Raw genomic sequence first — 141,451 nt, 5'->3', positions numbered from 1 at the left:
GCTATCGGGAGGGAGGGCTATCGGGAGGGAGGGCTATCGGGAGGGAGGGCTATCGGGAGGGAGGGCTATCGGGAGGGAGGGCTATCGGGCGGGAAGGAGGGAGGGGTATCGGGAGGGAAGGAGGGAGGGGTATCGGGAAGGAGGGAGGAAGGAAAGGAGGGAGGAAGGGAAGGAGGGAGAGGTATCGGGAGGGAGGGGTATCGGGAGGGAGGGGTATTGGGAGGGAGGGAGGGGTATCGGGAGGGAGGGAAGGAGGGAGGGGTATCGGGAGGGGTATCGGGAGGGAGGGAAGGAGGGAGGGGTATCGGGAGGGAGGGAAGGAGGGAGGGGTATCGGGAGGGAGGGAAGGAGGGAGGGGTATCGGGAGGGAGGGAAGGAGGGAGGGGTATCGGGAGGGAGGGGAGGAGGGAGGGGTATCGGGAGGGAGGGGAGGAGGGAGGGGTATCGGGAGGGAGGGGTATCGGGAGGGAGGGGTATCGGGAGGGAAGGAGGGAGGGGTATCGGGAGGGAAGGAGGGGTATCGGGAGGGAGGGAGGAGTATCGGGAGGGAGGGAGGGGTATCGGGAGGGAGGGGTATCGGGAGGGAGGGGTATCGGGAGGGAGGGAGGGAGAGGTATCGGGAGGGAGGGAGGGAGAGGTATCGGGAGGGAGGGAGGGAGAGGTATCGGGAGGGAGAGGTATCGGGAGGGAGGGAGGGAGAGGTATCGGGAGGGAGGGAGAGGTATCGGGAGGGAGGGAGGGAGAGGTATCGGGAGGGAGGGAGGGAGAGGTATCGGGAGGGAGGGAGGGAGGGAGAGGTATCGGGAGGGAGGGAGGAGTATCGGGAGGGAGGGTATCGGGGGGGGAGGGTATCGGGGGGGGAGGGGGTATCGGGAGGGAAGGAGGGAGGGGTATCGGGAGGGAGGGAGGGGTATCGGGAGGGAGGGAGGGGTATCGGGAGGGAGGGAGGAGTATCGGGAGGGAGGGAGGGGTATCGGGAGGGAGGGAGGGGTATCGGGAGGGAGGGAGGGGTATCGGGAGGGGTATCGGGAGGGAGGGAGGGGTATCGGGAGGGAGGGAGGGAGAGGTATCGGGAGGGAGGGAGAGGTATCGGGAGGGAGGGAGAGGTATCGGGAGGGAGGGAGGGAGAGGTATCGGGAGGGAGGGAGGGAGAGGTATCGGGAGGGAGGGAGGGAGAGGTATCGGGAGGGAGGGAGAGGTATCGGGAGGGAGGGAGGAGTATCGGGAGGGAGGGTATCGGGGGGAGGGGGTATCGGGAGGGAAGGAGGGAGGGGTATCGGGCGGGAAGGAGGGAGGGGTATCGGGAGGGAGGGGTATCGGGAGGGAGGGGTATCGGGAGGGAAGGAGGGAGGGGTATCGGGCGGGAGGGAAGGAGGGAGGGAAGGAGGGAGGGAAGGAGGGAGGGAGGGGTATCGGGAAGGAGGGAGGGGTATCGGGCGGGAGGGGTATCGGGAGGGAGGGAAGGATATCGGGAGGGAGGGAGGGGTATCGGGAATGAGGGAGGGGTATCGGGAAGGAGGGAGGGGTATCGGGAGGGAGGGGTGGAGGGAAGGAGGGAGGGGTATCGGGAGGGAAGGAGGGAGGGGTATCGGGAGGGAGAGGTATCGGGAGGGAGGGAGGGAGGGGTATCGGGAGGGAAGGAGGGAGGAAGGGAAGGAGGGAGAGGTATCGGGAAGGAGGGAGAGGTATCGGGAGGGAGGGAGAGGTATCGGGAGGGAGGGGTATCGGGAGGGAGGGAGAGGTATCGGGAGGGAGGGGTGGAAGGAGGGAGGGGTATCGGGCGGGAGGGAAGGAGGGAGGGGTATCGGGAGGGAGGGAGATCGGGAGGGAAAGGTATCAGGAGGGAAAGAGAGGTAGCGGGAGGGAGGGGGTGGGTATCGGGAGGGAGGGGGTGGGTATCGGGAGGGAGATGTAGTGTACGAGGTGACGAGGGGTAGATGTCGTGCACGCGGTGACGAGCGGTAGATGTAGTGCACACGGTGACGAGGGGTAGATGTAGTGCACACGGTGACGAGGGGTAGATGTAGTGCACACGGTGACGAGGGGTAGATGTAGTGCACACGGTGACGAGGGGTAGATGTAGTGCACACGGTGACGAGGGGTAGATATAATGTATAGACAATAGTGGTACATAGATCATTAATGGATGCCGTTTGTCGCAATGTTTTTGGCTGGGAGGTGCTCGCAGAGCTGGTGTAGCGTGACTGTTTGTAACGATTACTTTCTCTGGTTCCTTTATGCTGGCGCTAGTCACATGGCAAAATGGTAAGACAACTCCTCCTGGCTGCTGTAGAACGATCACATTATCAAATATTGGTGGGAAATCTCTAGTTCCTCTCGGCTCACGCCGGTGGTTCCCCTTTACATTATTCCCCATTGTGGTACAAAGACAGAAGACAGGGGGGCAGCGCTGCCAAATGTGTGACAAACATGTCCCTTTTATTCCGTGTGTGCGACGTGGTTTCCGCTCAGTGTGAGGTTCTGAAGCTTCGCTGGATCGTCGCACACACGGAATAAAAGGGACATGTTTGTCACACATTTGGCAGCGCTGCCCCCGTCTTCGGTCTATATTGAGGGGTCATTGGACTGTGGTGGACGCGTCTTGCACCAAACTCCATGTTTTGTCCGGTGCTGCTGATCTAGACCGGTTTACACTGGGGAATAACACGGGCTGGTTTGTGTCTGCGGAGCAGCGGCCGTCGCTCACATTCTGCTCTCTCTGCGCAGTGGTCCTACGGATTCTACTTAATTCACCTCCAGGGGAAACAGGGATTCCAGTTCTTCTGCAAGACGGAGGAAATGAAGAGGAAGTGGACGGAGCAGTTTGAGATGGCGATGTACGTAGCATCAACGAGGGAAACCTAATATGTGAGAGCGTTACCTACAGCCCCAGGCACCGCTTATCTCCAGGTCACATATACAATTAACCTACACTATCAGGGGCGTTACTGAGCACATACACTGAGGAGGACGGGGGGCCAGCGCTATTTTAACATTTCAAATTGTATTAATTGACAAAACATGGGGGGAATACATAGAGGATCCCACCCTGATAATCTATATACGTGGGGGCTACACCGAAGAAAATTGTCCATACAACACAACTGTGCGCTCATTAACCCCATAGTGACCACCAATACACCTTTTCACAGCAGGCTGGAGTGTGTGCTCGGCTGTCTAGGGACAGCGGGGCTCCGGCTCCAACAGTAGATATGGACGTTTTCATCAATCACGGCCGTTTAACCCTTTAAGAGGCTGTCACCAGATTATAAGTGTCCTGTCTCCTACATAATGTAATCAGCGCGGTAATGTAGAGAACAGTGGTCCTAGTAATTGGTCAGCATCATACACTCCTCTGTACAACGCCCAGTTGGTCATTAAGAAACTAATTTGCATAAATCGAAAAATTGCTCGAAAAAGTTACAAAAAAAACAAAACACTTGTCTACATTACAGCGTCGACCAAATTATGTAGGAGACAGGACACTTATAATCTGATGACAGCTGCATTAAAAGTCGTTTACAGAGGAAGGAAGCTCCACCCATGGGAAGCCCACAAATTCTGCCATACACCGTGACTCCAGAGCTGCACTCACTATTCTGCTGGTGGAGTCACTGTGTACATACATTACTTATCCTGTACTGATCCTGAGTTATATCCTGTATTATACTCCAGAGCTGCACTCACTATTCTGCTGGTGGAGTCACTGTGTACATACATTACATTACTTATCCTGTACTGATCCTGAGTTATATCCTGTATTATACTCCAGAGCTGCACTCACTATTCTGCTGGTGGAGTCACTGTGTACATACATTACATTACTTATCCTGTACTGATCCTGAGTTACATCCTGTATTATACTCCAGAGCTGTACTCACTATTCTGCTGGTGTAGTCACTGTGTACATACATTACATTACTTATCCTGTACTGATCCTGAGTTACATCCTGTATTATACTCCAGAGCTGCACTCACTATTCTGCTGGTGGAGTCACTGTGTACATACATTACATTACTTATCCTGTACTGATCCTGAGTTATATCCTGTATTATACTCCAGAGCTGCACTCACTATTCTGCTGGTGGAGTCACTGTGTACATACATTACTTATCCTGTACTGATCCTGAGTCATATCCTGTATTATACTCCAGAGCTGCACTCACTATGCTGCTGGTGGAGTCACTGTGTACATACATTACTTATCCTGTACTGATCCTGAGTTACATCCTGTATTATACTCCAGAGCTGCACTCACTATTCTGCTGGTGGAGTCACTGTACATACATTACTTATCCTGTACTGATCCTGACTTATATCCTGTATTATACTCCAGAGCTGCACTCACTATTCTGCTGGTGTAGTCACCGTGTACATACTTTACTTATTCTGTACTGATCCGGAGTTATATCCTGTATTAATGTAATGTTTGTACACAGTGACTCCACCAGCAGAATAGTGAGTGCAGCTCTGGAGTATAATACAGGATGTAACTCAGGATCAGTACAGGATAAGTAATGTATGTACACAGTGACTCCACCAGCAGAATAGTGAGTGCAGCTCTGGAGTATAATACAGGATGTAACTCAGGATCAGTACAGGTTAAGTAATGTAATGTATGTACACAGTGACTCCACCAGCAGAATAGTGAGTGCAGCTCTGCGGTATAATACAGGATGTAACTCAGGATCAGTACAGGATAAGTAATGTAATGTATGTACACAGATACTCCAGAGCTGCACTCACTATTCTGCTGGTGGAGTCACTGTGTACATACATTACTTATCCTGTACTGATCCTGACTTATATCCTGTATTATACTCCAGAGCTGCACTCACTATTCTGCTGGTGGAGTCAGTGTGTACATACATTACATTACTTATCCTGTACTGATCCTGACTTACATCCTGTATTATACTCCAGAGCTGCACTCACTATTCTGCTGGTGGAGTCAGTGTGTACATACATTACATTACTTATCCTGTACTGGTCCTGACTTACATCCTGTATTATACTCCAGAGCTGCACTCACTATTCTGCTGGTGGAGTCACTGTGTACATACATTACATTACTTAACCTGTACTGATCCTGAGTTACATCCTGTATTATACTCCAGAGCTGCACTCACTATTCTGCTGGTGGAGACAGGATCAGTAATGTATGTACACAATGAGTTATATCCTGTATCGTACTCCAGAGCTGCACTCATTGCTCTGCTGGTGGAGTCACTCTACAGGATAAATAATGTGTATATACAAATGTCGTTCTATAAATCGACCATCATTCTACTTCTAGGGTCGATATCCGTGTTGTCATAGTTACATTCGGCGGCTGCTCTCGCTTATTGGCGATCATTGGTCCTCCTCTCTTTGGGTTTTCCAGTTCATGGCGTTCTTCTTGCTGCCGTTCTCAGCCTGTCACTTCCGTCATGTGGCGGGCGGCTGCGTGGTTGACTAACAATCTTCTGGATTTTCTCCTTTCTCAGATCCAACATCAAACCTGAAAAAGCCTCCGCCAATCACCACAATTTCCAGATGTTCACATTTGATAGAACCACCAGCTGTAAAGCCTGCAAGATGTTTCTACGGTGAGCGGTGCGGGTGGCGCTCGTGTCACATGCGGCGGTTGCGCTGACCGTCGCTGACGCTTCTTTTTCTCCTCCAGGGGAACCTTTTATCAGGGATATTACTGCACCAAGTGCGGCGTCGGGGTCCATAAGGAGTGCCTTGAGAAAATCCACGCGTGCAGAATCGGTGAGTCCTCGTATCGGGCGATGTGTGAGGGGCAGCGCCGCGCTGGAACATACAATTACGGAACATTACCGCGGGTTTTTCTGCAGCGCAACGTTCCTGGAGTCCCAATAGCCTGAACGCTCTAAAACCAGTTACACATAGAGCAGCGCCCGAGAACCGCGCAACGTCATCTACACCAAATTCACGCGGTGCAGAAGACATTACAGCGTCACATCCGAGCGCTGCGTCCAAAACCTGTGCATGTGAACACGGCCAAAGAAATCATCACCCATTATATAAACAGCAAAAAACGAATACAATTATAATAAAGCCTGCGAAGGCGGAGTCACCACCAGACGTGGGCGGAGCGGTCAGGCTGCCTCGTGTAGCGCACGCGATGGGGGGGAGGGGAGGATCAGGTTAAGGATTATTCATATTTATCTTTTTTTTCTTCTTTCGTTCTAGGCCCGGTTGATGAAACGGTAAGAGATCCCACCTGCGCCCCGATAACGCCCTAATGTCCGAATACGCATCACCCCAATCTGTAGTGTAATTAATAGTAATCCAAAAGAGACGGCTGGGATGTCGTAGTGGGCGGGATTTAGTTTATTATAGCCGCACCCTCCGAGCTGTGAAGGGACATGTGACCGGAGTGGACGATGGTAACCCCCCTCCCCCGACACACACAATAAACATCAGAACAGGGCGGATCGGGCGCTGTATAGTCGGGACGCCGGTCCCTACAGGAAGGTTACCCCAGGCACGTCCGGGCACCGCTTGCTCGGGGGTGGTCCTGATAGCGCAGATTACCTCCTGTGGGGGGCGACATTACACAGTCTCATTATTACCGGCACAGATTTTATACCAGAAGATTCTATAGCAGAAATACAACTCCCAGCATCCGCGTCTAGTCAAGGGGCTAATAGTATAATGGACTACACTTCCCATGATGCTCTGCTCATCCTGAGGCTCCTGCGGCTCATAATAAGGACTCGGTCACTTCTTTTTCTCTTGCAGAATCTGCTGATCACCGTCTCAGGTGAGAAATCTCCCGACTTGTGACAATCCTCATCTAAGGTCTCTACATCCAGCTCCGTCACTGCTGAACTTCTGTCACATTGTAATAATTCTTCACCCACAAGATGAAAAGCCGTACCCCTACTCATAGCTGAGGGGTTGTTACAATAGATCAGTGTAGGTAAAACCTAACAAACCCTCAGCTGTGTGAACGAGGCTCAGACAGGTATTTAGCATCTGGACGTAAACAAGAGGTTGACATTTTTCACCATTTTCAAGATCTTTACTTGCTGGCAGTGAATGGGGAGTCTATTAGAAAGTTGCAGCTTCTCCTAGAACGCTAAGCACTTTCACTTCGATCTAAGGGCTTGTTCACACGTCGCGGACGGGAAAAACGCAGCAGAATACAGCAGCGGCAAAGTGGATGAGAGCGAGCAAATGTCCTCCACGCTGCGGAGGCGTGTGCGGAAATACTGTCAGAAACCGATCTGTGCTGCGGAAACTTATCCCACGTGTTAATTGGATTTGCGTAAACGCTGCTTATTTGTTGCGGCTTTTCCCCATTGATTTCGATAGGGAGCCAAATCCCGCAACAATTAGCAGTGATCGCGGTGGGTTCTCAGTGATCCCACCGCAAAAAACGCAACTCAAAAAAAGAAAAAAACGGATACTTACCCAGAAGTCTGTGTACCGTCCTCCAGTGCGGCCTCCTGGGACGACGATTCATCCCATGTGACCGCTGCAGCCAATCACAGGCTGCAGCGGTCTCCTGGGACGACACGTCAGCGTGCTAGCAGGCCGGCTGGTGCTGCAGTTTTCCGCATCGGTCATTTCGGCCAAAAAACTGCACCACAGTTTGGTGCAGTTTTTCACCTGTAATTCGTGCGGCGCACAGGGCGGATACATCGCATGCTTGTAAACCGCGTATCCGCCCCGTGTGAACTCAGCCTTATACTGTAGGTGCGTGTCAGGCTGCAGGATCGCACGGTTACTCTCTGCTGTGCCGCATTTTGTGAGATGCAGTTTTTACACGAGGAATCCTAATGCAATACAGCAGAGAGAGGTGCATTATGGGATCTCAGCTCACTCATTTGAAGAATCAGGACTGCAGCTTTGGATGTGTTTGGAGTATTAGACAATATAGCTCCAGATCAGTATAAGACGTGCCGGGTTTATAGAGGGCCTCAATGTCGTATGAAGATGTAACTGATGAGGCCACAACCCCCTCCCTGCGGACCCCGGTCAGGGAGCGGAGCTGCTCCTTGCTCCCCGCGGCGGCGGTCATGCTGTGAACAGTCTATAATCCTTGTGGTAATCACTTATTTCATGCCAGGGCCCAAGATGTTGGCCGTACAGAACTACCACGGGAACCCCGCGCCCCCCGGGAAGCCGGTGCTGACCTTCCAGACGGGAGAAGTGATTGAACTGCTGAGAGGAGACCCCGATTCCCAGTGGTGGGAGGTGAGTGGAATTTACCACCATATCAGCGGCCGGTAATCGTGTGCTGTGTGACTGACCGCGCGCTTCACGTATCTCCGCAGGGACGACTGCAACTCACCAGGAAATCCGGTTATTTCCCCTGCTCCTCTGTGAAGCCCTGTCCTGTGGTGAGTAACACGAAGACGCCCTGAACCCCCAAACTGTAAGACATGGGACAGCGCGGACATTGCAAGTCTGGAGGTTTAGATCACAAGCATCTGTGACCAGTCATGTAGCACCCAGAATCTTTAAGGGCATGTAGGGGTTAATAAAGGGGAGAGGACCCTCAGCGGGGGTGCTGAAGCTATCAGAGGGGGGGGGGGGCGACACATTATATGGACGGCCCAGTGCTTCTAATGCTGCAGGGAACACCCGGTGATTACAGTGGATTGAGGGGGGACCCAGCAGCCGGGATCTCACCCCTCGTGGTGGGTGACAAGTGTTGGGTGAAGTTACCAGCAATCAACTAACGCGTGCGTGCGGAGGACCTATAGAAATGAATGGAGCGGCAACTCAAACGGTGGGACCCCCATCAATCTAACACTTCACAGGATGGGGGACATTGGTGGGGGCCACATCTACTAGAAAGGGTCTGACATCCAGAAGTGGCAGTGCATGGTTGTCTGTATCTTACATTGGTGGATGTTGGTGGTTTGACTCCTAACGTTTGTCTGTTTTCCCGCAGCCTGTGAATCGCACAGATTACGGCAGATACCCCTGGTAGGTACTGACCTCGGTCCGGGTCCTTGTCCCTCAATGACTGCCCCTTGTCCCTCACCCGCAGTCATGTCTTCCAGGTTTGCAGGAAGCGTTGAGCGTCCACAAGCCGATAACCTCTTAAAGTCCCATCTCAGCGGAACGTACCTCATCCGGGAGAGACCAGCCGAGGCCGAGAGATTCGCTATCAGTATCAAGTAAGGGACCAATCCAGATCTGAGGGGGAATATAAATGTAGAACGTCATTGTAAGGTTCAACATGGAACCCATTGCTGTATGATACAGAGTAACAAATCCCCTGCATAGACAGGGAAAATGTGATCATGTAACTGCCTGCAGTCACCACTAGAGGGCGCTCACTACATACAGATATATACAGTCACCACTAGAGGGAGCTCACTACATACAGATATATGCAGCCACCACTAGAGAGAGCTCACTACATACAGATATATACAGTCACCACTAGAGAGAGCTCTCTACATACAGATATATACAGTCACCACTAGAGGGAGCTCACTACATACAGATATATACAGTCACCACTAGAGGGAGCTCACTACATACAGATATATACAGCCACCACTAGAGGGAGCTCACTACATACAGATATATACAGCCACCACTAGAGGGAGCTCACTACATACAGATATATACAGTCACCACTAGAGAGAGCTCTCTACATACAGATACATACAGCTTTCCGACCTCTAGAATAAATCTGCAGTGTTTTCTTATGGACATCTGGGGTTACAGGTTTTCGTGTGGCGGTTTTGCGTTCGGGAGTGCGGCAGCAGGGCGGGTTTTTTTACCGGATGATTGTGACCCGCAGGATTGATTCCATTTTTTTCTGCAGTTTCAGTGATGAAGTGAAACACATTAAAGTGTTGGAGAAGGACAGCTGGATCTATATCACAGAAGCCAAGAAGTTTGAGAATTTACTGGTACGTGCCAATCAGGAGACTGTCAGCAGCAGGAGACTGTCAGCAGCAGGAGACTGTCAGCAGCAGGAGACTGTCAGCAGCAGGAGACTGTCAGCAGCAGGAGACTGTCAGCAGCAGGAGACTGTCAGCAGCAGGAGACTGTCAGCAGCAGGAGACTGTCAGCAGCAGGAGACTGTCAGCAGCAGGAGACTGTCAGCAGCAGGAGACTGTCAGCAGCAGGGCTTGATTGTGGGGGATGATGATGGGATTGTGCGCTGACATTTTGCAGGAGCTCGTGGAGTATTACCAGACGCATTCACTGAAGGACAATTTCAAGCAACTGGATACGACCTTAAAATATCCCTACAAACTGCAGAAGAGCCGGAGCAGCCCCCGATCCCCAGGTAAGAGCCGCCCCCCGACTGCGGCTTCCTTACAGGTTATGGGGACCCCCAGCAGCCGTGCCATTATTCTAGGTTTGCTGTGATTATTTTGATGTGCCGCTTCCTTTCCCGTTATTCTTCCCTCCCCCGCTGATGACGCTGCTTTGTATTGGTTCTTTTTTTCGGTCCTTCTCTTTGCAGCCTCCTGTGCTTCCTACAACTTTTCTTTTCTCAGTCCTCAGGGTCTCAACTTTCCCTGTCAGAACCCGTCCACACCCTTCTGGTCAGGTACTGCCGCTTATACTGCATGGAGACAGCGCCACCCGGTGGTTGCCTGTGAATTACATTGTGCGTGACGCTGAATTCCGCTTAAAGGGCCGGTGCAGCCTTTTGTAAATGAACCTTTATCATTGTGTAATGAAAAGTTCTGCAGCTTTCTCCGACATTGGGTTTTTATTCCTTACCATTTTCAAGATCTCGGCTTGCGGTTAGTGAATGGAAACTTTCCAGTTTATCATCAGAGGTTACAAACCTGTCCTGTCCTCTAGCTACGCCTCTCCCAGCTGTGTGAGCAGGCAAAGGCTCATGGGATAATACAGGGACTGCAGATCTGTAAGAGTAAAGCCCCTATTACTCCACCACTGGACAGCAGGCAGTACCCGTATCCTCCCCCTCCTCACTCCTGAGCGGGTCCGGACGCCATTCAGAGTCACAAGGTTGTGAGCGGCGCACATAACACGACGACGCTGAACGGTGGGAAGACCCAGCGCTGCGTCCAGACCGGACTCGAGTGAGGAGCGGGAGTATACGGTTATTGTAGCAGCGAGGAGCCGCGTACGTTACTATATAGGCCCCCGTTACTACGGAAAGACGTGGTGCGGGTGACCACGGCCCCCCGGGCCTGCCCGCAGTTGCCACCATTGTGACCCTTGTAGCGATGCCATTGGCTGAGGGTTTGTTACAATTGATTCTACTCTAAGCAATGCTGTGTGTTCCAGAACCTTCTATTATACAATGATAATTATTGCATGAGCCCTTTACAGCGCAGCCCCACATACAATGAAAAACGACTACAGAGCAGGATTATGCGTTACGGAGCAGGATTGCGCGTTACAATGGTTTTTCGGGGCTTCTGGCAGTGGCAGTGACTGTGTAAAGTCTGCGCTGCCGGCGGTCTACGGCTCTGTGTTAGGAGAGCGCGTCGTCCTCGTCGTCATGGCTCCAGTATATGGAACGGCCGGCAGCGCTATAGGTTCCTATATAACGATAACGCGCGCTCCTGCTCTGTAGTCGTTCTTCATTGTAGGTGGAGTTCCGCTTTACACCCAGTGGGAGCCGCCATTCTGCGGTCTGAACAGATATCATGGCGGCCTCCACCGGTCTCGTGGTTAAAGTTGCCTCCGCCCGGTTTCGCCATTTTGCTTTGGTCACTTCCTTCCTTCCTATATATAAACCCATTCCTCATCCCGTCGCGCTCCAGCGTAATAAGAGGCTGCTGCCGCCGTCGCTGCGTCTCCTCTACACCACTCCTGTTCTCCGGGGTAATTTGTATTCTTGGGGTGGGGGACCACCAGAAAAAGCTCATCCGTCTCGCGCTCCGCGTATACCGTCATTTCAGCCGAAACTCCAAGTAAAATTCCTGAAAATCAGACATGAGGGGACAGCGCGATAATCCTGGGCCGCGGCCGCCGCATGTTATATCTGATCCATCCGCTTAAGAACTAAATCTGATAAACGTATCGCCGGAAGCCGCTATTTTCCCAGCAGAGTTTTTGTCATTTCATGGTTTGTCATTATATAAGATGGCGGCCTGCGCAGTTTACAATCATCTGCGGTGTGTATTCCTTGTAGCGACTAAACCCCGTTTTTCTTGATTTGCAGTTTTCACGCCGCGTCCTGTAGGAACGGCGGTCGCCAGGTACAACTTTGCAGCCAGAGACATGAGGGAGCTGTCGCTGCGGGAGGGAGACGTGGTGAAGATCTACAGCCGGATAGGAGGGGACCAGGGGTGGTGGAAAGGAGAGACCAACGGGAAGGTGCGTCCATGGTTACCGGCTCGGCGCACCCCTGTAGTTAAGTTATTTTCCGCGGGGCCTCGGACCGGCCGCTCCACTTCTCTTTTTTTAACTCCTTTTTCAAGATCTCTTCATGCTGTCAATGAAGAGAAACATTGTTGTTTCCATCAAGAAGCTGAAAACCTGTCCCACCCACACAGCTGAGGTTTTGTTACAATGTCTCCCTCTCAGGATGGAGTACACAGATATGAAACCTCAGCTGTGTGAGCAGGACTAGGTTAGGCCATGTTTTCCGCACTCTGACACTGACCTGTATCTCTCCACAGATTGGCTGGTTCCCCTCCACCTACGTTGAAGAAGAAGGGGTTCAGTGACCCCGGCGGCCGCTCCGTGAAATCTTTGCTTCCTTCCAGAGGGATTTGTTTGCACAGTAGGGACGTTCTTCCTGCCGGCGTCTCCGCAGCGCCGGGGGCTCCTCCTCGCGGGTGTTACTTGTATATAAGATTTATAATTCTGATGAGCAGCAATGGAGAGTAAAAGGGACTGTACGAGGAGGGGGAGGGGCTGCGGCTTTTAAAGGGAATTAAAGTCATTCCATTTCTGACCAGCGTCTCATTATTCAGAATTGCCGCTGCTCGCGGGTCTCGTGTGATGGATAAAGCAGCCGCTGCCCCCCTCATACCCACTGTTACCGGTCACGATGCTGCCGTCTCAGCGCTCACATCACTGCGGTGCATTGTGGGAGATGTAGTGTTTTATACGACTCTGTACAGCAGCCTACTACAGAATAAGAGACTACTACTCCCACAATCCAGTGCGCTGGTTCACAGTCGGTTCTGGGGTGTAGTGATGGCACTTCAGCATGAACACGCAGCCGCTCTACTATATACACGCACCATAGTCCACATAACGGGGGGCGGGGGGGGGGGGGCTAATCTATATACAGAGGGCAGAAGATTCCCACTACATCATCAGATCGTCCAGGATAAAGATCGTGGGAATTACCTCTCAAATGTGAGAATCAGACCCCGACGTCACATGATCACCTCTGGACGCTACCAGTGAGACCCCCTGCAGCAGGTACCGGGGTGTATTCTATAACAATGGCGGCATTACAGGGCACACATAGCCGTGCAGCTTACCAGGCGGCTGATTCCTCCACCCCCGATACGAGGACAACCGTCATAAGGAGGCGTCTCGTGACCCCACAGACCCAACGTCTCCGAACACCTACAATGAGAAGAACGAGACTTTATAATATCAGTGGTTTTTCTCTGCAATGCGGAGGAGAATCTTGTGCTCGCTCTGGGGTCGCCATGGCAACCTGAACAGACTGCATGGACTATCAGTCATGTGACGCCCTACATGTTTATGAATAGAGGTCACATGACAGGAAGTCCATGCAATGAGTGTTCAAATTACCACGGCAACTCCAGAGCAAGCACAAAGCTCCCATGTCCGCGGCAACGAGATCAGAAAAACCATGGAAACAACGTCACCGAATATAAAAGTGAAATCTATAGCGCGACGTCGCACAGGACAAAGACCCCCATCATCTGAACGCCGGGGGCCGCACTGCATGGGATCAATAATCGGGAGCCAAGTCTCCCCTTCTCAAAATAAGACATTAAAGTCCCCGTCCCGTCCCCCCTACTCAAATATGTGGCATTTCTGTCCCCTGGAGGGGAGGACACCCTGTGTGGTATAGAGGCAGCGCGGGTGGAGAACAAGCCTCATACATGGCTGATAATGACAGACAGCGCCCCCCGCAGGGGAGCACAGATCCAGCGCCTGCCCCCAGCCCTCGTATTCAGTGTCCACACCTGTAGGGCAGCGGGTTTTGCATCCATCTGATCCCGGCCTGGTGTCCAGTTACTGGTGCGCGGCCGTACGGATCAGGTTCCCCAGGAAGTAACGTTACCCTCCGAGCGGCAGCAAAACAGAGGACGCTGCAGCTGAAAGACCCCGACTCATCCCCGGAAAATTCTATAGAACGAACCAGCAACACGAGGACCGGCCGTGGCAACACTGGCACCATGCAGGTGAGCGCCCAGCTTATCCCAGGTGTGTGCGGGAGGTTCAGCGATTCACCCCAATAACAGAAACTGCGCAGTTAACCCTTCATCTCATGACCAGCTGAGCGTTATAGTCAGAATGTAGAACCCGAAGAATATCAGCAACATACCAAAGCCTCATTCACACAGCAGTATTTGGGAGCCAAAACCTGGAGTCTATTCTACACAAAGAAAATGTATCCTGTACTTATCCTGAGTTATATCCTGTATTATACTCCAGAGCTGCACTCACTATTCTGCTGGTAGAGTCACTGTGTACATACATTACTTATCCTGTACTGATCCTGAGTTATATCCTGTATTATACTCCAGAGCTGCACTCACTATTCTGCTGGTGGAGTCACTGTGTACATACATTACTTCTCCTGTACTGATCCTGAGTTATATCCTGTATTATACTCCAGAGCTGCACTCACTATTCTGCTGGTGGAGTCACTGTGTACATACATTACTTCTCCTGTACTGATCCTGAGTTATATCCTGTATTATACTCCAGAGCTGCACTCACTATTCTGCTGGTGGAGTCACTGTGTACATACATTACTTATCCTATACTGATCCTGAGTTACATCCTGTATTATACTCCAGAGCTGTACTCACTATTCTGCTGGTGGAGTCACTGTGTACATACATTACATTACTTATCCTGTACTGATCCTGAGTTATATCCTGTATTATACTCCAGAGCTGCACTCACTATTCTGCTGGTGGAGTCACTGTGTACATACATTACATTACTTATCCTGTACTGATCCTGAGTTACATCCTGCATTATACTCCAGAGCTGCACTCACTATTCTGCTGGTGGAGTCACTGTGTACATACATTACATTACTTATCCTGTTCTGATCCTGAGTTACATCCTGTATTATACTCCAGAGCTGCACTCACTATTCTGCTGGTGGAGTCACTGTGTACATACATTACATTACTTATCCTGTACTGATCCTGAGTTACATCCTGTATTATACTCCAGAGCTGCACTCACTATTCTGCTGGTAGAGTCACTGTGTACATACATTACATTACTTATCCTGTACTGATCCTGAGTTACATCCTGTATTATACTCCAGAGCTGCACTCACTATTCTGCTGGGGGAGTCACTGTACATACATTACATTACTTATCCTGTACTGATCCTGAGTTATATCCTGTATTATACTCCAGAGCTGCACTCACTATTCTGCTGGTGGAGTCACTGTGTACATACATTACATTACTTATCCTGTACTGATCCGGAGTTACATCCTGTATTATACTCCAGAGCTGCACTCACTATTCTGCTGGTGGAATACAATATAGACTGTAACTCAGGATCAGTACAGGATAAGTAATGTAATGTATGTACACAGTGACTCCACCAGCAGAATAGTGAGTGCAGCTCTGGAGTATAATACAGTATGTAACTCAGGATCAGTACAGGATATGTAATGTATGTACACAGTGACTCCACCTGCAGAATAGTGAGTGCAGCTCTGGAGTATAATACAGGATGTAACTCAGGATCAATACAGGATATATAATGTAATGTATGTACACAGTGACTCCACCAGCAGAATAGTGAGTGCAGCTCTGGAGTCACTGTGTAAATACATGACATTACTTATCCTGTACTGCTCCTCGGTTACATCCTGTATTATACTCCAGAGCTGCACTCACTATTCTGCAGGAGAAGTCACTGTGTACATACATTACTTATCCTGTACTGAACCCCGAGTTATATCCTGTATTATACTCCAGAGCTGCACTCCCTATTCTGCTGGTGGAACATAATATAGACTGTGTACATACATTACTTATCCTGTACTGATACGGAGTTACATTCTGTATTATACTCCACCAGCAGAATAGTGAGTGCAGCTCTGGAGTAACTGTAACTTAGGATCAGTACAGGATAAGTAATGTATGTACACAGTGACTCCAGAGCTGCACTCACTATTCTGCTGGTGGAGTATAATACAGAATGTAACTCAGGATCAGTACAGGATAAGTGATGTAATGTATGTACAGTAATGTATGTACACGGTGACTCCACCAGCAGAATAATGAGTGCAGCTCTGGAGTCACTGTGTACATACATTACATATCCTGAGTTACATCCTGTATTGTACTCCAGAGCTGCACTCACTATTCTGCTGGTGGAGTCACTGTGTACATACATTACATTACTTATCCTGTACTGATCCTGAGTTATATCCTGTATTATACTCCAGAGCTGCGCTCACTATTCTGCTGGTGGAGTCACTGTGTACATACATTACATTACTTATCCTGTACTGATCCTGAGTTACATCCTGTATTATACTCCAGAGCGGCACTCACTATTCTGCTGGTGGAGTCACTGTGTACATACATTACATTACTTATCCTGTACTGATCCTGAGTTATATCCTGTATTATACTCCAGAGCTGCACTCCCTATTCTGCTGGTGGAGTCACTGTGTACATACATTACATTACTTATCCTGTACTGATCCTGAGTTACATCCTGTATTATACTCCAGAGCTGCACTCCCTATTCTGCTGGTGGAACATAATATAGACTGTGTACATACATTACTTATCCTGTACTGATACGGAGTTACATTCTGTATTATACTCCACCAGCAGAATAGTGAGTGCAGCTCTGGAGTAACTGTAACTTAGGATCAGTACAGGATAAGTAATGTATGTACACAGTGACTCCAGAGCTGCACTCACTATTCTGCTGGTGGAGTATAATACAGAATGTAACTCAGGATCAGTACAGGATAAGTGATGTAATGTATGTACAGTAATGTATGTACACGGTGACTCCACCAGCAGAATAATGAGTGCAGCTCTGGAGTCACTGTGTACATACATTACATATCCTGAGTTACATCCTGTATTGTACTCCAGAGCTGCACTCACTATTCTGCTGGTGGAGTCACTGTGTACATACATTACATTACTTATCCTGTACTGATCCTGAGTTATATCCTGTATTATACTCCAGAGCTGCGCTCACTATTCTGCTGGTGGAGTCACTGTGTACATACATTACATTACTTATCCTGTACTGATCCTGAGTTACATCCTGTATTATACTCCAGAGCGGCACTCACTATTCTGCTGGTGGAGTCACTGTGTACATACATTACATTACTTATCCTGTACTGATCCTGAGTTATATCCTGTATTATACTCCAGAGCTGCACTCCCTATTCTGCTGGTGGAGTCACTGTGTACATACATTACATTACTTATCCTGTACTGATCCTGAATTACATCCTGTATTATACTCCAGAGCTGCACTCACTATTCTGCTGGTGGAGTCACTGTGTACATACATTACATTACTTATCCTGTACTGATCCTGAGTTACATCCTGTATTATAATCCAGAGCTGCACTCACTATTCTGCAGGTGAAGTTACTGTGAATATATATATATGACATTATACAAGAAAATACATATAGGGACAAGTATATAATCACATACCCTTCATTTATTTGCTTCTCCCTGGGCCCCTCCAAATAAGACTCAGACTAAAAATCATCGGCATGTGTGGTCGTGGGGATATTCAGCCATAGCTTGTCAAACTTCTGTAGGCATTTTCGATTTGCATATAGAATATTGTAAAAAGGGGAAAGTATTAACGAGATGAAACGTACTCCAGGGCAGGAGCGTCCAGAGACTTCCAGGACATGATGATGATTTTACAAACACAATACAAGAGGAAGCCAAGGAAAATATGGACCAATTAGAGACGAAACCCTAGGGAAGTCACGTGTCCACCAACGGGTTCACACAGGAGGTTTTTTTATGTGTCTTATGACGCGGAAACCGCGTCAGAAAATGCACCAAAAAACGTCTCCTATTGATTTCAATGGGCGGCGGAGGCGGTTTTTCCCGCGAGCGGAAAAAACAGCTCACGGCAAAAAGAAAGGTCCGCCCGAAGATGGGGCATGTCATCAATGGGAGGCAGAGAAAGAGGATTTCGCGGTGTTTGGGTTCACACAGAGTTTTTTTAGGAGGAAAATCGGTCTCAAAATTCCGTTTGGAATTTTGAGGCAGATTTTCCGCTGCCTGCACGTCGATATTCGCCCGAGGCCATTGAGCGCCGTGAGGATAAGACGCCGCAAAATCCGCTCTCTCTGCCTCCCATTGATGTCCGCCTGAGGATCGGGCATGTCCCTTTTTCCCGTGAGCTGGTTTTTCAGCTTGCGGGAAAAAACGCCTCAGCCTCCCATTGAAATCAATGGGAGGCATTTTCGGACATTTTGCGGCGCGGTTTCACCGTCCAAAAACTCAGTGTGAACTTATGCCCGCGGCGCTCAATGGCAGCTGGCAAAAAACGGCATGAAAATCGGAGTGCAGGCAGAGGAAAAATCTAACAAAATTCCAAACGCAATTTTGAGACACATTTTCCTCCTGCAAAAAACTCTGTGAACGGAGCCTAAGAATAGAGGACCAAAAGTCGCCACTGTCACCGGACCACGCAGAACGCAACACATGACAAACGATCAGCAATAGCAGGCGCTTTTTACCTAACTGGAGTAGAATAAACTCTGGAGGGATTTGTACTGAATGAGGGCGACTCCAGCAATCACTGCAGAGGGTAGAACGTGGTGGATCACAGGATCACATCCTGCGCCGGGAGTTCAGGAGGATCTAGTGAGTGGGTGATTATCTAGATCACATGTGGAGTAAATCCCTCAGACGAGCGCAGGGCTGGAGCTGGGTACGAGATGATCGATATCACGAGGCGCCCAGTATTACATGCCAGTGGCTAGAGACGGGTTAAGCCGTGCAGGACTTCTAGGCAAAAACACCTCAGCCCGTCTGTCCGTCCTTCAGCCGTTTTCCAGGTCGACGTCACCGTTCTAAGAGGTAAAATAAGGGGATCCCGGGGGATTATAGCGGGAGAATAGATTAGCGAGGCCTTCATAGGATCCACATGAAGCAGTCGCCGCAATACTTAAATCATTGACCAATTACCAAAGGGCTTAGATTTACCACAGGTCAGGTGTAAGTTATGCTGTAAAGCTGCACGTGCTCAGCAGGAGTAGATTTGCATTTCTATTGCACAGACAAAGATGCAGCAAATCTTTTAAGAAATTTGGTGCATCTTCCACCGACAATAATTTTAAGCCTGGGGGTTAAAGGTCAGGTGTGTATTCTGTGGGTGACCTCCTGCCCCGTCACCATGGCCCCCTTCTCACCCGGTCTCGCTCTCTTGCAGGTCTCCCTCGGCCGGCTTCGCACCCATCAGTGCTGCTTCATCCTTTTTAACGTCGTGCTCTTCCACGCTCTGCTGTTTGGCGCAGATTTCATGGAGGAATATTTCCTGCAATCCGCGGCTTCCACTTACAGCGATGGAAAGTTTGCAGACATCAGAGAACGAGCACAGACACTGAACCTGAGTCTCCAGAGGGAGAACATCTCCAAGTCGTACGTGATCAGCGGCGCCGAGCGCTGCGCCGGTCGGGATCTCTTTCTGCTCCTGGTAATTTTCAGTTTTCCTGAACACCGGATCAGACGGGAGAAAATCCGACAGACCTGGGCGAACACGACGACGCTGCGAGGCCTGGAGGTGACCCGCGTCTTCATGCTGGGGAGGCCGCAGGTGGAGTCTGCTCAGTACCACCTTATCAATGAATCTCTGCTCCACCAGGACTTAGTACAAGGACATTTCCCAGATCCCTCTCCTAATGAAACGGAGAAAGCCGTGATGATGATGGAGTGGATCGCGACCTTCTGTCCCAGCGCCAGATTCATCCTGAAAGCCGACGAGCAGGTGTTTGTCAATGTGGAGAGTCTGAGCCAGTATCTGTTGAGCCTGGACACCCGCGCTGATGTATATACTGGGAGAGTCCTGCATGGAACCAGGCCCGACCGAGACCCCCAAAGCCTAAGCTTCGTCCCCGTGACGTCCTATCCCGACACTTACTATCCCGACTACTGCAGCGGCTCCGCCATGGTCATCTCCCAGGAGGTGGCTAGGAAGATGTACCTGGTGTCTGGCCGGGTGACTGTGGCGGTGCCGTCGGAGGTGTTTATCGGCCTCAGCGCTGCGCAGGCCGGAGTCCTCCCCGTCCACAGCGCTCGGTTTTCTGGAACCAAACACATCCGATACAACCGCTGCTGTTACCGGGTCATCTTCTCATCATCGGGGGTAGGAGACGACGAGATGTCCAGAGTGTGGACGGACATGACTGAAGGACACGGGTGTACCAAGCTGGAGACCTACTATGGCCTGGTGTCCTGCAAGGTCTGGACTTACCTCGACAGGATCAGGTACTATTACTCGGGGGGTGATGGCGTGTGGTCCATCTGAAGATTCCGCTCCATTCTGCACAAGATGTGATGACAAGTACGGATCAGTCTTCTGGACGCGGCTGAAGTCTATGAAGGAAGACGAAAAAGACGACAATTGTAAAGCTAAAACTTCTACTGATTGTAATGAACGTCACGCACCGAGCGCTTATAATCCCGTTACATTCAGAGCTGCACTCACTATTCTGTTCAATCAGGATTTATACTCCAATCGCAACCAGAGCTGCAGTCACAAATCATTCTCTAGTTAGATCCAGACTTTGCCACAATTCTGCTGCTTGGAGTCGTTTAGTATCGCGCGGTCAGATACATTCCCTGACAACATAGCGGAGACCAATGAAGCACAACGCGCTGGTGTTTCTACCATGTTCAATAGTCTATAAAAAAAAAAAAAGCATTTCCCACAATGCAACGCAGCAATGAATGATATTCACAAACACAAGGCCTTACATTCTGCGCTAGTGGTAAGATTGTGAACAAAAAAAACGACATAACTACACGTCTGCACCCTGCTATACAAATGTACAGTAGGGGGCAGCGTAAACACGTCAAGTCCTGCACTGTGAGCACTAACTGGACAATACAAGGATGGTGACTGCAGATCTGGATGTGATTGGAGCATAAGGCCTGCTAGAACTCAGCGTGATCTGTAGATTTCTTGTTATTGGATCTGTGTGAATCGAATGATCTTACTGTAATATTCTGATGTTTACTGTTCACCTCACATTGTAAAGCTCAGCTCTGAATAAACGTTTAACTGATGAAGAAAGCACAGGTTATATCACTAATAAAAGATAAGCAGCTACAGAGGACCCCAGCACCGCTTATCACCTGGGGACTAATAGGACTGGACAAAAATCCCAGGTCAGACCGAGATTTATCCCCAGACAAGTGCCAGGGACATAATATTATCAAAGTATAATGATATGAAGACATTGACCGGCACCTGCACCCGGGTGCAGCAAAAATCAGCGTTATCCACACCGGAGTGAAAAAATATAGATTTGGAAGACCCGCGGTGCACACAGTGTCAAACCAACACGTAGAGTAACGTAATCCTCAGAAGCAAGAAGAAAAAAGAAGACGCGGCACTCACCAAATCCAGATGTTCTTCACTTTATTCTTAAAGTCTTAATACTGCCCCTATATAAAAGAATATAACTACTATATACTGCCCCTATATACAAGAATATAAGTACTATAATACTGCCCCTATATACAAGAATATAACTCCTATAATACTGCTCCTATATACAAGAATATAACTACTATAATACTGCCCCTTTATACAAGAATATATCTACTATAATACTGCCCCTATATACAAGAGTATAACTACTATAATACTGCCCCCTATATACAAGAATATAACTACTATAATAATGCCCCCTATATACAAGAATATAACTACTATAATAGTGCTCCTATATACAAGAATATAACTACTATAATAATGCCCCCTATATACAAGAATATAACTACTATAATACTGCTCCTATATACAAGAATATAACTACTATAATACTGCTCCTATATACAAGAGTATAACTACTATAATACTGCCCCCTATATACAAGAATATAACTACTATAATAATGCCCCCTATATACAAGAATATAACTACTATAATAGTGCTCCTATATACAAGAATATAACTACTATAATAATGCCCCCTATATACAAGAATATAACTACTATAATACTGCTCCTATATACAAGAATATAACTACTATAATACTGCTCCTATATACAAGAATATAACTACTATAATAATGCCCCCTATATACAAGAATATAACTACTATAATAGTGCTCCTATATACAAGAATATAACTACTATAATAATGCCCCCTATATACAAGAATATAACTACTATAATACTGCCTCTATATACAAGAATATAACTACTATAATACTGCTCCTATATACAAGAATATAACTACTATAATACTGCCCCCTATATACAAGAATATAACTACTATAATACTGCCCCCTATATACAAGAATATAACTACTATAATACTGCCCCCTATATACAAGAATATAACTACTATATTACTGCTCCTATATACAAGAATATAACTACTATATTACTGCCCCTATATACAAGAATATAACTACTATAATACTGCCCCCTATATACAAGAATATAACTACTATATTACTGCTCCTATATACAAGAATATAACTACTATATTACTGCCCCTATATACAAGAATATAACTACTATAATACTGCCTCTATATACAAGAATATAACTACTATAATACTGCCCCCTATATACAAGAATATAACTACTATAATACTGCCCCTATATACAAGAATATAACTACTATAATACTGCCTCTATATACAAGAATATAACTACTATAATACTGCCTCTATATACAAGAATATAACTATTATATTACTGCCCCTATATACAAGAATATAACTACTATAATACTGCCCCCTATATACAAGAATATAACTACTATATTACTGCTCCTATATACAAGAATATAACTACTATATTACTGCCCCTATATACAAGAATATAACTACTATAATACTGCCTCTATATACAAGAATATAACTACTATAATACTGCCCCCTATATACAAGAATATAACTACTATAATACTGCCCCTATATACAAGAATATAACTACTATAATACTGCCTCTATATACAAGAATATAACTACTATAATATTGCCCCTATATAAGAATATAACTATTATAATACTGCCCCTATATACAAGAATATAACTACTATAATACTGCCCCTATATACAAGAATATAACTACTATAATACTGTCCCTATATACAAGAATATAACTACTATAATACTGCTCCTATATACAAGAATATAACTAATATAATACTACCCCCTATATACAAGAATATAACTACTATAATACTGCCTCCTATATACAAGAATAAAACTAGTATAATACTGCCTCTATATACAAGAATATAACTACTATAATACTGCTCCTATATACAAGAATATAACTACTATAATACTGCCTCTATATACAAGAATATAACTACTATAATACTGCTCCCTATATACAAGAATATAACTACTATAATACTGCCCCCTATATACAAGAATATAACTACTATATTACTGCCCCTATATACAAGAATATAACTACTATAATACTGCCCCCTATATACAAGAATATAACTACTATAATACTGCTCCTATATACAAGAATATAACTACTATAATACTGCCTCTATATACAAGAATATAACTACTATATTACTGCCCCTATATACAAGAATATAACTACTATAATACTGCCTCCTATATACAAGAACATATCTACTATAATACTGCTCCTATATACAAGAATATAACTACTATAATACTGCCCCTATATACAAGAATATAACTACTATAATACTGCCCCCTATATACAAGAATATAACAACTATAATACTGCCCCCTATATACAAGAATATAACTACTATAATACTGCCCCCTATATACAAGAATATAACCACTATAATACTGCCTCCTATATACAAGAATATAACTACTATATTACTGCTCCTATATACAAGACTATAACTACTATAATACTGCCCCTATATACAAGAATATAACTACTATAATACTGCTCCTATATACAAGACTATAACTACTATAATACTGCCCCTATATACAAGAATATAACTACTATAATACTGCCCCTATATACAAGAATATAACTACTATAATACTGCCTCCTATATACAAGAATATAACTACTATAATACTGCTCCTATATACAAGAATATAACTACTATAATACTGCCCCTATATACAAGAATATAACTACTATAATACTGCCCCTATATACAGGAATATAACTACTATAATACTGCTCCTATATACAAGAATATAACTACTATAATACTACTCCTATATACAAGAATATAACTACTATAATACTGCTCCTATATACAAGAATATAACTACTATAATACTGCCCCTATATACAGGAATATAACTACTATAATACTGCCCCTATATACAAGAATATAACTACTATAATACTACTCCTATATACAAGAATATAACTACTATAATACTGCTCCTATATACAAGAATATAACTACTATAATACTGCCCCTATATACAGGAATATAACTACTATAATACTGCCCCTATATACAAGAATATAACTACTATAATACTACTCCTATATACAAGAATATAACTACTATAATACTGCTCCTATATACAAGAATATAACTACTATAATACTACTCCTATATACAAGAATATAACTACTATAATACTGCTCCTATATACAAGAATATAACTACTATAATACTACTCCTATATACAAGAATATAACTACTATATACTGCCCCTATATACAAGAATATAACTACTATAATACTGTCCCCTATATACAAGAATATAACTACTATAATACTGCCCCCTATATATACAAGAATATAACTACTATAATACTACTCCTATATACAAGAATATAACTACTATAATACTGCTCCTATATACAAGAATATAACTACTATAATACTGCCCCTATATACAGGAATATAACTACTATAATACTGCCCCTATATACAAGAATATAACTACTATAATACTACTCCTATATACAAGAATATAACTACTATAATACTGCTCCTATATACAAGAATATAACTACTATAATACTACTCCTATATACAAGAATATAACTACTATAATACTGCCCCTATATACAAGAATATAACTACTATAATACTGCCCCCTATATACAAGTCTATAACTACTATAATACTGCCCCTATATACAAGAATATAACTACTATAATACTGCTCCTATATACAAGAATATAACTACTATAATACTGCCCCTGTATACAAGAATATAACTACTATAATACTGCCCCTATATACAAGAATATAACTACTATAATACTGCTCCTATATACAAGAATATAACTACTATAATACTGCCCCTGTATACAAGAATATAACTACTATAATACTGCCCCTATATACAAGAATATAACTACTATAATACTGCCCCTATATACAAGAATATAACTACTATAATACTGTCCCCTATATACAAGAATATAACTACTATAATACTGCCCCCTATATATACAAGAATATAACTACTATAATACTACTCCTATATACAAGAATATAACTACTATAATACTGCTCCTATATACAAGAATATAACTACTATAATACTGCCCCTATATACAGGAATATAACTACTATAATACTGCCCCTATATACAAGAATATAACTACTATAATACTACTCCTATATACAAGAATATAACTACTATAATACTGCTCCTATATACAAGAATATAACTACTATAATACTACTCCTATATACAAGAATATAACTACTATAATACTGCCCCTATATACAAGAATATAACTACTATAATACTGCCCCCTATATACAAGTCTATAACTACTATAATACTGCCCCTATATACAAGAATATAACTACTATAATACTGCTCCTATATACAAGAATATAACTACTATAATACTGCCCCTGTATACAAGAATATAACTACTATAATACTGCCCCTATATACAAGAATATAACTACTATAATACTGCCCCTGTATACAAGAATATAACTACTATAATACTGCCCCTATATACAAGAATATAACTACTATAATACTCCCTCCTATATACAGGAATATAACTACTATAATACTGCCCCCTATATACAAGAATATAACTACTATAATACTGCCCCTATATACAAGAATATAACTACTATAATACTGCCCCCTATATACAAGAATATAACTACTATAATACTGCCCCCTATATACAAGAATATAACTACTATAATACTGCTCCTATATACAAGAATATAACTACTATAATACTGCCCCCTATATACAAGAATATAACTACTATAATACTGCCTCTATATACAAGAATATAACTACTATAATACTGCCTCTATATACAAGAATATAACTACTATAATACTGCTCCTATATACAAGAATATAACTACTATAATACTGCCTCCTATATACAAGAATATAACTACTATAATACTGCCCCTATATACAAGAATATAACTACTATAATCCTGCCCCTATATACAAGAATATAACTACTATAATACTGCCCCTATATACAAGAATATAACTACTATAATACTGCCCCTGTATACAAGAATATAACTACTATAATACTGCCCCTATATACAAGAATATAACTACTATAATACTGCCCCTATATACAAGAATATAACTACTATAATACTGCTCCTATATACAAGAATATAACTACTATAATACTGCCCCCTATATACAAGAATATAACTACTATAATACTGCTCCTATATACAAGAATATAACTACTATAATACTGCTACTATATACAAGAATATAACTACTATAATACTGCCTCTATATACAAGAATATAACTACTATAATACTGCCCCCTATATACAAGAATATAACTACTATAATACTGCTCCTATATACAAGAATATAACTACTATAATACTGCTACTATATACAAGAATATAACTACTATAATACTGCCCCTATACACAAGAATATAACTACTATAATACTGCCCCTATATACAAGAATATAACTACTATAATACTGCCCCTATATACAAGAATATAACTACTATAATACTGCCTCTATATACAAGAATATAACTACTATAATACTGCCCCCTATATACAAGAATATAACTACTATAATACTGCTCCTATATACAAGAATATAACTACTATAATACTGCTACTATATACAAGAATATAACTACTATAATACTGCCCCTATATACAAGAATATAACTACTATAATACTGCCCCTATATACAAGAATATAACTACTATAATACTGCCCCTATATACAAGAATATAACTACTATAATACTGCCTCCTATATACAAGAATATAACTACTATAATACTGCCTCCTATATACAAGAATATAACTACTATAATACTCCTCCCTATATACAAGAATATAACTACTATAATACTGCTCCTATATACAAGAATATAACTACTATAATACTGCTCCTATATACAAGAATATAACTAATAATAATCTTTATTTATATAGCGCCAACATATTACGCAGCACTTTACTAGAATACTGCTCCTATATACAATATAACTACTATAATACTGCCCCTATATACAAGAATATAACTACTATAATACTGCCCCCTATATACAAGAATATAACTACTATAATACTGCCTCTATATACAAGAATATAACTACTATAATACTGCCTCTATATACAAGAATATAACTACTATAATACTGCCCTCTATATACAAGAATATAACTACTATAATAAAGCCCTCCTATATACAAGAATATAACTACTATAATACTGCCCTCTATATACAAGAATATAACTACTATAATAAAGCCCTCCTATATACAAGAATATAACTACTATAATACTGCTCCTATATACAAGAATATAACTACTATAATACTGCTCCTATATACAATATAACTACTATAATACTGCCCCTATATACAAGAATATAACTACTATAATACTGCCCCCTATATACAAGAATATAACTACTATAATACTGCCCCCTATATACAAGAATATAACTACTATAATACTGCTCCTATATACAAGAATATAACTACTATAATACTGCCCCCTATATACAAGAATATAACTACTATAATACTGCCTCTATATACAAGAATATAACTACTATAAAACTGCCCCCTATATACAAGAATATAACTACTATAATACTGCCCCTATATACAAGAATATAACTACTATAATACTGCCCCCTATATACAAGAATATAACTACTATAATAAAGCCCTCCTATATACAAGAATATAACTACTATAATACTGCCTCTATATACAAGAATATAACTACTATAATACTGCTCCTATATACAAGAATATAACTACTATAATACTGCCCCCTATATACAAGATTATAACTACTATAATACTGCCTCTATATACAAGAATATAACTACTATAATACTGCCCCCTATATACAAGAATATAACTACTATAATACTGCCCCTATATACAAGAATATAACTACTATAATACTGCTGCTATATACAAGAATATAACTACTATAATAAAGCCCTCCTATATACAAGAATATAACTACTATAATACTGCTCCCCATATATACAAGAATATAACTACTATAATAAAGCTCTCCTATATACAAGAATATAACTACTATAATACTGCCTCTATATACAAGAATATAACTACTATAATACTGCCACCTATATACAAGAATATAACTACTATAATACTGCTCCTATATACAAGAATATAACTACTATAATACTGCCCCTTATATATACAAGAATATAACTACTATAATACTGCTCCTATATACATACAAGAATATAACTACTATAATACTGCTCCTATATACAAGAATATAACTACTATAATACTGCCCCTATATACAAGAATGTAACTACTATAATACTGCTCCTATATACAAGAATATAACTACTATAATACTGCCCCTATATACAAGAATATAACTACTATAATACTGCTCCTATATACAAGAATATAACTACTATAATACTGCCCCCTATATACAAGAATATAACTACTATAATACTGCCCCTATAAGAATATAACTACTATAATACTGCTCCTATATACAGGAATATAACTACTATAATACTGCCCCTATATGCAAGAATATAACTACTATAATACTGCTCCTAAATACAAGAATATAACTACTATAATACTGCTCCCTATATACAAGAATATAACTACTATAATACTGCTCCTATATACAAGAATATAACTACTATAATACTGCTCCTATATACAATATAACTACTATAATACTGCCCCTATATACAAGAATATAACTACTATAATACTGCCCCCTATATACAAGAATATAACTACTATAATACTGCCTCTGTATACAAGAATATAACTACTATAATACTGCCTCTATATACAAGAATATAACTACTATAATACTGCCCTCTATATACAAGAATATAACTACTATAATAAAACCCTCCTATATACAAGAATATAACTACTATAATACTGCCCTCTATATACAAGAATATAACTACTATAATAAAGCCCTCCTATATACAAGAATATAACTACTATAATACTGCTCCCTATATACAAGAATATAACTACTATAATACTGCTCCTATATACAAGAATATAACTACTATAATACTGCTCCTATATACAATATAACTACTATAATACTGCCCCTATATACAAGAATATAACTACTATAATACTGCCCCCTATATACAAGAATATAACTACTATAATACTGCCCCCTATATACAAGAATATAACTACTATAATACTGCCTCTATATACAAGAATATAACTACTATAATACTGCCCCCTATATACAAGAATATAACTACTATAATACTGCTCCTATATACAAGAATATAACTACTATAATACTGCTCCTATATACAAGAATATAATTACTATAATACTGCTCCCCTATATACAAGAATATAACTACTATAATACTGCTCCTATATACAAGAATATAACTACTATAATACTGCTCCTATATACAAGAATATAATTACTATAATACTGCTCCCCTATATACAAGAATATAACTACTATAATACTGCTCCTATATACAAGAATATAACTACTATAATACTGCCTCTATATACAAGAATATAACTACTATAATACTGCCCCCTATATACAAGAATATAACTACTATAATACTGCCCCTATATACAAGAATATAACTACTATAATACTGCCCCCTATATACAAGAATATAACTACTATAATAAAGCCCTCCTATATACAAGAATATAACTACTATAATACTGCTCCCTATATACAAGAATATAACTACTATAATAAAGCCCTCCTATATACAAGAATATAACTACTATAATACTGCCTCTATATACAAGAATATAACTACTATAATACTGCCACCTATATACAAGAATATAACTACTATAATACTGCTCCTATATACAAGAATATAACTACTATAATACTGCCCCTTATATATACAAGAATATAACTACTATAATACTGCTCCTATATACAAGAATATAACTACTATAATACTGCCCCTATATACAAGAATGTAACTACTATAATACTGCTCCTATATACAAGAATATAACTACTATAATACTGCCCCTATATACAAGAATATAACTACTATAATACTGCCCCTATATACAAGAATATAACTACTATAATACTGCCCCCTATATACAAGAATATAACTACTATAATACTGCCCCTATAAGAATATAACTACTATAATACTGCTCCTATATACAAGAATATAACTACTATAATACTGCCCCCTATATACAAGAATATAACTACTATAATACTGATCCTATATACAGGAATATAACTACTATAATACTGCTCCTATATACAAGAATATAACTACTATAATACTGCCCCCTATATACAAGAATATAACTACTATAATACTGCTCCTATATACAAGAATATTACTATAATACTGCCCCTTATATATACAAGAATATAACTACTATAATACTGCTCCTTTATACAAGAATATAACTACTATAATACTGCCTCTATATACAAGAATATAACTACTATAATACTGCTCCTATATACAAGAATATAACTACTATAATACTGCCCCTTATATATACAAGAATATAACTACTATAATACTGCTCCTATATACAAGAATATAACTACTATAATACTGCCCCTATATACAAGAATGTAACTACTATAATACTGCTCCTATATACAAGAATATAACTACTATAATACTGCCCCTATATACAACAATATAACTACTATAATACTGCCCCTATAAGAATATAACTACTATAATACTGCTCCTATATACAAGAATATAACTACTATAATACTGCCCCTATATACAAGAATATAACTACTATAATACTGCTCCTATATACAAGAATATTACTATAATACTGCCCCTTATATATACAAGAATATAACTACTATAATACTGCTCCTATATACAAGAATATAACTACTATAATACTGCCCCTATATACAAGAATGTAACTACTATAATACTGCTCCTATATACAAGAATATAACTACTATAATACTGCCCCTATATACAAGAATATAACTACTATAATACTGCCCCTATATACAAGAATATAACTACTATAATACTGCCCCCTATATACAAGAATATAACTACTATAAACTGCCCCTATATATAAGAATATAACTACTATAATACTGCTCCTATATACAAGAATATAACTACTATAATACTGCCCCCTATATACAAGAATATAACTACTATAATACTGATCCTATATACAGGAATATAACGACTATAATACTGCTCCTATATACAAGAATATAACTACTATAATACTGCCCCCTATATACAAGAATATAACTACTATAATACTGCTCCCTATATACAAGAATATAACTACTAGAATACTGCTCCTATATACAAGAATATAACTATTATAATACTGTCCCTATATACAAGAATATAACTACTATAATACTGCTCCTATATACAAGAATATAACTACTATAACACTGCTCCTATATACAATATAACTACTATAATACTGCCCCTATATACAAGAATATAACTACTATAATATTGCCCCCTATATACAAGAATATAACTACTATAATACTGCTCCTATATACAAGAATATAACTACTATAATATTGCCCCCTATATACAAGAATATAACTACTATAATATTGCCCCCTATATACAAGAATATAACTACTATAATACTGCTCCTATATACAAGAATATAACTACTATAATACTGCTCCTATATACAAGAATATAACTACTATAATACTGCCCCTATATACAAGAATATAACTACTATAATACTGCTCCTATATACAAGAATATAACTACTATAATACTGCTCCTATATACAAGAATATAACTACTATAATACTGCCCCTATATACAAGAATATAACTACTATAATACTGCCCCTATATACAAGAATATAACTAGTATAATACTGCTCCTATATACAAGAATATAACTACTATAATACTCCCCCTATATACAAGAATATAACTACTATAATACTACTCCCTATATACAAGACTATAACTACTATAATACTGCCCCTATATCCAATACAGGATTTTCCTGTGACATATGTGGTAATTGGCGTATAAAGCCCGGTCATTACGCATGAGGTGGGGTGCGGATCGTACTAATCTGGAACATTTTTCACAATAAGTAATTAATGGCGGATCCTCCCGGGATCAGATCATGAGGCAGCAGTAGAGCATGATCTGTAGACATGAATTAGAGCTGCGTGCAGACTACGCGCCGCAGGAACCGCCTCATCCCTCCCCCCGCGCCGATACCTCCGGCTTTTACTAGATGTTGTTCTAGGATCATATAACGGAGCAGCAGCAATTATAATAAATACTTAAACCCTTGACAATATCTTACAGGCTAATCTCCATCTAACACGGAGGGACTCTGCAAATCACATATCTTATGCTCTAGTCACAGCCGCAGTTTCTATTCTGCTGTTACAAAACATCTTTTACTCCAGTCACATCCAGAGCAGCAGTCACCATTCTGAAAGAACATCATGTCTTATACAATAGAGCCATCACCACCAATGCAGCCAAGTGCAGAGGATTATGGGAACACAACTAAGCGGATATGGGTGTCTGCTAGGACAGTGCTAATAAATTTCATGTGTCAGAAAGCCATCAGGATTGTGAATGCAGCTTTGGATGTAACTGGAGTATGATGCTCTACACACGGGACCCTGTCCAGACGCTGCCTGTGGCCCCGGAGACTAGAGCTGAAGGGCAGTGCAGAGTATATATATATATCTCCATATCCTAGAAATAACATCTGCAGGACTATCCAGTCCTTATATCCTGCACAACCACCCCACAATATCACATTTATGGTGCAGATATCAACATATCAGCCTCGGTGCCCCCACCATGCAGTGTACTATTACTACCCCGTATTTGTAGCCGAGCCTCCTCCCCCGCGCTGCACCCCCTCAGATCGCTTCACACGTTCACTAAGAGGTTGAAAAACAATGTCCAGGAATTCAAGCAGATCATCCGCTCCTGGAGGACACAAGACTCCGATTCTTAGCAACCGCTGCGTGACTTACTGCCCGAAACTGCAAGACGAGACCGAGGCGGCGGAGAGCGCGGACAGCAGACATGAGACCCGGGAACGGCAGGGACAAGGTTAGTAATTCTCATCGCTATGTGCGGGGTATCATCATCCTTAAAGCGGGGGACGGAGAAATTAACACAAGCAGGATGTTGAGGGTGACTATTATGAGGAGGCGACTCCTCTGCCGATCTCGGACGACCATATAGTAGATCATCATTAAAACAATCTCTTAAGAGGATCAGGGCCAGGATTAGGCGTACGTGGGCAAATGCCAGGGCCAAAGGGCTGGGGGGGGGCATGTCAGTCTGGGTAAAAATGCTTGCCAAGCCAAGGGAGAGGTAGACAGGGGGCTCGCTGAATGTCACCCAAGGGCCCACATACACCTGGGGCTGGCCTGGTACCCAATTACCTGTAGATGGTGGAGCTGTCCATATACAGCGGAGTGATGACTGCAAATCCAGCGCTGCCAGGGTCATAGAGCTATCCCTGCGTCTGTGACTTATATACTAGATCATGGATGAATTATAAAAACTGACTATTCAGGGCAGGTGCCATTGTTTGACTTGTCTTCATCTCCTCCGGGTATGCCGCCCGTTCTGTCAGTACAAAAACAATTGTCAAATCAGCTCTCCAATCATTTCACTGAAAAGGAAATAAACAAAAACACAGAAAATCATTTCATTTTCACAGAGCACAAAGCAGCAGAACGTCAAATCGAGGCGACTGATTGGCTAATAGAATGTGGGATTTTGTAAAATGTAGCTCTATAACTCGCCAGGCTGGAGAATAGCGCATGTTTGTTACTGCTTTGCTGTATACTTTTTACGGTCTTCTGGGGTTTTTGAGGGTGTCCAATTAAGCGTTCACACTCAAGATGCATAAAAATGTCAAGGTGATCTGTAGCTTCATCCATTATTCATCCGCACATTAGTGTCTTAAGTGCGCCCTGTACCAGCCAGGGGTTCAAGTATCGCCCTCTGATGTGGGTCAGGTTTCTCCTGAAGAGATAGAATTCAGATTCCTGTCAAAACACAGATCAGGTCATACACTCAAGAGGAACAGCGATGGGGTCTGCACGCATGCCAAACCCCCTAGAATACCAGCAATGGGGTCCGCGCACATGCCAACCCCCCTATAAAACCTGCGATGGGGTCCACACACACCAGACCCCCTATAACACCAGTGATGGGGTCTACACATATGCCTAGCCCCCTATAACACCAAAGGGAAGCTATAAATGGCAAGTGTACCCCATTTTATTTGTCACACAATAGTTGCAACCGCTTTAATAACATCATACAATATTGTATTATATGTATATATTTTGGTTATGGGAAACCATTCTATATAGAAGGTTCAGTAACTATTTTATGGACTCCAGTCACATCCAAAGCTGCAGTCACAAATTTGCTTGTTTCTTGTGGCAGTTTAGAAGGTAGTAACACAGAGCACACAACTGTCTGGAGTAGATAGAAACTTCAGCCTGTTTCCAATGCAACCAGTACAGATGTTAACGCAGCTCTGGATGCGACTGGAGCAACTATGCAATAAAGAAACGCTGTGGAATATTATATTTCTATTGTCTATATATTCGATTTCCACTTGTCTTGGTCACTTGTAGACATACACATGGTTGGAGTACATGGTTGGCACCGACCCGAGGCTCATGACTCAACTGCCAAGTATATATCTGAAATGTACGTCTATGATCATGGACACCATGAACTTCAGCATCGACTACTCTGCGCCATTCACCTCCAATCTACTCCACAACTCCTACAATCCGCGCGCTCTACAGGTGAAGTCTCCATCACAGCGGAGCATCTCTGGATACCAGGTAAAGATCAGACAGACACTCCACCAGGCATCATCCATCAACCACAGCAAGACGCTGCAAATGTGCGCCATCCACGCAGTCAGGCGCTGCTCCATGTTAGCGAATATAGTCTGTGGGCGTGGCTAAGACATCATATTCTAATTCTGGGAATACTAAAAAAAATTGGACGAAAAATATTCACTACCACGATGAATGTGCCGCACTGATCCAGTGTCTTCTCCTGCAGGTTTTACCATCTGGACGTGACTCCAATAATAAAATATTACATCAAAAGGGAAATACACGGTCAAACGTGAAGATGACTCTGCAGTATCTGGGAACGGGGTTCTCCATCACCAACGAGATCATAAACCCCAAGGACGAGCTCAGCATGTTCCAGCAGATCTGCGGGGGAGAGAGCATCTGCGTGTTTAGAGGCTACCTGAGCCCAGGGGGTAAGTGCTCCACTGGGGTGAGCCCATGATAAGGCCCGTCCTCCACTGGGGCGAGCCAAAGACGATGCCCGTCCCCCCGCTAGGGTGAGCCAAAGACGAGGCCCGTCTCCCCGCCAGGGGAGCCAAGGACGAGGCACGTCCCCTGCTAGGGCGAGCCCACAATGAGGTCCACCCCCCGCTAGTGCGAGCCAAAGACTAAGCCCGTCCCCCGCTAGGGTGAGCCCACGCTAAGGCCCGGCCCCCGCTAGGGTGAGCCCATTAGTAAAGGACTCAATAGGAGTAAGAAAAAAGGAGGATCCTATAGGGCGCTGCTGCGTGGTTGTGGTGGAAAGTCAATGAAAAATCGAAGATATATAACAATTATTTATTGAATAGGTGGCTACGCGTTTCAACACTGAACTAGTGTCTTCCTCAGGCCAGAGGAAGACACTAGTTCAGTGTTGAAACGCGTAGCCACCTATTGTTCAATAAATAATTGTTATATATCTTCTATTTTTCATTGACTTTCCACCACAACCACGCAGCAGCGCCCTATAGGATCCTCCTTTTTTCTTCCTTCGTATGCTCCAATTAGCGGTGACCATTCGGTTTCACCGGTTTTGGATCCTGGCAGCAGCATTAGTGGAGTTACTTATTGCCTTTACCAACTTCCACGTGGTGAGCATATTAATTACGTTCTGCATTTATTTTTAGTCTGATTGACCTGCACTATGTGGCCCCGTGCCTTTTGCTTCTTTCTTTATCTATAGGAGTAAGCAATGGAAATTGTCCACATCTTGGAATGTTCTGTAAGGATCACCTTCTCCCACAGTTTCCACACATTGCACCAGTCCCAGTCGTTCAGGGCATGCTGGGAGTAGTAGTTTCAGAACAGCTGTCGAGTTAGCGTTGGCCTGGGGCTTGTTAAGGAGCCTCCCCTGGTATTCTGCAATGTTGGGGTATCTACTTGTTGGTGCAGGTCGTTGTAGTAACGTCCATCCTCTGTGTCAGACACGTTCCAGATCATCTCCCGGCGGCACCACGGATACCCGTTCAGCGCCAGCATCTACATTAATGGGCTGATTGCGGCTCGGATCAGCTGGTGCTGTGAATACCGGCACAACGTGGGGTTCCAGCAAGGAAGAGGAGGATGTTTCCGAATCAGTCAGCTGAGCGGGGGGAAGCCGTGTTACAGGTAAGGGCAGGGGGGGGGGGAGGACACACATGTAGACACCCCAATACATAGAGATTTCATTTTGCGGGATCAGATTAATGGTGAACTGGGGGTCACCTGCGCTGTGTTTTCCAGGTGTGTTGAGATCCACAAAAAATATCAGACAAGACCAGGAAGGAATCCGTCATCGGGCAGCTCCGGTGGAGGGTCGGTCACTAGCGAGGAGAACGGTACGTTACTATATGACCCCGGGGGTGAAAAGCCTTATATAATGGATCCCCACAATATCCCCCTGCACAATGTTACCAGGATATCAGGAATCAAATCGATTTCTTCATGTGCTCTACATACAATTCTAGATCAGACAACCGTCCAATCATAATGATAACGGCCCAAACATAAGCAATAATAATAATAACGAGCAGACCTCAGCGCCCGGCCCAATGCCCCAACACGAGCAGACCTCAGCGCCCGGCCCAAAGCCCCAACACGAGCAGACCTCAGCGCCCGGCCCAAAGCCCCAACACGAGCAGACCTCAGCGCCCGGCCCAAAGCCCCAACACGAGCAGACCTCAGCGCCCGGCCCAATGCCCCAACACGAGCAGACCTCAGCGCCCGGCCCAACGCCCCAACACGAGCAGACCTCAGCGCACGGCCCAACGCCCCAACACGAGCAGACCTCAGCGCCCGGCCCAATGCCCCAACACGAGCAGACCTCAGCGCCCGGCCCAAACACGAGCAGACCTCAGCGCCCGGCCCAAACACGAGCAGACCTCAGCGCCCGGCCCAAACACGAGCAGACCTCAGCGCCCGGCCCAAACACGAGCAGACCTCAGCGCCCGGCCCAAACACGAGCAGACCTCAGCCCCCGGCCCAAACACGAGCAGACCTCAGCCCCCGGCCCAAACACGAGCAGACCTCAGCCCCCGGCCCAAACACGAGCAGACCTCAGCGCCCGGCCCAAACACGAGCAGACCTCAGCGCCCGGCCCAAACACGAGCAGACCTCAGCGCCCGGCCCAAACACGAGCAGACCTCAGCGCCCGGCCCAAACACGAGCAGACCTCAGCGCCCGGCCCAAACACGAGCAGACCTCAGCGCCCGGCCCAAACACGAGCAGACCTCAGCGCCCGGCCCAAACACGAGCAGACCTCAGCGCCCGGCCCAAACACGAGCAGACCTCAGCGCCCGGCCCAAACACGAGCAGACCTCAGCGCCCGGCCCAAACACGAGCAGACCTCAGCGCCCGGCCCAAACACGAGCAGACCTCAGCGCCCGGCCCAAACACGAGCAGACCTCAGCGCCCGGCCCAAACACGAGTAGACCTCAGCGCCCGGCCCAAACACGAGCAGACCTCAGCGCCCGGCCCAAACACGAGCAGACCTCAGCGCCCGGCCCAAACACGAGCAGACCTCAGCGCCCGGCCCAAACACGAGCAGACCTCAGCGCCCGGCCCAAACACGAGCAGACCTCAGCGCACGGCCAAAACACGAGCAGACCTCAGCGCACGGCCCGGCACAATATCTGCTCCGGAGCCAATGTCATGATTATCGCACGACCAGTAACCAGACCTGTTTTACGATTAATAATTGTGAAGTGCTCGGAGGGATGGAAATCTCAGCCAATCACACGGAGGAGAAAGTGGGGAATATAGAGACTGTCACTTGGGGCGCACGCAGCCTCCACCCCACTCCACCCAACACACGATCCACCCCCCCAGCGAGGAGGCGGCGGAGGAGGAAAAAGAATCTAAGTAAGGAAGGATCCGACTCCGAGCAAGAGAATAAAGACCAGGACAAGAGCCAGAACCCGAGGAGGAGGAGGAGGAGGGGAGGTAAGACGTCACCCCAGATTATCAGATTCATTATAGGGACCTGCCCAGAGGTATAAAGGACAGCAACCAATCACAACGCTCATCCACAAGCTGGAAAATGACAGCACCCCCCGATTCCAGGAAGCCCCCAGTAATAGGTCTGTGAGTCGTCCTCTTGTGACGAGTTCTCCTTGTTACAACCTGTTCCAAGAAAGCTGGATGACAACCAATATGGCTGCTAGCTTAGCTCCCACCACCAGTCACTCAACTTTTCCAGGCTCCTGAATGGTAAATCTCCCCAGGGAAGCAGAGAAACAACCCTGTCCTTATATCACTGGATAACAGGGCAGATTAGCCATTCAGGATTCTGGGAGATCCATATAAGTCATGGCTTCAGAGAACTTCTAACTGGACAAAACGCACGTAATATTCACTAAATATATTTCTAGTGTATTTTTCTCGGCATTGTATGCAGCTCTTGGTGTGACTGGAGTAGTAAAGCCCACCACAGGGATGGTCATCCAGCTTTCCTGAACGCCTGAATAGCAGATCATGCCAGTTCACAAGTGATACAGGGAGCCACAGCCCACAATGATATTACAGTCAGGGACATCATTCGGAACAGCTACATTTATAGGGGCAGTAACCACCGGAGATGTATGACTTGGGACTGACCACATGATGTTTCCCCAGGTTCTAGAATGAGCTGCAAAACGCTTTCATTCAAAAACTATATATCAGAGCAGGACCTGACGGAGGCAGCAGGAGAAGACCCATCTGTGGGGATCAGGACCACCTGCGGGACCCCTGTACACAGCAGAGCGGGGGCTGCGTCTCATAAACCCAGGGTGACTAAGAAAGAAGGATCTACAGACCAAGGAGACCCCAGAGCAGTGAGAACAGCACAGCGCCAGGATAACATTACCTGCCATACGGAGGACGGGCAGAATGACCCAGGTAAAGACATATAAAGCTACATGCTAGTGAGGCAGCACGCCAAGACCTCCAAAACCCAAAGTTCTGTGCTGAGGAATTGCACAATATATCATAGGGGTTACAATAAAATCCTATCTGCCTGCAGCCGCCACTAGGGGGAGCTCAAGAGCTTACTGGAGACTTTTACATTCAACTCAATAATACAGTGTGTAGTGAGCTCCCCCTAGTGGTGACTGCAAGTATTATATTACCCTATATCGGTGAGGGGATTTGGAGCTCTGTATCAGAAAAAAAAAATTCAAGAAATTTAAAGCCGTATTTTTGGATCAAAAAAACAAAACAAACCAAGAAAAGGTGGAGGATTACTTTAAATAACCCAGTTTAACACTGGAAAAACTCTTGCAGTACCAAGGTTGCTGATTTTCTGATACATAGTAACAGGCCCTCTTGCTGTGTTTGCAGGATTTTATTTATTTTAGGGTAAAATGCCCTTTATCATCTTGCACTATACAGATATATTGGGTGTGACCTCCGTAAACGGTCCCTGGGTACAGGCGGAATAAGCAGTGGCAGATTTACCATCTCTGAGAAGAGAAGTCACCAATATGGCCGCACTTCCTGATGTCACTTTATCAAATATAGAAATCCTCTAATCAGAGACAACTAATCAAATCGCAGAATTAAGGGGCGCACATACATTTGATAAACTCAGCCAAACCCGCCAGTTTCCGCTGACGATCTAATGAGAACAGCCCCGATGGCAGATGTTACAACTCTCCACTGATCAGATCCTTCTCATCAGAAATGCTGTAAATCATTCACCACTAGATCCTATAATCATCATCTCTCCCCCGTGTTCAGGGCGGACAATTCACAGAAGACTCGTGACCGCACTCAGCCAGAGGAGCGCACACTCAGAAGTAGAGCTGAGCGACTCGAGCGAGAGCAGTGAAAACCCCGGCAGCGTCAAAGGTGCGTCCCCCTCCCAGAAAACAAGACGCGTTACAGTGTGAACAGGGGACTTAGGGGGAAGTCATCAAAACATTTGCACCGTTTTATTTGGGCTAAAAAAAAATAAAGTTGCAGATCACAGAGCACGCCATATATCCGACTTACCCAGCACGCCGTATATCAGACTTACCCAGCACGCCGTATATCCGACCTACCCAGCACTCACAGAGCACGCCGTATATCCGACCTACCCAGCACTCACAGAGCACGCCGTATATCCAACCTACCTAGCACTCACAGAGCACGCCGTATATCCGACCTACCCAGCACTCACAGAGCACGCCGTATATCCGACCTACCCAGCACTCACAGAGCACGCCGTATATCCGACCTACCCAGCACTCACAGAGCACGCCGTATATCAGACTTACCCAGCACTCACAGAGCACGCCGTATATCAGACTTACCCAGCACTCACAGAGCACGCCGTATATACGACTTTACCCAGCACTCACAGAGCACGCCGTATATCCGACTTTACCCAGCACTCACAGAGAACGCCATATATCCGACCTACCCAGCACTCACAGAGCACGCCGTATATCCGACTTTACCCAGCACTCACAGAGCACGCCATATATCCGACTTTACCCAGCACTCACAGAGCACGCCGTATATCCGACTTACCCAGCACTCACAGAGCACGCCGTATATCCGACTTACCCAGCACTCACAGAGCACGCCGTATATCAGACTTTACCCAGCACTCACAGAGCACGCCGTATATCAGACTTACCCAGCACTCACAGAGCACGCCGTATATCAGACTTACCCAGCACTCAGAGCATGCCGTATATCAGACTTACCCAGCACGCCGTATATCCGACTTTACCCAGCACTCACAGAGCAGGCCGTATATCCGACTTTACCCAGCACTCACAGAGCACGCCGTATATCCGACTTTACCCAGCACTCACAGAGCAGGCCGTATATCAGACTTACCCAGCACTCAGAGCATGCCGTATATCAGACTTACCCAGCACGCCGTATATCCGACTTTACCCAGCACTCACAGAGCACGCCGTATATCAGACTTACCCAGCACTCAGAGCATGCCGTATATCAGACTTACCCAGCACGCCGTATATCCGACTTTACCCAGCACTCACAGAGCAGGCCGTATATCCGACTTTACCCAGCACTCACAGAGCACGCCGTATATCCGACTTTACCCAGCACTCACAGAGCAGGCCGTATATCAGACTTACCCAGCACTCACAGAGCACGCCATATATCCGACCTACCCAGCACTCACAGAGCACGCCGTATATCCGACTTTACCCAGCACTCACAGAGCACGCCGTATATCAGAGACTTACCCAGCACTCACAGAGCACGCCATATATCCAACTTACCCAGCACTCAGAGCACGCCGTATATCAGACTTTACCCAGCACTCACAGAGCACGCCATATATCCAACTTACCCAGCACTCACAGAGCACGCCGTATATCAGACTTTACCCAGCACTCACAGAGCACGCCGTATATCAGAGACTTACCCAGCACTCACAGAGCACGCCGTATATATGACTTACCCAGCACTCACAGAGCACGCCATATATCCAACTTACCCAGCACTCACAGAGCACGCCGTATATCAGACTTTACCCAGCACTCACAGAGCACGCCGTATATCAGACTTACCCAGCACTCACAGAGCACGCCGTATATCAGACTTTACCCAGCACTCACAGAGCACGCCGTATATCAGACTTTACCCAGCACTCACAGAGCACGCCGTATATCAGACTTACCCAGCACTCACAGAGCACGCCGTATATCAGACTTTACCCAGCACTCACAGAGCACGCCGTATATCAGACTTTACCCAGCACTCCGCTGATTAGAAAAGCGCAGCGATCAGTGGCGCGGTTTACTGGGATTGGGTGGTCTTTGACAGATTCTTTAATACAAAAAGCAGAAAAATGGCACAAATTTTAAAGTTGGGCAAAACTCACACCAACAAAATTTATTTTTAGACTGGTGTATAACTCGTCGCCTAAAGAAATCATTCCCTTTGTATTATAGTATACCGCAGTGACATCACCGCTCTCCAGATATCAGTTATATTATACAGCAGTGACATCACCGCTCTCCAGATATCAGTTATATTATACAGCAGTGACATCACCGCTCTCCAGATATCCAGTTATATTATACAGCAGTGACATCACCACTCTCCAGATATCAGTTATATTATACAGCAGTGACATCACCGCCCTCCAGATATCAGTTATATTATACAGCAGTGACATCACCGCCCTCCAGATATCAGTTATATTATACAGCAGTGACCTCACCGCTCTCCAGATATCAGTTATATTATACAGCAGGGACATCACCGCTCTCCAGATATCAGTTATATTATACAGCGGTGACATCATCACTCTCCAGATATATTATATTATACAGCAGTGACATCACCGCTCTCCAGATATCAGTTATATTATACAGCAGTGACATCACCGCTCTCCAGATATATATTATATTATACAGCAGTGACATCACCGCTCTCCAGATATCAGTTATATTATACAGCAGTGACATCACCACTCTCCAGATAGGAGTTATATTATACAGCAGTGACATCATCGCTCTCCAGATATATTATATTATACAGCAGTGACATCACCGCTCTCCAGATATCAGTTATATTATACAGCAATGACATCACCGCTCTCCAGATATATATTATATTATACAGCAGTGACATCACCGCTCTCCAGATATCAGTTATATTATACAGCAGTGACATCACCGCCCTCCAGATATCAGTTATATTATACAGCAGTGACATCATCGCTCTCCAGATATCAGTTATATTATACAGCAGTGACATCACCGCTCTCCAGATATATTATATTATACAGCAGTGACATCACCACTCTCCAGATATCAGTTATATTATACAGCAGTGACATCACCGCTCTCCAGATATCAGTTATATTATACAGCAGTGACATCACCGCCCTCCAGATATATAATATTATACAGCAGTGACATCACCGCTCTCCAGATATCAGTTATATTATACAGCAGTGACATCACCGCTCTCCAGATATAAGTTATATTATACAGCAGTGACATCACCGCTCTCCAGATATCAGTTATATTATACAGCAGTGACATCACCGCTCTCCAGATATGTTATGTTATATTATACAGCAGTGACATCACCGCTCTCCAGATATCAGTATATTATACAGCAGTGACATCACCGCTTTCCAGATATCAGTTATATTATACAGCAGTGACATCACCGCTCTCCAGATATGTTATATTATACAGCAGTGACATCACCTCTCTCCAGATATCAGTTATATTATACAGAAGTGACATCACCGCTCCCCAGATATCAGTTATATTATACAGCAGTGACATCACCGCTCTCCAGATATCAGTTATATTATATAGCAGTGACATCACCGCTCTCCAGATATAAATTACAGCAATGCTTAAAAGTTTGTGAACCCTCCTGAATTTTCTATATTTCTGTATAAATTTAACCTAAAAACTACATCAGTCCTGAAAATAGATAAATAGAACCAAATCAGACTAAGGAGTTAAAATTAGGACGTGGCCATTTATCTAAGGAGGAAAATGATCCAATATCCCATATCTGGAGTGGTAAAAGTATGTGAACCTTTGGGTTGATCAGATAATTTGAAGGTGAAATTAGAGTCTGTGTTTTCAATCAATGGGGGTGACAATCAGGTGTGAGCGGGCGACACGTTCCATGTAAAGACCAGGGATCTATCATAGTCTGATCTTCACAACGCATGATGGTGGACGTGTATTATGGCACGAACAAAGGAGATTTCTGAGGAGCGGAGAAGAAGAGTCGTCGTTGCTGCTCAACCGGCTGGAAAAAGTTCACAAAACATCTGTAAAGAGTTCAGACTCAACAAGCCACAGTCAGATTGTGAACAAATGGAGGACATTCAAGACCCTCCCCAGGAGTAGTCGACCAACAAAGATCAAGCCATGAGCAAGACGTATAATAGTCCGCAAGGTCGCGAAGGACTCAAGGTCACCTCTAAGTAACTAAAGGCCTTTCATCTGATGTTCAGGAGTCACAATCAAAAGGACACTGAACTATGAATGGCCGGAGCGCAGGGAAAAAGCCGCTGCTCTCCAAAAAGAACATTGCTGCCCGGATGCAGTTTACTGAAGATCACCTGGATGAGCCGGAGGACTACCGGGACCATGTTCAGTGGGCGGAGGAGACGAGAACAGAGCTTTTCCGTGTGTCTGAGAAGAGTTATGTGGAGAAAAGAAAAGACGGAAATCCAGCCTAAAAACCCCGGTGATACACGACGGTGGTGGGATCTGGGCCAGGACGGCTGTCATTGGTGGAGCAATGACTTGTGAATTATACCAGCAAAGTGTAAAGGAAAATGTCGGACCATCTGTCCATGAGCTGAATCTAGAGAACGTGGGTCACGCAGCAAGACGACGGCCCCGAGCACACAATTCGCTCTACCACAGAGTGGGCAAAGAAGAAGTCAAAAGATTTGGTATGGACAAGTCAAAGTCCGGAGCGTAATCCAATAGAAATGTCGTGGAAGGACATAAAGCGATCAGTTCATGGGCAGAAACCACCAACATAGCAGAGTTAAAGCGGTTTAGAACGGGCTACTAACCCTCCAAGCCGAGGTGCAGGACTGATCAACAATTAGCGGAGACGTTTAGATGCTGCACAAGGAGGTCACACCGGATACGGAAACAAGAGGTTCACATACTTATACCACTCACAGATGAGGGATATTGGATCATTTCCCTCAATAAATAGATGACCAAGTCCAATATCATTGACTCATAGGTTTGGTTTTCTTGATCTACTTTTAGGACTGGTGTGAAAATCTGATGAAATTTTAAGTCAAATTTATGCAGAAATATAGAAAATTCTGAAGGGTTCACAAAGTTTTAACCACCACTGTATATTAGAAGATAACTGGACAGCGGGGATGTCACCTCGGTAGAATATAAAAGTTATATCTGGAGAGCGCTGATGTCACTGCTATAAATCAGTTATATTATACAGCAGTGACATCACCGCTCTCCAGATATCAGTTATATTATACAGCAGTGACATCACCGCTCTCCAGATATCAGTTATATTATACAGCAGTGACATCACCGCTCTCCAGATATCAGTTATATTATACAGCAGTGACATCACCTCTCTCCAGATATATTATACAGCAGTGACATCACCGCTCCCCAGATATCAGTTATATTATACAGCAGTGACATCACCGCCCTCCAGATATCAGTTATATTATACAGCAGTGACATCACCGCTCTCCAGATATCAGTTATATTATACAGCAGTGACATCACCGCTCTCCAGATATAAGTTATATTATACAGCAGTGACATCACCGCTCTCCAGATATAAGTTATATTATACAGCAGTGACATCACCGCTCTCCAGATATCAGTTATATTATACAGCAGTGACATCACCGCTCTCCAGATATCAGTTATATTATACAGCAGTGACATCACCACTCTCCAGATATCAGTTATATTATACAGCAGTGTCATCACCGCTCCCCAGATATCAGTTATATTATACAGTAGTGACATCACCGCCCTCCAGATATCAGTTATATTATACAGCAGTGACATCACCGCCCTCCAGATATCAGTTATATTATACAGCAGTGACATCACCGCTCTCCAGATATCAGTTATATTATACAGCAGTGACATCACCGCTCTCCAGATATCAGTTATATTATACAGCAGTGACATCACCGCTCTCCAGATATCAGTTATATTATACAGCAGTGACATCACCGCTCTCCAGATATCAGTTATATTATACAGCAGTGACATCACCGCTCTCCAGATATCAGTTATATTATACAGCAGTGACATCACCGCTCTCCAGATATCAGTTATATTATACAGCAGTGACATCACCGCTCTCCAGATATCAGTTATATTATACAGCAGTGACATCACCGCTCTCCAGATATCAGTTATATTATACAGCAGTGGCATCACCGCTCTCCAGATATCAGTTATATTATACAGCAGTGACATCACCGCCCTCCAGATATCAGTTATATTATACAGCAGTGACATCACCGCTCTCCAGATATCAGTTATATTATACAGCAGTGACATCACCGCTCTCCAGATATCAGTTATATTATACAGCAGTGACATCACCGCTCTCCAGATATCAGTTATATTATACAGCAGTGACATCACCGCTCTCCAGATATCAGTTATATTATACAGCAGTGACATCACCTCTCTCCAGATATCAGTTATATTATACAGCAGTGACATCACCGCTCTCCAGATATCAGTTATATTATACAGCAGTGACATCACCGCTCTCCAGATATCAGTTATATTATACAGCAGTGACATCACCTCTCTCCAGATATCAGTTATATTATACAGCAGTGACATCACCGCTCTCCAGATATCAGTTATATTATACAGCAGTGACATCACCGCTCTCCAGATATAAGTTATATTATACAGCAGTGACATCACCGCTCTCCAGATATCAGTTATATTATACAGCAGTGACATCACCGCTCTCCAGATATCAGTTATATTATACAGCAGTGACATCACCGCTCTCCAGATATCAGTTATATTATACAGCAGTGACATCACCGCTCTCCAGATATATATTATATTATACAGCAGTGACATCACCGCTCTCCAGATATAAGTTATATTATACAGCAGTGACATCACCGCCCTCCAGATATCAGTTATATTATACAGTAGTGACATCACCGCCCTCCAGATAACAGTTATATTATACAGCAGTGACATCACTGCTCTCCAGATATATTATATAGCAGTGACATCACCACTCTCCAGATATAAGATATATTATACAGCAGTGACATCACCGCTCTCCAGATATATTATATTATACAGCAGTGACATCACCACTCTCCAGATAGAAGATATATTATACAGCAGTGACATCACCGCCCTCCAGATATCAGTTATATTATACAGCAGTGACATCACCGCTCTCCAGATATCAGTTATATTATACAGCAATGACATCACCACTCTCCAGATATCAGTTATATTATACAGCAGTGACATCACCGCTCTCCAGATATCAGTTATATTATACAGCAGTGACATCACCGCTCTCCAGATATCAGTTATATTATACAGCAGTGACATCACCGCTCTCCAGATATCAGTTATATTATACAGCAGTGACATCACCGCTCTCCAGATATCAGTTATATTATACAGCAGTGACATCACCGCTCTCCAGATATCAGTTATATTATACAGCAGTGACATCACCGCTCTCCAGATATCAGTTATATTATACAGCAGTGACATCACCGCTCTCCAGATATATATTATATTATACAGCAGTGACATCACCGCTCTCCAGATATAAGTTATATTATACAGCAGTGACATCACCGCCCTCCAGATATCAGTTATATTATACAGTAGTGACATCACCGCCCTCCAGATATCAGTTATATTATACAGCAGTGACATCACTGCTCTCCAGATATATTATATTATACAGCAGTGACATCACCACTCTCCAGATATAAGATATATTATACAGCAGTGACATCACCGCTCTCCAGATATATTATATTATACAGCAGTGACATCACCACTCTCCAGATAGAAGATATATTATACAGCAGTGACATCACCGCCCTCCAGATATCAGTTATATTATACAGCAGTGACATCACCGCTCTCCAGATATCAGTTATATTATACAGCAGTGACATCTCCAGATATCAGTTATATTATACAGCAGTGACATCACCGCCCTCCAGATATCAGTTATATTATACAGCAGTGACATCACCGCTCTCCAGATATATATTATATTATACAGCAGTGACATCACCGCTCTCCAGATATAAGTTATATTATACAGCAGTGACATCACCGCCCTCCAGATATCAGTTATATTATACAGCAGTGACATCACCGCTCTCCAGATATCAGTTATATTATACAGCAGTGACATCACCGCTCTCCAGATATCAGTTATATTATACAGCAGTGACATCACCGCTCTCCAGATATATATTATATTATACAGCAGTGACATCACCGCTCTCCAGATATAAGTTATATTATACAGCAGTGACATCACCGCCCTCCAGATATATATTATACAGCAGTGACATCACCACTCTCCAGATATCAGTTATATTATACAGCAGTGACATCACCGCTCCCCAGATATCAGTTATATTATACAGCAGTGACATCACCGCTATCCAGATATCTGTTATATTATACAGCAGTGACATCACCGCTCTCCAGATATATTATATTATACAGCAGTGACATCACCGCTCTCCAGATATCAGTTATATTATACAGCAGTGACATCACCGCTCTCAAGATATATTATATTATACAGCAGTGACATCACCACTCTCCAGATATCAGTTATATTATACAGTAGTGACATCACCGCTCTCCAGATATGTTATATTATACAGCAGTGACGTCACCGCTCTCCAGATATCAGTTATATTATACAGCAGTGACATCACCGCTCCCCAGATATGTTATATTATACAGCAGTGACGTCACCGCTCTCCAGATATCAGTTATATTATACAGCAGTGACATCACCGCTCTCCAGATATAAGTTATATTATACAGCAGTGACATCACCGCTCTCCAGATATAAGTTATATTATACAGCAGTGACATCACCGCCCTCCAGATATAAGATATATTATACAGCAGTGACATCACCGCTCTCCAGATATATTATACAGCAGTGACATTATGACGTCATTTCTCGCTGTTCATTACCAGAACTGGAGCAGCAGATGGCAGCAGAGAGCCAGGACCAGATATCGAAGGTTGCGGAGGATGATGGTCTGATCGGTCAGGTAAGTCTTCATGGTCTCCAGCCGCTATATGAAGGTGTTGAATTCTCGTAGGATTCTTCCTAGATTCTCTGTAATGCGGAATCTATTATATTTATAGCCCAGCTAGGGGGCGGTTCAGTTATTACTGCGTTCCGGAGACTGACTGCTGTTATTTTTATCGGATTTGACGCCGCACCACATACACTACGTGTAGAAATCTCCATCTCTGGACAGTCCTACACCTGTATTATCCCCATTTCTTTCATCCAGATCACAGACCTCATTGCGGTTCTCCAGGAGTGTGATGAAGTGGATCAGCTGGTCCTCAGGAATACCGGCATGACCGACGCTCTGCTTCATCACCTCGCCCTAGCGATCAGCAGCAGCAAGTCTGAGGTGGAGAGCATCAACCTGAACCTCAACGAGATCGGCCCAGAGGGAGCAAAGACGATTGTGCACCTGCTGCAAGACAAGCCGTGTGTAAAAAGGCTCCTGTGAGTGACCGGTCCAGACGAGAAGTCACCTTAAGGCCTAATTCACACAACGTTTTTGTCAGGTCGAAAATTCTGCCTGGAAAAAACAGCTGTTTTGCCGTGGTTTTTACCTCTTCAATGGGCAAAAGAAAAAAAACGTGCAAAAACCACACCAGCCATTCGCGGCCTTATTTTCCTTCTCCCACTGATTTCAATGGGGTTTTTGAAGCGGAAAAGGTGTCAAGGTAGTGTCGCTTCCCCCCCCCCCCCCCCCGCCCCGCCCCGCCCCGCAAAATCAATAGGAGACGATTTAGACCATTTTGTGGCACGGTTTCCGCATCAAAAACAGCACCAAAAATCTATCCATATAATACAAAAACGCTGATCTCCGCTCAAGCGAATGCCCTAACAGGATGTAAAGAAAAAGGTGGTTCTAAGAGAGTAACTACTCCTTATGTTATTTGAAGCACCACAACATGCCCCCCTACACGTTACCGTACCAATGTCCTGACAATGCAGAAATAGTGACCCCACCACGTGATGATGCGGGGAGCTGGGGACTCCCATAGAATCAAGACGGTAGTAATGTGGGCCCAGAGTGGAGGGCAGGCCTACAGACCCCCCCATAATGGCAGCCTAGGCCAGTCACATGACCCATTATTCTGAGAGACGTCTTCTTTGCTTCTTCCCTGCAGGTTATATGGAAACCAGTTGGGTGCAGCTGGAATTAAGACCATCATGGCCGGCCTGTCTGATGCGAGTCCTCCAGTCTGGGGGACACAGAGTATCTCATCATCGAACGTCTCCTCCTTCCAACTATCAGAACTGGACATAGGAGGGAATCAGATGGGCCGCGGCGGTCTCAGGAGTGTCGCCGCCTTCCTGAAGCGTAACCCACCCCTCACCCAACTCTGCCTGGCCCAGAGCTCGGTGCCGGACATCAACGCATGGGCAGAATTGTTTGATGCAATTAAGGTGAACACAAAGCTCACCCACCTGCTGCTGGACGAGAACAGCCTGGGGGACCCCGGGGCCAAACTACTGGCTGAAGTCATCCATGTGAACCGCAGCCTTATAAGCCTGGACCTGGACGGTAATAATATAGGAGAGGACGGGGCACGAGCGATTATAGAAAGCCTGAGGTCCAGCAGCGCCAGCACCCTCACCAACATCAGTCTAGAAGACAATCCAGTCAGTGTCGGGACCATCAACACCATCACCCGGTCACTGATGATCCAACGAGTCCAGCCAGAGGTCAGCCGGGCAGGGGGATATTCACAGCCCGTGTTATAGACGCTGCGATCTAATATCACACACAATATTCACACTAAACAACGCTGCGTCTAGTCAAAAACGACCAGCAAACATCCCGAGATAGAAGGTAAGCTCTGAGGGACACACCCCAGCCGCTCCTTATACTCCAGGCCCCGCAGAGACTACCCCATAGATCACAGTCACACATACGTTACAGGGGAGGATTCATCTTACCATTTATAGTCACTTTGTTCTGTGCTGTCCCATAATTCCAAGCTCCGCAGCACTCTCCTATATGGGAAAGACCTACATCTCCACCCATCCAGGAACATGAATAGAATGTCAGCACTGCAGTGAAGACTGACACACAGGTAGAGCAGGGAAGTATATAACAATGCAGATTTATTGGTCATACTGGGTTTTGGAAAGATGGATGACAACCTTCACGGGTGCGGCAGCCATTGTTGGCGGTCACCCATCATCCGGTACCCACATATAATAGAAAGAGAGGAGAATAACTCAGGGACTTGTTCACGGTGACCCTCCCGTTATACATGATTCTCAGCATTTCATCAACCAGTCATAGTCACCGAAAATGTCAGTAGGATGCAACCACCACTAGGGGGCACTTGTATGTAGCTACTATTGACTTGTGTAGAAGTGCTTACAGTGCCCCCTGGTGGAGGCAGAGGTCGGATACTGCACACTACGTATAGATTACCCTACATTCTGTACATCTAGAGCCACAAATAAGTCATGAAAAACCGCTTTTCTCGTCTCCTGGCGCGGCGCAGTACCGCAATTTGCTGCTGTTAAACAAAGATTATACTGAATAAACTCATCTTCACCATGACCGATTTTACACGGGTCAAATTCACATCACACGTCATCTACCGTGTGGGATTAGAAGGACGGCTCCGCTTGTCTACAGAACCAGCACTCCTGCTGTCCATGTGTCTGGAGCTGAACAGCAATACCAGCCACTGCCATACACACGAGGGGCGCTGATGTGGCCTTTGTCCTAATCCCATTCAACCACCTTAAAGTTAAACATTATTTCCGGTTCATCTTTGTGAAACTTGCGCAGTATAAACAGATTCCCCCCGATAGGCCATTGCTGGGATTACCAATGTGGTTATAGATTTATATGGTCACACGGACATGAGCTTATCCATTGTATAGTAAAAGTCCTGTAACTTTCTAATTGACTTTGTCCTTTAATTTCTCACCATTTTCAAGATCTCTGCTTGCTAAAAGAGATAAAAACCAACCAACTGTCCAACTGCCATTGCTGCAGGGTAGTAACTAGATCTGCTCCTGCATTATCAGGACAGGTTCAGCCGCTAAACATCAACAAGAATGTTCCCACTCTTGCCAGCAAGCAGAGATTTTGAGAATAGCAAGGAATGGAGGCTCAAGATCTATAAGAAAGTGGCAGAATGATTGATTAAGGGCAAGGGTCATCTTTACACATCTTTTGTTGTGTCAGGAGAGGTCATTGGTAAGGGGAAGGGTTTGTGTGGGGGTTGGGGGGGTTAGTGAACTAAGACCCCCACCAAAATCGGCAAGAAGTGCTCTTAGCACCCCTTTGTTTTAGGTGGATAGAATCTAACCATCACCCCCACCAGACGAGTAGACAGGTCAGCGCCCGGGCTCTTAGAAAGCGATAGAAAACCTAAAGAAAAGAAGTGCTAGAGAGGGCTCAGCAGAGGCACCACAGTCCACTCAACCTGCAAAATAAGCATCGTCGCCCCAGAAGTGGTCACTTCACAGAACGTCACCTATAACCTACTCCGCTCCCTCCACAGCCACGGTTGACACCGCTTGGATATAGTAGGGGCCCTCCCGGTGATAGGCACGCAGTCTCAGGTAATGCTGATTCCCGAACACGGCCGCCGTGGTTTTGGCGTTGATAAGAGATTTAACAAGTTCAAACTTGGCATCCTTGGAATCTTTGTCCGGGTCGACCGTTCGGTCCACAATATACTCCACAAATCCCGGGCTGTCTATCATCATCCGCTGTGCCCAGGGCTGGTTAGCGATGGCCTAGAGGAAGACCATAAAGTGGAAAATAAAAATATACATATTATATATAGATCCCTAATGTAGCTGCTGCTTATTCATGTTTGTGAGAACGCTGGGGGACAATATGGCCACCATTACAGTCACCAGGAGGGCAGTCCCCCAGCTCTGCAGTCATGAATCCCCCGTTCTCATCATTGTAAGACTAGTAGTGGGCTATGCTGTGAATGGAGCTCAGCATTGATCCTACAGGTTCAGGGGGAACTTACAGTGAAGACTTTCAGAGCTCCGCAGTGCAGCTCCGGGAATGGCTGGGAGGCGATGCTCCGGAACACTTCCACCGGCTGGTTGGACATGCCCCTGAACCAGGATTCAGCCATTGCTAGAAGATCGTCCGTGTGATTATCTGGCTGGAGGAGAAGAGGATTATAATGAATGACAGGTATGACCCTGCGGGGGTGACTTGTGGGGCCTCCTATGACATCACTTACCGGCAGGAGGACAGAGATTATTATAATGATTGACAGGTATGACCCTGCAGGGGTGACTTGTGGGGCCTCCTATGACATCACTTACCGGCAGGAGGACGGAGATTACTATAATGATTGACAGGTATGACCCTGCGGGGGTGACTTGTGGGGCCTCCTATGACATCACTTACCGACAGGAGAAGGACGGAGGAGATTATTATAATGAATGACAGGTATGACCCTGCGGGGGTGACTTGTGGGGCCTCCTATGACATCACTTACCGGCAGGAGGACGGAGATTACTATAATGATTGACAGGTATGACCCTGCGGGGGTGACTTGTGGGACCTCCTATGACATCACTTACCGGCAGGAGAAGGACAGAGGAGATTATTATAATGAATGACAGGTATGACCCTGCGGGGGTGACTTGTGGGGCTTCCTATGACATCACTTACCGGCAGGAGAAGGACGGAGGAGATTATTATAATGAATGACAGGTATGACCCTGCGGGGGTGACTTGTGGGGCCTCCTATGACATCACTTACCGGCAGGAGAAGGACAGAGGAGATTATTATAATGATTGACAGGTATGACCCTGCGGGGGTGACTTGTGGGGCCTCCTATGACATCACTTACCGGCAGGAGCAGGATGGAGGAGATGGAGTCTAAGCACCGCACTCTCAGCTCTGTGGAGGAATTTTTCGCGTGGTGTCCAATTCTCTTGAAAACATCATCAAACTTAGAACCTGAGGGAAAGAATAAATGGTGACAATAATATAACTACAAGGATCCTTCACCTGGCGATCCTGACGAGGCAGGACAATCCTTAGTCGGTCCAGAGATGCAGGTGAGGTTGGTTTGCCGGACGGTCGTCTCTATTACTTTGCGTTGACATGCGCTCAAGTTCTGGACTTTTTTTCACAACCACGAATCCAAAATTTTGGTTCTGTTTAGCCCAACAATTATTCACCCGGTCTACCCTGCCGTGGACCTGGTCTGGGAACAGACCAACTCAAGCCTCATTGGTTGCCTCCCAAGCTCTTGGCATTACATTCTTGCCAGGTGAGGTGTTCCCTCAGACCCACTGGGCCCATTATCCCGTTACTGAGAACCCAGCACTTCCTGCAGGCCCGGCTCTCCTTCCTAGGCAGGTCGTCCACCAATCCCACGTACTTCACTCAAGTCCTTTCCAAGTGCTCCCGACTCCCATTAGCCACGATCTTCCCCACTGATGTGTCCTCCGCACGCCACGTGATTGGATAGACCCAGTTACAACACTTATAATGTAACCAACCGTCAAGCCCACCTTCACCGTACGCCAACAGACCATGAACGCTCAGTGTGGGGGGGGGGGGGGCAGGGTAGAAACATCTCCATACTATATAAACTGCTCCTCTCCCAACAATCTCACCTCCTCTCATCCTCCTGTAAGGCGAGGGAAAAAAGAATTGAACAAAACAGTCACTGACGTGCAATGGAAACCGTGTTTTTAACCTTTCCCAAAAAGCCTCCATATCTATACGGGCCCAGGAAACCAGATCTAGAATGATATCTAGGTGTATCGGGACCCCACTGCCCCCATAGATGGTATCTGTCCGCACCGGACAATGGCTGGCGCTGCAGGGGGCTCCAGGTCACACTTTTGGGTCTGCGGTACTCAGAATCATATCAGGAGCCACTAGAGTCTCAGTCCCCGACTCCCCTGAGGCAGCTTTTGTATTCATGTTCCCAATGTCAATTATATATATATATACGGTCCCCAACTAGACACCTCCACCAAGCGGCTAAGTCAGTCATCCCACGAAAGTGCAAACCAGTGGATCCTCTGACGCCGGACGAGTGGTTCCAGGATGAGGCCTTGATACAGAGAACGGAACATATGAGGTCACATTCCCCAGCCGCCTCAACACGATACACATGGTCCCAATGGATTATGTTCCTCTCGTCTCCCATTTATCTGAATGTAGGGTCTTGAGACCCCCCCCCCCCTATATGAACATTAGACGGAGGAGACGCGGCTTCATGTGGTTTCGCCGCTTCAGCCACGTCTCTGCCATAACTGCTCTCGCTTCTTTCTACTTATAATAATCCGGGACCGGAGTCCAGGCTCCCCGTGCCCTGCGCCTCCCATATCCCTCCTTCGCCCTTCTGTCCTCCTGTTTTTCCGTCCCCCTCCCTGTGATTGCACTAGTCGGACGCCATGTAGGAGATTGAGATGTTCGGTCTCTTTCATTTTTACGCACGCTGCGGTTCATTCCGCTTCTCCGCGGTCGCTGGTCGTAGAACGTGACGCTCGCCTCCTTGTTGGGGCTTGGCTTTTCTTTGAGACATTTCCTCTAACCGTGTCGTAAACTTGTTTGTTTTAAACCAATAAAAATGTTTGCGTATGAATAAAACTACAAAGAAACCCTCAAAGTATGATTGTCGCTGACACCAGGTACAGAGGGACGAAGGGAGAGAGGGACGGAAACAAGGGAGGGACAATGCAAGAAATCCACATTTAACCCTTCTGCTGCCACAACAATTCACACATGACCTAAATATAACCTGCACTATAAAAACACACCCATCTCGTTACCCTCTCCCTATATTTTATAGCTCTAGTGACCATACACATTGTTGAAATGCCGCCCAGCCCTGTACACTCATGAACGCCTTCATGCCATTTTGCATCTCAGCGGAATATTGGGTGAAAAACGCAAAAATATTGTGCTAAAAAGTCTGAGCCCAGCGGAGCCGGAGCCACAACCCCGCCTGATAATAAGAGCACGAGATGCGCAGAGATCACGCCGGTCACTAATGTCTACAGGCGCCGATCTACTCACCATCAGCAGAAGCCGAGACACCGGTGATCAGGGTCAGCGACTCCAGGGTCTCGGGCAGGGGCGTCTCACCCGTGTAGCACAAGCTATAATCCCGGTATAATTTAATAGCGAACCTTTAACCTAGAAGATCTGAGTCCTTACAGTCAGCGTTTACAGGCCATGACGGGTCACGTATATCCTCGACAGCGGAGGAATGAAAGGAATTCTCTGGGACAAACATGGACGACGTAACCTCAGCATCAGTTCTGATTGGTCAGTGTGGGACCCCCGGCACGTCCTTCATCAACACAACCCCGCAAATCTCCACGATATCTTTATAGAAATCTAACTCCCTTGCTTCTTTACATCACATGACTGGACACGTCACTGCCCCCCATATTATTACAGGGGTTTTCCCCATGTTGGACACAAATGGCATATCCACAGGATACGCCATAAGAGTCCGATGTATATGGGTCCCACCTCTAGAACCCGCACCCACCTCTAGAAGGGAGCCCGCTAAACCCCGTTTTATCTTACTCGGCTCCGCTACCTCCCTGGCCACATCCTGGTTAGGTGGTAGGAAGTTACGGTAACAGCCGAGTGCTCGCTGAGCCAAGTTGTTGCCGTAACTCCCATAGAAGTGAATAGGAATTACTGAAACAACGTAGCACGGCGAGCTACGCTGTTTACAGAACTCCGTAACAGAAACAGCGTAGCTCGCCGTGCTACACCGTTTCCGGAACTCCCATGGGAGTTACGGAAATAGCATAGCTCATTGAGCTCGGCTGTTTTCGTAACTTCCTACCACCTAACCAGGATGTGACCAGGAGGCAGCGGAGCCAAGTAAGAGAGAACGGGGTTTAAGCGGGCCAAGTTCTAGAGAAAGGAGCGGGGTCCAGAGGGGAGACCCGAATCTACCCTGTGGATATGCCATAATTGTCCAAGATAGGCAAACCCCTTTAACCCTTTCCTTCCCCTAAACACTGTGTTGGGTATGGGTCACCTTACTTATACTATGAGCCTGTGACCTCATACTGGTCTTCATCTTCCTCTGCAAATAATGACACTGCCCCCGTCACACGCCGTCCTGTCCTCATTCATTGCGCTGAACGACAGAGGTCGGACCCTGAGGAGAAGTCGTCAGTTCTGCAGAATTCTTATAACATTCTCATATGTAAAGACAGATCAATGACTTAACGATCCATTTCTGATTCACGGAGAGTTCACACGAGGTGCGATGACTACCGCCACCACAGGGGGGAGCCAGAACGTGCCTTCCAGCACCCGCTATCTATAATGACCGCAGGGGATTACCTGTCTTCTGTAGAACTTGCTTTCCTTCTACGTTAGAGCCTAAAACCCCAAGTGTGTCCACAGCCACGCCGATCATGGTGGTTTCGTGACCTTGCGCCAGATCAAACACTTTTTGCAGGAAGGCGGGGTAATGTTCACAGATCTGCTGCGGACTGTCCACGATCGCCAGATTTCCAAAGAATTTCACCAGTCCTATAAAACACAACTCGTATCAGGAGAACGAAGGGCCGAGAAGAACAGAAATAAAATCACAAACAACCCAAAATATCACCTGGCAAATACAACCCCGAAAATGGGTCAGAGTCGGAGCCAACAATCATATTGGATATTTTGTCGATCACTCCATGCTGGGCAAGATACTGGCGGCCATGTAGTGTGCCCGCCAGTGCCGTGATCATCTCTACACAGGTTACCCTGCAGAAACACAAGTCAACACGACGAGCAGTTATAACCAATCTCCTCACGTGATGTATCCGGCATTATTATGTGTTATATCCCACTGACCGGACCAGGACGTCGTCCCCTGAGAGATCCTCCAGTAACTGGGGAAGAAGGTCACTATTGGTGCAGAAGCTCAGAGACTCAGCGGACACGGACGAGATCTCCACCACCAGCTAGCGAGAGACAGAAGAAACGGGATATGATGTATACGCCAGCGACAAACGTGACGCGGGAGCCGCCATATTGTGGGTGTGACCAATGGTCATGAGAATTTTACAATAAACATCCCCAGCACGGAGCCCGGGCCCCTGTACAATGCTCTGGCGGGTGCCGTATGTACCACGTGCCCCACACCGACTGACCACAATATTGTTTTCTGCGGGATTGTAAAATCAGAGGCATACGGAGGTACAGTAGAGGCAGCGTGCACTTCTATGGGGGCCCTGTAATGGCTCCGTACACACCTCAAGGAATATCTGCCTCTGGGAAAGCTGGGTGACCGGCAGTCTGGCCACCATTACAGCAACATAAGAGGTTCTGACACAGCTTTCTGAGGTTATAGAGAGGCGTTCACAATGTATCAATGCATAACTAGGTCGATTTGCCATACAGGGGTGACCTGTTCAGAACGTGTAACAGGCGCCACATATTATCACCTCGTACACCCGGTAACGAACGACGTCACTGACGGCCATAACGGACTTCAAGTCTGCCAACAAGTTACTCCCGAACAGCAGTTGTAAGCCGGGCCGGCTCCCAGCGATCCTGGACAGGGATTTAACAGCCTGAAGATGGAAACAAAAAGCCGTTGTTATACCTGGAAATCTATATGGGACGTCCGAAAATAACCAACGACTTGTATGCGGCAGCGTCTCCGGAAATCTTATATATAGGTACAACATAGGGGAAATAAACAGGCCGAGCACCAACTCTAAACCGGGAGCAGATCAGCAATGTGTGGCCGAGAGCAAAACAGAGGAAAGAAAACCCCGACGTGTAGAGAACGGAACGCACCTCAGAAACGTGGCTCAATTCACCTCGGTCACAAGTAATACATGAAAATAACGGCGGCCGAGGCTCTATAAGGGGCTCGCGTCATTTTCACACATTGTAACGAACTTCTCTCCGAGGAACAGAAACGCATCATCCGGACACCCGGCGCTCAGGGCGGAGCGCGACATCTTACGTGATATCACCGTCATGGAAAGCCCAGCAATGCTAATTAAAACTAACGTTCCACCAATTAATCACATACGATTTCACGGTGCGGTCTTAATCCGCATGTGATGAGCCACCGCGAAGTTTAACATGAAGAATCCGAATGGCGACCGAGTTCTCCCATCCAGCACCGGAGACGTTTCCTGTGTTGGTTTCTCCAGTGTCAGACGCGCAGTTGGCGACTCCTGATGTGATGTACGCAGCTCCGCTCAGAGCTATGCCCCCCCCCCCACACTCCAGGAGCTCCGGTCCTGCTATAACACGGCCATACAACGCCAAATGCACGTCTCCTGGATCACAGCGCTCACCTCCCGCGCCACCGACAGCTCGTCCCCTGCGACGCACAGGATCATTTGTTTCAGCAGCTCCAGGTCATTCAGTATTTCTGTCATCGCCTCCGAACTCTCCACAATCCTCCCGACCTACAAAAGAAAAGCGTTAGAGTAAACCCGGACCCCCCCACACACGCCTACGATATAAACTGACCCCCTCACTCACCCGTGATGTTCCCCTGACCCCCTCACACACCCGTAATGTAACCCGGACCCCCTCACACACCTGTAATGTAACCCGGACCCCCTCACACACGCCTACGATATAAACAGACCCCCCCCACTCACCCGTGATGTTCCCCTGACCCCCTCACACACCTGTAATGTAACCCGGACCCCCTCACACACGCCTACGATATAAACAGACCCCCCCCACTCACCCGTAATGTAACCCGGACCCCCTCACTCACCTGTGATGTAACCCGGACCCCCTCACTCACCTGTGATGTAACCCGGACCCCCTCACTCACCCGTAATGTAACCCGGACCCCCTCACTCACCCGTAATGTAACCCGGACCCCCTCACTCACCCGTAATGTAACCCGGACCCCCTCACTCACCCGTAATGTAACCCGGACCCCCTCACTCACCCGTGATGTACCCCGGACGCCCTCACTCACCTGTAATGTAACCCGGACGCCCTCACTCACCTGTGATGTACCCCTGACCCCCTCACTCACCCGTAATGTAACCCGGATCCCCTCACTCACCCGTAATGTAACCCGGACCCCCTCACCCACCTGTGATATAGCCAGGAGCTTCACAGAATCCTCGGGATGATACAGCCCCCTCTGTAGTTCTTCCTTATAATTTCTGGCAATGTGAACGGGCTCAGAGGCCTGAAGGAATCTCTCCAGAATCGCAACGCACAACACAACCTGCTCCCTGGGAGAGGACAAGAAATAATTACCAGCGATACGGGGGGGGGGTATAATAATGGGGCAGGGATACGGGGGTGTATAATGGGGCAGGGATACGGGGGTGTATAATGGGGCAGGGATACGGGGGTGTATAATGGGGCAGGGATACGGGGGTGTATAATGGGGCAGGGATACGGGGGTGTATAATGGGGCAGGGATACGGGGGTGTATAATGGGGCAGGGATACGGGGGTGTATAATGGGGCAGGGATACGGGGGTGTATAATGGGGCAGGGATACGGGGTGTATAATGGGGCAGGGATACGGGGTGTATAATGGGGCAGGGATACGGGGGTGTATAATGGGGCAGGGATACGGGGGTGTATAATGGGGCAGGGATACGGGGGTGTATAATGGGGCAGGGATACGGGGGTGTATAATGGGGCAGGGATACGGGGGTGTATAATGGGGCAGGGATACGGGGGTGTATAATGGGGCAGGGATACGGGGGTGTATAATGGGGCAGGGATACGGGGGTGTATAATGGGGCAGGGATACGGGGGTGTATAATGGGGCAGGGATACGGGGGTGTATAATGGGGCAGGGATACGGGGGTGTATAATGGGGCAGGGATACGGGGGTGTATAATGGGGCAGGGATACGGGGGTGTATAATGGGGCAGGGATACGGGGGTGTATAATGGGGCAGGGATACGGGGGTGTATAATGGGGCAGGGATACGGGGGTGTATAATGGGGCAGGGATACGGGGTGTATAATGGGGCAGGGATACGGGGGTGTATAATGGGGCAGGGATACGGGGTGTATAATGGGGCAGGGATACGGGGTGTATAATGGGGCAGGGATACGGGGTGTATAATGGGGCAGGGATACGGGGTGTATAATGGGGCAGGGATACGGGGTGTATAATGGGGCAGGGATACGGGGGTGTATAATGGGGCAGGGATACGGGGGTGTATAATGGGGCAGGGATACGGGGGTGTATAATGGGGCAGGGATACGGGGGTGTATAATGGGGCAGGGATACGGGGGTGTATAATGGGGCAGGGATACGGGGGTGTATAATGGGGCAGGGATATGGGGGTGTATAATGGGGCAGGGATATGGGGTGTATAATGGGGCAGGGATATGGGGTGTATAATGGGGCAGGGATACGGGGGTGTATAATGGGGCAGGGATATGGGGTGTATAATGGGGCAGGGATATGGGGTGTATAATGGGGCAGGGATATGGGGTGTATAATGGGGCAGGGATACGGGGGTGTATAATGGGGCAGGGATACGGGGGTGTATAATGGGGCAGGGATACGGGGGTGTATAATGGGGCAGGGATACGGGGGTGTATAATGGGGCAGGGATACGGGGGTGTATAATGGGGCAGGGATACGGGGGTGTATAATGGGGCAGGGATACGGGGTGTATAATGGGGCAGGGATATGGGGTGTATAATGGGGCAGGGATATGGGGGGTGTATAATGGGGCAGGGATATGGGGGGTGTATAATGGGGCAGGGATACGGGGGGTGTATAATGGGGCAGGGATACGGGGTGTATAATGGGGCAGGGATATGGGGTGTATAATGGGGCAGGGATACGGGGGTGTATAATGGGGCAGGGATACGGGGGTGTATAATGGGGCAGGGATACGGGGTGTATAATGGGGCAGGGATACGGGGTGTATAATGGGGCAGGGATACGGGGTGTATAATGGGGCAGGGATATGGGGTGTATAATGGGGCAGGGATACGGGGGTGTATAATGGGGCAGGGATACGGGGGTGTATAATGGGGCAGGGATACGGGGTGTATAATGGGGCAGGGATACGGGGTGTATAATGGGGCAGGGATACGGGGTGTATAATGGGGCAGGGATATGGGGTGTATAATGGGGCAGGGATATGGGGTGTATAATGGGGCAGGGATACGGGGTGTATAATGGGGCAGGGATACGGGGTGTATAATGGGGCAGGGATATGGGGTGTATAATGGGGCAGGGATATGGGGTGTATAATAAGGTACCGCTGACTCACTGGTCATTGCCGTTCATGAGGGAGAAGATGCCCCCCAGGCGGAGCTCCGGGACCCTCTCTCTCAGGGCACTCAGTGGCAGGGCCAGTGCCGCTCTTTTCAGGGCCCTCAGCTCCTCCACGGGGTCCCCAGATCCTGTAAGCGCAGACATCAGCTCCTCTATGGACGCCGCCATCTTGGAAAGCAACCAAACCTCGCGAGAATGCACCGGTTGCTACAGCGACGCAGAGGCGGGAGCAGCAGCCTATAGCTCCGCCCCTAGCGTGACGTCTTATGGATTCTGGGTATTGTAGTTCCTTGCACTTCGCCATCATGGCCGTCTGATAGATTTGGGCTGCTGATACTTGTGGTTCCCGCTGGAGACACAGAATAAGTATTTCCCAGAATTGCAGATTTTGGAATTTTAGAAACCACATGATCTGCACAATAGCGGAATATCAGCGAGACGTATCACAGCCGCGTGTGCACATTCAAATGCCGGTGCGCCTGATAACGCACCATGTGAAACGCAATGATCGCTGGCCTAAAGTCGCGGCACAGCTCCGGTCTGAGGGGATGTTCACACGCTGAGAGGCAGTTACGTGTGAAAAGACAGACTGTTTAAGGGTATGTTCACACGGCCTATTTACGGACGTAAATCGGGCGTTTTTGCCCCGAATTACGCCCGAAAATAGCGCCTCAATAGCGCTGACAAACATCTGCCCATTGAAAGCAATGGGCTGACGTTTGTCTGTTCACACGAGGCGTATATTTACATGTTGCTGTCAAATGACGGCGCGTAAATAGACGCCCGCGTAGAAGAAGTGCCTGTCACTTCTTTGGCCGTAATTGGAGCCGCTATTCATTGACTCCAATGAAAAGCAGCGCTAAATACGTCTGTAATGGACGCGGCGTTCTAGCGCCTGCACATGCCGGTACGGCTGAAATTACGGGGATGTTTCCTCCTGGATGTTTCAGCCGTTACGGACCCCCGCCGTGTGAACATACCCTAACAGCTGCCTCGTTTCACACGTAAAAGCTCCTCGTAATTTACGAGGCGTCTGAGACGCTCGTAAACCTTGAGCCGTTCTTCATTGATTTCAATGAAGAACGGCTCAAATTACGTGGCAAAGAAGTGTCCTGTATATAAGTGTCCTGCATATAATGTATATAAGTGTCCCGCATATAATGTATATAAGTGTCCCGCATATAATGTATATAAGTGTCCCGCATATAATGTATATAAGTGTCCCGCATATAATGTATATAAGTGTCCCGCATATAATGTATATAAGTGTCCCGCATATAATGTATATAAGTGTCCCGCATATAATGTATATAAGTGTCCCGCATGTAATGTATATAAGTGTCCTGCATGTAATGTATATAAGTGTCCCGCATATAATGTATATAAGTGCCCTGCATATAATGTATATAAGTGCCCTGCATATAATGTATATAAGTGCCCTGCATATAATGTATATAAGTGTCCTGCATATAATGTATATAAGTGTCCCGCATATAATGTATATAAGTGTCCCGCATATAATGTATATAAGTGTCCCGCATATCATGTATATAAGTGTCCTGTATATAATGTATATAAGTGTCCTGCATATAATGTATATAAGTGTCCTGCATATAATGTATATAAGTGTCCTGCATATAATGTATATAAGTGTCCTGCATATAATGTATATAAGTGTCCTGTATATAAGTGCCCTGCATATAATGTATATAAGTGTCCCGCATATAATGTATATAAGTGTCCTGCATATAATGTATATAAGTGTCCCGCATGTAATGTATATAAGTGTCCCGCATATAATGTATATAAGTGTCCCGCATATAATGTATATAAGTGTCCCGCATATAATGTATATAAGTGTCCCGCATATAATGTATATAAGTGTCCCGCATATAATGTATATAAGTGTCCCGCATGTAATGTATATAAGCGTCCCGCATATAATGTATATAAGTGTCCTGTATATAAGTGTCCTGCATATAATGTATATAAGTGTCCTGTATATAAGTGCCCTGCATATAATGTATATAAGTGTCCCGCATATAATGTATATAAGTGTCCTGCATATAATGTATATAAGTGTCCCGCATGTAATGTATATAAGTGTCCCGCATATAATGTATATAAGTGTCCCGCATATAATGTATATAAGTGTCCCGCATATAATGTATAGAAGTGTCCCGCATATAATGTATATAAGTGTCCCGCATGTAATGTATATAAGTGTCCCGCATATAATGTATATAAGTGTCCCGCATATAATATATATAAGTGTCCCGCATATAATGTATATAAGTGTCCCGCATGTAATGTATAGAAGTGTCCCGCATGTAATGTATATAAGTGCCCCGCATATAATGTATATAAGTGTCCCGCATATAATGTATAGAAGTGTCCCGTATATAATGTATAGAAGTGTCCTGCATGTAATGTATATAAGTGTCCCGCATATAATGTATATAAGTGTCCCGCATATAATGTATATAAGTGTCCCGCATATAATGTATATAAGTGTCCCGCATATAATGTATAGAAGCGTCCCGCATATAATGTATATAAGTGTCCCGCATATAATGTATATAAGCGTCCCGCATGTAATGTATATAAGTGTCCCGCATATAATGTATATAAGTGTCCTGCATGTAATGTATATAAGTGTCCCGCATATAATGTATATAAGTGTCCTGTATATAATGTATAGAAGTGTCCTGCATGTAATGTATATAAGTGTCCCGCATATAATGTATATAAGTGTCCCGCATGTAATGTATATAAGTGTCCCGCATATAATGTATATAAGTGTCCCGCATATAATGTATAGAAGCGTCCCGCATATAATGTATATAAGTGTCCCGCATATAATGTATATAAGTGTCCTGCATGTAATGTATATAAGTGTCCCGCATATAATGTATATAAGTGTCCCGCATATAATGTATATAAGTGTCCCGCATATAATGTATAGAAGTGTCCCGCATGTAATGTATATAAGTGTCCGGCATATAATGTATATAAGTGTCCCGCATATAATGTATATAAGTGTCCTGTATATAAGTGCCCTGCATATAATGTATATAAGTGTCCCGCATATAATGTATAGAAGTGTCCCGCATGTAATGTATATAAGTGTCCGGCATATAATGTATATAAGTGTCCCGCATATAATGTATATAAGTGTCCCGCATATAATGTATATAAGTGTCCCGCATATAATGTATATAAGTGTCCCGCATATAATGTATATAAGTGTCCCGCATATAATGTATATAAGTGTCCCGCATATAATGTATATAAGTGTCCTGCATATAATGTATATAAGTGTCCCGCATGTAATGTATATAAGTGTCCCGCATATAATGTATATAAGTGTCCTGTATGTAATGTATATAAGTGTCCCGCATATAATGTATATAAGTGTCCCGCATATAATGTATATAAGTGTCCCGCATATAATGTATATAAGTGTCCCGCATATAATGTATATAAGTGTCCCGCATATAATGTATATAAGTGTCCCGCATGTAATGTATATAAGTGTCCCGCATGTAATGTATATAAGTGTCCCGCATATAATGTATATAAGTGCCCTGCATATAATGTATATAAGTGCCCTGCATATAATGTATATAAGTGCCCTGCATATAATGTATATAAGTGTCCTGCATATAATGTATATAAGTGTCCCGCATATAATGTATATAAGTGTCCCGCATATAATGTATATAAGTGTCCCGCATATAATGTATATAAGTGTCCTGCATATAATGTATATAAGTGTCCCGCATATAATGTATATAAGTGTCCCGCATATAATGTATATAAGTGTCCTGCATATAATGTATATAAGTGCCCTGCATATAATGTATATAAGTGTCCCGCATATAATGTATATAAGTGTCCCGCATATAATGTATATAAGTGTCCTGCATATAATGTATATAAGTGTCCTGTATATAATGTATATAAGTGTCCTGTATATAAGTGTCCCGCATATAATGTATATAAGTGTCCCGCATATAATGTATATAAGTGTCCCGCATATAATGTATATAAGTGTCCCGCATATAATGTATATAAGTGTCCCGCATGTAATGTATATAAGTGTCCCGCATATAATGTATATAAGTGTCCCGCATATAATGTATATAAGTGTCCCGCATATAATGTATATAAGTGTCCCGCATATAATGTATATAAGTGTCCCGCATGTAATGTATATAAGTGTCCCGCATGTAATGTATATAAGTGTCCCGCATATAATGTATATAAGTCTCCTGCATATAATGTATATAAGTGTCCCGCATATAATGTATATAAGTGTCCCGCATGTAATGTATATAAGTGTCCCGCATATAATGTATATAAGTGTCCCGCATATAATGTATATAAGTGTCCCGCATATAATGTATATAAGTGTCCCGCATATAATGTATATAAGTGTCCCGCATATAATGTATATAAGTGTCCTGCATATAATGTATATAAGTGTCCCGCATATAATGTATATAAGTGTCCCGCATATAATGTATATAAGTGTCCCGCATATAATGTATATAAGTGTCCCGCATATAATGTATATAAGTGTCCCGCATATAATGTATATAAGTGTCCCGCATGTAATGTATATAAGTGTCCCGCATGTAATGTATATAAGTGTCCCGCATATAATGTATATAAGTCTCCTGCATATAATGTATATAAGTGTCCCGCATATAATGTATATAAGTGTCCCGCATGTAATGTATATAAGTGTCCTGCATATAATGTATATAAGTGTCCCGCATGTAATGTATATAAGTGTCCCGCATGTAATGTATATAAGTGTCCCGCATATAATGTATATAAGTGTCCCGCATATAATGTATATAAGTGTCCCGCATATAATGTATATAAGTGTCCCGCATATAATGTATATAAGTGTCCCGCATATAATGTATATAAGTGTCCCGCATATAATGTATATAAGTGTCCCGCATATAATGTATATAAGTGTCCCGCATGTAATGTATATAAGTGTCCCGCATGTAATGTATATAAGTGTCCCGCATGTAATGTATATAAGTGTCCCGCATGTAATGTATATAAGTGTCCCGCATATAATGTATATAAGTGTCCCGCATGTAATGTATATAAGTGTCCCGCATGTAATGTATATAAGTGTCCCGCATATAATGTATATAAGTGTCCCGCATATAATGTATATAAGTGTCCCGCATATAATGTATATAAGTGTCCCGCATATAATGTATATAAGTGTCCCGCATATAATGTATATAAGTGTCCCGCATATAATGTATATAAGTGTCCCGCATATAATGTATATAAGTGTCCCGCATATAATGTATATAAGTGTCCCGCATATAATGTATATAAGTGTCCCGCATATAATGTATATAAGTGTCCCGCATGTAATGTATATAAGTGTCCCGCATGTAATGTATATAAGTGTCCCGCATGTAATGTATATAAGTGTCCCGCATGTAATGTATATAAGTGTCCCGCATGTAATGTATATAAGTGTCCCGCATGTAATGTATATAAGTGTCCCGCATGTAATGTATATAAGTGTCCCGCATGTAATGTATATAAGTGTCCCGCATGTAATGTATATAAGTGTCCCGCATGTAATGTATATAAGTGTCCCGCATGTAATGTATATAAGTGTCCCGCATGTAATGTATATAAGTGTCCCGCATATAATGTATATAAGTGTCCCGCATATAATGTATATAAGTGTCCCGCATATAATGTATATAAGTGTCCCGCATATAATGTATATAAGTGTCCCGCATATAATGTATATAAGTGTCCCGCATATAATGTATATAAGTGTCCCGCATATAATGTATATAAGTGTCCCGCATGTAATGTATATAAGTGTCCCGCATGTAATGTATATAAGTGTCCCGCATGTAATGTATATAAGTGTCCCGCATGTAATGTATATAAGTGTCCCGCATGTAATGTATATAAGTGTCCCGCATGTAATGTATATAAGTGTCCCGCATGTAATGTATATAAGTGTCCCGCATGTAATGTATATAAGTGTCCCGCATGTAATGTATATAAGTGTCCCGCATATAATGTATATAAGTGTCCCGCATATAATGTATATAAGTGTCCCGCATATAATGTATATAAGTGTCCCGCATATAATGTATATAAGTGTCCCGCATATAATGTATATAAGTGTCCCGCATATAATGTATATAAGTGTCCCGCATATAATGTATATAAGTGTCCCGCATATAATGTATATAAGTGTCCCGCATATAATGTATATAAGTGTCCCGCATATAATGTATATAAGTGTCCCGCATATAATGTATATAAGTGTCCCGCATATAATGTATATAAGTGTCCCGCATATAATGTATATAAGTGTCCCGCATATAATGTATATAAGTGTCCCGCATATAATGTATATAAGTGTCCCGCATATAATGTATATAAGTGTCCCGCATATAATGTATATAAGTGTCCCGCATATAATGTATATAAGTGTCCCGCATATAATGTATAGAAGTGTCCCGCATATAATGTATATAAGTGTCCCGCATATAATGTATATAAGTGTCCCGCATATAATGTATATAAGTGTCCCGCATATAATGTATATTAGTGTCCCGCATATAATGTATATAAGTGTCCCGCATATAATGTATATAAGTGTCCCGCATATAATGTATATAAGTGTCCCGCATATAATGTATAGAAGTGTCCCGCATATAATGTATAGAAGTGTCCCGCATATAATGTATATAAGTGTCCCGCATATAATGTATATAAGTGTCCCGCATATAATGTATATAAGTGTCCTGTATATAAGTGTCCTGCATATAATGTATATAAGTGTCCTGTATATAAGTGTCCCGCATATAATGTATATAAGTGTCCTGTATATAAGTGCCCTGCATATAATGTATATAAGTGTCCTGCACTTCTTTGCCGAGGCAGTAAATTTACGGGTCGTCGTTTGACAGCTGTCAAACGGCGACGCGTAAATGACAGGTCGTCTGCACAGTACGTCGGCAAACCCATTCAAATGAATGGGCAGATGTTTGCAGACGTATTGTAGCCATATTTTCAGATGTAAAACGAGGCATAATACGCCTCGTATACGTCTGAAATTTGGCCGTGTGAACATACCCTTATTTTCGGCCGTTTTCCGGGACGTAAACGGCCGAAAAATCGGAAGCAGAACGCCTACAAACACCTGCCCATAGATTGCAATGGGAAAACGACAGCGAAAAAGAACTTCTTGGGACAAGAGCCGTTTTTCATAGACTCTATGGGTATGTGCACACACACTAATTACGTCCGTAATGGACGGACGTATTTCGGCCGCAAGTCCCGGACCGAACACAGTGCAAGGAGCCGGGAGCATCATAGTTATGTACGACGCTAGGAGTCCCTGCCTCGCTGCAGGACAACTGTCCCGTACTGAAAACATGATTACAGTACGGGACAGTTGTCCTGCAGGGACTCCTAGCGTCGTACATAAGTATGATGCTAGGAGCCCGGCTCCCTGCACTGTGTTCGGTCCGGGACTTGCGGCCGAATTACGTCCGTCAATTACGGACGTAATTAGTGTGTGTGCACATACCCATAGAAAACCGCTCCAAAAACGGCCGCGAAAAACGCGATTGGCTTAAAAAAACGTCTGATAATCAGGAGCTGGCTTCCCTTCAAAACAGCTCTGTAATTTCAGACGTATTTTGAGTTTGCGTGTGAACAGGGCCTTAGTGTATAAATGTCAGCAGTACACGCGGTCATCACGCTGCCAGGCGTCCACCATCCACCGTCGTCGTTTATTCCCGTCCAGGTTCCCAAACCGCTCAAAACCCACAGTGTACCACGGAGATGTCATGTGGACTATTGTAGCTCACCCCCTCCCTGCACTGGTCGCAGAGCATGCCCACAACACTCCCATAGAAATCAATAGAGGAAAAGGACCGCTTACCCCTCCCTGCACTGACCCCTACACAGGTCGCAGAGCATGCCCACAACACTCCCATAGAAATCAATAGAGGAAAAGGACCGCTTACCCCTCCCTGCACTGACCCCTACACAGGTCACAGAGCATGCCCACAACACTCCCATAGAAATCAATAGAGGAAAAGGACCGCTTACCCCTCCCTGCACTGACCCCTACACAGGTCACAGAGCATGCCCACAACACTCCCATAGAAATCAATAGTGGAAAAGGACCGCTTACCCCTCCCTGCACTGACCCCTACACAGGTCACAGAGCATGCCCACAACACTCCCATAGAAATCAATAGAGGAAAAGGACCGCTTACCCCTCCCTGCACTGACCCCTACACAGGTCACAGAGCATGCCCACAACACTCCCATAGAAATCAATAGTGGAAAAGGACCGCTTACCCCTCCCTGCACTGACCCCTACACAGGTCACAGAGCATGCCCACAACACTGCCATAGAAATCAATAGAGGAAAAGGACCGCTTACCCCTCCCTGCACTGACCCCTACACAGGTCACAGAGCATGCCCACAACACTCCCATAGAAATCAATAGAGGAAAAGGACCGCTTACCTCTCCCTGCACAGGTCACAGAGCATGCCCACAACACTCACATAGAAATCAATAGAGGAAAAGGACTGCTTACCCCTCCATGCACTGACCCCTACACAGGTCACAGAGCATGCCCACAACACTCACATAGAACTCAATAGAGGAAAAGGATCGCTTACCCCTCCCTGCACTGACCCCTACACAGGTCACAGAGCATGCCCACAACACTCATAGAACTCAATAGAGGAAAAGGATCGCTTACCCCTCCCTGCACTGACCCCTACACAGGTCACAGAGCATGCCCACAACACTCCCATAGAAATCAATAGAGGAAAAGGACCGCTTACCCCTCCCTGCACTGACCCCTACACAGGATACAGAGCATGCCCACAACACTCACATAGAACTCAATAGAGGAAAAGGACCACTTACCCCTCCCTGCACTGACCCCCTACACAGGTCACAGAGCATGCCCACAACACTCCCATAGAAATCAATAGAGGAAAAGGACCGCTTACCCCTCCCTGCACTGACCCCTACACAGGTCAGAGCATGCCCACAACACTGCCATAGAAATCAATAGAGGAAAAGGACCGCTTACCCCTCCCTGCACTGACCCCTACACAGGTCACAGAGCATGCCCACAACACTCACATAGAAATCAATAGAGGAAAAGGACCGCTTACCCCTTCATGCACTGACCCCTACACAGGTCACAGAGCATGCCCACAACACTCACATAGAACTCAATAGAGGAAAAGGACCGCTTACCCCTCCCTGCACTGACCCCTACACAGGTCACAGAGCATGCCCACAACACTGCCATAGAACTCAATAGAGGAAAAGGACCGCTTACCCCTCCCTGCACTGACCCCTACACAGGTCACAGAGCATGCCCACAACACTCCCATAGAACTCAATAGAGGAAAAGGACAGCTTACCCCTCCCTGCACTGACCCTACACAGGTCACAGAGCATGCCCACAACACTGCCATAGAAGTCAATAGAGGATAGGGACGGCTTACCCCTCCCTGCACAGGTCACAGAGCATGCCCACAACACTCCCATAGAAATCAATAGAGAATAGGGACAGCTTACCCCTCCCTGCACTGACCGCTACACAGGTCACAGAGCATGCCCACAACACTCCCATAGAAGTCAATAGAGGAAAAGGACCGCTTACCTCTCACTGCACTGACCCCTTACACTTGTCACAGAACATGCCCACAACACTCAGCTTACCCCTCCCTGCACTGACCGCTACACAGGTCACAGAGCATGCCCACAACACTCCCATAGAAGTCAATAGTGGAAAAGGACCGCTTACCCCTCCCTGCACTGACCACCTACACATGTCACAGAGCATGCCCACAACACTGCCATAGAAATCAATAGGACAGGTCAACCCTCCCTGCACATGCACAAAGCACACACACAGTAATCTCCCTGCACAGGGACAACTAAAAGTCACAGAGCATGCCCACAACACTCTAATAAAAGTCAGTAAGATGTTTTATGACCTCTCTCAGGTGCCTGCAGCAAAGCACATCCAGATCCATGGAACCGGTGTTTAATTCTTCAACACTTCCAAGATGCCTGCTTGCCGTCAGTGAATAGGAACCATTTTCTTTACATCCTGAGGCCGAATACGGTCCTTACCTAAGAATTCTCACAGCTGAGGGCTTGTTACAATTGCATGCAGTCTAGATAATCCTCTGTGAGCTAAACACAGCAGCAGCACAAATCATCCTCCTGTCATGATCGAATGTAAACAGAACATTTTCTCATTCTGGACAGCAAGCAGAGATCTTGAAAGGGTGGAGAATTGAAACAGTGTAAGAAGGTTGTGGAACTTTTCTTTATACAATGCTGAAGCTTCATTTACACAAAATGCTGGAAACGCAAGACGGCCGCGCCCAGATCTGCGTCACGGTCACGCTGCATTGCAAACCGCGGAGATAAGAGCGAGAAACAAATAATAAAAGACCGTCAGACGCAGAGCGATAGTGGTAGAGAGGCGAACCGCGCCATAGATACCGTAAAACCCATGACTGGCGGGGGAGGGCACAACCAGCTGCAACAAAACCGCCACGCAGATTGTAAATAACGCCGCGCGTGACGGGAAGATCGTAAACTGTAGTACCAAGCGCGGAATCCCGCCGCGTCCTGTGATTATCCGCTAATCCGTGTGATCGAAGCCTTATTTCTCAAACATGACCCACGGGTGGCTGATAACAGAGAGTCTGGCCGCGAGGGAGAGGAAAACGGCGTCTGAGGCCGAGATCTGGATCCTGGATTTTCGTTTTTTTTAATCGTGCAACTGAAGCCACCGCCGGCTGTCACCGGTAAGATAATATAACCGTCCGCCGCCGCCGCTCACAGGTCTTTTGTATTCACACGTTGCCGTTAAATCGCGGTTTTACAGAACCTCAGTGTTTGTGTCGCAACTTTCTGCTAAATCGCAGCAAAAAACAAAATTCAACAAGTGATGAAACGGTTAGAAAAACAATGCAACATTTCTGCGCGGAGGAGGAGGGTGGCGTCCCTGTGTGACCTGGTTTCCTATGGTGGTTGTAGGGGATCGGCGTGGCACTGACGGGCACACAGCTTCTGCTTGGTAGTGAAAGGAATGACTCTGTACGAGGAGGAAACGTCCCTGTGAATGCTCCAGTGTCTGCACACATCAATGCCGCCTTTCTTTCGTCATGCAGCCGCAGAGACGCAGGCGACGCTTCTTACCTGCAGCTCAGGCCACAGACTCCAGAGTAAACACAGCCGCAACGCAAGAGGAGGCAAACACTGGGGGATCACCACTAATAGACTCCATCACCCAGCTTTCTACACACCCTGAACGGCATATACAGCGCTAACACTGCCATTCATCTACTGCCTGTGTCAGTCTTCACTGTAGTTCTGGCATTCTATTCATGAACCAGGACTATTTTATGTTGCAATTTAGTGGAGTCGTATGTGATTTATGATCGGTGACATCCAAAGAGAGAACTCACGGACACGTCACCATCTGCAACACAAAATGCAGCAGATGATTTTTTTCCAATGGTCGCATTGTGTTGCGTGTATTCTCGCGACTACATTCCCAAACAAGTCTTACAATGTCACCCTACGACTTCTCGATCTACGGGTCACATGACCATAATCACCGTGTACCCCCCGCCCCCACAATGCAGCATGATCCATGAGGGCCAATTATCTATAGGGGGGAGTAATGATCTGTGGGGAAGGGTACTGGTATATAGGGGAGTCATGATCTATAGGGGGAGTCATGATCTATAGGGGGCCTGAGGGAAATCATTCTTTTTAGCCTTCATGTAATGTAACTACTTTACTACGGCGGAGGGACAGGTGAATACAATCTATTATTCTCTGTTATCAGACATGTCAGGCTGGAGGAGGATGACTGTAGGACAGGTGAATACAATCTATTATTCTCTGTTATCAGACATGTCAGGCTGGGGGAGGATGACTGTAGGACAGGTGAATACAATCTATTATTCTCTGTTATCAGACATGTCAGGCTGGGGGAGGATGACTAGGACAGGTGAATACAATCTATTGTTCTCTGTTATCAGACATGTCAGGCGGGGGGGATGACTGTAGGACAGGTGAATACAATCTATTGTTCTCTGGTATCAGACATGTCAGGCTGGGAGAGGATGACTGTAGGACAGGTGAATACAATCTATTGTTATCTGTTATCAGATATGTCAGGCTGGGGGGGTGACTGTAGGACAGGTGAATACAATCTATTGTTCTCTGTTATCAGACATGTCAGGCTGGGGAGAGGATGACTGTAGGACAGGTGAATACAATCTATTGTTCTCTGTTATCAGACATGTCAGGCTGGGGGAGGAAGACTGTAGGACATGTGAATACAATCTATTGTTCTCTGTTATCAGACATGTCAGGCTGGGGGAGGATGACTGTAGGACAGGTGAATACAATCTATTGCTCTCTGTTATCAGACATGTCAGGCTGGGGGAGGAAGACTGTAGGACAGGTGAATACAATCTATTGTTCTCTGTTATCAGACATGTCAGGCTGGGGGAGGATGACTGTAGGACAGGTGAATACAATCTATTATTCTCTGTTATCAGACATGTCAGGCTGGGGGAGGATGACTGTAGGACAGGTGAATACAATCTATTGTTCTCTGTTATCAGACATGTCAGGCGGGGGGGATGACTGTAGGACAGGTGAATACAATCTATTGTTCTCTGGTATCAGACATGTCAGGCTGGGAGAGGATGACTGTAGGACAGGTGAATACAATCTATTGTTATCTGTTATCAGATATGTCAGGCTGGGGGGGGTGACTGTAGGACAGGTGAATACAATCTATTGTTCTCTGTTATCAGACATGTCAGGCTGGGGGAGGAAGACTGTAGGACATGTGAATACAATCTATTGTTCTCTGTTATCAGACATGTCAGGCTGGGGGAGGATGACTGTAGGACAGGTGAATACAATCTATTGTTCTCTGTTATCAGACATGTCAGGCTGGGGGAGGATGACTGTAGGACAGGTGAATACTATCTATTGTTCTCTGTTATCAGACATGTCAGGCTGGGAGAGGATGACTGTAGGACAGGTGAATACAATCTATTGTTCTCTGTTATCAGACAGGTCAGGCTGGGGGAGGATGACTGTAGGACAGGTGAATACAATCTATTGCTCTCTGTTATCAGACATGTCAGGCTGGGGGGAGGATGACTGTAGGACAGGTGAATACAATCTATTGTTCTCTGTTATCAGACATGTCAGGCGGGGGGGATGACTGTAGGACAGGTGAATACAATCTATTGTTCTCTGTTATCAGACATGTCAGGCTGGGGGAGGATGACTGTAGGACAGGTGAATACAATCTATTCTCTGTTATCAGACATGTCAGGCTGGGGAGAGGATGACTGTAGGACAGGTGAATACAATCTATTGTTCTCTGTTATCAGACATGTCAGGCTGGGGGAGGGTAACTGTAGGACAGGTGAATACAATCTATTGTTCTCTGTTATCAGACATGTCAGGCTGGGGAGAGGATGACTGTAGGACAGGTGAATACAATCTATTGTTCTCTGTTATCAGACATGTCAGGCTGGGGGAGGGTAACTGTAGGACAGGTGAATACAATCTATTGTTCTCTGTTATCAGACATGTCAGGCTGGGGGAGGATGACTGTAGGACAGGTGAATACAATCTATTATTCTCTGTTATCAGACATGTCAGGCTGGGGGAGGATGACTGTAGGACAGGTGAATACAATCTATTGTTCTCTGTTATCAGACATGTCAGGCTGGGGAGAGGATGACTGTAGGACAGGTGAATACAATCTATTGTTCTCTGTTATCAGACATGTCAGGCTGGGGGAGGGTAACTGTAGGACAGGTGAATACAATCTATTGTTCTCTGTTATCAGACATGTCAGGCTGGGGGAGGATGACTGTAGGACAGGTGAATACAATCTATTATTCTCTGTTATCAGACATGTCAGGCTGGGGGAGGATGACTGTAGGACAGGTGAATACAATCTATTGTTCTCTGTTATCAGACATGTCAGGCTGGGGGAGGATGACTGTAGGACAGGTGAATACAATCTATTATTCTCTGTTATCAGACATGTCAGGCTGGGGGAGGATGACTGTAGGACAGGTGAATACAATCTATTGTTCTCTGTTATCAGACATGTCAGGCGGGGGGGATGACTGTAGGACAGGTGAATACTATCTATTGTTCTCTGTTATCAGACATGTCAGGCTGGGAGAGGATGACTGTAGGACAGGTGAATACAATCTATTGTTCTCTGTTATCAGACAGGTCAGGCTGGGGGAGGATGACTGTAGGACAGGTGAATACAATCTATTGCTCTCTGTTATCAGACATGTCAGGCTGGGGGGAGGATGACTGTAGGACAGGTGAATACAATCTATTGTTCTCTGTTATCAGACATGTCAGGCGGGGGGGATGACTGTAGGACAGGTGAATACAATCTATTGTTCTCTGTTATCAGACATGTCAGGCTGGGGGAGGATGACTGTAGGACAGGTGAATACAATCTATTGTTCTCTGTTATCAGACATGTCAGGCTGGGGAGAGGATGACTGTAGGACAGGTGAATACAATCTATTGTTCTCTGTTATCAGACATGTCAGGCTGGGGAGAGGATGACTGTAGGACAGGTGAATACAATCTATTGTTCTCTGTTATCAGACATGTCAGGCTGGGGGAGGGTAACTGTAGGACAGGTGAATACAATCTATTGTTCTCTGTTATCAGACATGTCAGGCTGGGGGAGGATGACTGTAGGACAGGTGAATACAATCTATTGTTCTCTGTTATCAGACATGTCAGGCTGGGGGAGGATGACTGTAGGAGAGGTGAATACAATCTATTGTTCTCTGTTATCAGACATGTCAGGCTGGGAGAGGATGACTGTAGGACAGGTGAATACAATCTATTGTTCTCTGTTATCAGACATGTCAGGCTGGGGGAGGATGACTGTAGGACAGGTGAATACAATCTATTATTCTCTGTTATCAGACATGTCAGGCTGGGGGAGGATGACTGTAGGACAGGTGAATACATTCTATTGTTCTCTGTTATCAGACATGTCAGGCTGGGGGAGGATGACTGTAGGACAGGTGAATACATTCTATTGTTCTCTGTTATCAGACATGTCAGGCTGGGGGAGGATGACTGTAGGACAGGTGAATACAGTCTATTGTTCTCTGTTATCAGACATGTCAGGCTGGGGGAGGATGACTGTAGGACAGGTGAATACAATCTATTGTTCTCTGTTATCAGACATGTCAGGCTGGGGGAGGATGACTAGGACAGGTGAATACAGTCTATTGTTCTCTGTTATCAGACATGTCAGGCTGGGGGAGGAGGACTGTAGGACAGGTGAATACAGTCTATTGTTCTCTGGTATCAGACATGTCAGGCTGGGGGAGGATGACTGTAGGACAGGTGAATACAATCTATTGTTCTCTGTTATCAGACATGTCAGGCTGGGGGTGGATGACTGTAGGACAGGTGAATACAATCTATTGTTCTCTGTTATCAGACATGTCAGGCTGGGGGAGGATGACTGTAGGACAGGTGAATACAATCTATTGTTCTCTGTTATCAGACATGTCAGGCTGGGAGAGGATGACTGTAGGACAGGTGAATACAATCTATTGTTCTCTGTTATCAGACATGTCAGGCTGGGGAGGATGACTGTAGGACAGGAGAATACAATCTATTGCTCTCTGTTATCAGACATGTCAGGCTGGGGGAGGATGACTGTAGGACAGGTGAATACAATCTATTGTTCTCTGTTATCAGACATGTCAGGCTGGGGGAGGATGACTGTAGGACAGGTGAATACAATCTATTGTTCTCTGTTATCAGACATGTCAGGCTGGGGGAGGATGACTGTAGGAGAGGTGAATACAATCTATTGTTCTCTGTTATCAGACATGTCAGGCTGGGAGAGGATGACTGTAGGACAGGTGAATACAATCTATTGTTCTCTGTTATCAGACATGTCAGGCTGGGGGAGGATGACTGTAGGACAGGTGAATACATTCTATTGTTCTCTGTTATCAGACATGTCAGGCTGGGGGAGGATGACTGTAGGACAGGTGAATACATTCTATTGTTCTCTGTTATCAGACATGTCAGGCTTGGGGAGGATGACTGTAGGACAGGTGAATACAGTCTATTGTTCTCTGTTATCAGACATGTCAGGCTGGGGGAGGATGACTGTAGGACAGGTGAATACAGTCTATTGTTCTCTGTTATCAGACATGTCAGGCTGGGGGAGGATGACTGTAGGACAGGTGAATACAGTCTATTGTTCTCTGGTATCAGACATGTCAGGCTGGGGGAGGATGACTGTAGGACAGGTGAATACAATCTATTGTTCTCTGTTATCAGACATGTCAGGCTGGGGGAGGATGACTGTAGGACAGGTGAATACAATCTATTGTTCTCTGTTATCAGACATGTCAGGCTGGGAGAGGATGACTAGGACAGGTGAATACAATCTATTGTTCTCTGTTATCAGACATGTCAGGCTGGGGGTGGATGACTGTAGGACAGGTGAATACAATCTATTGTTCTCTGTTATCAGACATGTCAGGCTGGGGGAGGATGACTGTAGGACCGGTGAATACAATCTATTGTTCTCTGTTATCAGACATTTCAGGCTGGGAGAGGATGACTGTAGGACCGGTGAATACAATCTATTGTTCTCTGTGATCAGACATGTCAGGCTGGGGAGGATGACTGTAGGACCGGTGAATACAATCTATTGTTCTCTGTGATCAGACATGTCAGGCTGGGGGGAGGATGACTGTAGGACAGGGGAATACAATCTATTGTTCTCTGTCATCAGCCATGTCAGGCTGGGGGAGGATGACTGTAGGACAGGTGAATACAATCTATTGTTCTCTGTTATCAGACATGTCAGGCTGGGGGGAGGATGACTGTAGGACAGGTGAATACAATCTATTGTTCTCTGTTATCAGACATGTCAGGCTGGGGGAGGATGACTGTAGGACAGGTGAATACAATCTATTGTTCTCTGTTATCAGACATGTCAGGCTGGGGGGAGGATGACTGTAGGGCAGGGGAATACAATCTATTGTTCTCTGTTATCAGACATGTCAGGCTGGGGGGAGGATGACTGTAGGGCAGGGGAATACAATCTATTGTTCTCTGTTATCAGACATGTCAGGCTGGGGGAGGATGACTGTAGGACAGGTGAATACAATCTATTGTTCTCTGTTATCACACATGTCAGGCTGGGGGGAGGATGACTGTAGGACAGGGGAATACAATCTATTGTTCTCTGTCATCAGCCATGTTTGGCTGGGGGAGGATGACTGTAGGACAGGTGAATACAATCTATTGCTCTCTGTTATCAGACATGTCAGGCTGGGGGAGGATGACTGTAGGACAGGTGAATACAATCTATTGTTCTCTGTTATCAGACATGTCAGGCTGGGAGAGGATGACTGTAGGACAGGTGGATACAATCTATTGTTCTCTGTTATCAGACATGTCAGGCTGGGGGAGGATGACTGTAGGACAGGAGAATACAATCTATTGTTCTCTGTTATCAGACATGTCAGACTGGGAGAGGATGACTGTAAGACAGGTGAATACAATCTATTGTTCTCTGTTATCAGACATGTCAGGCTGGGCGGGAGGATGACTGTAGGACAGGTGAATACAATCTATTGTTCTCTGTTATCAGACATGTCAGGCTGGGAGAGGATGACTGTTGGACAGGTGAATAAAATCTATTGTTCTCTGTTATCAGACATGTCAGGCTGGTAAAGGATGACTGTAGGACAGGGGAATACAATCTATTGTTCTCTGTCATCAGCCATGTCAGGCTGGGGGAGGATGACTGCAGGACAGGTGAATATAATCTATTGTTCTCTGTTATCAGACATGTCAGGCTGGGGGAGGATGACTGCAGGACAGGTGAATATAATCTATTGTTCTCTGTTATCAGACATGTCAGGCTGGGGGAGGATGACTGTAGGACAGGTGAATACAATCTATTGCTCTCTGTTATCAGACATGTCAGGCTGGGGGAGGATGACTGTAGGACAGGTGAATACAATCTATTGTTCTCTGTTATCAGACATGTCAGGCTGGGGGGAGGATGACTGTAGGACAGGTGAATACAATCTATTGTTCTCTGTTATCAGACATGTCAGACTGGGGAGAGGATGACTGTAGGACAGGTGGATACAATCTATTGTTCTCTGTTATCAGACATTTCAGACTGGGAGAGGATGACTGTAAGACAGGTGAATACAATCTATTGTTCTCTGTTATCAGACATGTCAGGCTGGGGGGGGGATGACTGTAGGACAGGTGAATACAATCTATTGTTCTCTGTTATCAGACATGTCAGGCTGGGAGAGGATGACTGTTGGACAGGTGAATAAAATCTATTGTTCTCTGTTATCAGACATGTCAGGCTGGGAGAGGATGACTGTAGGACAGGTGAATACAATCTATTGTTCTCTGGTATCAGACATGTCAGGCTGGGGGAGGATGACTGTAAGGGTATGTGCACACACACTAATTACGTCCGTAATTGACGGACGTATTTCGGCCGCAAGTAGTGGACCGAACACAGTGCAGGGAGCCGGGCTCCTAGCATCATACTTATGTACGATGCTAGGAGTCCCTGCCTCTCCGTGGAACTACTGTCCCGTACTGAAAACATGATTACAGTATGGGACAGTTGTCCTGCAGAGAGGCAGCGGCTCCTAGCATCGTATATAACTATGATGCTAGGAGCCCGGCTCCCTGCACTGTGTTCGGTCCGGGACTTGCGGCCGAAATACGTCCGTCAATTACGGACGTAATTAGTGTGTGTGCACATACCCTAAGACAGGTGAATACAATCTATTGTTCTCTGTTATCAGACATGTTAGGCTGATTATGACAAATATTTCACACCTCCATGTACGTGTATGATTTGGGGACATGTTAGGAATAAAAATGTTTTTTTATTATGAACCGGTCAATTCATCAGTTGTTTTTTTAGCCAATGGAATGGAAAAAAACAAAACAATATTTTTGGAAGCAGCATGGTGTGCACTTATCCCTGTCAGGTGGGTGAAGATGATGGGTGACATACAGAGGTGCTGCAGTATGGGAGGAGGACAGGGGCAGGGGAGGGGGCAGGAAGTGATTTGCTGGGAGGTGCAGGGGGAGTGATAGAGACTGACAGCGGAGTCCACAGGGTAGGAGAGCGGCACACAGGGAGCGGAGCTCAGCCCATCCACCAGCATGAGGGAACGTGGGGTGCCAGGCAGCCTGTGAACATGGGGTGTCAGGTCCCATCCCAGAACTGGCTGCGCTCAGGCTGGATGACAGCGGTGCTGGTGAGCTGCATTTCTTATATTATTGGATGTGCCAGAATTGGAAAGTCCATCAGGCAGTGGACTGTACAGGGTTAAACAGCACATTTCCCCTGGCATCTGGTGTCCTGGCACAACCCCTGCCATGCACTCTTTATCAATACTTTCACACAGTGGCAGCTCAGGAGTGAATTCCTCTGCTTGCTGTGCTGCCGGCTCCTGTAACTACTGAGTATTCAGAATAGAAAGTCTTCTTGACATCCAGACAGAATTATTCACCCAAGATGGAATAAAAATCAGCCCAAAATGTCACTCCAAGTATTGATAACGAGTGATCGGTGCTGGGAGTATAATCCGCAGATATTACACATGGCTGCCCGCTTATTACAGCACGACGCACACAATGAAACAGACGTGGAAAGATTGGTATTATATGGGGTGCAAATGGAAAGTTCCCCTATAGAGTGCAGGTAGAATGTTCCCCTATAGAGTGCAGGTAGAAAGTTCCCCTATAGAGTGCAGGTAGAATGTTCCCCTATAGAGTGCAGGTAGAAAGTTTCCCTATAGAGTACAGGTAGAATGTTCCCCTATAGAGTGCAGGTAGAAAGTTCCCCTATAGAGTGCAGGTAGAACGTTCCCCTATAGAGCGCAGGTAGAACGCTCCCCTATAGAGCGCAGGTAGAACGCTCCCCTATAGAGCGCAGGTAGAATGTTCCCCTATAGAGTGCAGGTAGAAAGTTCCCCTATAGAGCGCAGGTAGAAAGTTCCCCTATAGAGCGCAGGTAGAAAGTTCCCCTATAGAACGCATGTAGAAAGTTCCCCTATAGAGCGCAGGTAGAAAGTTCCCCTATAAAGCGCAGGTAGAAAGTTCCCCTATAGAGTGCAGGTAGAACGCTCCCCTATAGAGTGCAGGTAGAAAGTTCCCCTATAGAGTGCAGGTAGAACGCTCCCCTATAGAGTGCAGGTAGAACGTTCCCCTATAGAGTGCAGGTAGAAAGTTTCCCTATAGAGTGCAGGTAGAATGTTCCCCTATAGAGTGCAGGTAGAAAGTTCCCCTATAGAGCGCAGGTAGAAAGTTCCCCTATAGAACGCAGGTAGAAAGTTCCCCTATAGAGCGCAGGTAGAAAGTTCCCCTATAGAGTGCAGGTAGAAAGTTCCCCTATAGAGTGCAGGTAGAACGCTCCCCTATAGAGTGCAGGTAGAACGCTCCCCTATAGAGTGCAGGTAGAAAGTTCCCCTATAGAGTACAGGTAGAAAGTTCCCCTATAGAGTGCAGGTAGAACGCTCCCCTATAGAGTGCAGGTAGAACGCTCCCCTATAGAGTGCAGGTAGAAAGTTCCCCTATAGAGGTCAGGTAGAAAGGGCTGAGGGTCTTTAAACCAGTTACAGAGAATACTTCTATCCCTCACGCGTTTTGCACGGCTAGGACTACATAGGAGTCTTCAGATGGCAGCACGCAGGCTGGCAGACTGGCAGACTGGCAGGCTGTCAGCGCTGTCAGGTGAAGGTTCTTTCACACCACCTGTGGTGCTTTTAATGTGTAATTTAAGGAGTGCCGAGAGACTTCAACCCCGGTGACGTCTGAGCTCAGGAACAGATAACACGGAGTTTCCATTGCACCTCGATCAGGAGAGATCTCGTTCCCTCAACGCTCCCCACGACAAACTCATCACAGCAAACGCATCACAGCAAACGCAGACCCCCCATTCACGGTCCCTTTATGGCCCCAGTAACAAGCGGCAATACCAGCAAGTCGATCGGCACTCGGCCCCATTTAAAAGGAGCGGTGATCATAAATGTACGGGGACGAATAGTCGTCGATCCCATCGTTCGTCCCCATACATTTTGCACCTTGTCGGCAGCCGTTTACACAGGACGACGAACTGCCTACAAACCACCATTTTTTGAGCCACATAAAAGATCCGATCAGCCAGAGGATAAAAACACATCCTGCTCAAACAGCTCTCATAGCTGAGGGTTTGTTACAATTGTATCTAGTCAATACAACATAACTGCATGCAGCTGACCGCGTGCGGATATCAAACACAACAAAACCGCATCAACGACGCACCGTATGGCCTGACCCTTATGTAGAGGAAAACGAAAAACATCATTTCTATATCGGACTGTCTGTGTTTCAGGTGATGGTCGGATCGTCTTTACTCCACCCCATACTGTGGGCCATATTTTGGCAGCTTCATGGAGCAATTACTGGAAGCTACATCTCAGGCGCTCACTCCTTGGCCTTCATCAATTGCCCTAATGAGCAAATAGCCAGAGAAATTGCCAGGTAAATATGTAATAGCTATACACTGAATAGAAGTGACATCACTGAGAAGGCAGCCTATCACTAGAGAGCAGCGGTGACATCACTGAGAATGCAGCCTATCACTAGAGAGCAGCGGTGACATCACTGAGAATGCAGCCTATCACTAGAGAGCAGCGGTGACATCACTGAGAATGCAGCCTATCACTAGAGAGCAGCGGTGACATCACTGAGAATGCAGCCTATCCACTCACTAGAGAGCAGCGGTGACATCACTGAGAATGCAGCCTATCACTAGAGAGCAGCGGTGACATCACTGAGAATGCAGCCTATCCATTCACTACAGAGCAGCGGTGACATCACTGAGAATGCAGCCTATCCATTCACTAGAGAGCAGCGGTGACATCACTGAGAATGCAGCCTATCCATTCACTAGAGAGCAGCGGTGACATTACGGAGCCTGGAGGGGGTTGTATATATCGCAAACAATGCTGCAAATAAAAAGGTTAGTCTCGGTGACAGAAGGCAATGCCGGGGAACGTAACGCTGCTATAAAGTGACGGCTCTCAGTTTGCAGCGATCTTACGTTTCAGGAGAGGACGTTTATTTTGCTTGGATAAAGAATGAACATCCCACAGCCGTGCTGGTCTAATGTTTGCTCTGCTTCTCTAGGGGCATTTTGGAGAAAAATCTGGCGGCCAGTGTGAATATTATGCCAAAAACCTCATCACTGTGAGTACATGAATAACGGAGCCATAAATTATTCATCCTCAGACATTCCTGTCACAATTATCTCCACCTCAGAGGGAGAGAAGCTCGAAGTATGTTCTCCCCAGTATAAGCGTAATCATAGGGATTTTGGGTGAGGGAACGAGAGGATAATCTCTACCTGAAATATAGGGGGGGGGGGGGCTTTGACAACCTCTCACACATGATACACAGGCAGGTTGTCAGTAGTAATAGATGAATAGCTGTTACTGTATATAAGATGTGTGGATCTCATGTCTGATCACATGTAATTATATTATATATCAGTGATGTCAGTAACAGGGGGCGGGGCTGTGACAACCTCTCACACATGATATACAGGCTGGTTGTCAGTAGTAATAGATGAATAGCTGTTACTATATATAAGATGTGTGGATCTCATGTCTGATCACAATGTAATTATATTATATATCAGTGATGTCAGTAACAGGGGGCGGAGCTGTGACAACCTCTCACACATGATATACAGGCTGGTTGTCAGTAGTAATAGATGAATAGCTGTTACTGTATATAAGATGTGTGGATCTCATGTCTGATCACATGTAATTATATTATATATCAGTGATGTCAGTAACAGGGGGCGGAGCTGTGACAACCTCTCACACATGATATACAGGCCGGTTGTCAGTAGTAATAGATGAATAGCTGTTACTGTATATAAGATGTGTGGATCTCATGTCTGATCACAGTGTAATTATATTATATATCAGTGATGTCAGTAACAGGGGGCGGGGCTGTGACAACCTCTCACACATGATATACAGGCTGGTTGTCAGTAGTAATAGATGAATAGCTGTTACTGTATATAAGATGTGTGGATCTCATGTCTGATCACAGTGTAATTATATTATATATCAGTGATGTCAGTAACAGGGGGCGGGGCTGTGACAACCTCTCACACATGATATACAGGCTGGTTGTCAGTAGTAATAGATGAATAGCTGTTACTGTATATAAGATGTGTGGATCTCATGTCTGATCACAGTGTAATTATATTATATATCAGTGATGTCAGTAACAGGGGGCGGGGCTGTGACAACCTCTCACACATGATATACAGGCTGGTTGTCAGTAGTAATAGATGAATAGCTGTTACTGTATATAAGATGTGTGGATCTCATGTCTGATCACAGTGTAATTATATTATATATCAGTGATGTCAGTAACAGGGGGCGGGGCTGTGACAACCTCTCACACATGATATACAGGCTGGTTGTCAGTAGTAATAGATGAATAGCTGTGACTGTATATAAGATGTGTGGATCTCATGTCTGATCACAGTGTAATTATATTATATATCAGTGATGTCAGTAACAGGGGGCGGGGCTGTGACAACCTCTCACACATGATATACAGGCTGGTTGTCAGTAGTAATAGATGAATAGCTGTGACTGTATATAAGATGTGTGGATCTCATGTCTGATCACAGTGTAATTATATTATATATCAGTGATGTCAGTAACAGGGGGTGGGGCTGTGACAACCTCTCACACATGATATACAGGCTGGTTGTCAGTAGTAATAGATGAATAGCTGTGACTGTATATAAGATGTGTGGATCTCATGTCTGATCACAGTGTAATTATATTATATATCAGTGATGTCAGTAACAGGGGCGGGGCTGTGACAACCTCTCACACATGATATACAGGCTGGTTGTCAGTAGTAATAGATGAATAGCTGTGACTGTATATAAGATGTGTGGATCTCATGTCTGATCACAGTGTAATTATATTATATATCAGTGATGTCAGTAACAGGGGGCGGGGCTGTGACAACCTCTCACACATGATATACAGGCTGGTTGTCAGTAGTAATAGATGAATAGCTGTGACTGTATATAAGATGTGTGGATCTCATGTCTGATCACAGTGTAATTATATTATATATCAGTGATGTCAGTAACAGGGGCGGGGCTGTGACAACCTCTCACACATGATATACAGGCTGGTTGTCAGTAGTAATAGATGAATAGCTGTTACTGTATATAAGATGTGTGGATCTCATGTCTGATCACAGTGTAATTATATTATATATCAGTGATGTCAGTAACAGGGGGCGGAGCTGTGACAACCTCTCACACATGATATACAGGCTGGTTGTCAGTAGTAATAGATGAATAGCTGTTACTGTATATAAGATGTGTGGATCTCATGTCTGATCACAGTGTAATTATATTATATATCAGTGATGTTAGTAACAGGGGGCGGGGCTGTGACAACCTCTCACACATGATATACAGGCAGGTTGTCTGTAGTAATAGATGAATAGCTGTTACTGTATATAAGATGTGTGGATCTCATGTCTGATCACATGTAATTATATTATATATCAGTGATGTCAGTAACAGGGGGCGGAGCTGTGACAACCTCTCACACATGATATACAGGCTGGTTGTCAGTAGTAATAGATGAATAGCTGTTACTGTATATAAGATGTGTGGATCTCATGTCTGATCACAGTGTAATTATATTATATATCAGTGATGTCAGTAACAGGGGGCGGGGCTGTGACAACCTCTCACACATGATATACAGGCTGGTTGTCAGTAGTAATAGATGAATAGCTGTGACTGTATATAAGATGTGTGGATCTCATGTCTGATCACATGTAATTATATTATATATCAGTGATGTCAGTAACAGGGGGCGGGGCTGTGACAACCTCTCACACATGATATACAGGCTGGTTGTCAGTAGTAATAGATGAATAGCTGTGACTGTATATAAGATGTGTGGATCTCATGTCTGATCACAATGTAATTATATTATATATCAGTGATGTCAGTAACAGGGGGCGGGGCTGTGACAACCTCTCACACATGATATACAGGCTGGTTGTCAGTAGTAATAGATGAATGGCTGTTACTGTATATAAGATGTGTGGATCTCATGTCTGATCACAATGTAATTATATTATAAATCAGTGATGTCAGTAACAGGGGGCGGGGCTGTGACAACCTCTCACACATGATATACAGGCTGGTTGTCAGTAGTAATAGATGAATAGCTGTTACTGTATATAAGATGTGTGGATCTCATGTCTGATCACAATGTAATTATATTATAAATCAGTGATGTCAGTAACAGGGGGCGGGGCTGTGACAACCTCTCACACATGATATACAGGCTGGTTGTCAGTAGTAATAGATGAATAGCTGTTACTGTATATAAGATGTGTGGATCTCATGTCTGATCACAATGTAATTATATTATAAATCAGTGATGTCAGTAACAGGGGGCGGGGCTGTGACAACCTCTCACACATGATATACAGGCTGGTTGTCAGTAGTAATAGATGAATAGCTGTTACTGTATATAAGATGTGTGGATCTCATGTCTGATCACAATGTAATTATATTATAAATCAGTGATGTCAGTAACAGGGGGCGGGGCTGTGACAACCTCTCACACATGATATACAGGCTGGTTGTCAGTAGTAATAGATGAATAGCTGTGACTGTATATAAGATGTGTGGATCTCATGTCTGATCACCATGTAATTATATTATATATCAGTGATGTCAGTAACAGGGGGCGGGGCTGTGACAACCTCTCACACATCATACACAGGCTGGTTGTCAGTAGTAATAGCTGTTACTGTATATAAGAAGATGTGTGGATCTCATGTCTTATCACAATGTAATTATATTATATATCAGTGATGTCAGTAACAGGGGGCGGGGCTGTGACAACCTCTCACACATGATATACAGGCTGGTTGTCAGTAGTAATAGATGAATAGCTGTGACTGTATATAAGATGTGTGGATCTCATGTCTGATCACATGTAATTATATTATATATCAGTGATGTCAGTAACAGGGGGCGGGGCTGTGACAACCTCTCTCACATGATATACAGGCTGGTTGTCAGTAGTAATAGATGAATAGCTGTGACTGTATATAAGATGTGTGGATCTCATGTCTGATCACAGTGTAATTATATTATATATCAGTGATGTCAGTAACAGGGGGCGGGGCTGTGACAACCTCACACATGATATACAGGCTGGTTGTCAGTAGTAATAGATGAATAGCTGTTACTGTATATAAGATGTGTGGATCTCATGTCTGATCACATGTAATTATATTATATATCAGTGATGTCAGTAACAGGGGGCGGGGCTGTGACAACCTCTCACACATGATATACCGGCTGGTTGTCAGTAGTAATAGATGAATAGCTGTGACTGTATATAAGATGTGTGGATCTCATGTCTGATCACAGTGTAATTATATTATATATCAGTGATGTCAGTAACAGGGGGCGGGGCTGTGACAACCTCTCACACATGATATACAGGCTGGTTGTCAGTAGTAATAGATGAATAGCTGTTACTGTATATAAGATGTGTGGATCTCATGTCTGATCACAATGTAATTATATTATATATCAGTGATGTCAGTAACAGGGGGCGGAGCTGTGACAACCTCTCACACATGACATACAGGCTGGTTGTCAGTAGTAATAGATGAATAGCTGTCACTGTATATAAGATGTGTGGATCTCATGTCTGATCACAATGTAATTATATTATATATCAGTGATGTCAGTAACAGGGGGCGGGGCTGTGACAACCTCTCACACATGATATACAGGCTGGTTGTCAGTAGTAATAGATGAATAGCTGTGACTGTATATAAGATGTGTGGATCTCATGTCTGATCACAGTGTAATTATATTATATATCAGTGATGTCAGTAACAGGGGGCGGGGCTGTGACAACCTCTCACACATGATATACAGGCTGGTTGTCAGTAGTAATAGATGAATAGCTGTTACTGTATATAAGATGTGTGGATCTCATGTCTGATCACATGTAATTATATTATATATCAGTGATGTCAGTAACAGGGGGCGGGGCTGTGACAACCTCTCTCACATGATATACAGGCTGGTTGTCAGTAGTAATAGATGAATAGCTGTGACTGTATATAAGATGTGTGGATCTCATGTCTGATCACAGTGTAATTATATTATATATCAGTGATGTCAGTAACAGGGGGCGGAGCTGTGACAACCTCTCACACATGATATGCAGGCTGGTTGTCAGTAGTAATAGATGAATAGCTGTGACTGTATATAAGATGTGTGGATCTCATGTCTGATCACAGTGTAATTATATTATATATCAGTGATGTCAGCAACAGGGGGCGGAGCTGTGACAACCTCTCACACATGATATGCAGGCTGGTTGTCAGTAGTAATAGATGAATAGCTGTTACTGTGTATAAGATGTGTGGATCTCATGTCTGATCACAGTGTAATTATATTATATATCAGTGATGGCAGTAACAGGGGGCGGGGCTGTGACAACCTCTCACACATGATATACAGGCTGGTTGTCAGTAGTAATAGATGAATAGCTGTGACTGTATATAAGATGTGTGGATCTCATGTCTGATCACAGTGTAATTATATTATATATCAGTGATGTCAGTAACAGGGGGCGGGGCTGTGACAACCTCTCACACATGATATACAGGCTGGTTGTCAGTAGTAATAGATGAATAGCTGTGACTGTATATAAGATGTGTGGATCTCATGTCTGATCACAGTGTAATTATATTATATATCAGTGATGTCAGTAACAGGGGGCGGAGCTGTGACAACCTCTCACACATGATATACAGGCTGGTTGTCAGTAGTAATAGATGAATAGCTGTGACTGTATATAAGATGTGTGGATCTCATGTCTGATCATAGTGTAATTATATTATATATCAGTGATGTCAGTAACAGGGGGCGGGGCTGTGACAACCTCTCACACATGATACACAGGCTGGTTGTCAGTAGTAATAGATGAATAGCTGTGACTGAATATAAGATGTGTGGATCTCATGTCTGATCACAGTGTAATTATATTATATATCAGTGATGTCAGTAACAGGGGGCGGGGCTGTGACAACCTCTCACACATGATACACAGGCTGGTTGTCAGTAGTAATAGATGAATAGCTGTTACTGTATATAAGATGTGTGGATCTCATGTCTGATCACAATGTAATTATATTATATATCAGTGATGTCAGTAACAGGGGGCGGGGCTGTGACAACCTCACACACATGATATACAGGCTGGTTGTCAGTAGTAATAGATGAATAGCTGTGACTGTATATAAGATGTGTGGATCTCATGTCTGATCACAATGTAATTATATTATATATCAGTGATGTCAGTAACAGGGGGCGGGGCTGTGACAACCTCTCACACATGATATACAGGCTGGTTGTCAGTAGTAATAGATGAATAGCTGTTACTGTATATAAGATGTGTGGATCTCATGTCTGATCACATGTAATTATATTATATATCAGTGATGTCAGTAACAGGGGGCGGGGCTGTGACAACCTCTCACACATGATATACAGGCTGGTTGTCAGTAGTAATAGATGAATAGCTGTTACTGTATATAAGATGTGTGGATCTCATGTCTGATCACATGTAATTATATTATATATCAGTGATGTCAGTAACAGGGGGCGGGGCTGTGACAACCTCTCACACATGATCTACAGGCTGGTTGTCAGTAGTAATAGATGAATAGCTGTTACTGTATATAAGATGTGTGGATCTCATGTCTGATTACAGTGTAATTATATTATATATCAGTGATGTCAGTAACAGGGGGCGTGGCTGTGACAACCTCTCACACATGATATACAGGCTGGTTGTCAGTAGTAATAGATGAATAGCTGTGACTGTATATAAGATGTGTGGATCTCATGTCTGATCACAGTGTAATTATATTATATATCAGTGATGTCAGTAACAGGGGGCGGGGCTGTGACAACCTCTCACACATGATATACAGGCTGGTTGTCAGTAGTAATAGATGAATAGCTGTGACTGTATATAAGATGTGTGGATCTCATGTCTGATCACATGTAATTATATTATATATCAGTGATGTCAGTAACAGGGGGCGGGGCTGTGACAACCTCTCACACATGATATACAGGCTGGTTGTCAGTAGTAATAGATGAATAGCTGTTACTGTATATAAGGTGTGTGGATCTCATGTCTGATCACAGTGTAATTATATTATATATCAGTGATGTCAGTAACAGGGGGCGGGGCTGTGACAACCTCTCACACATGATATACAGGCTGGTTGTCAGTAGTAATAGATGAATAGCTGTTACTATATATAAGGTGTGTGGATCTCATGTCTGATCACAGTGTAATTATATTATATATCAGTGATGTCAGTAACAGGGGGCGGGGCTGTGACAACCTCTTACAACTTATTAGCTGTCAGAGATTCAGCGCCTCCAGATGTGCCCGCTTATATCACAGCTGCTGTCAGGTATTAGTGAAGTTTTTCCATTATCTGAGCCGCAGCTTCATGAAGAAAACACTATAAAAGGGAAGTGAATGTTCTGCTCTATTTTTACGGGATATCACATTAGAGAAGATGAGACCGTCGGCAGCCGCGGGTGATAATGAACGGAAATGACCCCATCACTCGGAGGTTATATTAGGAGTGATGTGGTCGGCAGCCTCGGTGTCTCTGGTGCAGTCCTGACCTTGTATAATAAGGGGGTATTCACACGGGGGCAGTAATAACACGACAAAGCCCCAGCTATATCACACATGGGAAACATACATGCATTAATGCACTCTGAAAGCTGCGGCCATAACTACCACATTACCCATGGTGCATCATTTGGCGCCGGCTGTGGTGGTGTAGCAGTGTGAACGAGGCCTGGTTCCAGCATTCCATGTGTCATAACATTTAAAAAACGCACAGAAAATTTGCAAGAACGTTACGAATTTATGCAGTAAAATATTGGCGTGACAAAAGTGTTGGGAAAATACGCCCCCTATACAACCCGACGCCCCCTATACAACCAGACGCCCCCTATACAACCAACCAGACGCCCCCTATACAACCCGACGCCCCCTATACAACCCGACGCCCCCTATACAACCAGACGCCCCCTATACAACCAGACGCCCCCTATACAACCAGACGCCCCCTATACAACCAGACGCCCCCTATACAACCAACCAGACGCCCCCTATACAACCAGACGCCCCCTATACAACCCGACGCCCCTATACAACCCGACGCCCCCTATACAACCAGACGCCCCCTATACAACCAACCAGACGCCCCCTATACAACCAGACGCCCCCTATACAACCAGACGCCCCCTATACAACCAACCAGACGCCCCCTATACAACCAACCAGACGCCCCCTATACAACCAACCAGACGCCCCCTATACAACCAGACGCCCCTATACAACCAGACGCCCCCTATACAACCAACCAGACGCCCCCTATACAACCAGACGCCCCTATACAACCAGACGCCCCTATACAACCAGACGCCCCCTATACAACCAACCAGACGCCCCCTATACAACCCGACGCCCCCTATACAACCAGACTCCCCCTATACAACCAACCAGACGCCCCCTATACAACCAGACGCCCCCTATACAACCAGACGCCCCCTATACAACCAACCAGACGCCCCCTATACAACCAACCAGACGCCCCCTATACAACCCGACGCCCCCTATACAACCAGACGCCCCCTACACAACCAGACGCCCCCTATACAACCAGATCCAGGGAGATCAGGAAGGGTTTAGGGGGCGGGGCCTTATGGTAATGTGAGATGATATGGCCACGTTGGGCAGTCACGCGGCCGTTCCTCTCCTGGGACAGAGATTAGTTTTGCGCAACAGAAATTGTTGGACTTCGGCGCCCTCCTCCAGACGATGGCGACTGATCACGCTGTGACTTTTCTTCTTCCTCGTGTGGTTACCAATAATATTCTCTTATTCTGCAGCTACATCTGGGAGGGGGAGATCGAGGAGGCCAGCGAGGTGCTGCTGGTAAGTGCTTCACGTGCGCCCACACACGGCCTGTCAGGTGCGTCTTTATCATGTGTGATTTTAAGGGGTTTCTGGGAAATTCGATCATTTCTCTTCGGTACCCCCCACCGCTTTCTGGAAACATCTATGGCATGACATCTCAAGTGACTGCTGCGGCCCCGATCCAGCAGAAATGCCCATTATGGGTTGCGTTTCCATATGCCCCGCCCCATTTAACACAGTTTCATCAGACAATACCGCAAAAAACTGCACGGTGCGGAGGCGGTGGCGCTTTTTGTGATTTCCCCATTGGCTTTAATGGAACGTAAAAAGGGCCCCCTAAAATCACCAGAACCCCTATATAACACACGCAGGGGTTTGGCGGTCGTTCCCCATCACGCCACCATCCCCCGACCACATGAACGTAATCCACATTCTCCGAATCTAATCCTGCGGGATAACGAGTCTGTGGAATGTAATAAGTCACCTGATGAGGCGTCACGTGACCTACGGGAACACTGAACATTGTCATGTAACGGGGAAGCTGCGGAGGACGGACATTCCTTCCTTCCTGCCTGATAATCCGGCCCTCGTAACTTTCCATTCACACGTGTGAAAATCGGGCGTGAATCTGGTGCGTGCGCTGCGTTTACATCAGCGGGCGTCATTCACGCACTCACAAAGCACTTTTTTTTAAATCAAATTGATGCGCAAATCACACAACCATCGACTCCAATGGGCGCCTGAAAAGGCACCAATACAGGACATGCAGGGAGCTTCACGTTGGGGACTCTCGCTGCGTGAACACATGCAGCAGTTTTCACGCAGCGAGAGTCCCCAACGTGAAGCTCCCTGCATGTTCTGTATTGGTGCGTTATCGCGAGCCTACGGAAGTCACTGGGCACCGCCCACGGACCAGGCTCTCGCGCGTGGATCGGATACGCTCGTGTGAATGTGGCCTTATAGATAATCCGGCACTTCGCAGATCCCACTAATGGCAGATAAAGGCTGCTGTATACTGTGTGTGTGTATCTGTATATAAGGCCATGCCCGGGTCACATGGAGTAATATTGTTCTGACACGCTCGTAATTCCCCCGCAGGTCACACAGACCGCCATCACGGGAGCGACGCGACGACACGCCGTCCTATTATAAAGACATCACAATTACATTTCTGGATTTTTCTTGCAGATTGTGAAAACCCGGACGGCGAAGTTACGCGAGTTATTAGGATATGTCCGGTAAGTTCTTTATCACGGTCAGACACGAGGTCGTCATTCAGGAGCCGCGGGTGATCTTATTCCTAATGCCGCCCCAGCACTTCTGACAATCAGACAAAAATTATCTGTAAACATTTTTTTGTGTGGAAACCGTCAGCATGCAGGACATCTAGTGCGGAGAATAAAGTTGCGATACTTTTCTATGACCATTAGACAATCCGACAGTCGGGTCCTGTTGCTGCCCAGAACTTTACTGGCATTAGATAGTCCTGCAGAAGAACAGATAAGTGAACAGCAGCTTGTTGATGGTTTCCCGGTACAGTACTAATGAGCCTGCTGGTATAATAGGCCGGTAATGAGACATCCTCCCGTTTGCAGGTTTGTTCATCCCTTCGATGCCCCGGATTTTATGACCGTGTCCATCGATCGGGAGAACTCGGATTATTCCAAGTATATAGACGACGTTACGGTGAGAAAATGACGGCGGACCCTCTGGAGGGGACGCCCGGCAGTGACGCCAATCACCGGGGCCATGTGACCTGCGCCCGCTGCAGACACCGCTGCCGATCACTTGTCTGGGAGAGTTGGAGCTGACCGGAGGCGGCGGCCGGCACGTATCACCTCAAGGTGGAGTCCATGTTTATCCGCGCCGGTGTCATGTGAGCGCGAGGGCTTATTCATACCGGTCATCAAGTCCTGGTTTATGGCAGAATTTTTGCAGCAATTTTACCGCAAACATGACAACAAATCGCTGACCGGGGATTAAATTGACGTCAGAGACGAGCGGCGCTCAGGCGGAGTTCTTACCGCGCAAACAGAGGTTTTTTGCTACAAACTACGGCAATCCCGCGCTGGTTTTCTACGTTTATTTATTTTTTTACTAAATCGCGTGGAAGTCGTGCAGTTTTGCCTCGGTTCGCGACTAAAGCCATTTTGACTACAATGTGAAGACCCAGCCTTAACGGAACCGCCGCAAGCGAGCAAAACCACGCCCCGATGCAGCGATGAGCGGCCGCGTGGTTAATGACTAAATCGTGCAACCGTTTGTCACCGCGTGCTGCTCCGTATGTTCTTACCCTTTGGGGTCCATTCAGACGCTGCGGTTATGGGGCAGGTAAATCTGCATTGAAAGAACGCGACCGCCTGGAAAAACGGACCAAATCTCAGCACCAGCGCCTGTGGATGTAGAATGCGTTATTTTAACCCCTTCCTGTCGTGAACAACTTTCAGATTTTAATTTTCGTCTTTTCCTCCCAGAGGCCGTAACGTCTTTATTTTCCCGTCTTTATATTCCTATGAGGGCTGGATTTTTGCGGGACGAGTAGTAGTTTTTCGTAGCGCCATTTATTGTGCCGTATAATGTACTAGGAAACGGGAAAAAATTATTTGTGGGCTAGAAAATGGAAAAAAAACAGCGATTCCTCCATGGTTTTTTGCGCGCCATTCTTACGGAATTCCCTGTGCAATTAAATCAACGTGTTACCTTTATTCTGCGGTCACTGCGATGACGGCGACACCAAATATATAGCGTTATTTCTATATTTTACAAGTAAAAACCGAAGTGTAAAAAAATAACATTTATTTTGCGTCGCCAAATTCCGAGAGCAGAACTTTTTTATTTTTACGTGGATTACGCGGTCCGAGGGCTTATTTTTTGCAGGAGAAGCTGTCGTTTTAATGACACCGTTTTGGGGGACATGCGACGGTTTGATCACTTTTTATTTCAATTTTTGTGGGAGACGAGGTGACCAAAAAGTAGAGATTCTGGCGTTTCCAATTTTTTTTTTGTTTTTGTTCCGGCGTTCACCGTGCGGGATAAATAATGATATATTGAATAGTTCAGACGTTTACGGACGCGGCGATACCAATTATGTTTATTTATTTATGCTCTGGGGGGGGGGAGTGGGAAGACGGGGGGGTTTTTTGAACTTTACATTTTTTATTTTTTTTACACAAAAAAAGACAACTTTATTTAACTCATTTTTACTTTTTTTTATTAGTCCCCCCCCCCCCCCCCCCCTAGGTACTGCAGGATATACTGCCATACTAATGTGTACTAATGTACTGCAGTATATAGCGATTCTGACAGGCCGGAGGCAGCGCTTCATAGGTGTACAAAGATGGCGGACCTGGGGGCCTTTATTAGGCCCCCAGGCCGCCATAGCAACCATCAACCCCCGCGATTTTGTTGCCGGGGGGGGCGTGATGAGCTGTTAGAGGGGGTTGCCCCCCTCTTTCTGACGATTTAAATGCTGCGGTTGGCATTGACTGCAGCATTTAATGAGTTAAACTAGCGGGCACGTGTGTGATCCCGCTAGTTACTGTGAAGTGTCGGCTGTAACATACAACTGACACCCGCATCATATGGAGCGAGCGCACTGCGTGATCCCGCTCTATACTTCCCCTACCTGACTTTGGTATATGGATACGTCAAATGTCGGGAAGGGGTTAATAGTTTTAAGTGCACCTCAGTGTCTGAATAAATCCTACAGCGCCACGCACAGCCGGGCCCGTAATCACAGGCCAGTCCGGCGACCACCTCCTGTATTTTCAGCCCGTGCTCCCTTAAAAAGCAAAAACATTCCATGTCCCGTCTCCTGCGGTAGTTCTACGGCCGGACACTTCCTGTAAATAAAACGGGACGGTGCCGCGGACAATAGAAGTGAACGGCTCCGGAATTACTAACCGTAAGCCAGACTTTTACCCAACAGTTATGGAAGAAACAAACTGGACGCTGAGACGGTGGAAAGTGACATAACACCCCACATGTGCCTTATACCCGACTTATAATAAAGTCACCCCAACAATAACCCACCACACAGAGCCCCCGACTCTGATACACCCTGCTGGGGGGGGGGGATGACTGTAGGACGGGGGAAAACGTCCAGGACTAGGGGTCTGAATCCCTGCTCTTCCTGTGGAGCCCCAGCAGAATATGAGACAATTGATGGCAGCCTATACTCTGCCTATGGACCGCAGAGCTCAGGCTGTGATAAGACAACTATCTGCTGAGGGGGCACAAGGTGATCATGTGAGATGTGCCCTGCCTGCTCAGAGCTGATAACAGCTTTACAATAGTGAGGTTACGTACACGATTGTCCAATATATAAACATCGTCCGGTCCAGAGCGAACATATCATATATACAGACTACAATGTATAGCAGACCGGAGGAGAACTCACCTCATCAGCGGCTGCCGGAGTCTGCGGAACAACTGCACTCAGATGGGGCCACGAGTCCTGATTAACGCCTTAACTGAAGATTACAACTCTCATCGTCCTACACTCTTCAGTCTGATGCTGCATCCAGTGGAACCTGCGCTCACAAAACACTTTGTATCAATGACTCCTCACCTGTGTCTAATGACTCCTCACCTGTGTCTAATGACTCCTCACCTGTGTCTAATGACTCCTCACCTGTGTCTAATGACTCCTCACCTGTGTCTAATGACTCCTCACCTGTGTCTAATGACTCCTCACCTGTGTCTAATGACTCCTCACCTGTGTCTAATGACTCCTCACCTGTGTCTAATGACTCCTCACCTGTGTCTAATGACTCCTCACCTGCGTCTAATGACTCCTCACCTGCGTCTAATGACTCCTCACCTGCGTCTAATGACTCCTCACCTGCGTCTAATGACTCCTCACCTGTGTCTAATGACTCCTCACCTGTGTCTAATGACTCCTCACCTGTGTCTAATGACTCCTCACCTGTGTCTAATGACTCCTCACCTGTGTCTAATGACTCCTCACCTGTGTCTAATGACTCCTCACCTGTGTCTAATGACTCCTCACCTGTGTCTAATGACTCCTCACCTGTGTCTAATGACTCCTCACCTGTCTAATGTTATATGTTAATTACTGGCTGACTGACCGGTGACCCAGCCTCTGGCCTCAGCTTTCTCCTGTGCTCAATGTCGCCCCCTGCTGAGTAATGCACTGTGTATGAGCCATCAAGGGGAGCGGGGGAGGAGAAGCGACAACAACTCTGACCACAGTTCAGCCTCTTAAATGAGGTTGTCACACTTTGATTTCTTTACTCCACCTAAGGCCTTGTTCACACGCAGAATCAGAAACGAATGAACATGACGGAGGTGATTTCAAGGGAAACCAGTCTATGATTTTCAGCCATTTTTGGGGCTGTTTTTCCATTGATGCAGCGCCAAAAACGTCTCGAGCAGTGACATGTTCCTTCTTTTTACGCACCGATAAAAAAAAACGCCCCGTCTGAATGAAAAACAGTTTTTCCTCTTGAATTCAATGGGCAGATGTTTGTAGGCGTTTATTTCAGGCGTATTTCGAGGAGATTACGCCCTGAAATCTCTGCGTGTGAACATCCCCTCAATATTACTAGCAATGGATTTCCTTCAACGCGCCCCCCCCCCCCCCCGCCCCAATAAAGTGTATTAGAACTGCTCTTGGACAGGGAGTTTCTCTCATAGTCCACCATGTCGGCAGTTATACAGAGATGGCTTTTGGTCACCCGGTCACCCAACCTCTACACACAGCTATTCCCCTGCTCCCCCCACAACATAACAACGTTTGTATTCATTGTAATAAAAGTTTATAGCCCCTCGTTCTCCACATGTAACGATGACGACCACGGTGACCCCAGAACACGGATGACGCACATGATAAAATATACCAGTTTTTATTGATAAACATTGTGACCCTCGTCACACCCGGTGATGTCACAAATCAGAAATCAATGTGAAAAATGTAACAAAAATAAAATACATTTCTACACAACAGGTTATTGGTATAAATCTGTGACCTGTAATGACCTTATTTCCGGAGACGGCGCTGATTGGGGGTCATTATCCGACCTGCTGATCTAGTGACGCTGAGCTGATCCACACGGAGCCCGGGAGACATCGCGAGGAGATGATTATTAGCAGCAAATGATAAAATACAATCATTACTCGCCGGCGTAGAACGCACATCCGCCGAGCGCTATCTAAAATAAACGTCTTTTCTTTTTATATTAATTATGAAAAATACTAATGAGTAGATATCGATATAAATGTATATGTGGCTATAACGTTGTTATCCGAGCAGCTGCGTATTAGTGCGCCGGTCACCTGATACACAGCGCAGGCCGCCGTATGGTCAGACACTGAACCGCTAACCTCTCCGCGAAAAAGTATAGAGAGGGGGAGGGGCAACATAGCAAGTGGTCATGATGGAGCCCCCCCAGATTGTCAGGAGATCCGAAGAGTCTCATGTGTTGGCTACAAATCTGAATAGGTCACATGACGCCTCCCTGAGCTTCTGATTGGCCGAGAGAGCAGTGAGGGGAGGCGGCAAATTCAGCCACTTGTTTATTTAAAAAATGCATCTGAAAACCACATTCATTTTTCACGTAATTTTTTTTGTTTTATTGCGTTTGCAAAATGTGACTGGTGTAAAAAACTGGGGTGCGTGATGGATTCCGGCTGACATGGGGCGCTCGTGCGCCAGGCATTGCAGAACCCATTATTGTTACAATCTCAGCCGGCTCGGAGCGTCGTGGCTTTTTGTTTTATTCAATGGCAGGACACGACCTCACCTGTCAGGCGCTGTTCACACGCGGAGTCAGAAATGTCTGAAAATACGGAGGAGCTTCAAGGAAAAACCACTCCTGATTTTCAGAAGTTTTTTAAGCCACTCGCGATTTTCGCAGCGTTTGTGGAGCTGTTTTCTGTAGTCTATGAAAAACGGCTCCAAAAACGTCCCAAGAAGTGACCTGCACTTCTTTTTTGCTGCCGTTTTTTCCATCTCAATCAATGGGCATATATTTGGAGGCGTTCTGCTTCCGATGTTTTGGCCGTTTTTTGGGCGAAAACAGGCCGTGTGAACTTACCCTAAGCCGGGAAACAGAGTTTTATTGCAGTTTTTTTTTTTAGGGAAAATAAAAAAGGAGATTCAAAAATAAAAAGGAGATTCAAAAGTAACGTGAAATCTAAAAGGAAGAGCTTGAGGTCCATTCAGACGTTGCAGTTGTGGTGCGCTTTAATACGGTTGTGGTTGTTTTTAACCGCACCTCAATGTCTGGATGGAGCCTAAGGGAATGTTCACACAGGGCGGATACGTTGCGTAAAAGCACACAGTGTATCCTCCCTATGCACCGCAGGGAAGTCCGGCCCAAAAACCTCATCAAATTGTGCTGCAGTTTTTCAACCGGAATGTCCGTTGTCCCTCCACCGTCCTGCAGCGCGGCCTCCTGGGAGGAGGTTTCATCCCATGTGACTGCGACAGCCAATCACAGGCTGCAGCGCTCACATGTCATTCCAGGAAGCCGGCCCGGATGAAGAAACATAGGATTCTGGGTAAGTATAAGGTTTTTTTTTTCCTCCACCTGCCTATTGAACTCAATGGGAAAAAAATGCAGCAAATCAGCAGGGATGACGCAAATACAATGGACGGGCTGCAGATCCAAAAACGCACCGCAGATTTGTTCAAGTCTCACCCACACGCTGCGGATACTGAATTCAGCGGCAGATTCCCGCAGTATTTACGCTACGTGTGAACTGAGCGACGCTTCGCCATGGCTTTGTGAGGATGAATGTTTTGGGTTTTTTTTAGGGGAAGTTTTCCGCAGCTGACATTTCGGTTGAAAAAACAACAACAATTTGGTGCGGTTTTTCAGCCGGAATTCCCCGTGGCGCAGATACGCGGTGTGCTTTTACGCAGCGTATCCGCCCAGTGTGAACACACCCCTATACTTCTCCTGCCCGACTTTGGCTAAAAAAAAAATCTGTATTAAATACTCGAAGTGTTTCCAAACTAAATGTGATTTTGGCCTGAGAGGGTGGGGGAGGGGAGGACCATCTCCACCGGTACAGTGTAAATCAGCATGACATGGGTAATGATTTACGTTGTTCCTGTTCTGGAATCCCGGAGTCGGCTGTATAATAACATTTGGCTGCATCTTCTGCAGTAATGAGGTCGTCAGACGCTGAGTCACCGCTCACAGGAACAGCAAATACAAACCGTTTCCACCAGATTTGTTCCGCGGTCTTAACTCTTAAGTGCGTTACGTTCTACGTATGCTTTGTGTCCCGGCATTATGAAGGTGCTAATTGAAGATTAATATAAGTGCGCCCTCTACAGGCAGAACGGATATACAACAGAATAGGAAGCCCTGCGCCCCCTTAAGGTACAACACAGAGTGATCTATCCATGCCTTTGATGTCATACGGAGGCAAACCGAGGCTTTTCCCTGTCAAATTCCAAACTAATCCGACAGAAATAAAAAAAAAAACAAAAAACGTAGCAGGTTCCACTGGACTGTGTATGTTTGGAGGTGTCTGCGGAGTAATCTCACACGGAGTGTTTTCAGTCGTTTTTCAGGCCGTAAACATCCCGAAAAACGGCTGAAAAATTGTAAGCAAAAAGCCTCCAAACATCTGCAAACGGCGTTCTGTTCCGACAGAGTGTTTTGAAAAATGGCCGCGTAAAAAAAGAAGCCGCAAAAAGCAGCGCACGTCACTCCTTCATCCGTTTTTGGAGCGGTTTTTCATAGACTCTACAGAACAGCTCCAAAAACGTCCGTAAGCAACGCAGCGAAAATCGCGAGTGGCACAAAAAACGTCTGAAAATCTCTTGAAAACAGCTCTGTATTTTGAGACGTTTTTGCTCACTGCGTGTGAACGTACCCTCACAGCATTGATAACAGCTCAGCAGTGCCACAGGCTGATCGCCCCCATGCCACGCCACATTGATAACACCTCAGCAGTGCCACAGGCTGATCACCTCCATGCCACGCCGCATTGATAACACCTCAGCAGTGCCACAGGCTGATCACCTCCATGCCATGCCGCATTGGTAACACCTCAGCACTGCCACAGGCTGATCGCCCCCATGCCATGCCGCATTGGTAACACCTCAGCACTGCCACAGGCAGATCGCCTCCATGCCACGCCGCATTGATAACACCTCAGCAGTGCCACAGGCTGATCGCCCCCATGCCACGCCGCATTGGTAACACCTCAGCACTGCCACAGGCAGATCGCCCCCATGCCATGCCGCATTGATAACACCTCAGCAGTGCCACAGGCTGATCACCTCCATGCCACGCTGCATTGAGAACACCTCAGCAGTGCCACAGGCTGATCACCTCCATGCCACGCCGCATTGAGAACACCTCAGCAGTGCCACAGGCTGATCGCCCCCATGCCACGCCACATTGATAACAGCTCAGCAGTGCCACAGGCTGATCTCCTCCATGCCACACCGCATTGATAACACCTCAGCAGTGCCACAGGCTGATCACCTCCATGCCACGCCGCATTGATAACACCTCAGCAGTGCCACAGGCTGATCGCCCCCATGCCACGCCGCATTGGTAACACCTCAGCACTGCCACAGGCAGATCGCCTCCATGCCACGCCGCATTGATAACACCTCAGCAGTGCCACAGGCTGATCGCCCCCATGCCACGCCGCATTGGTAACACCTCAGCACTGCCACAGGCAGATCGCCCCCATGCCATGCCGCATTGATAACACCTCAGCAGTGCCACAGGCTGATCACCTCCATGCCACGCTGCATTGATAACACCTCAGCAGTGCCACAGGCTGATCACCTCCATGCCACGCCGCATTGATAACACCTCAGCAGTGCCACAGGCTGATCGCCCCCATGCCACGCCGCATTGGTAACACCTCAGCAGTGCCACAGGCAGATCACCTCCATGCCACGCCGCATTGATAACACCTCAGCAGTGCCACAGGCAGATCGCCCCCATGCCATGCCGCATTGATAACACCTCAGCAGTGCCACAGGCTGATCACCTCCATGCCACGCCGCAGTGATGCAGTTATTCATGCAGTCGGAGCCCCGGCCGAGTATTGGGGGCAGATACTGGACAGACTTCTCAGTAGGACCTCTGTGTGTAATGAATCTATAGTTCGGTCCAGAATTATTTGGACAGTGTCACAGGTTTTGGCATTTTAGCTGTTTACCAGAACATATTGAATATCCAGTTATATAATCTTGGCTTAGAGTGCAGACTCTCAGCTTTAATTTGAGGGTCTTCACATCCTAATCTGAGGAAGGGGTTAGGATTTACAGCTTTTTAATATGGAGCTGCCTCTGTTTCAAGGGACCAAAGGTAACTGGACAATTATCTCACATTCTATTTAATGGGCTGTTCCCTCGTTAATCCATCATAAAAAGGAAAAAGTTCTGGAGTTGATTCCAGATGTGACATTAGCATTTGGAAGCTGTTGCTGTGAACCCACAACATGAGGTCAGAGGAGCTCTCAATGCAAGTGACACCGACCATCGTCAGGCTGAAAAAAATGAAGAAATCCATCAGAGAGAAGCACAAATGTCAGGAGCGGCCAAATCAACAGTCCGGTACATTCTTGAAAATAAAGAGCGGACCGGTGATCTCGTGACCTCCAAAAGGCCTGGACGTCCCCGGAAGACAACAGTGGTGGATGATCGCAGGATCCTGTCCATGGTGAAGAAAAACCCCATCACAACATCTACCCAAGTGCTGACTCCTGGAAGTAGGAGGTTCAGTATCTAAGTATACTATAAAGAGAAGACTTCATGAGAGCAAATACAGGGGGTCACCACAAGGGGCAGACCAATAATCAGCCGCAAAAATAGAAAGACCGGATCAGACTTTACCTAACAACGTAAAGAAGCAAAACCTGGACCAAAATGATGGAGGAAGAAAGTGCGGAAAAGGCTCATGACCCAAAGCCCCCACATCCTCTGTAACACATGGCGGGGGCGGTGTGATGGCATGGCGGGGGCGGTGTGATGGCACGGCGGGGGCGGTGTGATGGCATGGCGGGGGCGGTGTGATGGCATGGCGGGGGCGGTGTGATGGCACGGCGGGGGCGGTGTGATGGCACGGCGGGGGCGGTGTGATGGCACGGCGGGGGCGGTGTGATGGCACGGCGGGGGCGGTGTGATGGCACGGCGGGGGCGGTGTGATGGCACGGCGGGGGCGGTGTGATGGCACGGCGGGGGCGGTGTGATGGCACGGTGGCTTCTAATCTATAAACATATTTCACAAAGAGCTACAAGGACGTATGAGGAAACTTAAAAGTCAAGTCTTATTAAAAAAGAAAAAGTGCTTGAACGTTCTAATACACTTTGTATTTCAATTCCTCACTATTTCAAGATCTCTACTTGTTGTCAGTGAACGAGAAATTTTCTGTTTATATCTAGAGGCTGAAATCCCCCCAGGCCAAATACTTCTCACAGCTCGGAGTTTGTTACAATTGTATACACTGTAGACCATCCTCTGAGCTAAACACCTTCGCAGCACAAGTCTTTCTTCTGTGCTGATAGTTTGTTACAATGCATCAGAGCAGGTAAAATATCAATCTGCAGTCCAGGCGGTTTCGTAACAGGGAGCGGTCTACACTGGAGACAAGTGTCGCAAACCATCAGCTGTGTAAAGAACTGGTTTTATCCACCGATTACAAGCAGAGATGAAAATGGTGAGGAATTCTAATAGAAAGTCGCAGAACTTTACAATGTACAAAGGATCAGCTTTATCTGAATGGCGGGGATTTCATGTCTTTGGTCCTACACTTTGTGGCGTAATTGATGATTGTACAATCAGAGGGGGCCGGCGGCCGTATTACCGCGCCGCTCAGTGCGTATTAAACCACAAATGTTAATAAATTTGTAAGTAATGAAACTTGAAAAAAGGCAATTTGGCATTTTACCCTGTATTAAGTACTTTCTTCATAATTGCAGCAAGTTAATAAAAGTCTCTTCGGCACCTACACAATGCCCTCATTACTGGCAGCGCCACCGCCCACCAGCTTCATAGCAGGGAGTGCCGCCTGCCGCCAGCTGACCCAACCTTTGGCTATTTGACTAACATACACAATATATACTCCGGTTATACATCGCTTTCAGTATGGAGTTGTTCCGTCCCACTCCACCAGATACTGAACTTTGCCCTCCGGGGTGATTCTCCGCGCCAGTACCTGGTACTTCTCCCCACATGCTAACCTGCCGGCGGCTCCAAAGTAATTGGTGATCGAGGTCTTCAGGTGCGGCAGAGACACGTCGTCCTGGCTGATGCTTTCGTAGGTATGACCGGCGATGCCGTTGTCTGGGAAATCTGACGGCCTGGTGTATTCAATCAATTCACCGGCGCTGCTGTTCTGCTGCTCGGAACGGTTTACAGCCCGTCTCTTGGATTCAAAGGAAGAATACATCTTCGAGGTGAACTTTCTCTTCCTGCTTCCTACATGGCCCCTAAAACCAGAGATACAATAATGAAACATCATACAATTAAAACGTCCGCACATTTTTAACATACCTTTTGTTTCAATTTCACATTATTTCTGCTTGCTGTCAGCTAATGGAAACATCAACGTATGCAATCTGCAAAACACATCAGCAGCAGCAGCACAAATCTGTTTCCTGTTTTTTTTTTTTCTATGTGTCAGTCTGGAATCTAAGCGGTTTACCTCACAGAGGATTGTTTAAATTGGATACAATTGTAACAAACCCTCAGCTGTGAGAAGTATTAAGCGAAGACTGATTTTCAAACTCAAAAAATAAACAAGAATGTCCTTATCAACTGATGACCTTAGCATTTTCCTGAAACAGGGGGTCTCCATTACTTTATGTACCCCCAAACCAAATAACTCAGCGCTGCGCCACTTACTGCGATTCGTAGGACAGGCTGGTAGAGGCAGAGCCGGATGTGCTCGCTGCGTCATTGGAATCCAGATCTGAAGTGAAATTCTGTCCAGAACTTGCACTACAAATCGATAGGAAAATATGTGACAGAAGCAGAAAATACATTCACAAGATTGAAAGCAAAAAAGCCACGAGTCTTAGGACGTCCGCCGTGAACACGATTCTGTTGTTTATGACCCTTTTATATCGGATTAAACGGTATTTTTCCCCTTTATACACAATTTTTATTTTTCAGTATTCTCTATCTATGATGATAAGCGACTTTGTAAACGCTATGCATTACTTTACTTCTCTCTGTACTTACAGCATATTACTCCTATACTCCAGTCACATCAAGAGCTGCAGTCAGAATTCTGCTGGTTTCCTGATAGCCTTCAGGTTGCTTCTGGTTCAGTGTCTATTGCGCTGCATTGTGGAAGCAGCACTGTAGTCTGAAGTAGAAGAAAACACAAACTAGATCTCCAGGTGTAGCAGAGAGCAGAGTATGGTAGGAGATGAGCTACGCTGTTAGCACAGCAGAATTATGACTGCAGCTCTGGATGTTACAGGAGTGGAAGACGTGATGGAATTACTTACTCAGCAATAAATAATTATATCTAAAGTCATTTATAAACGGAGACTTAATGTTGGAGTTTTCCAAATCATCAGACCAATAGGGAGGAATTTACCTCTTCAGGCTTTGAATCTCGTCCAGCGTAAAATCAAAGATGCTCGCCAGATGATGGTTGGTGCTCCAGGCCGAGGTGAAGTCGCTCTGTAATTCATTAAAGGGAAGAAAAGGACTCATTATAAACTGTGGCCAAAGAGGATATGGAGGTCACATGACACATACAGCAATTCATGATGACAGAAACAAGTAACGATGATGATGATGACGACGACAATACTAAATATCAGCCATTACAGAACATGATAAATTACTTTATTTTCTTGTAGAAAGTTACTGACACTTGGAATAGCGTCCTCCAGGAGGAACTGGGACTGCTTACTGCGGATTCCGCTCCTCTTCTGTCTTTGGTGGTCACGGGGCAGGAGGCTGCAACAGATAAGTCAACGCTCACGTAAAATAAGAGACGTGAATAGACATCACCTCCAGCAAGGACGTGATGTCTTTTCAGAATCCTGACACTTCTGTAGCGTCTCTGTGAGTTACAGTATAGCAGGCGTAGTCTTGCGAGATTACACTGTAAGCTGTCATTCACAGCGAGATCTCGCTCTGCTGTATGTCGGGATTCTGAATAAACATCACATCCTGGCTGGAGGTAATGTATATTCATAGTCAGGACACTGCAGTAATGTTATAGTGTGTTTATGTGGCTGCACATAGCGATATCGCTATGTAAATGAATGGGGAGAAGTGCATGACGCTGATTGGTCACTGATTGGTCGGCCTCATACACTCCTCTGTACAACGCCCACTTGGTCAAAAAGTAAAACACGCCCAGTTGTTCATTAAGAAACTCATTAGCATAAATCTAATATAGGTCATAACTCCATCAAAAATGATTGTTTTTCTAAATAAAAACCACTGCTGTTCTCTACATTACAGCGCCGATCACATTATGTACAATATAGGCCACTTATAATGTGGTGACAGCCTCTTTATTACTAGGACCACTGTTCTCTACATTACAGCGCCGATCACATCATGTACAATATAGGCCACTTATAATGTGGTGACAGCCTCTTTATTACTAGGACCACTGTTCTCTACATTACAGCGCCGATCACATCATGTACAATATAGGCCACTTATAATGTGGTGACAGCCTCTTTATTACTAGGACCACTGTTCTCTACATTACAGCGCCGATCACATCATGTACAATATAGGCCACTTATAATGTGGTGACAGCCTCTTTATTACTAGGACCACTGTTCTCTACATTACAGCGCCGATCACATCATGTACAATATAGGCCACTTATAATGTGGTGACAGCCTCTTTATTACTAGGACCACTGTTCTCTACATTACAGCGCCGATCACATCATGTACAATATAGGCCACTTATAATGTGGTGACAGCCTCTTTATTACTAGGACCACTGTTCTCTACATTACAGCGCCGATCACATCATGTACAATATAGGCCACTTATAATGTGGTGACAGCCTCTTTATTACTAGGACCACTGTTCTCTACATTACAGCGCCGATCACATCATGTACAATATAGGCCACTTATAATGTGGTGACAGAGCCTCTTTGATACTAGGACCACTGTTATCTACATTACAGCGCCGATCACATCATGTACAATATAGGCCACGTATAATATGGTGACAGCCTCTTTCTTACTAGGACCACTGTTATCTACATTACAGCGCCGATCACATCATGTACAAGATAGGCCACTTATAATGTGGTGACAGCCTCTTTATTACTAGGACCACTGTTATCTACATTACAGGGCCGATCAGATCATGTACAATATAGGCCACTTATAATGTGGTGACAGAGCCTCTTTATTACTAGGACCACTGTTATCTACATTACAGCGCCGATCACATCATGTACAATATAGGCCACTTATAATGTGGTGACAGAGCCTCTTTATTACTAGGACCACTGTTCTCTACATTACAGCGCCGATCACAGTATGTACAAGATAGGCCACTTATAATGTGGTGACAGCCTCTTTATTACTAGGACCACTGTTCTCTACATTACAGCGCCGATCACATCATGTACAATATAGGCCACTTATAATGTGGTGACAGAGCCTCTTTGATACTAGGACCACTGTTATCTACATTACAGCGCCGATCACATCATGTACAATATAGGCCACGTATAATATGGTGACAGCCTCTTTCTTACTAGGACCACTGTTATCTACATTACAGCGCCGATCACATCATGTACAATATAGGCCACTTATAATGTGGTGACAGCCTCTTTATTACTAGGACCACTGTTATCTACATTACAGGGCCGATCAGATCATGTACAATATAGGCCACTTATAATGTGGTGACAGAGCCTCTTTATTACTAGGACCACTGTTATCTACATTACAGTGCCGATCACATCATGTACAATATAGGCCACTTATAATGTGGTGACAGAGCCTCTTTATTGCTAGGACCACTGTTATCTACATTACAGCGCCGATCACAGTATGTAGGAGACAGGCCACTTATAATCTGGTGACAGACTCTTTATTACTAGGACCACTGTTATCTACATTACAGCGCCGATCACATCATGTACAATATAGGCCACTTATAATGTGGTGACAGAGGTAAAGACAAACAATAATTCCCCATTGGAGTTGGAGTAGTTCCAGTCCTTCTATGATGTACAATGACTGTACCTGTTTTTGTGAGAGTATTTGCTCCGTCCCTTCTTCTTGACATCACCCGCAGACCTGATCTCTGTCTGACCCAGCAGTTTGTCTGGTAGGAGTTTACTGGGGGGACTCGGCGGGACCCGGATACGTAACCGGAAGATGCATTTTTTTCTCTTTATTTCTTTGCCACAAAGAAACCTGAAATATTTAAAAATATATAATTAGAGTAAAAAAAAACAGAGATCAGAATCTGGGAGACACAAGTATCAGAGCGCAAGTTAAACACTGTGGGTGCGTTCACCAGGCGAAAACAGCTCCGGAAGTTCAGACGTTTTTACGGACGTAATTGGAGCTGTTTTTCAATGGAGTCAATGAAAAATGGCTCCAAAAACCTCCAAAGAAGTGACCTGCATGTAATGTATATAAGTGTCCCGCATATAATGTATATAAGTGTCCCGCATGTAATGTGTATAAGTGTCCCGCATATAATGTATATAAGTGTCCCGCATATAATGTATATAAGTGTCCCGCATGTAATGTATATAAGTGTCCCGCATATAATGTATATAAGTGTCCCGCATAAAATGTATATAAGTGTCCCGCATATAATGTATATAAGTGTCCCGCATGTAATGTATATAAGTGTCCCGCATATAATGTATATAAGTGTCCCGCATATAATGTATATAAGTGTCCCGCATATAATGTATATAAGTGTCCCGCATATAATGTATATAAGTGTCCCGCATATAATGTATATAAGTGTCCCGCATGTAATGTATATAAGTGTCCCGCATGTAATGTATATAAGTGTCCCGCATATAATGTATATAAGTGTCCCGCATATAATGTATATAAGTGTCCCGCATATAATGTATATAAGTGTCCCGCATAAAATGTATATAAGTGTCCCGCATGTAATGTATATAAGTGTCCCGCATATAATGTATATAAGTGTCCCGCATATAATGTATATAAGTGTCCCGCATATAATGTATATAAGTGTCCCGCATATAATGTATATAAGTGTCCCGCATATAATGTATATAAGTGTCCCGCATGTAATGTATATAAGTGTCCCGCATATAATGTATATAAGTGTCCCGCATATAATGTATATAAGTGTCCCGCATATAATGTATAGAAGTGTCCCGCATATAATGTATATAAGTGTCCCGCATATAATGTATATAAGTGTCCCGCATATAATGTATATAAGTGTCCCGCATATAATGTATATAAGTGTCCCGCATATAATGTATATTAGTGTCCCGCATATAATGTATATAAGTGTCCCGCATATAATGTATATAAGTGTCCCGCATATAATGTATATAAGTGTCCCGCATATAATGTATATAAGTGTCCCGCATATAATGTATATAAGTGTCCCGCATATAATGTATATAAGTGTCCCGCATATAATGTATATAAGTGTCCCGCATGTAATGTATATAAGTGTCCCGCATGTAATGTATATAAGTGTCCCGCATATAATGTATATAAGTGTCCCGCATATAATGTATATAAGTGTCCCGCATATAATGTATATAAGTGTCCCGCATATAATGTATATAAGTGTCCCGCATATAATGTATATAAGTGTCCCGCATATAATGTATATAAGTGTCCTGCATATAATGTATATAAGTGTCCCGCATGTAATGTATATAAGTGTCCCGCATGTAATGTATATAAGTGTCCCGCATATAATGTATATAAGTGTCCCGCATATAATGTATATAAGTGTCCCGCATATAATGTATATAAGTGTCCCGCATATAATGTATATAAGTGTCCCGCATATAATGTATATAAGTGTCCCGCATATAATGTATATAAGTGTCCTGCATATAATGTATATAAGTGTCCCGCATGTAATGTATATAAGTGTCCCGCATGTAATGTATATAAGTGTCCCGCATATAATGTATATAAGTGTCCCGCATATAATGTATATAAGCGTCCCGCATATAATGTATATAAGTGTCCCGCATATAATGTATATAAGTGTCCCGCATATAATGTATATAAGTGTCCCGCATGTAATGTATATAAGTGTCCCGCATGTAATGTATATAAGTGTCCCGCATGTAATGTATATAAGTGTCCCGCATATAATGTATATAAGTGTCCCGCATATAATGTATATAAGCGTCCCGCATATAATGTATATAAGCGTCCCGCATATAATGTATATAAGCGTCCCGCATATAATGTATATAAGCGTCCCGCATATAATGTATATAAGCGTCCCGCATATAATGTATATAAGCGTCCCGCATATAATGTATATAAGCGTCCCGCATATAATGTATATAAGTGTCCCGCATATAATGTATATAAGTGTCCCGCATATAATGTATAGAAGTGTCCCGCATATAATGTATATAAGTGTCCCGCATGTAATGTATATAAGTGTCCCGCATGTAATGTATATAAGTGTCCCGCATGTAATGTATATAAGTGTCCCGCATATAATGTATATAAGTGTCCCGCATATAATGTATATAAGTGTCCCGCATATAATGTATATAAGTGTCCCGCATATAATGTATATAAGTGTCCCGCATATAATGTATATAAGTGTCCCGCATATAATGTATATAAGTGTCCCGCATATAATGTATAGAAGTGTCCCGCATATAATGTATAGAAGTGTCCCGCATGTAATGTATATAAGTGTCCCGCATATAATGTATATAAGTGTCCGGCATATAATGTATATAAGTGTCCCGCATATAATGTATATAAGTGTCCCGCATGTAATGTATATAAGTGTCCCGCATATAATGTATATAAGTGTCCCGCATATAATGTATAAGTGTCCCGCATATAATGTATATAAGTGTCCCGCATATAATGTATATAAGTGTCCCGCATGTAATGTATAGAAGTGTCCCGCATATAATGTATATAAGTGTCCTGCATATAATGTATATAAGTGTCCCGCATATAATGTATATAAGTGTCCCGCATATAATGTATATAAGTGTCCCGCATGTAATGTATATAAGTGTCCCGCATATAATGTATATAAGTGTCCCGCATACAATGTATATAAGTGTCCCGCATATAATGTATATAAGTGTCCCGCATATAATGTATATAAGTGTCCCGCATATAATGTATATAAGTGTCCCGCATATAATGTATATAAGTGTCCCGCATATAATGTATATAAGTGTCCCGCATGTAATGTATATAAGTGTCCTGCACTTCTTTGGCGCGGGCGTCTTTTTACGCGCCATCTTTTGACAGTGTAAAATGACACCTCGTCTGAACAGAACATCGTAAGACCCATTACAAGCAATGGGCAGATGTTTGCAGGCGTAATGGAGCCGTCTTTTCAGGCGTAATTTGAGGCGTAAAACGCCCGAATAACGTCTGAGAATATGCCGTGTGAACATCCCCCGACAGTCAGTAATTTCAGAGCCTTATGAGGTGCGGGCCGGTCACCTGCTGGAGACTGGCCCTGAGGAAGCAATTCTAGATTTAGTGCGATGAGCGATTTCGGTGCAGGTTGGTCATTTGATATGTTCTTTATCCGGTACGAATCCTCGGGGGGACGGGGACGCAGAATTACTGTATTCTGCAGATTACCCGTGGATCAGAGGACAGGCCATTGTATGCTGTGGTTAAATAGAGAGCAATGGGATATTTTCTTTCCTTTTTTCACTTACATTATTATGGACAATGTTCACTATCGATCTTATTAGCAAATAAACATCAGACATCAGAAGTGGCCGGTGTAAGCAGTACCTGCTTTTGTAGCTGTTTAAAGCCTCCAGGAGGTGCTGCCCTCGCTCTTCCACAAGGGTGACGGACAGCTAGAAGTGAAATGATTGACAGGTCAGAAGTGCAGGAAGGAGGTTACTGTAACAAGAATATAATCCACCCAAACGACCTGTGATCTAACAAAGTAAAGCGACTGAGAAAACATGGACACGTATAGTATAATGCTCTATTCCCAGGTCTGTAATTCAGGGCTTTATCACCAGGTGGCAGCAAAGCCTTAATCACAGAGAGCAGCAACTGTAGTGCTGTGTGTGTATCTGAGACTATCACACAGGAAAGGATTAGATACACAGCTCAGCAGACAGTATCACACATGATAGGATTAGATACACAGCTCAACAGACAGTATCGCACATGATAGGATTAGATACATAGCTCAGCAGACAGGATCACACATGATAGGATTAGATACAGCGGCTCAGCAGACGGTATCACACAGGAAAGGATTAGATACACAGCTCAGCAGACAGTATCACACATGATAGGATTAGATACAGCGGCTCAGCAGACAGTATCACACATAATAGGATTAGATACACAGCTCAGCAGACAGGATCACACATGATAGGATTAGATACAGCAGCTCAGCAGACAGTATCACACAGGAAAGGATTAGATACACAGCTCAGCAGACAGTATCACACATGATAGGATTAGATACAGCGGCTCAGCAGACAGTATCACACATAATAGGATTAGATACACAGCTCGGCAGACAGTATCACACATGATAGGATTAGATACACAGCTCAGCAGACAGTATCACACATGATAGGATTAGATACTCAGCTCAGCAGACAGTATCACACATGATAGGATTAGATACACAGCTCAGCAGACAGTATCACACATGATAGGATTAGATACACAGCTCAGCAGACAGTATCACACATGATAGGATTAGATGCACAGCTCAGCAGACAGTATCACACATGATAGGATTAGATACATGGCTCAGCAGACGGTATCACACATGATAGGATTAGATGCACAGCTCAGCAGACAGTATCACACATGATAGGATTAGATACACGGCTCAGCAGGCAGTATCACACATGATAGGATTAGATACACGGCTCAGCAGACAGTATCACACATGATAGGATTAGATACACTGCTCAGCAGACAGTATCACACATGACAGGATTAGATACACAGCTCAGCAGACATTACCACACATGACAGGATTAGATACACAGCTCAGCAGACAGTATCACACATGATAGGATTAGATACACGGCTCAGCAGACAGTATCACACATGATAGGATTAGATGCACAGCTCAGTAGACAGTATCACACATGATAGGATTAGACACACAGCTCGGCAGACAGTATCACACATGATAGGATTAGATACACAACTCAGCAGACAGTATCACACATGATAGGATTAGATACACAGCTCAGCAGACAGTATCACACATGATAGGATTAGATACACAGCTCAGCAGACAGTATCACACATGATAGGATTAGATACACCGCTCAGCAGACAGTATCACACATGATAGGATTAGATACAGCGGCTCAGCAGACAGTATCACACATGATAAGATTAGATACAGCGGCTCAACAGACAGTATCACACATGATAGGATTAGATACAGTGGCTCAGCAGACAGTATCACACATGATAAGATTAGATACAGCGGCTCAACAGACAGTATCAGAGATTGTCCAATGGCAGATATTACGCATAACCCAAAACCAGCCGGGTCTGCCAGACAATCCAGAATTTCCCAATTTCCAAAGGACTCTAGTTATGGAGGGAATTTCCAAACAACACGTTATAAGTAATTGTATGAACACGACGCACGTCACGTAACAGCGGGGGGGGGTCAGCCATTCAATAACATTACTGGAGGGTCTGATACAATAACAGAGATGAATGCGTGTAATAGATCAGTCGCACATCCGCCTCTTCCTAATGTTCTGGGTCCAGCAGGGGTGAGGATGGATATGATGGATATGATGGCGGGGCTGCGCTCCTACACATGAGCAGATGGGATAGATGGACCTCCAATACTGGATATATTATAAAACTACCATTACTCATCTGCCCATTAACCCCAGAAGTTCTGCTGATGCCGGATATCCGGTGGTCGCCTGGCAAAATCATCATTTCAGGGACAAACTTGGGTCATTTTGTTTTCATACATGATTTAGGACCGGCTCCCGCGGCTGCACCCCAATGTCTCCTTCTACCTAAGGTCCCGTCACGGTTTGGTATGGCTGCGGCCTCTGACCTTGCTTTACATACAGAATACCACAACCAAACGTTACCGGTAATGTCAGAAGAAAACCGCAGCGACGAGGTGTGCGGGCCGGACACGACTCAATACAAGTGACCGTCCCATATACTGCTAGTGGAGCGCGGATCACCGCCTGTAACTTCCAGCAGCGCTGCCGGCTGATCCTCGGGGCTGCGCCCGGTGTTGGGTTCTCTGGTCATGGGTTTCTCTTGTGTTGTTTGGATCCCCCGGTCATGGACAAGCCCTCAGACGAAGTATCAGTTAGCCGGAGGTTCCTTTAATGTCCCAGTTTCAGGGAGTTTTACAGGTTGCGTATTTCTATGGGCACAATTATCCCGTGACTTCAGAAGTGACCGCGTCACACACCGTCCAGTACTGACCTAAAAACATCACTGCCCCCTGTAAAGCGCGCGGTCACCCGGCCGGTTCTGTAGCGATGTTTTTTTTGCTGGCGGCCGGCGTTTCCCCTGGATATTTGGCTCTTACCTTCCCGAGCTGCAGGCGCTCCCAGTTGTCATTGACGAAAGTCAGGATCTCCTCAAAATCAAAGTATTTCTTCTTACTGAGGACCCCGAGGTTGTAGAGCGCGAGGTGAACGATGTCCACCCTGGAAGGAACCACACAGCGATCACAATCTGGATCAGGCCTTATTCACACAGCAATCACAATCTGTATCAGGCCTTATTCACACAGCGATCACAATCTGGATCAGGCCTTATTCACACAGCGATCACAATCTGGATCAGGCCTTATTCACACAGCGATCACAATCTGGATCAGGCTTTATTCACACAGCGATCACAATCTGGATCAGGCCTTATTCACACAGCGATCACAATCTGGATCAGGCTTTATTCACACAGCGATCACAATCTGGATCAGGCCTTATTCACACAGCGATCACAATCTGGATCAGGCCTTATTCACACAGCAATCACAATCTGTATCAGGCCTTATTCTCACAGCGATCACAATCTGGATCAGGCCTTATTCACACAGCGATCACAATCTGGATCAGGCCTTATTCTCACAGCGATCACAATCTGGATCAGGCCTTATTCACACAGCGATCACAATCTGTATCAGGCCTTATTCACACAGCGATCACAATCTGGATCAGGCCTTATTCACACAGCGATCACAATCTGGATCAGGCCTTATTCACACAGCGATCACAATCTGTATCAGGCCTTATTCTCACAGCGATCACAATCTGTATCAGGCCTTATTCACACAGCGATCACAATCTGGATCAGGCCTTATTCACACAGCGATCACAATCTGGATCAGGCCTTATTCTCACAGCGATCACAATCTGTATCAGGCCTTATTCACACAGCGATCACAATCTGTATCAGGCCTTATTCTCACAGCGATCACAATCTGTATCAGGCCTTATTCACACAGCGATCACAATCTGGATCAGGCCTTATTCTCACAGCGATCACAATCTGTATCAGGCCTTATTCTCACAGCGATCACAATCTGGATCAGGCCTTATTCACACAGCGATCACAATCTGTATCAGGCCTTATTCACACAGCGATCACAATCTGGATCAGGCCTTATTCACACAGCGATCACAATCTGGATCAGGCCTTATTCACACAGCGATCACAATCTGTATCAGGCCTTATTCACACAGCGATCACAATCTGGATCAGGCCTTATTCACACAGCGATCACAATCTGTATCAGGCCTTATTCACACAGCGATCACAATCTGTATCAGGCCTTATTCACACAGCGATCACAATCTGGATCAGGCCTTATTCACACAGCGATCACAATCTGTATCAGGCCTTATTCACACAGCGATCACAATCTGTATCAGGCCTTATTCACACAGCGATCACAATCTGTATCAGGCCTTATTCTCACAGCGATCACAATCTGTATCAGGCCTTATTCACACAGCGATCACAATCTGTATCAGGCCTTATTCACACAGCGATCACAATCTGGATCAGGCCTTATTCACACAGCGATCACAATCTGTATCAGGCCTTATTCTCACAGCGATCACAATCTGTATCAGGCCTTATTCTCACAGCGATCACAATCTGTATCAGGCCTTATTCACACAGCGATCACAATCTGTATCAGGCCTTATTCACACAGCGATCACAATCTGGATTAGGCCTTATTCACACAGCGATCACAATCTGGATTAGGCCTTAATCACACAGCGATCACAATCTGGATTAGGCCTTATTCACACGGACATGTCCGTTTTGCGCGCGCAAAATCTCAGTGTCATCAGCATGGTGCGTGGCTGGGTGATTTTCGCACAGCCGGCATCATGATGACACTCTGGTTTTATATGTACACGAGGTGCTTTTCTGTTTTCATTCATTTATTTTACTACTGTAGCGCGCGGCACCCGGAAGTGTTTCCGTGTATCGTGCGTGATTTGCACGCACCCATTGACTTCATGTGTGCGTGCTGCGCAAAACACGGGCAAATATAGGACATGTCATGAGTTTTACCCGGCGCACATACGCTGCAGGAAACTCACCGGCAGTCTGAACGGCCCCATTCACTAACATAGGTCCCTGCGTGATTTTCACGTGCGTAGCGCGGACGTATATCACGTCGGTGTGAATAAGGCCTTCGGGTTACCACATCATCGTCCACACATAAAGCCGCATCGTGCGTCACACTTCTGGGACCGGCCACATTACAGATCAGCATCGCGGGTTTACGCGTTTTGTAGCCAAAAGTCAAATAAAAAAATATATATAAAAATAAACACACGGGGAGATTTGGGGCAATCACAGGCGGCAGATTATGGTGCAGAAATGATATCATTATACAAGTCCCCCCCTCAGCCGGCTCTTCTCAGGGATAAATCAGTTTCATTCTTTCATCTCTGAGATTCTCCGCGTCTCTTATTAGTTTCTCTTCTTTGTATTTTTCCTCCTTTGTATGAACTAGAGCCCAGAACTGACCTGTATATTGTAGATGAGGGGTCACTAATGCTTTATATAGAGGTAATATTATATCCCCCCCCCCCCCCGAGCCCAGAACTGACCTGTATATTGTAGATGAGGGGTCACTAATGCTTTATATAGAGGTAATATTATATCCCCCCCCCCTCAAGTCCAGGCCTCTTATAATACACCACAATATCCTGCCGGCCTTACAAGCAGCTGACTGACATTGTGCTGCAGCCTATGATCTACAAGTACCAGATCCTTCTCAACAAGTGACTCTCCCATTGTAGCTCCTCTAGGACATATGATCCTGCAGATTATTACTCCCAGTGTAACTCCTCTAGGACATATGATGCTGCAGATTATTACTCCCAGTGTAGCTCCTCTAGGACATATGATCCTGCAGATTATTACTCCCAGTGTAGCTCCCCTAGGACATTTGATGCTGCAGATTATTACTCCCAGTGTAGCTCCCCTAGGACATATGATCCTGCAGATTATTACTCCCAGTGTAGCTCCTCTAGGACATATGATGCTGCAGATTATTACTCCCAGTGTAGCTCCTCTAGGACATATGATCCTGCAGATTATTACTCCCAGTGTAGCTCCTCTAGGACATATGATGCTGCAGATTATTACCCCCAGTGTAGCTCCTCTAGGACATATGATCCTGCAGATTATTACTTTCAGTGTAGCTCCTCTAGGACATATGATCCTGCAGATTATTACTCCCAGTGTAGCTCCTCTAGGACATATGATGCTGCAGATTATTACTACCAGTGTAGCTCCTCTAGGACATATGATCCTGCAGATTATTACTCCCAGTGTAGCTCCTCTAGGACATATGATCCTGCAGATTATTACTCCCAGTGTAGCTCCTCTAGGACATATGATGCTGCAGATTATTACTCCCAGTGTAGCTCCTCTAGGACATATGATGCTGCAGATTATTACTCCTAGTGTAGCTCCTCTAGGACATATGATCCTGCAGATTATTACCCCCAGTGTAGCTCCTCTATGACATATTATGCTGCAGATTATTACTCCCAGTGTAGCTCCTCTAGGACATATGATCCTGCAGATTATTACTCCCATTGTAGCTCCTCTAGGACATATGATTCTGCAGATTATTACTCCCAGTGTAGCTCCTCTAGGACATATGATCCTGCAGATTATTACTCCCAGTGTAGCTCCTCTAGGACATATGATGCTGCAGATTATTACTCCCAGTATAGCTCCTCTATGACATATGATGCTGCAGATTATTACCCCCAGTGTAGCTCCTCTAGGACATATGATCCTGCAGATTATTACTCCCAGTGTAGCTCCTCTAGGACATATGATCCTGCAGATTATTACTCCCAGTGTAGCTCCTCTAGGACATATGATCCTGCAGATTATTACTCCCAGTGTAGCTCCTCTAGGACATATGATGCTGCAGATTATTACTCCCAGTGTAGCTCCTCTAGGACATATGATCCTGCAGATTAATACTCCCAGTGTAGCTACTCTAGGACATATGATGCTGCAGATTATTACTCCCAGTGTAGCTCCTCTAGAACATATGATGCTGCAGATTATTACTCCCAGTGTAGCTCCTCTAGGACATATGATGCTGCAGATTATTACTCCCAGTGTAGCTCCTCTAGGACATATGATCCTGCAGATTATTACTCCCAGTGTAGCTCCCCTAGGACATTTGATGCTGCAGATTATTACTCCCAGTGTAGCTCCCCTAGGACATATGATCCTGCAGATTATTACTCCCAGTGTAGCTCCTCTAGGACATATGATGCTGCAGATTATTACTCCCAGTGTAGCTCCTCTAGGACATATGATCCTGCAGATTATTACTCCCAGTGTAGCTCCTCTAGGACATATGATGCTGCAGATTATTACCCCCAGTGTAGCTCCTCTAGGACATATGATCCTGCAGATTATTACTTTCAGTGTAGCTCCTCTAGGACATATGATCCTGCAGATTATTACTCCCAGTGTAGCTCCTCTAGGACATATGATGCTGCAGATTATTACTACCAGTGTAGCTCCTCTAGGACATATGATCCTGCAGATTATTACTCCCAGTGTAGCTCCTCTAGGACATATGATCCTGCAGATTATTACTCCCAGTGTAGCTCCTCTAGGACATATGATGCTGCAGATTATTACTCCCAGTGTAGCTCCTCTAGGACATATGATGCTGCAGATTATTACTCCTAGTGTAGCTCCTCTAGGACATATGATCCTGCAGATTATTACCCCCAGTGTAGCTCCTCTATGACATATTATGCTGCAGATTATTACTCCCAGTGTAGCTCCTCTAGGACATATGATCCTGCAGATTATTACTCCCATTGTAGCTCCTCTAGGACATATGATTCTGCAGATTATTACTCCCAGTGTAGCTCCTCTAGGACATATGATCCTGCAGATTATTACTCCCAGTGTAGCTCCTCTAGGACATATGATGCTGCAGATTATTACTCCCAGTATAGCTCCTCTATGACATATGATGCTGCAGATTATTACCCCCAGTGTAGCTCCTCTAGGACATATGATCCTGCAGATTATTACTCCCAGTGTAGCTCCTCTAGGACATATGATCCTGCAGATTATTACTCCCAGTGTAGCTCCTCTAGGACATATGATCCTGCAGATTATTACTCCCAGTGTAGCTCCTCTAGGACATATGATGCTGCAGATTATTACTCCCAGTGTAGCTCCTCTAGGACATATGATCCTGCAGATTAATACTCCCAGTGTAGCTACTCTAGGACATATGATGCTGCAGATTATTACTCCCAGTGTAGCTCCTCTAGAACATATGATGCTGCAGATTATTACTCCCAGTGTAGCTCCTCTAGGACATATGATGCTGTAGATTATTACTCCCAGTGTAGCTCCTCTAGGACATATGATCCTGCAGATTATTACTCCCAGTGTAGCTCCTCTAGGACATATGATCCTGCAGATTATTACTCCCAGTGTAGCTCCTCTAGGACATATGATGCTGATGATTATTACTCCCAGTGTAGCTCCTCTAGGACATATGATGCTGCAGATTATTACTCCCAGTGTAGCTCCTCTAGGACATATGATGCTGTAGATTATTACTCCCAGTGTAGCTCCCCTAGGACATTTGATGCTGCAGATTATTACTCCCAGTGTAGCTCCCCTAGGACATATGATCCTGCAGATTATTACTCCCAGTGTAGCTCCTCTAGGACATATGATGCTGCAGATTATTACTCCCAGTGTAGCTCCTCTAGGACATATGATCCTGCAGATTATTACTCCCAGTGTAGCTCCTCTAGGACATATGATGCTGCAGATGATTACCCCCAGTGTAGCTCCTCTAGGACATATGATCCTGCAGATTATTACTTTCAGTGTAGCTCCTCTAGGACATATGATCCTGCAGATTATTACTCCCAGTGTAGCTCCTCTAGGACATATGATGCTGCAGATTATTACTACCAGTGTAGCTCCTCTAGGACATATGATCCTGCAGATTATTACTCCCAGTGTAGCTCCTCTAGGACATATGATCCTGCAGATTATTACTCCCAGTGTAGCTCCTCTAGGACATATGATGCTGCAGATTATTACTCCCAGTGTAGCTCCTCTAGGACATATGATGCTGCAGATTATTACTCCTAGTGTAGCTCCTCTAGGACATATGATCCTGCAGATTATTACCCCCAGTGTAGCTCCTCTATGACATATTATGCTGCAGATTATTACTCCCAGTGTAGCTCCTCTAGGACATATGATCCTGCAGATTATTACTCCCATTGTAGCTCCTCTAGGACATATGATTCTGCAGATTATTACTCCCAGTGTAGCTCCTCTAGGACATATGATCCTGCAGATTATTACTCCCAGTGTAGCTCCTCTAGGACATATGATGCTGCAGATTATTACTCCCAGTATAGCTCCTCTATGACATATGATGCTGCAGATTATTACCCCCAGTGTAGCTCCTCTAGGACATATGATCCTGCAGATTATTACTCCCAGTGTAGCTCCTCTAGGACATATGATCCTGCAGATTATTACTCCCAGTGTAGCTCCTCTAGGACATATGATCCTGCAGATTATTACTCCCAGTGTAGCTCCTCTAGGACATATGATGCTGCAGATTATTACTCCCAGTGTAGCTCCTCTAGGACATATGATCCTGCAGATTAATACTCCCAGTGTAGCTCCTCTAGGACATATGATGCTGCAGATTATTACTCCCAGTGTAGCTCCTCTAGAACATATGATGCTGCAGATTATTACTCCCAGTGTAGCTCCTCTAGGACATATGATGCTGTAGATTATTACTCCCAGTGTAGCTCCTCTAGGACATATGATCCTGCAGATTATTACTCCCAGTGTAGCTCCTCTAGGACATATGATCCTGCAGATTATTACTCCCAGTGTAGCTCCTCTAGGACATATGATGCTGATGATTATTACTCCCAGTGTAGCTCCTCTAGGACATATGATGCTGCAGATTATTACTCCCAGTGTAGCTCCTCTAGGACATATGATGCTGTAGATTATTACTCCCAGTGTAGCTCCCCTAGGACATTTGATGCTGCAGATTATTACTCCCAGTGTAGCTCCCCTAGGACATATGATCCTGCAGATTATTACTCCCAGTGTAGCTCCTCTAGGACATATGATGCTGCAGATTATTACTCCCAGTGTAGCTCCTCTAGGACATATGATCCTGCAGATTATTACTCCCAGTGTAGCTCCTCTAGGACATATGATGCTGCAGATTATTACCCCCAGTGTAGCTCCTCTAGGACATATGATCCTGCAGATTATTACTTTCAGTGTAGCTCCTCTAGGACATATGATCCTGCAGATTATTACTCCCAGTGTAGCTCCTCTAGGACATATGATGCTGCAGATTATTACTACCAGTGTAGCTCCTCTAGGACATATGATCCTGCAGATTATTACTCCCAGTGTAGCTCCTCTAGGACATATGATCCTGCAGATTATTACTCCCAGTGTAGCTCCTCTAGGACATATGATCCTGCAGATTATTACTCCCAGTGTAGCTCCTCTAGGACATATGATGCTGCAGATTATTACTCCCAGTGTAGCTCCTCTAGGACATATGATGCTGTAGATTATTACTCCCAGGGTAGCTCCCCTAGGACATTTGATGCTGCAGATTATTACTCCCAGTGTAGCTCCTCTAGGACATATGATCCTGCAGATTATTACTCCCAGTGTAGCTCCTCTAGGACATATGATGCTGCAGATTATTACTCCCAGTGTAGCTCCTCTAGGACATATGATCCTGCAGATTATTACTCCCAGTGTAGCTCCTCTAGGACATATGATGCTGCAGATTATTACCCCCAGTGTAGCTCCTCTAGGACATATGATCCTGCAGATTATTACTTTCAGTGTAGCTCCTCTAGGACATATGATCCTGCAGATTATTACTCCCAGTGTAGCTCCTCTAGGACATATGATGCTGCAGATTATTACTACCAGTGTAGCTCCTCTAGGACATATGATCCTGCAGATTATTACTCCCAGTGTAGCTCCTCTAGGACATATGATCCTGCAGATTATTACTCCCAGTGTAGCTCCTCTAGGACATATGATGCTGCAGATTATTACTCCCAGTGTAGCTCCTCTAGGACATATGATGCTGCAGATTATTACTCCTAGTGTAGCTCCTCTAGGACATATGATCCTGCAGATTATTACCCCCAGTGTAGCTCCTCTATGACATATTATGCTGCAGATTATTACTCCCAGTGTAGCTCCTCTAGGACATATGATCCTGCAGATTATTACTCCCATTGTAGCTCCTCTAGGACATATGATTCTGCAGATTATTACTCCCAGTGTAGCTCCTCTAGGACATATGATCCTGCAGATTATTACTCCCAGTGTAGCTCCTCTAGGACATATGATGCTGCAGATTATTACTCCCAGTATAGCTCCTCTATGACATATGATGCTGCAGATTATTACCCCCAGTGTAGCTCCTCTAGGACATATGATCCTGCAGATTATTACTCCCAGTGTAGCTCCTCTAGGACATATGATCCTGCAGATTATTACTCCCAGTGTAGCTCCTCTAGGACATATGATCCTGCAGATTATTACTCCCAGTGTAGCTCCTCTAGGACATATGATGCTGCAGATTATTACTCCCAGTGTAGCTCCTCTAGGACATATGATCCTGCAGATTAATACTCCCAGTGTAGCTACTCTAGGACATATGATGCTGCAGATTATTACTCCCAGTGTAGCTCCTCTAGAACATATGATGCTGCAGATTATTACTCCCAGTGTAGCTCCTCTAGGACATATGATGCTGTAGATTATTACTCCCAGTGTAGCTCCTCTAGGACATATGATCCTGCAGATTATTACTCCCAGTGTAGCTCCTCTAGGACATATGATCCTGCAGATTATTACTCCCAGTGTAGCTCCTCTAGGACATATGATGCTGATGATTATTACTCCCAGTGTAGCTCCTCTAGGACATATGATGCTGCAGATTATTACTCCCAGTGTAGCTCCTCTAGGACATATGATGCTGTAGATTATTACTCCCAGTGTAGCTCCCCTAGGACATTTGATGCTGCAGATTATTACTCCCAGTGTAGCTCCCCTAGGACATATGATCCTGCAGATTATTACTCCCAGTGTAGCTCCTCTAGGACATATGATGCTGCAGATTATTACTCCCAGTGTAGCTCCTCTAGGACATATGATCCTGCAGATTATTACTCCCAGTGTAGCTCCTCTAGGACATATGATGCTGCAGATTATTACCCCCAGTGTAGCTCCTCTAGGACATATGATCCTGCAGATTATTACTTTCAGTGTAGCTCCTCTAGGACATATGATCCTGCAGATTATTACTCCCAGTGTAGCTCCTCTAGGACATATGATGCTGCAGATTATTACTACCAGTGTAGCTCCTCTAGGACATATGATCCTGCAGATTATTACTCCCAGTGTAGCTCCTCTAGGACATATGATCCTGCAGATTATTACTCCCAGTGTAGCTCCTCTAGGACATATGATCCTGCAGATTATTACTCCCAGTGTAGCTCCTCTAGGACATATGATGCTGCAGATTATTACTCCCAGTGTAGCTCCTCTAGGACATATGATGCTGTAGATTATTACTCCCAGGGTAGCTCCCCTAGGACATTTGATGCTGCAGATTATTACTCCCAGTGTAGCTCCTCTAGGACATATGATCCTGCAGATTATTACTCCCAGTGTAGCTCCTCTAGGACATATGATCCTGCAGATTATTACTCCCAGTGTAGCTCCTCTAGGACATATGATGCTGATGATTATTACTCCCAGTGTAGCTCCTCTAGGACATATGATGCTGCAGATTATTACTCCCAGTGTAGCTCCTCTAGGACATATGATGCTGTAGATTATTACTCCCAGTGTAGCTCCCCTAGGACATTTGATGCTGCAGATTATTACTCCCAGTGTAGCTCCCCTAGGACATATGATCCTGCAGATTATTACTCCCAGTGTAGCTCCTCTAGGACATATGATGCTGCAGATTATTACTCCCAGTGTAGCTCCTCTAGGACATATGATCCTGCAGATTATTACTCCCAGTGTAGCTCCTCTAGGACATATGATGCTGCAGATTATTACCCCCAGTGTAGCTCCTCTAGGACATATGATCCTGCAGATTATTACTTTCAGTGTAGCTCCTCTAGGACATATGATCCTGCAGATTATTACTCCCAGTGTAGCTCCTCTAGGACATATGATGCTGCAGATTATTACTACCAGTGTAGCTCCTCTAGGACATATGATCCTGCAGATTATTACTCCCAGTGTAGCTCCTCTAGGACATATGATCCTGCAGATTATTACTCCCAGTGTAGCTCCTCTAGGACATATGATCCTGCAGATTATTACTCCCAGTGTAGCTCCTCTAGGACATATGATGCTGCAGATTATTACTCCCAGTGTAGCTCCTCTAGGACATATGATGCTGTAGATTATTACTCCCAGGGTAGCTCCCCTAGGACATTTGATGCTGCAGATTATTACTCCCAGTGTAGCTCCTCTAGGACATATGATCCTGCAGATTATTACTCCCAGTGTAGCTCCTCTAGGACATATGATGCTGCAGATTATTACTCCCAGTGTAGCTCCTCTAGGACATATGATGCTGCAGATTATTACTCCCAGTATAGCTCCTCTATGACATATGATGCTGCAGATTATTACTCCCAGATGCAGAACTTTAGATTTATCTACATTAAACCTCATTTGCCTAGTGGAAGCCCAAACACTGATTGTGTCAAAGTCGTCTTGTAATTTAAGAACATCTTCCATAGACTGAACTATACGACATAGCGTGTGTCATCTGCACAGAACCAGCACTACTACTCCCATCCTCTATATCATTAATAAATAAGCTGAATAATAGTGGTCCCAGCACTGAACTCCGGGGTCACCACTTATTACCGGGGACCATTCAGAGTCTGAATCATTGACCACAACTCTCTGGAAACGTCCTGGAGACAATTCTCCATCCAATTACCAACTCCACTCTCTACTTTCTAATCCTATAGACCTTAAGGCCCTGTTCACACGGAGTTTTTTTTTACCTGCCTGCAAATTCTTTCCGGGATTTTCACCCGCAGGACATTGAGCGCTGCGGGCAAAAAACGGCACATAAAAACACTTTATCTGCCTCCCATTGATTTTATTGTGAGGTCAGAGGCCGAACTGCGGCAAGAAAGAGCATGCCGCTTTTTCTTTACTGCGAGCGGCTAAAAACCGCCGCGGAAAAAACAATTGCCTGCGCCTTCTATTGAAATAAATGGGAGGCGGTTTCGAACGTTTTTTTGCGGCCGATTGCGACGCGGTTTCCGCATCAAAAAAACTCAGTATAAACTGGGCCTAAAGGGGTTTTGCGTTTAAAAGTAATTGATGGCCGATCCTCCGCTTCATTCCTGTCACGGATCGCACTGTGAATCTACGGCACTTGCAGCTGCGGTTCACATTATTCCAGCCTTCTCTTGATCACTTGAATAGGAGAAGGCCGGAATACAGTGAAGCAGCGCTACAAGCGCTTCACAGTGCGGGCAGTGACAGGAATGACAGGGGTGCCAAGACTCGGACCCCTACCGATCAGATATTGATGGCCTATCCTAAGGCTAGGCTATCAATTTCTTCTGGAAAAACCCTTTAATTAACCCATTAGTCGTCTATGAGGGACAGTGTCACGTGCGTCTGCAAAATCCAAAAACACTATATCCGCAGCGGCCCCTCTGCCCGGCTTCTGCTCACCTCTGCATGGAAACACATCAGGTTGGATTGATAACTTATGAGGTTGATTTGACAAATAGAACTGAAAATCAAGAGCCATTTCTACCATAAAATCTGCCACGTGTGACCGCACCTTTAAATGTCAGAAGACGAGAGAATTTAGAAGTAGGTGAAAGTGGCCCAAATCCTATTGAATTAATCAAAATGGCGCATGTGGCATAACGTGATTGAAACCACTCGCTAGACTTATCACAACCCTTTTCTTTTGATATCCCCTCATGGCTGGCGGACAGGTTTACTCATAATTTGCGCAAAAAAAACTTGCCCCACTCAGTAAATTTATAATAATGGAAGCAAGACCCAGATAGTTGGTGGGCTAATTACCAATCAATAGAAATATTTGCCTGCCGGCAAAAGGACCTTTTTAACAACTACAAGCAAGATAAAATAACAATTTTTTATTAGGCTATTATAGCAAAGACTCACTACATAGAAATGAAAAGTTATGTTCACTGCTGATAGTAACCAGCATAGTGCAATGTGTGCCAGTAGCAAGATTCAAAGTGTCAGTAGCAAGATTCAAAGTGTCAGTAGCAAGATTCAAAGTGTCAGTAGCAAGATTCAAAGTGTCAGTAGCAAGATTCAAAGTGTCAGTAGCAAGATTCAAAGTGCCAGTAGCAAGATTCAAAGTGTCAGTAGCAAGATTCAAAGTGTCAGTAGCAAGATTCAAAGTGTCAGTAGCAAGATTCAAAGTGTCAGTAGCAAGATTCAAAGTGTCAGTAGCAAGATTCAAAGTGTCAGTAGCTGCAGCATGCCTCACTCTGACCAAGGTCAAAGTCAGTATCAGAGATCAGCAGTAACAGAGAGCTCTTTTGGAATTTTAACTTGTTACTGCTGATCTCTGATACTGACTTTGACCTTGGTCAGAGTGAGGCATGCTGCAGCTACTGACACTTTGAATCTTGCTACTGACACTTTGAATCTTGCTACTGACACTTTGAATCTTGCTACTGACACTTTGAATCTTGCTACTGACACTTTGAATCTTGCTACTGACACTTTGAATCTTGCTACTGGCACTTTGAATCTTGCTACTGGCACTTTGAATCTTGCTACTGACACTTTGAATCTTGCTACTGACACTTTGAATCTTGCTACTGACACTTTGAATCTTGCTACTGACACTTTGAATCTTGCTACTGACACTTTGAATCTTGCTACTGGCACTTTGAATCTTGCTACTGGCACTTTGAATCTTGCTACTGACACTTTGAATCTTGCTACTGACACTTTGAATCTTGCTACTGGCACACATTGCACTATGCTGGTTACTATCAGCAGTGAACAACTTTTCATTTCTATGTAGTGAGTCTTTGCTATAATAGCCTAATAAAAAATTGTTATTTTATCTTGCTTGTAGTTGTTAAAAAGGTCCTTTTGCCGGCAGGCAAATATTTCTATTGACACTCAGTAAATTTGGTGAATTTACGGCTCCTCTTAGCCGCACCTTTTCTTTACAAACTGTCGAAATTGGCGTAAAGAGTTTAAAAAACACGCGACACATTTAGATCCCGCCATCTCCTCCATTAGGCTCAATATGTAACAGAATTGCGGTGCATTGCGCTCTCACCATCGCAGCGGCAGACGCTTCATGAACTCCACCCCGTGGTTGCAGACAGAGCAAAAGAATATGACAAACCTGCCGGGAAACAGAGGGTTAGATGATCCTGTATGGGCCGCATCCATAGCCACGTCTGTCCCTGCTGCGGGGAGGTCTGTGGCTCCGTGGCCCCTCTTCCCTATTACAGCTACTCTGCCTCTGTATGAGACACCACTATGTACCTCGCACCCCACAGTATTATTACAGGTGGACGCGGCTCAACGGCATTACAAGGATTTCTGCTCAGTTTCTTATTCCAACCTCTCTTTGTACGGACAGTGAGCCGGGGGGTGGCCATGTTTCTGGTACTAGAAGGGTTAATGCGGGGAATGTTTTAGCAGGGCGGACCCCGCGTGCTGCAGGAGACGAGGCCACGCACAGGAATGTTGAAGAATGATCAGAATTCATTCTAAAAAAGCCGCCATTTCGGACTGACTGCGCCCCTACACAATCCACAAGGGAAGGGAAGAGCCGGGGGCCCCAATGAAGAATTGGCCCCCACTATAATCCCTGCATCACAGCGGCAGTAGCCTTCACACCGGTGTAGTATGCGAGCCGCAGGCCGGAGCCTCCATTGTACTTTGTGAGGGAAATGATAATTCTGCCCAAAAATGTCAGGACTAATAAAAAAACAACACTGGGGGGTTAAGCAGAAAGCACTTCAGAGCCCGCCGGAGGGAAATAATCGCCACCCCGTCATCGCTCTATCATGACCAGCACAGGTTGTTTCCACCTCCAACACCCACATAACGACCCCGGGTGATGAGCCGTCAGCGCCGCACCATTTACTGCCTGTTAACAGCCGAGCGAGGCCAGAAATAAAGGCGCCATTTCCCGCACCGCAGGAGAGCTGGGAGGGGGATAAAGACACGCGACTCTACCTGTCTCCAAACAGCATGGGCTCGCTCATGCACTGGATACAAGCCTCGTGGAACCACTGCCGGCACCGGCAACACTGGATCATCTTCAGGTACCACCTGTGACAAAAGACAAGCACGGCAATGGGAACCGGAGAATGACGGCACTTTACAAGACGATAAACCGGGACTAATGTCCGGATAATTCAGCTGGTTTTGCAGCGATGATTTTTAAGCTCATTCCTACATCTTTGGCGATACATCATTGTTTCCAACCCATAGCAATGAATCCCGTCCGTCAGGACATTTATAGGATTGGCTAAGGATTTGCTATACGGGGCTGCGCACAGATCACATTGTCGCTATAATTGGAAAGCTATGCCTGGACTGCGCTACAAGGGCATTTCCAGTAAAGAAACATAACATTGAGTCTATTGATCACCATAATCCAGCTTTCCTAGACATACTTACATGAATTTTCTATTCAGGAGCCACGGAAAGCTTAATGTGACCCACGGCCCAGCCGCCACGGTAGAGGCGTGTATACATTTAAAAGGGGATTTAAAGCAAAATTGGACAGAAGAGTCCAGTGCAGAGTGGGGGCGCTTCACTTACTCTCCGGGGCCCCCGCAGTAACAGTAACACTGCTGCTGGTTGGTTCTGTGCGCCGAGTCCCAGTCCAGGTCCTCAGGACAGTACGTCAGGAACATCTTCACCGCCTGCAGGGTCTTTGCGATCAGACCTTTCTTCAAGGCGCCTCCTTTCTGCAAAAATAAAATTGTAATATTTGTAGAGAATTCAACTATTCATATAGCAGAGCCCCAAAACCTGCACAACTCAGCAGCTCGAGGCCTCCGTCACACCAGTGGTGAGGACTGCGATTACTTGATTTCGTTTAGATGCATTTTGTGCATTAAGTTCAATAAAGAAAGTGGAAAAAAGCGCAAAATCTTCAGAAAACAACAAGATTGCACAGATTTCCCTCAAATACATCAGTTGCATTCAAATATGTCGTACGTGTAGAGCAGACCAGACCAAGTTATGACGAATGACTGAATTGTGGCTTTATCAGACAGATGTGTCCGGTTATATTGTACGGGAGTGATGATCGGGACAAGTGGCTGAGAAGACCTTTTTCCCCAAACCAGACCAATAGGAGAACATATTTAGGGGACGTATTGACGACATGCTGCAAAAATGGCTCCCATTCTACCATTGTTTGTCAAATTCATAAAAATGAAGAATGTACGGATCTGAATGTGGCTTACTATATATTAAAGAAAACCTTTACTGTCAGTGAATGGAAACATTCTGGTTTTCAGCCACAGGATAAATACCTGTCATAACCTGGATCTGCACACAGAACTGAGGGTTTGTTACAGTGTATCATTGTAGTTAATCCTCTGCGTGCCAAACACAGCAGCAGTACAAATCTATTTCCAGTCCTTAAAGACTTGCTGCAATGTATCAGTGAAGCTAAAATGTATCAGCCTGAGGTCCTGCTCAAAGGCGAACTCCTGTCTTCAGCCCGGGGTCAGCTCAAAATGAAGGTGAATTATCACCAAAGGGGTCCTAGACCTATTTCAATTTTGCTCCTTCCAAACACCCCAAGTTCCATGCTGCTCCCTAGTGGTAACTCTTGGTGCTGCGACTTCCCCCATTGGCCTGACTCTCATTGTGTCAATCATCTTTGTTGTCTGGATGACGTCTGGCCGGACTCGTGACATATCTGACATCATGGATTTACATTGACTGAAGCCTCATCAATGACTGGAGCTGCAGGGTCTCCAGCCCTGGCACTGACTTACTCCTGAACGGTGGGGCTTTCCAAATCAGGAGTAAGTGGAAATGAAGTCAGGGCGTGATCTGTTCAGTGACCTCACTGCGACCAAATCCTCTTTTTCCAGCGGCGCCGGTGGAGAGGACACTATGACATTGTGAATCAGTTTATGATTTTATTTATCCGGGACAGAGCCCGGCTGGCAACTGAACAGTAATTTAGCAGCTGAACGCAGCGAGACGACGACCGTCCTGCCACAAACTGGTCTTGACCGCGCCATATTTGAGCAATGATGAGAACGGTCGTCTCGGGACTGCAGGTGATTAATATATAAAGGAAAGGATGTGGCTGGACGGGGATTAGGGCTGGAGAACACGGTGGTCACCCGGCTTTCATGGAGTCCTGAGTGGAGAAGCTTCCTGGCTATGCAGGGTCTTGGGAGTGGTGGATATTGGGAGTCCATTCCTAGGTTGATATTTGAATTGATGATGGCGGGTCAGTTATTGATAACCTCGTGTTCTTACCCTGACAGCCAGGACAAAGATACATCGTCTGCAGAACCAGGGCTCCAGAATCCCGTCCTCTCCGCTCTCCACCGCCGGAATGTGACACTTCTGATGATATCCTGAAAAACAGCAACCAAGCAGGAGATGCAATAAATATTAATAAGAATCAAAGCGCGGACCATGCATGATAAGTGGCCGCCTGGTGCACACATTGTATAGACTGCTTTCCTGCACCTCAATAGTTCCTGGTCATTCTACAGGTTGGCGTATCACTTCTGCCAACAAAATACTTGCCGTGTAAAGGGCTGGTCCCTGAAGGACCTCTTACACCGGCCACCACGAGCACCGATCAACAAGACAGCTGGATGATTGCGCTCCTTTCACGCGGAGCTGAGGATGGGGAGGAGCGCTCGTTACTCCGATCCCTCGTCCCCGTCCATTATCACCATGTCGGCAGCGAGACTTCCTGTTTACACACCTGAGCTGCCGACAACCAGAATATTTAACTTTTTGTAAAACGATGCGATCAGCAGAGGATTGTGCGTTTGCTCGTTCATCTGCTGATCACGGCCGTGTTTACACAGGACAATTATAGGCAAGGAGCGTTCTATGAATAATTATCTGCCCGATAATCGGCCAGTGTAAAAGGGCCTTAATCATTCATTACATTGTAGCAAACGATCAGGATAAGAATGTCTGCTGCTGTGTTTGTCTACAGTGATACACTGTAACAGCCCTTCCGCTGTGCGAGCAGGACTTGGTCATAAAGACCGGCCGGATGGAGCCGCAAGCCTAGGGGGAGGAGCCGAGGGACACGAGGGTGGGATAGACGGCGCCCTGTGCTGAGCGCCAGTCTAATGTCTTTTGGAGTTGTTTTTCCCATGTTGTTGGGTAAGGGGAGGGGGAGGGGGGGGTCTTTTGCTTTTCATTTTATTGTACTATTAGTACGGTGTCACTGAGGGGTTGGGGGTCCTTGGAGTTGGTCAAATTTGGTGGGGGAGGGACTAATAGTAGGGATGTTCTGGGGTATCTGGTTGATTTGGGCTCCTGCTGGGTGGTGTCCCGAGGAGTAGGTACATGTAACAGCCCTTCCGCTGTGCGAGCAGGACCTGGTCATGCGTTTCTATACACTTATAACAAAATATCTTTAAAAAGATGAAAAATTAAAACAAAGCCTGTAATAAAGTAGCGGAACTTTCCCTTCTACAATGATTGTACTTTATTTACACGACAGTCACAGTAAAATTGTGCGGATATTCCAGCCACCGCGTTTTATGGCTACTTGCATTTTTTCGGGTGCACGGCGGTATTCCCGACACGTTTCGGACCCCCTTGAGGTTGCGGTCCTGCCTCCATCTGCCCCTCCCAGAGAATCTAGGACTCATCTGCTAAGAATTCTGGATCCATTCTGCTTGTTATGTGACGCTTTTCAGTGGATCCCCCAAACACTCCTTACACATCACCCTGTAAACTTGTCACAACTCTGGGCATTCCCAGTGATCGCTTCGGCTCGTGATATGGCCGGAGGACTTGTTGTAAGGGCTACTAGAGGACAATATGTTTTAATTGACAAACTGGTAAAATCGTACCGCCATTGGCCAACACAAGTCAGCGGGATTTCAGGTGCACGTGGACGCCGCTAGACGGGACTGCACCTTAATAAACCTGCCGCAAATGAAAAGATACAACTATGCTTAAAGGGCAATTCCACTTTCGGACATTTATAGAATATCCACCGGATACGCGATCAACGTCCTATAGACACGGCTCCCACCTATCTCTAGAGCGAGGCCCCCCCGTACTACCTTCTGCCGCGGGGGCTGGGCTTCTGCCAAGGACTTATGAGGTTGTCGGGTTTTCTGAAAACTGCTGAGCGCGTTTTGATCTCCCATTGAATGTAAGTAACGGAAACAGCGCAGCGCAGCGAGCTACGGCATTTACTGCATCTCAGGAGCGGTGCCCTCAACGTCTGACATGAGAACGCATTTATCACCAATCCACAGGACAGCGCTCGGATGTTTCCGTCACTCCAATAGACTATGAATGCTCGACGGCTGCCCCATTCCTGGGGGGGCTCCGGACCCCAGTTCTGGCGGTTCCAGCGATCATACATTTATCACTTATGCTGTGTTTCCTGGAATAACACACACAGCATCTCCCCACGAGCCGGGCTCGCATCGTACATGTGGAGATCTAACATGCCTGGTCCTCATTTCCCCAATCATTAGTCTGTGAAGCTGAAATAAGGATTCTATTACATCTTACTAAAAACGAAAGGATACGACTCCACCTGGACGATTATAACTAAATCATGTCCACACTTAAGGCCGGATTCACACGATCGTGTGCGTTTTGCGAGCGCAAAAGGTCCAGAACCGCTCCGTGTGTCAGCCCTGTAAGATGCGTGGCTGGGTGAGTTTCGCGCAGCCGCCATCATGATGACACTCTGTTTGTATGTTTGTAGCACGTGGTGCTTTTCTGTTTACAGTCATACTTTTCACTGCTGTAGCGCGAATCACGCGCGTCACATGAAGTGCTTCCGTGTGCTGCGCGTGATTTTCACGCACCCATTGACTTCAATGTCTGCGTGATGCGCGAAAAACTCAGAAATATAGAACCTGTCGTGAGTTTTACGCAGCGGACACACGCTGAACAAAAATCACTGACGGTCTGCACTGCCCCATAGACTAACATAGGTCCGTGCGACGCGCGTGTAAATCCGCCCTTACAGAGAAAAAACGCATGCAGCTGACCGCGTGCGGATATCAAACACCACAAAACCGCGTCAACTTCGCACCGTGTGGCCTGACCCTTATGTGGAGGAAGCAGACGCAGCTCAGATGTGGGACAAACACCAAAACTTCCTGTGCGACCCCAAGAGGAATCATGTGCGTTTCATAGAAATACTGACACCACCCCCAAGTGTCATTATCCTGTACCCCAAGAGTCATTATCCCGTACCCCAAGTGTCATCCTGTACCCAAAGTATCAGTGTATCATTATCCTGTACCCCAAGTGTCAGTGTCATTATCCTGTACCCCAAGTATCAGTGTATCATTATCCTGTACCCCAAGTGTCAGTGTCATTATCCTGTACCCCAAGTGTCAGTGTCATTATCCTGTACCCCAAGTATCAGTGTATCATTATCCTGTACCCCAAGTGTCAGTGTCATTATCCTGTACCCCAAGTATCAGTGTATCATTATCCTGTACCCCAAGTGTCAGTGTATCATTATCCTGTACCCCAAGTGTCAGTGTCATTATCCTGTACCCCAAGTGTCAGTGTCATTATCCTGTACCCCAAGTGTCAGTGTATCATAATCCGGTACCTCAAGTGTCAGTGTCATTATCCGGTACCCCAAGTGTCAGTGTCATTATCCTGTACCCCAAGTGTCAGTGTCATTATCCTGTACCCCAAGTGTCAGTGTATCATTATCCTGTACCCCAAGTGTCAGTGCATCATTATCCTGTACCCCAAGTGTCAGTGTATCATTATCCTGTACCCCAAGTGTCAGTGTCATTATACTGTACCCCAAGTGTCAGTGTCATTATCCTGTACCCCAAGTTTAAGTGTCATTATCCTGCACTCCAAGTGTCAGTGTGTCATTATCCTGTACCCCAAGTGTCAGTGTATCATTATACTGTACCCCAAGTGTCAGTGTCATTATCCTGCACCCCAAGTGTCAGTGTATCATTATCCTGTACCCCAAGAATCAGTGTCATTATCCTGTACCCCAAGTGTTAGTGTATCATTATCCTGTACCCCAAGTGTCAGTGTATCATTATACTGTACCCCAAGTGTCAGTGTCATTATCCTGTACCCCAAGTGTCAGTGTCATTATCCTGTCCCCCAAGTGTCAGTGTCATTATCCTGTACCCCAAGTGTAAGTGTCATTATCCTGTAACCCAAGTGTCAGTGTATCATTATACTGTACCCCAAGTGTCAGCGTGTCATTATCCTGTCCCCCAAGTGTTAGTGTATCATTATCCTGTACCCCAAGTGTCAGTGTCATTATCCTGTACCCCAAGTGTCAGTGTCATTATCCTGTACCCCAAGTGTCAGTGTCATTATCCTGTCCCCCAAGTGTCAGTGTCATTATCCTGTACCCCAAGTGTCAGTGTATCATTATCCCGTCCCCAAGTGTCAGTGTCATTATCCTGTCCCCCAAGTGTCAGTGTATCATCATCCTGTCCCCCAAGTGTCAGTGTCATTATCCTGTCCCCCAAGTGTCAGTGTCATTATCCTGTACCCCAAGTGTCAGTGTCATTATCCTGTACCCCAAGTGTCAGTGTCATTATCCTGTCCCCCAAGTGTCAGTGTATCATTATCCTGTAACCCAAGTGTCAGTGTATCATTATACTGTACCCCAAGTGTCAGCGTGTCATTATCCTGTCCCCCAAGTGTCAGTGTCATTATCCTGTACCCCAAGTGTCAGCGTGTCATTATCCTGTACCCCAAGTGTCAGCGTGTCATTATCCTGTCCCCCAAGTGTCAGTGTCATTATCCTGTACCCCAAGTGTCAGCGTGTCATTATCCTGTACCCCAAGTGTCAGTGTCATTATCCTGTACCCCAAGTGTTAGTGTCATTATCCTGTCCCCCAAGTGTCAGTGTCATTATCCTGCACCCCAAGTGTCAGTGTCATTATCCTGTACCCCAAGTGTTAGTGTATCATTATCCTGTCCCCCAAGTGTCAGTGTCATTATCCTGTACCCCAAGTGTCAGCGTGTCATTATCCTGTACCCCAAGTGTCAGCGTGTCATTATCCTGTACCCCAAGTGTCAGCGTGTCATTATCCTGTACCCCAAGTGTCAGCGTGTCATTATCCTGTACCCCAAGTGTCAGTGTCATTATCCTGTACCCCAAGTGTCAGTGTATCATTATCCTGTCCCCCAAGTGTCAGTGTCATTATCCTGTCCCCCAAGTGTCAGTGTCATTATCCTGTACCCCAAGTGTCAGTGTATCATTATCCTGCACCCCAAGTGTCAGTGTCATTATCCTGTACCCCAAGTGTTAGTGTATAATTATCCTGTACCCCAAGTATCAGTGTCATTATCCTGTCCCCCAAGTGTCAGTGTCATTATCCTGTCCCCCAAGTGTCAGTGTCATTATCCTGTACCCCAAGTGTTAGTGTATCATTATCCTGTCCCCCAAGTGTCAGTGTCATTATCCTGTCCCCCAAGTGTCAGTGTATCATTATCCTGTAACCCAAGTGTCAGTACCATTATCCTGTACCCCAAGTGTCAGTGTATCATTATCCTGTACCCCAAGTGTCAGTGTATCATTATCCTGTCCCCCAAGTGTCAGTGTATCATGATCCTGTCCCCCAAGTGTCAGTATCATTATCCTGTACCCCAAGTGTCAGCGTATCATTATCCTGTCCCCCAAGTGTCAGTGTATCATTATCCTGTACCCCAAGTGTCAGTGCCAAAAAATTGCACCTACCAAGTCCACACTTTCCACATATGAGAATGTCGTTGAGCGTGTCTTTCGTCTTTCCCAGGCAGATATTACACTTGGGCTCCTCTCCGGGCACCCCGGCTGTGAACACAATACAAGTAGTAGAAGTTCATGTAAGAGAAAATATGAAGTGAACAAATATTGTATCGTATTTCACCATCACCCCATGTAGAGGACCAGTAACACGTTGTTACATTGTATTATTGTGTGTACGGGATAACGAGCTTCTTCTTCTATCAGTGATTTCTGCCTGGTCAGATCTTACCTTAGAATCTCAGCTTTATTGCCCCTCATATGTGAAGACCACCCTGATACATTGGGCCGCTGGTCATCATGCGTTGCTGATGGCGGCCCCTTATCTGATAACGGGACATGTTTAGGTGGCTCCGCTGTGTTTTCAGACATATAATGGCGATCTGTATAATCGGATCCCGGTAACTGCACAGATAGACGGAGAACGTCTGTCATGACACGGACACTGCACAGATAGACGGAGAACGTCTGTCATGACACGGACACTGCACAGATAGACTGAGAACGTCTGTCATGACACGGACACTGCACAGATAGACGGAGACCGTCTGTCATGACACGGACACTGCACAGACCTGTTTATATAAGCCAGTCCTGTTATTGGATCTCTCCCTGATGGGTGATTCCCACTGTGAACTTTTTTCCATCTATAAACACAGGATCTATTTTATGGTAAAGCAGACGCAGCGTCCCCCGTCATCCCCCGCAGGGGCCACAAGTGTCCAATGATATGTTGTTGTGATAATAACCTCACTCCGCAGGAGACCTGTAATAACGATCACAGCAAGAACTCGACACCGAATAACACTCACTCTGCGGTAAGCGAGGCAGACGGACTGTATGACAGCCTAAATACTACAGACAATTCATGACAGTATTTTACTATAAGGGGATGTTCACACGGCTTATTTTCGGTCGTTTTTTGGGCCGTAAGCGGCTGGAAAACGGCCGAAAAATCAGAAGCAGAACGCCTCCAAACAGCTGCCCATTGATTTCAAAGGGAAAAACGGCGTTCTGTTCCGATGGGGCGTTTTTGTACGCGGCCGTTTTGCAGGTCACTACTTGAGCCGTTTTTCTTTGACTCTATAGAAAAAACTGTTACAAAAAGGCCGTAAAAAACACGAGTTGCTAAAAAACGTCTGAAAATCAGGAGCCGTTTTACCTTGAAGCTCCGTATTCTCAGATGTTTTTAGTAAGCGTGTGAACAGAGCCTTATATCCCAGCTGGAGTCACACTCTTCTGTCAAGTCATTAGGGCTACGTGCACACATTGCATATTTTGCTGCAGAAAATGCGCTGCAAAACCGCAGGAAACACCAAGAAATGTGCAGGAAAAAAAAAGCACTTGAAGGTGCGTTTTTTTGGTGCGGTTTTTCCGTTTTGCTGTTTTCATGCTGCGAGTTTCTGTAGAACTAGAGATAGAATTCACAAGCGGAAGCGCGAGATAAATGAACATGCTGCCGTTTTGAAAATACAGCCAGCGGGTCAATTTACGGCATGAAAAATACGGCAGCGTGTACAGGATTCCCTGGAATCTCATTGGCGATGCTGGTACTGTGTCACGCAAAACGCACGGCACAACCACCTGTAATACACGTCGTGTGCACGGACCCCAAAAGTGCTATTCAGCGGTTTCTTGGAAAGCCGGGTGATGGGGGAAATATGGAAACCATGACAGCGTCCACGTGGGTTGTCACCGGGCGTTCCCTGCTGACTGGCACATCTGTCCGGATATGTGCAGCGATTATAACCCCGATCCTGTAATGCCTGTTCTGGACTCTGGGAAAGCTGAGTGCTCGCTGGAATCACTGGGTAAATAATCGCCATCTTCTGACCCTGTTCTCAGTTCTCCAGGCCGATGCTTCACCTTGTCCGTCTCCCGTCTGTATATGGTGGAATGAATCGAGCTGCGGATTATTTTCAGTTCCGGGTGGTTTGTGAATCATTCTCGTCCGGCTGCTCGTTACGGCAGGTTGTTTGGTAGATAAATAACCCGGGCCGGTTATATAAATGGAATAAACAAGAACATCTCCGGCTCCGCACATATCTAGTTGCACCCCTAATCCCTGCACTCATATCAGATTACGGGACGGTATTATTTTTTTTTTAAACTCGTTTTATAGAAATATAGAAAGATATCAGTCCATATATAGCGTGAATGACCCCAGAAGGAAGGTACGAGGTGTGCCATGATATAAGCCATGAGTGACACCAGAAGGAAGGTACGAGGTGTGCCATGATATAAGCCATGAGTGACGCCAGAAGGAAGGTACGAGGTGTGCCATGATATAAGCCAT

General features: G+C 45.2%; 7 protein-coding genes across 15 annotated transcripts in view; 5 read left to right on the top strand and 2 right to left on the bottom strand.

Moving 5' to 3' along the window:
- Window positions 1–12,872, top strand: part of VAV2 (vav guanine nucleotide exchange factor 2) — a 72,402-nt gene extending 59,530 nt beyond the window's left edge. For 3 of the 8 annotated variants that reach the window (XM_075834594.1, XM_075834593.1, XM_075834600.1), the window contains 15 exons: window positions 2,251–2,265; window positions 2,728–2,837; window positions 5,488–5,589; window positions 5,667–5,755; window positions 6,200–6,216; window positions 6,752–6,773; window positions 8,085–8,212; window positions 8,293–8,358; window positions 8,916–8,950; window positions 9,028–9,144; window positions 9,804–9,891; window positions 10,160–10,274; window positions 10,455–10,541; window positions 12,135–12,289; window positions 12,595–12,872. In XM_075834594.1, the coding sequence (XP_075690709.1) occupies window positions 2,251–2,265; window positions 2,728–2,837; window positions 5,488–5,589; window positions 5,667–5,755; window positions 6,200–6,216; window positions 6,752–6,773; window positions 8,085–8,212; window positions 8,293–8,358; window positions 8,916–8,950; window positions 9,028–9,144; window positions 9,804–9,891; window positions 10,160–10,274; window positions 10,455–10,541; window positions 12,135–12,289; window positions 12,595–12,642 (1,194 nt within the window). In that variant the 3' untranslated portion in view covers window positions 12,643–12,872. Of the gene's footprint in view, window positions 1–2,250; window positions 2,266–2,727; window positions 2,838–5,487; window positions 5,590–5,666; window positions 5,756–6,199; window positions 6,217–6,751; window positions 6,774–8,084; window positions 8,213–8,292; window positions 8,359–8,915; window positions 8,951–9,027; window positions 9,145–9,803; window positions 9,892–10,159; window positions 10,275–10,454; window positions 10,542–12,134; window positions 12,290–12,594 lie in introns of those variants that run through there. The other 5 variants (XM_075834596.1, XM_075834595.1, XM_075834598.1 and 2 more) reach the window with 4 other exon arrangements.
- Window positions 12,873–19,514: 6,642 nt separating this feature from the next.
- Window positions 19,515–21,323, top strand: B3GALT9 (beta-1,3-galactosyltransferase 9). Its single transcript, XM_075834539.1, has one exon. It carries the CDS (start codon window positions 19,515–19,517, stop codon window positions 20,643–20,645), a length of 1,131 nt encoding a protein of 376 aa, XP_075690654.1. The 3' UTR covers window positions 20,646–21,323.
- Window positions 21,324–33,751: 12,428 nt separating this feature from the next.
- On the top strand, window positions 33,752–39,576 carry LOC142658933 (uncharacterized). The gene is made up of 7 exons (XM_075834538.1): window positions 33,752–33,877; window positions 35,428–35,643; window positions 35,870–36,077; window positions 37,068–37,251; window positions 37,366–37,460; window positions 38,827–39,063; window positions 39,518–39,576. Exons 1-7 carry the CDS (start codon window positions 33,851–33,853, stop codon window positions 39,574–39,576), a joined length of 1,026 nt encoding a protein of 341 aa, XP_075690653.1. The 5' UTR covers window positions 33,752–33,850.
- Window positions 39,577–39,708: 132 nt separating this feature from the next.
- Window positions 39,709–52,453, top strand: LOC142658988 (uncharacterized). The gene is made up of 5 exons (XM_075834613.1): window positions 39,709–39,999; window positions 40,840–40,950; window positions 49,809–49,885; window positions 50,135–50,358; window positions 51,033–52,453. Exons 1-5 carry the CDS (start codon window positions 39,744–39,746, stop codon window positions 51,628–51,630), a joined length of 1,266 nt encoding a protein of 421 aa, XP_075690728.1. The 5' UTR covers window positions 39,709–39,743; the 3' UTR covers window positions 51,631–52,453.
- On the bottom strand, window positions 51,977–98,881 carry PSMD5 (proteasome 26S subunit, non-ATPase 5). Its single transcript, XM_075834612.1, has 11 exons — window positions 98,806–98,881; window positions 63,105–63,458; window positions 60,940–61,084; window positions 60,176–60,289; window positions 59,306–59,434; window positions 58,713–58,822; window positions 58,480–58,622; window positions 58,209–58,400; window positions 54,724–54,833; window positions 53,883–54,023; window positions 51,977–53,637 (listed from the first exon to the last, which is right to left on the bottom strand). The coding sequence occupies exons 2-11, from the start codon at window positions 63,275–63,277 to the stop codon at window positions 53,380–53,382; spliced, it is 1,515 nt and encodes a 504-aa protein (XP_075690727.1). The 5' UTR covers window positions 63,278–63,458; window positions 98,806–98,881; the 3' UTR covers window positions 51,977–53,379.
- LOC142658553 (protein CutA homolog) lies at window positions 82,447–97,512 on the top strand. Its single transcript, XM_075834114.1, has 6 exons — window positions 82,447–82,559; window positions 84,677–84,825; window positions 85,474–85,533; window positions 94,379–94,424; window positions 95,595–95,644; window positions 96,002–97,512. The coding sequence occupies exons 1-6, from the start codon at window positions 82,500–82,502 to the stop codon at window positions 96,102–96,104; spliced, it is 468 nt and encodes a 155-aa protein (XP_075690229.1). The 5' UTR covers window positions 82,447–82,499; the 3' UTR covers window positions 96,105–97,512.
- A 4,845-nt stretch (window positions 98,882–103,726) lies between the features above and the next one.
- On the bottom strand, window positions 103,727–133,754 carry PHF19 (PHD finger protein 19). Of its 2 annotated transcripts, none has more exons than XM_075834591.1 (11): window positions 133,683–133,754; window positions 131,994–132,142; window positions 131,403–131,498; window positions 130,492–130,560; window positions 117,121–117,241; window positions 114,345–114,412; window positions 110,607–110,780; window positions 108,211–108,325; window positions 107,958–108,043; window positions 107,255–107,350; window positions 103,727–106,839 (listed from the first exon to the last, which is right to left on the bottom strand). In XM_075834591.1, exons 2-11 carry the CDS (start codon window positions 132,086–132,088, stop codon window positions 106,491–106,493), a joined length of 1,269 nt encoding a protein of 422 aa, XP_075690706.1. In that variant the 5' UTR covers window positions 132,089–132,142; window positions 133,683–133,754; the 3' UTR covers window positions 103,727–106,490. The 2 variants fall into 2 exon arrangements, with proteins under 2 accessions (XP_075690706.1, XP_075690707.1); XM_075834592.1 differs by having other exon boundaries at window positions 108,238–108,325.
- Window positions 133,755–141,451: the final 7,697 nt, after the last annotated feature.

This window comes from Rhinoderma darwinii, chromosome 8 (assembly GCF_050947455.1).
Source record: "Rhinoderma darwinii isolate aRhiDar2 chromosome 8, aRhiDar2.hap1, whole genome shotgun sequence".
In the NCBI taxonomy this organism is placed as follows: Eukaryota; Metazoa; Chordata; class Amphibia; order Anura; family Rhinodermatidae; genus Rhinoderma; species Rhinoderma darwinii.
This window is presented reverse-complemented; position numbering and strand designations above follow the sequence as displayed.

Coding starts and splice junctions, on each gene's coding strand:
- PHF19 (XM_075834591.1), bottom strand. CDS start 132,088: ATGTTCCTGACGTACTGTCCTGAGGACCTGGACTGGGACTCGGCGCAC. Junction 131,499..131,993: donor TACTGCGGGGGCCCCGGAGA/GTAAGTGAAGCG, acceptor CTTTTGTCACAG/GTGGTACCTGAAGATGATCC. Junction 117,242..130,491: donor AAGCGTCTGCCGCTGCGATG/GTGAGAGCGCAA, acceptor GGTTCCTTCCAG/GGTGGACATCGTTCACCTCG.
- PSMD5 (XM_075834612.1), bottom strand. CDS start 63,277: ATGGCGGCGTCCATAGAGGAGCTGATGTCTGCGCTTACAGGATCTGGG. Junction 60,290..60,939: donor AGCTCCTGGCTATATCACAG/GTGGGTGAGGGG, acceptor TTTCTTTTGTAG/GTCGGGAGGATTGTGGAGAG. Junction 59,435..60,175: donor AGCTGTCGGTGGCGCGGGAG/GTGAGCGCTGTG, acceptor TTCCATCTTCAG/GCTGTTAAATCCCTGTCCAG.
- LOC142658553 (XM_075834114.1), top strand. CDS start 82,500: ATGGGGTGTCAGGTCCCATCCCAGAACTGGCTGCGCTCAGGCTGGATG. Junction 84,826..85,473: donor ATAGCCAGAGAAATTGCCAG/GTAAATATGTAA, acceptor CTGCTTCTCTAG/GGGCATTTTGGAGAAAAATC. Junction 94,425..95,594: donor AGGCCAGCGAGGTGCTGCTG/GTAAGTGCTTCA, acceptor TTTTTCTTGCAG/ATTGTGAAAACCCGGACGGC.
- LOC142658933 (XM_075834538.1), top strand. CDS start 33,851: ATGAGACCCGGGAACGGCAGGGACAAG. Junction 35,644..35,869: donor GGAGCATCTCTGGATACCAG/GTAAAGATCAGA, acceptor CTTCTCCTGCAG/GTTTTACCATCTGGACGTGA. Junction 39,064..39,517: donor GAGGAGGAGGAGGAGGGGAG/GTAAGACGTCAC, acceptor CATTGTATGCAG/CTCTTGGTGTGACTGGAGTA.
- B3GALT9 (XM_075834539.1), top strand. CDS start 19,515: ATGGCCCCCTTCTCACCCGGTCTCGCTCTCTTGCAGGTCTCCCTCGGC.
- LOC142658988 (XM_075834613.1), top strand. CDS start 39,744: ATGAGCTGCAAAACGCTTTCATTCAAAAACTATATATCAGAGCAGGAC. Junction 49,886..50,134: donor ATGATGGTCTGATCGGTCAG/GTAAGTCTTCAT, acceptor TCTTTCATCCAG/ATCACAGACCTCATTGCGGT. Junction 50,359..51,032: donor CCGTGTGTAAAAAGGCTCCT/GTGAGTGACCGG, acceptor TCTTCCCTGCAG/GTTATATGGAAACCAGTTGG.